Raw genomic sequence first — 144179 nt, forward strand, 5'->3', positions numbered from 1 at the left:
GGGAACTCTAGTTTCAGGGCACTGGGAATTGTAGCTCTTTGGGGATAAACTACAATTCCCCCCCCCCCAAAAAAAAATTGAGTGTGTGATATGTATGGCATGCATGCAGGCTAACCCTCAGACATGGGAACTTGCTCTGGTCTCAGACCAGTTTCTCAGACGCATATTTCATCGAATGACTGTGCTTATAAAATGGTTGGCAGGGCTGGAGAACAAGGCTTACCACGTCAAGCCACCCAGAGGTCCTGAGAGGACAACAAACAAACATGCTTCTGGGGTCAAATAACTTGGGTATGGTTCTGCAGTCATCATGACTGGCGGGAATTCCCCCCCCCCCCCAGCCGTGTTGTGCGGGTGTGTGGTGACTGCTCTGGAGGGGCTTCAAGCTGTGGCCCGCTCCGTCTGCCGAGGGCCTTCCCCGCTCTCTCCTGTCTTCCCCTCGTGCGCATCGGCCTGGCTCGCTTTCCCATGTGCTCAGGGGAAAGAGCAGCGCCTCCGCCTCCGCCTCCTCCCGCGGGGCGGAGCCCAGCGCGAGGAGGGGAAAGCTGCCTTCTCATTGACCATGTCCCACCCCGCGCCTCGCCGCGCACTCTTCCTCCCTATCTGTGGCGCACACGCGCGCGCAGCAGAGGGAGGCGGCGGCCGCCACCGCAGCAGCAGCAACAGCTGTAGCTCGGCCAGCCAGCTCCGAGCCTGAGCGCAGAGCCGAGGCGAGGCGAGCGAGCCGAGACCAGGCAGCATGGCGGGGCTGCGCTACCCGCCGCAAAGCAGCTACTGCCGCGCGGCCACGGCCATGAACCTTCTGCTCGGCGTCTTTCAGGTCCTCTTGCCCTGCTTTCGCCCGGGAGAAGCGCAGGGCCAAGGTAAGAATGAATGGCTGGAAGAGGCGGCCAGCTTGGAAAGGAGTGGGGGGCTTTTTGCAAGGCGGCGCTGAGGTAAAACGGGGCTGGAAGGTCGCTTCGGGAAGGGAGACCCCCGCACGGGCCCCCACGAGCCGCCCTCCCCATCCTGCCTTTGTGCAGCGGCTCTGCGCTGCCGCCTTAATGGTTCCCAGCCCCGCTGAGGCGACGGAGTTCCTCTTCCTGCCTCGTCCGCCCTGCCATTTCGCTTCTTATTTGCTTATTCGCTTTGTTTGGACTGCGAAGGGCGGCCGCGACCTTGTGACAGGCGGGCAGGCGGCGGGGAAAAAAGCGGGCGGCGGCGGCGGCGGCCCACAATGCGGGACTCCTTCCTTCCCTGGCGCGCTGCCGCTGCACGGGCTCGCGCTGCTGCTGCTTAGGCGGCGTCGGCGATGCCGCCCTGTCTGCAGCCTTCGCGGGTCACCGCTTGGAGGAAGAGGAGGCCCTTCTTTGGACTCGGCCCCAGGCTGATCTTTCCGTCAAAACCCCCCCCCCCCACAAAACCCTGGCTTCCGACGCCCCTTTTGTGCGCCGGGTCTGCCTGCGTTTCGCACGTTGCTGCTGCTGCTGCAGCAGGAGCGTTTAAATATGGAAGCGTCTCAGGGACGAAACAAAACAAAGCCCAGCCTCCTGCTGCTGCTTCTGCCTGCAGCGCTCTGGCTGTGAAAGGCCCGCGAGCCCAGAGGAGACTCTCTCCCAGCTCGCGCCGTGTGCGTGTGGGTCGAGGCCACAGGCCTCTCTCTGCACGTCCCCCTCTCTTGTTGCTGGTGGAAATTGCAAAGAGCTTTCTGTTTTGTTTTCGCCCCTAGCCATGGACCCCATCCCCAACGTGGTGGAGTTGTGGCAAGCGGAGGAAGGCGAGCTCCTGCTGCCTGCTCAGGTAAGGAAATGAGGGGCGGGGCGCGCGGGGGAGGGGCGCGCGCGGGGTATTGCGCAGGCGCAGGAAGGTGGCGGTGGCGGTGGGAAGTTCTCCTGCCTTTAACTCTGCGCAACGGGAGTTTGCCCTCCTCGACGATGCTGCCTGCAGCTCAGTCTGTTTGCCCTTTTTTTCAACCTTACCTCCCTGCGCATGATTTTGCAAGTTATGGTAGCTTCGGAGATGGTGAGCCCCGGTCAGTACCGGAAGTGGCGCTTCCGCCTCACCTTGCCAGGATTTTGGCAGCAGACGCAGTTATGATTTCATTATGCTTCTGAAAGGGGAATTGGGTAGGCATCAAATAACATGTGATGCTGTTGGGAGGCGCGCTGAAGTCTGGCTGCAACTGATATTTGTAAGACAAACCCAATTGATGCAGCATCGCAGCATTACTTCTACAGGGAGCAAGTCTTATTAAATTCAGTGCATAGGATCAGTTCTGCTTTTCTCTTCTGTTGGTTTAGTGCTTTTCCAGACTGCATCAGTTTATAAACTGTAACACTTATTGTCCCCTCCCCTTTTCAATACAGCATCTTTCGTTTGTCCCTTAAATGCCAACCATAGTAAAGTGAGAAAATACAGCAACTTAAAAGAGTGTTTTAGAATTTTTATGCATAGTGAACAGGCTATTCTCAATTTAAGTTAATATTTTATTGAAAGGAATTTATTTTTATTTATACAAGTATGTATATACTGCTATATCTTAAATATCAGGGCATTGTACATTAACACAATTCAAACCATGGAAAATAATTATTGAAGTGTCTGGCTAATAAAAATGTCTTAAGCAGCTGATAATAGCTTGTTGGCATACAAATGCCTGCAGCCTGAAATTTAAAAACCAAATGACTTATTTACTTAGTTAACATGTTGAATGTTCCCAAATGAAATAATTATTTGTTTATTTATACCACGTTTAAAGCAAATGAATTGGTAGGCTGGGTGTGGGTGGGGAGAAATTGCCATTTCTTGTTACAGATACGAGGAAAAAACCAAAAACAAGTAGCTGCAACTTTTTTTAAAATGGTTTGTCTGTAGTTGTACACAGGGAAGCATTAATAAATGCAGTTTTCGGAGAAATGCATGATTGTACATTGCAGAAATCTAAATTCACCAGTGCAGTGTCTGGATAATAGTAGATTGATCTAATAAAGCCTGGTCTAGTGAAGCAGGTGTGGGGAACCTTTAAACCTGCAGATGTTTCTGAACAATAAGTTATAATACCTGGCCATTGATCATGGTGCTGGAACTACTAGGAGTTGCAGTTCAGCAGCGCAGGGACTACAACCCCCATCACCCCTAGCTAGCATGACCAGTGGTCAGGGAAGATGGGAATTGTAGTCCAAAAACAACTGGAGACCCAAGCTTGGGAAACCCTGCTCTAAGCCACCGCCACTGCCTGCAAGCCTGGGAACCACCTCTGCTAACACTGTAGAAAACTCTCTTATTTGAACTAGCATTACATCTGCTGAAGAGCATTCATCCTGCTGCAGCTTCTGCGGAAGAGACTATATATTACATGAGCGGGTGGTGGGTTGACTGACGGGTTTCTCCTTTTGCACATTGCCTCTTCATGTAGAGGTGAGAGTGCTCTTCTCCTTTCTGATGCAAGTCCCCTGGATCTTTCTTGTGAGAGAAGGCTTTGTTAGGGTCATGGTAGTCAACATGGTGCCCTGTAGGTGTTGTTGGCTACTAGCTCCCATCAGCTCCAGCTAGCGTAGTCAATATTTAGGGATGATGGGGTTGTAGTCCCTTGCAGGAGACAGAAGGTGATGGCCCAGGATGTGGGCGAGGGCTGCTGCATATCCAGAGTCCTAGTGTTTTTAGTTTATTGTTGAACTTTGACTTGTGATATGTGGGTAGGGAGGGATGGGTTAATTGTATGAAGCATGAGCTTTTTATTACTCCAGTACTTATTTACTTATTGGACGCGTGTGGTGCTGTGGGTTAAACCACAGAGCCTAGGACTTGCCCATCAGAAGGTCGGCAGTTCGAATCCCCGCAACGGGGTGAGCTCCCATTGCTCGGTTCCTGCTCCTGCCAACCTAGCAGTTTGAAAGCACGCCAAAACTTGCAAGTAGATAAATAGGTACCGCTCCGGCGGGAAGGTAAACGGCGTTTCCGTGTGCTGCTCTGGTTCGCCAGAAGCGGCTTAGTCATGCTGGCCACATGACCTGGAAGCTGTACTCCGGCTCCCTCGGCCAATAAAGCAAGATGAGCACCGCAACCCCAGAGTCGGCCATGACTGGGCCTAATGGTCAGGGGTCCCTTTACCTTTACCTATTTTGTCTTACTGCAGTTCTATTTAACTCTGCACTTTTTTATAACTTAATTTACAGCTGTTAGGAATCTTTTCTATGTTTCTGGGATAATATTGGATTTGGGATGCATGTGTAGGGATGTTTATTAGTATTCCGATGTTAATACTCTTATATTTTATATGAAATAAATACCAATTACTTTTTTTTTTTAAGATTAATTATGGGTGTCCCCGGAGTGTTATTTTTTGCTTTATTTTTCTTAGTGATATTGTGGTAGCAGTTTACATAGCTGATTTGAATATTCATTGGAAAGGAAAAGCAGAGTGTAAATAAGGAGTGAAATGAAGGTGGCTTGATTTTCTGATTCGTTAACTGATTTCAGTTAGAACAAACCACAGTTCCACAAGACATGACTGTTGCTTGTTCTAGTGTGAAGCAGAAGGATTCACACCTGCTCACATGAGGTGGAGGAAAGGGGAACATTCATACTTAAGGCCCACTGTGGTTTGTTCACAGTAATTTATAAGAGTCCTCGCCAACTTAGTATCTGCCAGATGTTTGTAGTACAATTCTCATCAGCTGCGTTCTGGAGGGGAAAAGGTTAGGCAAGGTAGATCTGAACTATGGCTGTCATGGAAGTTAGGGATGCAACTGTTTATTGTGCATAATTTGTATTACTTATAACTCAGTACCTTGCGGGCAGGGATGACCTCTAGCTCACCCCTTCTCAGTATCCGGTAGCTAGTCAGACCACTGCATCAGTTCTGCAAGCAAATACTTACAAATGCATGATCAAGTGTATTCAGTTGACATTGATAGGATAGCTGTTTTCTATCTTTTGATTTCCTGGTAACTGTTGCCTTTTAATTTGTATCATCTGCTGCATGAAAGTTATGACCTGCTGTCACATATGTTAGGGGAAGTTTAGAACCAACATTTTCTTTGCTTATTTGGTTAGCTGTAATTCCCTGTTCCGTGTGTTTTGTAAATAAAATCTGGTCATTTGGTTAATCCAAAGGGATTCTGACCAGCCTAGTTTATTGTACCCTATCTTATTGTTTTGGGTACCAGACACCTGGGATGTCTCAGTTGGTAGAGCACAAGACTCTTAATCTCAGGGTTGTGGGTTCAAGCCCCATGTTGGGCAAAATATTCCTGCACTGCAGAAGGTTGGACTTGCTGGCCATCATAACCCCTTCCAACTCAATAATTCTATGTTTCTAGCTGCTGTTAAAGTTGGTATCTAATATTGAGGGGAGTTAGGTGAACAAAGATTGAGAACTGGCAGAGTGGTAGCTTGGTGTGCCACTGAGATTATTCTTTCCTAAATAATTCAGAGTCATAATGACCTAATAGTTGAGGTCAGCTAGTGATTCCTTGACCTATTCTAGGATTGTTTTAGTCCTGGTGGGAACACTTGGGCAATTAGATATACGCAAGTAGGACCCTGTGATAAAATGTTGCAGTGTTGAGTGCTTCTACTCATGGCCCTCATCACTCCATTCAGTCCCCCCCCCCCCCAAGAGTCTCTGTATCAGCAGAGCATGCTGAGGTCATCATTTGCCTTTGGGGGGTTTATTTAAGATTTTTGTGGTGGATGCAATGTGGCATTTCATTATTATGCAGTTGATATATATGAATATCTGTAAATATTTTTTCTTGTATGCCGGTATAGGGGAAATAATTCTTTGAACTTCAACATAAAATAGTCTTTCTTCTTTTCTACCAAGAACATTTTCCAAGCTATTAGAAAAGGAAAGTTCTTATTTCCTTAGTGTATTGTATTACAGTGGTACCTCGGGTTACATACGCTTCAGGTTACATACGCTTCAGGTTACAGACTCCGCTAACCCAGAAATAGTGCCTCAGGTTAAGAACTTTGCTTCAGGATGAGAACAGAAATCGTGCTCCGGCAGCGCGGTGGCAGCATTATGGGAGGCCCCATTAGCTAAAGTGGTGCTTCAGGTTAAGAACAGTTTCAGGTTAAGTACGGACCTCCAGAATGAATTAAGTTCTTAACCCGAGGTACCACTGTACATCACTTTGAAAACTTTTTAGGTGATGAATTCCTGCTCATTTTTTATTTTTTTATTGGCAGACATGCTAGTATCAAAATAGAGTCAAACTCATTTAGACATCTCACTGCTGACAGTTCTAAGAAGCAGCAGTGAATTGCTGACAGATCTTCATCATTCTTTGCTGTAGCTGCTAGGAGAAGTGCATGCCAAACAGAAGGGCCATGTTGATCTTTGTTTGACTACTTCTTAAAATGCCTTACAAGGAAGGGATTTAGTTTTTAGATTCATTTTGTTTATTTCTCCCTATGGCTTGCCAATTTTTGTTCAGCCTGTATGAAATTCCAATGCCAAGATCATAGAATTGTAGAATTTGTACCCCCAAGGATCTTTTAGTCCAGCCTCCTGCAATGCAGGAAATATATTAACAAAATGTTTTAAAGGCCCAAGAGTGAATTGAGGGTTAAGTTTTTGTTTGTGAAAATACCCAGCCACCAGAGTTATCATTTTAAGTTCTGTCAGAACTTTAGTCATTGTTGGATGGCTTTGGAATGCCACCGGAGGGTAGAAGAGACCTTTTCTATATGTAAAAGGCAAAAGGTAGTATGCAACTAAGTTTTACTCAGAGTAGACCCATTGAAATGAATGGACCAGACATAAATGGTCTGAGTAAAACTTACCTGAACACTGGTTGAAGGAAATATCAGTGCATTTGGGTGCATGTGATACAGTGCAAATGTGGTCAAGTAATATGGGATGAGACAGTGCTATAACTGGTCTACTGAAATAATACTGTGACAAAGTATACCTATTTTTAGTCATTTGCAAGTTGAAAAAAATAAAATAGCCAACTTAAGCTTACCAGCTTGCATGGAGATGACCCTCACTTTCTGCCAAGCAGTTGTGCAGTGACCATTCTCCCAATGATGTCTCTCCAAACAAGCCCTCCTATCCACTATGAATTTGTACACAAATGTTGCATATACATATATGTGTCTGTGGTTACCTAAATTTCCTTGTGTGCCCTCAGCTGTATGACGAGGGCATCCAGGGAGTCCTAGCCCATTCAAGAAATGATTTCTAGTTAACTTTCAGGGAAGTAGGAATGACCTTGTGGCAGTGGCTATATCTGATGCCCTCCCTGCCCTCAGCCTCTAACTGCACTTTATGGTGCCCAAGGAGAGCCGAACCTGAGTTGTATTTGGTATGCTTTAAACAAGCATGTTTTTGTATTTATACATCACTGCAACAGTAATTGCTGTATGTGAATATATGCCATCAAAATGCATATAAAAGCAACCACAAATAACAGGTTTCCTTTGAACTTTCCTTTGTGGGAGCATTGGTTAATTTGTTTTTTTTTTAAGGACTGGTATTTCCTTTTTTATTTTGGTGGTACTTGTGGGCAAAGATTAAATAAAATGGAGCAGCTGTGAAGGTGTTAAAAATACAGTTTTGTCTCAATTATCAGCAAGCTTCCACGTTTATTTTACTTAAGCTACTGTGGGCATTTCCTAAAGTTCTTGGAATCAGACTGATACGAAATATATGATACAGTTATAATTTGAAACTAATGAGAAACAAAAGAAAAAGAAACATTGAAAGCAACAAAAATTAAGCTGGACAAAGCCAAGTCTGGAAACATAAAGCAGCTGCTGCTGCTTCTCCAAATATGAACACTGCCCCAGATACATGAAGAAATTGGTGCAGAGGGTGCCAGCTGATTAGAGCCCTATCTTTGTTTTTGCTTGTTGCATGAAGAGTTATAGCCAGATAAAGTTAATCACTAGCTTGTGTAGGACTGCTGGTAATACTTTCCTTCATCTGTATTTTGACAATACACTGTTGCAAACTTTCAAAGAGAGAGAGTGATTGGTTAAAAAACCTGAAGAACTACTATTGATGGTTTAAAATAACTCTAAATATGGAATCTGCATAGCAGAATCTGGTTACAGAATTACAGGCCTACAAGGAGTCTGAAGGTCGTTTTAGTCTTTGTGTTAAATCACATTTATACCACAATTAAACTCCATTACAGATTAACTTTATCCTGATAACATGCCACAAGCCATGACCTGGAGCTAAAAAGTGCTTTGTTCTAAATTTCCCCATAGCCAACGGATTCACAAAATGTTTTATTAGGGCTGTCTATATAGTTCAATTGAGCAAACCTAGAAACATTTTGAAGGGGGAAGCAAAATCCTTAAGGGCGTTGGCCGTCAAACCTGCATGCAGGAATATAGCCAACTGTAAGGAGAATGCACCAGTTTGTCTACTTTAAGGGTATTATTTGCACACATCGGCACATACACACCTGTGTTACAAAGCTATGGTTGAAGCTGTTGCAACTTTCAGAGGTTGCATGTGGTTTCATGGGGAAAATGGATTCCTCTTTTGCCTCTTGACAGAGATTCTTCAAGAGAGAATTGGGAGGTATACATATAATTTGAGCATATCTACCTAGATTCCGAAATGTATGACACTGGATTCACTACTTGCCATGAGTCACTGGGTTGCCAGCAATGGGCTTTGGGGAAATTGGTTTCCCAGAGTTTGAGCTTATGAATGGAATGTTACTTCCCATCTTTTATGAATCTGTGATTTCCGGGACTCTCCCAAGAGTTTTCAAGCAGCTGTAATTTTCTGCTGATATGTAGGCTGTTACCCAACTTAAAAAAAGAAAAAAAATCTGGGTGGTGCTTTTATTATTGACATTTGGTGGACACGGGTGGTGCTGTGGGTTAAACCACAGAGCCTAGGATTTGCAGATCAGAAGGTCGGCAGTTTGAATCCCCGCGACGGGGTGAGCTCCCGTTGCTCGGTCCCTGCTCCTGCCAACCTAGCAGTTCGAAAGCACGTCAAAGTGCAAGTAGATAAATAGGTACCGCTCCAGCGGGAAGGTAAACGGTGTTTCTGCGCGCTGCTCTGGTTCGTCAGAAGCGGCTTAGTCATGTGACCCGGAAGCTGTACGCTAGCTCCCTCAGCCAATAAAGCGAGACGAGCGCCGCAACCCCAGAGTCGGTCACAACTGGACCTAATGGTCAGGGGCCTTTACCTAACTGCAGCACAGGAGGACAGCATCAATTTGTAAGTGATTCTTCCAGCCTTATCTTGACAGTGACTGTGCACTGGTATCCTATCCACATATTATATTATATCAACTAAATTTTATACAGTGAATAATAGATAGCTAGTTTTTTGACATACTGAAATCAAATGCTATCTGAAATGATATCATGGTATAGTTAGCTTGTGGAGTTAATAAGATGCTGAACATTAAATAAAAGATGCCGTGTTCAGAGGAGTTGGTCAAACTTCCCAGAGAATAGAGTTGGCAGTGCAGATTGGCCTGCTGCCATGTAAACCTTTGGATGCCCCCCCATTACTTGTTAAACATGAGTTATTCTTGCTGCTCATTCCTATATCTGAGGACACATAGGGGTGAGGTAGGGGTAGAAAAACAATAGGCTTCCCATATGTCAGGAAAATTCATGACATGTCCTGGTTTTCGGGTGTAAAAATGGCGTCAGGGAAATTTAGTCAGGGAAAACCTGGATCTATGGTAGTGCTATGGAAAAAGCAGCGGAAACAGCTCCAAAAAGCTTTAAAACACCGTTGGGGGCGGGGGAGGTTTCCCCAAAAAATCTCAACAAAGCTTGCGGGTGTTAGGAATTGTACCTTTTGAAATATGGCAACTCTAAAATACAACAATTAAAATGCATATGTTTGACCTATGAAGTGTTGCATCATTTTATCTGTGGGCCTTTCTTCTAAGATAGGCTTGGATGTTGGTCACTTGAGGTGGTTTGTTTTTATATGAACTCAGAAGGAGCAAAGCTTATATGGGTACATTTTATGGCTTGTACATCTGTTTTCTCTGGATAGCTGATACAGATTCATTTTGTCTAAATGCACACACTTTAGGTTTTTGGGTGGGCAACAAGCAACAGATGTGTTTCATGCTGGCACTTAAGGTACCTCAAGTATAACAAAATATTTTTCATTAGAAGAAAATACCTGGATGTTCACAGGTACTTAAGTGGTTCCACAAAGCGATGCTGTTGGACTCAAGTTCCCATCAGTCCCAAACAGCACAGCAGTGGTGAGGACTGATAGGCACTGTTGTTTGAAAGGATGAAGATGACTCAGTATTTCAAAATTCCAGTTATGAGGGAAGGTTGTACTGAAAAAACAACAACCAACAATTTGGCACCCTCCAGCCTGCAAATAGTCCCAACAATTTATGGTGGTTGCAAGGTTAGGAAATGCTGCTTCAGTGCTTGTGGGGTTTTTTGAAGACCGTTTGGAGTGATATACTTGGCTGTTTATGCTACCTTCTGAAATTATACTGACTGCTTTTACTAATCTCAGTAGTGATGCTTGCTATTTTTTCACATCTTTAACTTTTTTTTTAATTAAAAAAATGTAGTCTGGACAGATGAATGAATTTAATTTAGAATAAGGTATTATTTGTTTGCTTAAAATTATTGACCACTGTTAAACTGATAAATGTGATAAACCAGACTCTGCAATTTCCTCAGCTATATTGAACTCACTTGTACTGGTTCTTAAATTTGTGGTTTTCGCTGATAAATCAGTGCTTAGCAAAATGAAGTGGGCTGATTCAAACATCATTCAGTATAGGGGGTTCCACTGAACAGAATATCCTTAAACAGCTCTGGGATTGCTAAAATACAAATGTATGTTGGAAACTTATATTTGCTGCTTATATTTCATGGTGTTTTCTCTGTCCACTAGGCTGAATCAGAGGAGGATGTGGAAGAACATCCACAAGAGCAGAGGTAAGCAGTGTTAAGATAAAAATAAACATCTTCCATCATACAGCAATAAACTATGTTTGCATTATTCCCTATAGTAATAGTGAAGTCGCTTACTTTGAATAATTTAATTTATGCTTGCTCTCTTAGTTGAGTGATGAAGACTAACAGCTTAACCTGTTGTTTTTGTCAGTGTTGTGGTTTTATGTTGTATGTTGCCCTGCAATATTTCTATGGAAATATTTCTATGGAAATCTGGTTTATTTATCAACAGATCAATGAATGAGGCTTTAATTAAAAAATTTTTTAAAATGCTTCTCATGCAGTATTCATTACCCATGCATTATAAGTTTAATTTTTAAAAATGTTGAAGTGCCAGAGTCTCTTCAGATAAAAAGAGTCTTTTTCCAGAGAATCCATACTAGCAGAAATAAAATACAGAATAGAGACGGGGGTGCCTTGTTGATGCTTCATTTAATTAAAACTGAATTCAGGTTTTCTTATTAATGCATATTCAGTCTTACTGTCTAAGAGTATGATCAAGTTTCTTTTACCTTCTTATTGCCAGCAAATGATTAAAGCCTAGAGCAGATGGTAATTGCACTGCTCCTTGTTTTCCTGCCAAGGAAAAAACAGGATTTTTTTTTTCAGTCAAGGCTGTTTTGAGAAGCGTATTGCTTCATTTAGTTTTCTGAATGTAAAAAGTGAAATCTACGTGGCATTGAACAACTTGGCATTTTCAGGCCTTTTGGTAAGGTAAATGTGTCACCTGTTGCAGCTGCATTCTCTCTCAACAGCTGTCCTGTTCAAGGGCATCCATACCATATCATGACTAGCATTAGCTAGTACGTACGGTATATTTTTAATCCATTTGGATTACTACAATGCATTGTATGTGGTGCTGCCCTTGAAGGTTCAGGAACCTTAGATAATACAAAGCACAGCAGCTAGATGGTTAACTTAGGCTCCAGAAACCTAGCCCATGTAACCAGTTTTAAACCCACACCAAGTTCCTTTATGGTCCATTTTGGGGCTTTACCCTGCTCCAAGTCATCTAGAGAGTTTTAAAAGTGATATCAAAGACTGTCTTTCCTCATATAACCTGCATGAGTATTCAGATCTTCATTCGAGGTCCTCTCTGGGTGTATCTCCTTTCAGATGTAAGGTGATAAGGAATAGGACCTTTTAGTGCAGATACCCCAAGTCTAAAATGCTCTCTCCAGGGAGGCTCACCTGGTCCTGGGCTTGGTGTCTTTTAACTCACTTTGGCTTTTCCTGGTATTGTAGTATAGAATTAGATCTTGGTATGGCTTCACCTTGCAAGCAAACCGGTGGTTATTACCCACTTTGTGGAGTTAAAAAAACAACAACACAAAAAACTGGTTATATGAACTATCTCTCACACTTTATTTTTCCTTAAGAAAGTTGACAGTGTTGGTTTTTCTGCCTGGAATTTTTTAGTACCGCTATTAATTATTATTAATGATTGGAGCAAAGACTGGCTTACCTTTGCAGTGAAAACAGAATGGCTTGGTGCACCCAGTTAAGAGCAAAGTCCAACATTCAACTAGTACTCTATAGAGTACATCTTCCATCATTTTGATGGCACTTTTTCTTTCAGTCTAATTTTTTTTTTAAAGCCAGGCCCATTCTCAAACTATTAGACTTCACGGATACTTCATAGAGCAGGTGTGGGGACCCTTAGACTCTCCAAATGTTGTTGAACTACAGCTCCCATAATCCCTGGCCACTGGCCATGTTTTCTGGGGCTGATAGGAGTTAGGAGATGCTTTGACCTTCCTCAGTAGCCTTCTCTCAACAGGTGTTGTGTGCATGCGAGACATTTAAAAATGAGTGGTTTTAAAACTGGTTTGAAGTGAGCTGCTGCCTAATGCCTACACCAGACTTCACAGGTTAAAATTGGTCTCCGTTATTCTTTATTATCCCAGAAGATACGCTTTCACAATTTTAATAAGCTGGTATGTATGTACGCGTACACTCCCCATTCCTCCTATTCAGTGATCTGTCTTCTGTTCATATATTCAATGAACTTGGATCATGGGATTGCTTTAGCAGGTGAAGAAAAGACCTGTTTTGTTTTGAGAAATCTAGCTCCTTTCACTTATTCGTGGGAACATTCCTTTAATATTCCAATAGCATGGAGAGAGAATCTAGAAGTTGGAATATATCTTCAAGGTCTTAAGAATTTATTTTCCTATATTTGGGTATAAGTAAGCACAGGCCAACCAACTCCCAAAACTCCCCCCCGCCTCGATTTCTATAAAGAACAGGTACAAATTAATGGCCAAAAGCTAAATGCATAACAATTTCTGAAAGTTTATAAAATATCTGTTGTTGTTTTTAAAAAAAGCTCTACTAAGCCCTACTAAGCTCTCAAAACATGATAGCGATCTGCAGTGTTGTATTCTTTAATTAACTCATTTAACTTGTTAGTCTAATTTTAGAAATAACCGGTGATGCACAGACAACTGGCTTCCTGTGTGTATGTGTGTAGGCAAACCTCAGAATATCTCTATAAGGTCATTTAATATGATGTGCAGATAAGATGATACTATTACCTGTTTTCTTTATATCCAAAATCCAAATGTCTGCTTTGGGTTAGAACTGAATATGTAAATGTCGTTGTCCAAGATGCCATCATGCTAGACATTTTTGAAGAAGTCTTTCTCTTTGCAGTTTTGTAGGCTGGTCACCATAAATGTATCCTAATGGACTATTAGCTTCCCATAACCAAAGAGAAGATTTAGCTTATGTGTCTCTCATTGGTCTTAGTCTTTATGGGATATTTGGTATTTTGTTTAGTGTAGGAAATGTAGCCATTTACTAAGTGAATGCTTTAATTGAATCTACTTTCTTTATCTAGCTGATAAAGAAACCAACTCAAACATCTCAAACTAGATGACATTGAATGTTCTATCTGCTCCTTCCTAAATTATGGGCAGGTCCTTTGGGGATAATGGAAGCTATGAGTTGAAGAGCATCATTAGAAATGGGGTGGTAATAAGTTCCAGCAGTACTGTAGATTGAAATACATATTCTGACTTCTTAGGTGGACCCTTGAGGCCAAGCTCCCACTGCCATGTTTTGGTGCCAGTATCCAGTGGGAAGGTTGAAACTGAATACATTGTTTACATTATTCACATGTTAGTGGAGAAAGCAATTCCCTGCACTAGGTGAACCAGTTGAAATAATGCAATAATGGCCATAGTTGAAATAGGTGAGGCAGACTGCCTATATCTGATTATGCTAAACTTTTTCAGAGATGCTACTCTTCTACTTATTAAAACCCAGACAATCAGCCTTTCTGCTTGTCCTCCAAGTGCACTTTACCATATTAAAATGGTGTGCAACATGAAATTCATTAATAAATCAATTGACCTACATAAAATTTCTGTCATTGGACTATGTTAGGGAAACAAACTTATTTTATTGTTAGATTTAAAATTGGAGGGGTTTTCCTTTCCGGGATGGTCCTTCGCTTTACCAGTCTGCTCATTGAGAAGCTGACATGAGATTTGGTTTTTGTGCCAAAACAGGTTGTCCTTGTGCTCCACATGGGAATCTCAGCAAATTATGTTTTTGCAACCACAAAAGGGTAGCAGCTGGGAGTTCAAGGAAACTATCAGGGGATGTGCCTTAATGAATCTAGTATTTATGTGTCACTATTGGTAGTTCCATGTGGGCAAATTCCATTCTAGTTCTTAGTACTCCTGGGAAAACGTACAGTAAGTCACAAAGTTGATTGCTTTGGATATAAGCAATTATATGAATCTATAGAGATATGTGATGTCTCTGTTGTTAATGGATAATTACTAGTTTTTTGGTGTGGGGGGGAGCTAGTATGGAAGCCAAGCAGAATAAGCATGATGTGGTTACTACTTTTTATTATTCTTATAAAACCATCTATTAACATTGTATATCATATATTGAGGTTCTCCAGCTGCATGAGAGCCAGGATTGTGGTGCTTTTTGTGCTGCTGGTATTTTTCACAGCACATTGCACAGTCTACAGTTTTATCTTTTGAGGGTGGAGGGCATGTCAAAATATCTTTTACTTAAAAGGAAAACAAAAATATTGCATAGAAGAACATGAATGTGGAAAATAGCTTTGTGTTTGTTATTCCTGTATTGATTAAAAACAGCTTTCTTGGATGTCAGAGTTGTGACATTTGAAACATTTTGGTGAAATGCCTTCAGCTTGTTTACAATCCTAACATTTGAAGAGGGTTTTGTTTTCCAGGAGCCTTTAAACCAACATAATCATTCTTAATCTGACTATTCTTCAAATCATTTTAAAGTATGAAATATTTTATGGTCCTTGAGTTTATAAAAAAATTCCATTATGGGTTCAAGTTAACGGTCCTTGAGTTTCTAAAAGTTATTCGGAAAGAATAAGGTATTATGTACTTAGTATAAGGATCAGGAAACTGCTAGTGTATTTATGTTCTTCTGAGAGTTAATGTTTATTTGTTAATACAAATGAAAGTAAAAAAGGCAGTAACATGTATTTCCTGTATGGTACTGTACATGTCTATACCTTTATGTACTGCATGCCAAAGCTGCAATTCCAGTATTAAGCCTACTAAGCAGTAAACCTTATTGGACTCAGTGGGATTTACTACTGAGTAAACAAGCACCCTGTTGCAGAGTTAATATATATTTCAGTTAAGACTGCTCTGTGTCAGGATTGGGAGAGGGGGAGTGTTACAAAATAAACACAGAAGCGGCAGTAAAATCACAAGTCATGCTATCTACATTATAAATCTAATCTAAAGTTCAGTTGTTTGTCTAGCATCAGTCTGCTTGACACTGAACCATCAGACATTTTGGGACTTGGAAAATGAGGTTATATATGTTATGTGCTACTAAAAATATGTTTCTATATAGGTTAGAGATCAGAATATGCAGAAAGAGAGATCTGGTTCTTTTAGGAGCTGGGATTGAGTCTGTTCAGGAGCAACTACGTTGCTGGACATCCATGCTGTTGGTAACTTTGATCACTATTCTTCATCCTCCCCCTGCTGTATCCGTAGGCCAACTTTGATGGGTGGGCGAGATTGCCTGCCTGCCAGTCACCTGGTGGTCTAATGTCATGCGAACAGTGCATGTCAGAGTTAAAAGATCATTGTAACTGCAGATCAGCTGGCCAGTGGTTACGGCAATCTCTTTTACAGGTGCACTCCTTTGTAGATGCATTTCCAGCGACAATCAGCTGATTGGCAGTGAGAGTGCACTTTCAAGGGGGTTTCCTGTAACTGCTGATCAGCTCATTTGCAGTTATTGGCAGTGGCGTAGCGTGGGGGGTGCAGGGGGGCCAGCCGCACCAGGCGCAACATTTGGGGGGGCGCTCGCTTGCACTTGCAGCTCTCTGCCCCTACCTGGCTCACTCACTCTCTCTCACTGCAGTGCTGGCTGTCCGAATCCGATCCGAGCTGCCGGGTCGCCGCCCACTGTGGAGGGGGAGGGTGCCAGGCGTGCGTTGCGGTGCGGAGCGGAGAGAGAGCGAGGGAGGGACTATCTGGGGGAGGGACAGTGCAGCGGCCACCCAGCGCAGCGCTGAGCGCGGGAGAGAACCACACCCGACCAGCCCAGGCAGCAGCAAGAAGAAGCTGGCAGCGGCGGTAGGTTAGGGGTTAGGGGCGCAAATTACTTGCCTTGCCCCGGGTGCTGACAACCCATGCTACGCCGCTGGTTATTGGGCACTTCTTCAGAGTCTTTTTGGAGCAATCACTTGAAACCTAAACTCCTTCCTCTGTAGAAGGAGGAATGACCTTTTTAAAGATGTACCATTTTTTCCTACATGTGTTGGGGAAGTGGTTTGTATTCAAAGTGCTGCCTGCAAACGGAACAGTTTTTTTCTCTGCAGTGAGAAAAATGCTCCATTTGGAGGAAGTACTTCGAATCCAAACTGCTTTCTCCAGCCCACTAAGCTGCCCCAGGTAATTAGATCCCAGTGGGATCTCATTATGATATTGTACACAATACAGCAGAGCACGATACAGTGGTACCTCAGGTTAAGAACTTAATTCGTTCTGGAGGTCCATTCTTAACCTGAAACTGTTCTTAACCTGAAGCACCACTTTAGCTAACAGGGCCTCCTCCTGCCGCTGCACCGCCGGTGCACGACTTCTGTTCTCATCCTGAAGCAAAGCTCTTAACCTGAGGTACTATTTCTGGGTTAGCGGAGTCTGTAACCTGAAGCGTATGTAACTGAGGTACCACTGTATAATAAAAACAAAACATTAAAACAGTGTGTGAGTGCACAGACAAAAAGCAAAATGGATCTGTTTCAGGGGCTCAATTGGAATGACCAGAGTGATGTATACTGGGTCAGGCAGATGGTCAACTTCCAAAAGGTGGCTATCCTAGTTATGGTACAGGCATTTCTAGAGCAGCAACTCTATATGATGAGAGCAATATTACCATGTTGTAGATAGTGATAATGGACAATTGTAGCTACTTTTGCCTTTTAGCATAAAAAACTTCCCAAACCAAGCCACTCCTCATTGTAGGCTTGGGGAAACTGTGGTCCTCTAGATGTTGTAACACTCCAGCTCACATCAGTCAGCAAGCCCAATGGCCAGGAGTCTAGGAACATCTGCAAGATCACAGGTTCTCATCTCTGCCCTGTTGACTACCTAGATCTCCTGTTCTGGCTAGACTGATGAGGTGTAGTAGCCTCTTCTTGCCATTAGCTCCTTGTGCCTGTTCACTGGTTCTGTAAGCTCTGCTCTGTTTAAACTATGACCCCAAAAGGGTAATCAAGCGCCTAAAATACAGATCCCCATAAACAGTAATTTCACCATCTCATAATTTCCAATAAGGGAATTCTCTTTCTCTGTACTGATGTGTTTAACCTATTCTCATGTACCGCTTCTTGATATATTTATCAATATGCTATCCTGTTTGTGGTAATTTTTTTTGTTCTTGTTTTGCTAAAGTAAATATGGCAATTCTATTACCTTTATATTTTAGTTCTTGAACCTTGTAAATAACAGTAAGCATCAGTTTTGTAGGTTGCATTAAAAATTTATCAAGGAGACAAGGAAGCTGAAATTACTTCAAATTAATTATCTGGTGTGTGTTTTCCTCAAGATTATCCCAACAGCAGCTGGTGAAAATAGCATTTGAGGACAAAAGAAAGAACATGGTCTCTTAAGTTTTATAGCTAGTGACAGTTGCTTTGTCTGGGTATTCGTCAAAGGGCAGCCAAGTGTCAGAATAATCCTCGATTCCTATCTTGAACCGAAGTAATTTAATACATACCATTTTCCCATTGCTAATGCTTCTCTCAATTATTTTTCTGACTGTTGTTTCTCTTTTGTGTGTATTTAATGGAGTTCCAATTTCAAATTAATCTTAAAAGACAAATATCTTGTTAATATTTTATGAAAAAAATGCAGGCAGACATAATTGCCACTTTTGCTGCAAGAGGCTGGAACAAGAAAGTGGAGCTTAATATAATTGTGAGAAGTGTAAGAGGTTTAAAATCAGAATGTTTTGCTGGCTATGTTTGAAAGTAATGCTAAACGATCATTTAGTGAAAAGTGATCAAGCCACAGGCCGTACCTGCAAGGAAGAGATTAGATGTTTTATCTTTCTCTTTTCAACTAAGCACAGTTTGTTCCTATGCCTGAATCTGGACAAGCTGTGTTAATGACAGGAATAGCCATTGAGATGCCATGTGGGTACTGGACTACAACTTCCATGTTGCTTGACCATTGGATATGCTGGCTGGGGTTGATGGGAGTTGATGTCAAACATCTGGAGAACGCACATCAGCGACCCTGGGTTGGGAAACAGGCCTATATTAGAAACCACTTGGCTTGTTTCCCTTGAGTTGAGACGAAACACAGTTTGTATGGGTTTGGACATAACAAACACAACTGATATTGCAGCTCTTGTAAGGAGAGGGAGACTAAAGCATAGCTTGCTATTATGCCTAAATCCAAGAATTGTGGTGGACAAGTTCTCAGTTTTGAAAAAAAAGGAGTATGAAAAACCAGAAATTAAATGTTTTAACTAGAAGCAGGGATATATCTGAGAAAAATGCTGGATATAATCTTAACTGGGAAATGATGCTTCAGAGATGAAATAACTAAAGCGGAATGAAAGAAAACAGACTCGGAGATCTAGTCAGATAAATACAGTTGGCAACGCAAATGTTCTGAACCATCTGTTGTGCTTGAGAGGACAAATCGTAAATTTACTGAATGAGGTTTCATTTTCCCTGTGGTTTCTCAGTTGAGTAGACCTAGCCAAAACTTATATTTTAGAGGTGAAGTGTTATCTAAACTTGGGTGTAGCAATGCTTTTTTGTTTTTAAAAAAGCTTTTGCAACGACATGGAAAATGTGCTGCCTTCTGAGGGGTTAGTTTGTGTTGAAAGACTCTTCCACAATATCTTGCTACTTGTCATTTTCAAAGCCTTGTTCACGGCAAGTAGCAACAGAATGGCAGGAGCTGAAGGGTCTCTTCTACTTGACCAGCTCCTTGACCCATGACTTACATGCTTTGTTGTGGCTGTTAACTGCTTTTCTTCAGTGCCAATTTGATTTCTGTTGCAATGTTTCCACTTTGAGTCTCTTGTCCCATCCCCCATCCTGTCACTCCCCTCCTCCTCCCATTGTAAATAAGTCCTGCTAGCCAGTACGATTACTGGTAGTAATCGTCCACTTTTTACAGCACTGGTGAATTTCTAAGATTGCGGTCTTTCTAAGTGCAGCTCAGATTGTCTGGTTTTTATACCCTGTTTTAAAGATAGCATGTTTGGGAGTGTGTGTGTGTATTTGTCTTTTAAAGAGGTATACTCTTGCGCAGCTGATTTATACTGCTCTTCTCCCTCCTTTTTAAAAATATACCTTAGCAATGTCAATTGGAATTCTAGTTAAAAAGGTTGAGATTACTACTTGGCTTCATCCCAAAGTCCTAAAAGAAGGTATTGTACATTTTAAGGATAACTTAGGGTGTTGTGTTCCATACTGCCTTTAAACACAGGCTGTTTACAAGGAGAGTCATAGTGTCAACATCTGGATGTCATGGCAGAACGTTCAGTGTGACATGAATAAGCCAAGGTGAACTTCAAGCCCTCTCCTTTTCAGCATGACCACAAAGATGAGTTTGGAACCTTTTTATTACTGCTCAGTTAATGACCGATAATGTCTTTGGCGGCAGACATTGGGTTGCTAAAGGGTTCACTGGATAGCATTGAACAAATTACTTATTACATAACCTTTCCTATTTTATGTGGGATAATATCCACATACCCTGATTCCTTGACGAGTGAGCAAAATACAAGTGTGACAAAAACAAATTAAGAAGTGGACACAACTGCAAAGCAAAAACATGAAAATTTGAAGGAATATCTGATTTCCAATGCATCCTTAAGAAAGTTGCAAGTTTTAAGAATGCTATTATCATGTGTTCCCATCTGGTGGTGCAGATTACAAATATGAGAGCTGCTACTGGTTTTGAGTTCCCTCTGACAATATAGCTTCCAAAGAATATCCAAAGAAAAACTGGCAGTCATCTTTGAGAATTCCTGGAGAACAGGCGAAGTCCCGGCAGACTGGAGGAGGGCAAATGTTGTCCCTATTTTCAAAAAGGGGAAAAGAGAGGACCCAAATAATTACCGCCCAGTCAGTCTGACATCAATACCAGGGAAGATTCTGGAGCAGATCATTAAGCAAACAGTTTGTGAGCACCTAGAAAGGAATACTGTGATCACCAATAGTCAGCATGGATTTCTGAAAAATAAGTCGTGTCAGACTAACCTGATCTCGTTTTTTGACAGAATTACAAGCCTGGTAGATGAAGGGAACGCAGTGGATGTAGCCTACCTTGATTTCAGCAAGGCATTTGACAAGGTGCCCCATGATATTCTTGTAAAGAAGCTGGTAAAATGCGGTCTTGACTATGCTACCACTCAGTGGATTTGTAACTGGCTGACTGACCGAACCCAAAGAGTGCTCATCAGTGGTTCCTCTTCATCCTGGAGAAGAGTGACTAGTGGGGTGCCACAGGGTTCTGTCTTGGGCCCGGTCTTATTCAACATCTTTATCAACGACTTGGATGATGGACTCAAGGGCATCCTGATCAAATTTGCAGATGACACCAAACTGGGAGGGGTGGCTAACACCCCAGAGGACAGGATCACACTTCAAAACGACCTGGACAGATTAGAGAACTGGGCCAAAACAAACAAGATGAATTTTAACAGGGAGAAATGTAAAGTATTGCACTTGGGCAAAAAAAATGAGAGGCACAAATACAAGATGGGTGACACCTGGCTTGAGAGCAGTACATGTGAAAAGGATCTAGGAGTCTTGGTTGACCACAAACTTGACATGAGCCAACAGTGTGACGCGGCAGCTAAAAAAGCCAATGCAATTCTGGGCTGCATCAATAGGAGTATTGCATCTAGATGAAGGGAAGTAATAGTGCCACTGTATTCTGCTCTGGTCAGACCTCACCTGGAGTACTGTGTCCAATTCTGGGCACCACAGTTCAAGAAGGACACTGACAAACTGGAACGTGTCCAGAGGAGGGCAACCAAAATGGTCAAAGGCCTGGAAACGATGCCTTATGAAGAACGGCTAAGGGAGCTGGGCATGTTTAGCCTGGAGAAGAGGAGGTTAAGGGGGGATATGATAGCCATGTTCAAATATATAAAAGGATGTCACATAGAGGAGGGAGAAAGGTTGTTTTCTGCTGCTCCAGAGAAGCGGACACGGAGCAATGGTTCCAAACTACAAGAAAAAAGATTCCACCTAAACATTAGGAAGAACTTCCTGACAGTAAGAGCTGTTCGACAGTGGAATTTGCTGCCAAGGAGTGTGGTGGTCTCCTTCTTTGGAGGTCTTTAAGCAGAGGCTTGACAACCATATGTCAGAAGTGCTCTGATGGTGTTTCCTGCTTGGCAGGGGGCTGGACTCGATGGCCCTTGTGGTCTCTTCCAACTCTATGATTCTATGAATATACTAGAGCTCTGACATGCAGAATCACCTGTGGTCAGATCCACCTCTTAAACTGTAGCTCTGACCATGAGTAAGATGTGTGTCACAGTAGTTCTTCGGACAGTTACACACGAACAGCAAATGAAGAGGTAAAACTGTTCCACCTTCAGACTGCAGATGGAGCAACTGCATTTGTTTGGTGTTGTGTGGATAGAGCAATGGACTTGGCCCAGTGAGATCTATGTTAAGATCTTTATTTAAGTCATGAAGCTCACTTGAGTGACTTTGGCCCAATCCCTCTCAGTCTACCCAATTTCATAATGGCCTGGTTGGAACATAATGTGAAGACATGGTTGGTTTAGCCAAATTGGGTTTGTTTAAATGTCTGAACCCACCACGGTTTGTTTTCTGGAAGCAAACTATATGTTTTTTTGCTGGCTTGCTAATCATCGCTTGTTTTAACTGTGAACCCAACAGCTATTTTCATGGGCTATTTTCCAGCCTTTCTTTCCCCCCTAATGTGGTTGTTAGCATTCCCTGTGTAGGGTTTTTTTCATGGTAGATTGGTCAAGAATATGCCCCCACCACACTAAAATCCGCATCTGTACTCCTATACCTGAGAAGCAGTTTACAGTTGCTGTTTCTGTATAGATTAGGCCATAATGAAGTTGTTTGTGATGATATTAGGTTCTCTATTCCTGTGGATAATAGATGATATTCAGTGTTAGTCATTGACTATTACCATTGAAATCAATTAGTCTACTAATTTCAATGTGTCTACTCTTGAGCATAACTTACTTGGATATCACCCAGTAACATTAGAAGCAACTGCATAGCATTCAGCTCTCCCTGTAGCTAGTTTTCTTAGGGCATGCACTTTGTGTTTAGATCTTTCAGATGCTACCTATAAGTTGTTGTGCATTGTTATAGGTGACCCCAATCTCTGCCGAGTGGCAGCAAATTCCAGGGGTCTTGGCACTTAAGCAGGGTTTGTGTTCTTTTGGAATGAGGCACAGCAGACACTGTTGTGTCTTTAAGAAATATGGTTTATTTACACATATTTACAGCTGAGTTTTCAGTGGAGGGGGTGCACAACATTACACCCCATCTCTTGTTGCTCCCCTCATAGCTTCAGCAAGCTTGTGCCCAGAGCAAAGCCAGTCATGCTCCCCAGTTTTTCAGTGCAGCCTCTCCCAGCCTGTACGCATGGAGTTCTGGCCCCTTCCTCATTCTTCCCCAAAATCCTCCATATGCAACTCAGGCTGTGTGTAAAAAGGGCACTCTTTTTTCCTGTGGTGGCATCATACCTCCCGTAACCTTAGCAATTTCTCCCTCCTAACTCTGCTATTGTCTCTTGCTTACACACAGCTGGGGGAGGAACTCCCCCCCCCCTTGATTGACATTGAATGCCAATATCTTTTGTCAAGGCAATGGCCCTTCCCTCACCTGCCTTTGTTCTTTGATGGCACCTCTGTCAGCTGATCTCCTTAAACAGAAGAACTGGCTCAGCCTGTATTTTTACACTGTGCCTGGCATCTTCCCTGAGTACTCCAAATATTAGCTAAAGTCTACAATTTACTAAATTAAAAATTTAGGGGGAATCCCATAAAAAAAAAAAAACCCCATAATGGTATCTATCAGAAATTGAATATCTGGTCCAGCAGTGGGGGGAAAGATGCTCTGTCATGACATTTTGATAATCAGTCCCTCTATATCCAACGTTCATGTTGTAAGTGCCATTGATTATGTAGCCAAAACAGTACCACCAGTGCAAGTGGAAAGCCCCAAGGCTAGCACAGGTAGAGAAAAAAAACCTATGAGGGATTTGTTGTTGTTGAGATGTTTCACACAAGATGAAAAAGACACTTTCATATTTAGCATAAGGGTTCATAGTAGTTTTTAGGTTTTTCAAGCTTGGTTTAATACTACAGAATTTTATATTGTTTACTGTCTTGGATGAATTTGCTGTGTGGGGTGATTGCCCAAGATGTTGAAATGTGGGCACATAAAGTAATAGTGCACAGGTCCTAGAAGTTGAGTAAGAGTGTGCTGATTTCTACATCGACACTGGCATCTGTCCTAACAGCAATTCTGTCACTTGTTTAGCCAATATGTGTTCTTTTTAGTTTAGTGCATTTTTATAACTTTAGCAGTAGGAATTTGAATACCAAACAATTTCACCTGTTCTTTGAGTAGGTTATAAGAATGCTAGAGGAATGTTTTTGACTTGCTTTTAGCAGTAAGTTATGCTACTCATGTTGTCTTTATCTTACCACTAAGCCGAATACTGATAAAGAAACATGCATTGCAAACAACTTCAGTAGGAGCACAAAAATTGCTGTCTTTCATCTCCATTTCATAGCATAAAAATGGTTGGCCTTTTCTACCCTATGCTTAAAGGAAAAAACCAACTATACCATGGAAACCATTAGAATTTCATTTGGTAGGATATGCAAAGTGGCAATATAGATTTATAAAGTTGCAGGTAAAATATGGGTTTGTAGTGGCAAAAACAAAGGCTGCAGCTCAAAACAGTTTTAAAAAAAGCAAGAGCAGTGTGGCACCTTCCAAAATAACAAATTTATTGTGGCATGTGGACCAGAGCCTACTTTACAATATGGCTGAAATGCCATTTTCTGTTGGTAGGTATAATACACATGGAAATGATATGTAAAAAAAGAAATGTGATAGTTATGTTAAAGCTGAAATAGATGCAAAATCAGCACAGTGACTACTGCATAGCTGCATGAAATGCTACCTCAAACAACTCAGCATTGCTTGGGTTAATTAACACCTGTAACAGTGTTTGTATTAGGATGTTTGTGTTACTATGGGAGCTCCTGTAGAAGAGTTTTGCTTCAGGGTAACAACTTACAAAGAATATGCCCAGAACTGTCTCTCCATTGAAATTAATTGTGAAGCTCTGTGTGTACACTCAAGCCCCCACCCCCACCCCAGATAGTGATTAATATATGACATGCATACACGGAGTTGCAAAATGCCACTGGATCAGGTGAATAATGATTTGACAAGCAACTCTCTTGGAGGTAGTGTTGCATGCCATTTGCTCTGCTAAATCGCTGTGTAAATACACTTAATCTGTTCCACGGTCACCTGACTTAATGAACAGCTAAGATATGCCCAATAAGATAAATAGTCACTTTTGTAGTGTGGCAGTTTGGTTACTAATAAGAAAAACAGGTCCTTTGTATTTGTATAGCTCTTCACACCTGCTGTCTTGATAGTCCTTAAAACAACTCTGTAAGGTACCCACCAGACAGGGTTGGCCCAAGCAGTTTTGCTGCTTTTGAGGCAGGCCATGTCACCACCACTTGCTACAGCCACTGACAAGTTTCGCGAGACTTCATCCAGCCCAGTGACACAGTATCATGAAGCTTGGTCAGTTGAGTCTTCTGGGAGACCTGTATAAGGCTTCTTTCCTCTGTTGTCTGACCTTAGTCATGACTGTACTCTTTAAGTGTGGCAGGAGGTCCACTTCAATCTGAAGAGTAATTAAGCCACCTGAGGTGTTTCATGGCCCAGTCAGTAGAGTTCTGGCCTGGTCATGGAGCACCCACCAGGTAGCGGGTGGCAAAGGCTTGAGTGGTGTGAGAGCCACCCAGCCAGTCCATAGTCATGTACTCTTTCTGCTGAGACTAAGTTGATGATGATGATTCATTTCGTTTCTATACCGCTTTATATTTTTAAGGGGAAAAAACACCTCAAAGTGATTTACAAACCTGCATTAAAACATCAAATAAAACAACCCAGAATAAAACATTACTGAAGAAAGTCAAATGAACAGGAAACTAAAATATTATCTTAAAAGATTCCAAAATAAAACATTGCAAAGGAGATCAACTACAGATTGTGCATGTAATGTTAACACATTTTTTAAATCTTAAACATTTCAAGAGAAAACATTGCTAAAGGAAGTCAAATGTAAAATGCACATTTAAAACAGCATAATTAGCAAGACAGTACAATATTATCTTAAGCCTAGGACATTGCTGCTGCTGCTGTTGCTGCTGCTACCGCTACCGCTACCAATCCTGCCTAGGGTGGTTCACAGCAGGTGGCAGCTGCGGAAGCTCAGACTCAGTGACCTGGATCTGTACTAAGAGGCAACCAAGATGATCTCTGGCTTCTTTAGCAGCTTCAGCTTTTGTAGTTGGGAGTCAGGGCCCCACCCTGTCAGGCCTGGTGGAAAAATGCAAGGCAAGGGAGCAGGTCTTCCAGGTCTCAAAGCCAATATGAATGGCTCCGTCTGGTTTCTAATAGGGCCAGGCTGCATTCCGGATGGGATCCTGAGAATGAGAGTCTAGGGCCACCCAGTGTTCTGTTCATGGCTGACTTGATATCTATAATATTTATTATCAGAATGTGGATACTGTATTAAGAATTAAACTGATCTAGCTGACTTTGCATTTCCAGATATCTTAGGCTATGTAATGTTTCATGGCCTAGTTTAAACTGGTTCTGAAAAGACTGAAATAGGGATAGCATCAGTAGATACATGCACACAAAAACAGGTAGCTGGACGTAATGACATTTTAAACAAGTGTGTTAACTTCCTATTACTTTGAAACTACCTTGCATTTCCTTTCAGCCTCCCAATTTCTGTTGAGAAATGAGGTAACTACTTATGGTTGGATGTAATAGCCTTTTTATCAAGTGTGTTAACTTCCTATTACCTTGCCACTACATTGCACTTCTTTCTGTATCCCAGTTTCTGTTGGGAGATGAGATTCTAAGTTCACACCCCACTGCTGTAATAAACACATATACAAGAAGGTGAAATATTAGAGTTCTGGATTGAAAATATTTAAGCACAATGAGCCTTAAGGTCAATACAAACCCCAATTAATCTAAACCCAACAACATGCAATTATGCTAATGCAATGTATTTTTAACTCTTTTGTTACTTTCCTATGGCTTTGTATTCATTTCACTACTAGTATGATAGTAACTAGGGAAATATTTTCATGGGCACCTATTGACATTACTTTTTGGCTCTTTTTCACTATGCCTGTAGTGCTTAAAAGTACAAACAAGGAGTGCTTCCACATTAGCCCTTTATTCATAATTAGGTCACTTGGGTTTTTTTTGCGAACAATCCAGGTGACATTCTCCTGAAACAGTTCATTTCCTATCCTGACCCATTCATGTTCTGCTTATTCCATTCTTCATTTTTTGGGGTTTGTCTATTACATTTAAAATGCAATTCTGTGCCAGCGTCTTCATCACCATCTCTCTCTACTCTTCGATGAGTAAAACTGATAGTGTCTGTAGGTTTGGGGACTCTTGTCAGTTATCTCACATGCCCTGTCCATCTTGTTTTTAAAAACACATTTCTATATGCACCACTGCTGACGGGCGTAAGTGCATAATATGGTTTTATTCATAAGCATCTTCCGCAGAGCAGCAGCAGCAGTGTTGCAGATAGTGAGAAAGTGGTGGCCAGATCTTGTGAGAGAAGGCAAAAGAGCTGCTTGATCCCTTCCCCCTCAGCCCTGCAGCACTCTCAGCTGCCTGCTGCCAGAGCAGTGTGTCTGCAAGTTCCTTTTGTCTGCCTGCTTGTCACCTTATGCTGCCAAGGGGAGAGAGTCTGAGAAGGAGGGATGGGCATGGCAATAAAGCATACCTAGAGCCAGGAGGGTGGAGGAAACTTGGGCAGCTGCTGTTCTGTTGTGGGAGTGGCAACTCAGCAGGCAAGTGTGTCCAGAACAGGAATGGTACTTCCTTCTATAGACGCTGGCCATTTTGCTCAGTTGCATTACAGGGGAGCTCTTTCCCTCCTGCTGCATCTCAGAAAATCAACCCACCCCTCTCTGACATCCTTCTAGTGCCCCCACCCATTTAGATGGTCCCCCTCACTTGACTCCGGCCCTCATGCGGCTTATTTCCAACTTCCAGATGATGAGAAAGTTCTAGCACAGGGCTAGCACTTAATACTGGTGCTGGAGGAGACTCTTGAGAGTCCCATGGACTGCAAGAAGATCAAACCTATTCATTCTTAAATGAATCAGCCCTGAGCTGCTGGATCTCTCAGCGGCCTTTGATACAATTGACCATAACATCCTTCTGGACCGTCTAGAGGGGCTGGGAGCTGGGGGTACTGTTATACAGTGGTTTCGCTCCTTCCTCCTGGGCCGTGTTCAGAAAGTGGTGGTGGGGGATGAGTGTTCAGACCCCTGGGCCCTCACTTGTGGGGTGCCTCAGGGTTCCGTCCTCTCCCCCATGCTTTTTAACATCTATATGAAGCCGCTGGGAGAGATCATCAGGGGGTTTGGACTGGGTGTCCATCAATATGCAGATGATACCCAGCTCTACCTCTCTTTCAAATCAGAACCAGTGAAGGCGGTGAAGGTCCTGTGTGAGTGTCTGGAGGCGGTTGGAGGATGGATGGCAGCTAATGGATTGAATCATAGAATCATAGAGTTGGAAGAGACCACAAGGGCCATCGAGTCCAACCCCCTGCCAAGCAGGAAACGCCATCAGAGCACTCCTGACATATGGTTGTCAAGCCTCTGCTTAAAGACCTCCAAAGAAGGAGACTCCACCACACACCTTGGCAGCAAATTCCACTGTCGAACAGCTCTTACTGTCAGGAAGTTCTTCCTAATGTTTAGGTGGAATCTTTTTTCTTGTAGTTTGGAACCATTGCTCCCTGTCCGCTTCTCTGGAGCAGCAGAAAACAACCTTTCTCCCTCCTCTATGTGACATCCTTTTATATATTTGAACATGGCTATCATATCACCCCTTAACCTCCTCTTCTCCAGGCTAAACATGCCCAGCTCCCTTAGCCGTTCTTCATAAGGCATCGTTTCCAGGCCTTTGACCATTTTGGTTGCCCTCCTCTGGACACGTTCCAGTTTGTCAGTGTCCTTCTTGAACTGTGGTGCCCAGAACTGGACACAGTACTCCAGGTGAGGTCTGACCAGAGCAGAATACAGTGGCACTATTACTTCCCTTGATCTAGATGCAATACTCCTATTGATGCAGCCCAGAATTGCATTGGCTTTTTTAGCTGCCTCGTCACACTGTTGGCTCATGTCAAGTTTGTGGTCAACCAAGACTCCTAGATCCTTTTCACATGTACTGCTCTCAAGCCAGGTGTCACCCATCTTGTATTTGTGCCTCTCATTTTTTTTGCCCAAGTGCAATACTTTACATTTCTCCCTATTAAAATTCATCTTGTTTGTTTTGGCCCAGTTCTCTAATCTGTCAAGGTCGTTTTGAAGTGTGATCCTGTCCTCTGGGGTGTTAGCCACCCCTCCCAGTTTGGTGTCATCTGCAAATTTGATCAGGATGCCCTTGAGTCCATCATCCAAGTCGTTGATAAAGATGTTGAATAAGACCGGGCCCAAGACAGAACCCTGTGGCACCCCACTAGTCACTCTTCTCCAGGATGAAGAGGAACCATTGATGAGCACCCTTTGGGTTCGGTCAGTCAGCCAGTTGAGGCTGAATCCTGACAAGACAGAAGTACTGTTTTGGGGGGACAGGGGGCGGGCTGGTGTGGAGGACTCCCTGGTCCTGAATAGGGTAACTGTGCCCCTGAGGGACCAGGTGCGCAGCCTGGGAGTCATTTTGGACTCAGAGCTGTCCATGGAGGCACAGGTCAATTGTGTATCCAGGGCAGCTGTCTAGTTATCTCCCGCTTGGACTACTGCAATGCGCTCTACGTGGGGCTACCTTTGAAGGTGACTCGGAAACTACAACTAATCCAGAATGCGGCAGCTAGACTGGTGACTGGGGGCGGCCGCCGAGACCACATAACACCGGTCTTGAAAGACCTACATTGGCTCCCAGTACATTTCCGAGCACAATTCAAAGTGCTGGTGTTGACCTTTAAAGCCCTAAACGGCCTCGGCCCAGTATACCTGAAGGAGCGTCTCCACCCCCATCGTTCTGCCCGGACGCTGAGGTCCAGCGCCGAGGGCTTTCTGGCGGTTCCCTCATTGTGAGAAGCAAAGCTACAGGGAACCAGGCAGAGGGCCTTCTCGGTAATGGCACCTGCCCTGTGGAACGCCCTCCCATCAGATGTCAAAGCAATAAATAACTACCTGACGTTCAGAAGACATCTTAAGGCAGCCCTGTTCAGGGAAGCTTTTAATCTGTGATATTTTAGTGTATTTTTGGTTTCTATGGAAGCCGCCCAGAGTGGCTGGGGAAACCCAGCCAGATGGGCGGGGTACAAATAATAAATTATTATTATTATTATTATTATTATTATTATTATTATTATTATTACTGGAAGGACAGATCCTGAAGCTGAGGCTCCAATACTTTGGCCACCTCACGAGAAGAGAAGACTCCCTGGAAAGACCCTGATGTTGGGAAAGATGGAGGGCACAAGGAGAAGGGGACAACAGAGGACGAGATGGTTGGATAGTGTTCTTGAAGCTATCAGCATGAGTTTGACCAAACTGCGGGAGGCAGTGGAAGACAGAAGTGCCTGGCGTGCTCTGGTCCATGGGGTCACGAAGAGTCGGACATGACTAAACAACACCACCAACAAGCACTTAATACACAGCATTAACAAAGGCTTTGGCATCCCCGCCCCCCAGAAGCACCCTGTTTGATATTAGACTACATTGTGCCTATGCACAATGGCTAATCAGAGTTATGCAAGACTAGTCTTCCAACTGACATGTACATATTGGAACAGAGGTCTGCTTGCACAAATTGGAGGCTATCACATATTTGGTTATAAAATCTAACATCAGGGCAAGTCAGTATAAATTGCATGGATTTGAGACCACAGGAACTTGGGTCTACACATGTAAGTCTCTGTTAAAACATGACATCTACCACACAAATTGTTCTGGAGGTTGCAGAATACGGGTAAGGTCGTTAGATCCTGATCTCTTACTACATGTTGGCACTACAAGAGGCTATGCTAAACACTATGTTGTTTAGATTTCATTATCACCTAATGTTCATAAATGTATGTCAAGTATATTAGGTGCTATATGCAGATAAAAATAAATGAGCATGTGCCCTCAGACTCATAAAACCTGCCCATTATTCAATACTCAAGATGCTTCCCTCCCTCAGTACAGTTGAAATTGCCAGATCTTATGCATGCAAATCTCCTGTATTTGCTCTCCTGTTCACTCATGAAGAGGAACAAGTAAGCCTTATCCCTAATGAACTATATGACACCTGGAAAAACAGTGGAGGTTACTTTGAAGATTGGAGCTAAAGTGCCTTTCTGTCTGCTTATGGGTTTTTTTTTTCTTCAGAGGCAACATGTTCTCTTTCATGTTTTGCAGTAAACTAAATGGTTCTTGTTTGTGGCCATATCTCAATATAATGGTCTACTACCAGAGGAGGTACATGGGAAACAGCTGTGCCTGTCACTTTAAATGTCATGAAATATAAGCACAGGAAGAACTAGTTCTCTAGTCCATTTTTCTTGATCTGGACAAATGGTTCCTAAAACCATATTTTCAGTGTTTTGTTTTTTAACAAACAAACAATGACTTGACAAGATGACAGAAGTTTTTTTGAGCTCAATTTTGATGTTAACACAGTTCCGCCTTTCTCTGATGAGCACCTATATTGGGGTGGGATGAGGGAGTAGTAGCCAGAGCATGAGATGCTGGCCAGCCAGTTTTCACTGGTGTTTGTGACTTTTTCCAGTGCTGATTTGGTACTTATCAAGAGCTGAGGTTGTGCAGTGCAATGTATGTTATGGTCATGTAGTTGAGAGTGAGTGAGTGGATGAGTGGGTGGGTGGAAGTAGTTTCATATTTTCCAGGGTGAAAGCCTGCTCTGGTATACAATTCGGCCCCTCTCAAGTGAGAGAAGGGAAGGGGAGTATTTGATGGTACCTGGGATGTGGGACACGAGCCCAGTGTTACTTTAGAGTTTGAGAGAGTAACGTATATGCTCGGCAGCAATCCTTTGGCTATGGGTTGTCATATGGTTTAGAGCAGGCATGTCCAAATACCATTTCAGGGGCCTAATCCAGCCTGCCGTTTGGTTTAATCCGGCCCCTGTGACAGTTTATTTCCTGGGGTAAAATCCCCCCCAAAAAACCCAACAACAAAAAGGTCAGCAACTTCAATCCTAAAAAAAGGTCAATAACTTAGGTTGGACCTTTGGTTGGCCCTCACAGCCCTTTACTTCATCAAATCTGGCCCTCTTTGAAAAAAGTTTGGACACCACTGGTTTAGAGTGGTGTAGATCCATGTGGTTGGTTGATGGAATGTTTGAGGTCTTGAATGTTTATACTAGTTGTGTGGAATGGAGCATGAATGAGATGGGTTGAGTTGGTTGTATGAATGAATGATGCGTGTTGTTTTGATGGTAGTTTCACATTATACTGCCTTGTAGTGCTCTTAGAGTTTTATCAATATTGTTTTTAGGTATATTGATATTGTTTACGTATTCATGTTTTGATGGTACTTATGTGGTTTTGGAGGGACGCAGGTGGCGCTGTGGGTAAAAGCCTCAGCGCCTAGGGCTTACCGATCGAAAGGTCGGCGGTTCGAATCCCTGCGGCGGGGTGCGCTCCCGTCGTTCGGTCCCAGCGCCTGCCAACCTAGCAGTTCGAAAGCACCCCCGGGTGCAAGTAGATAAATAGGGACCGCTTACTAGCGGGAAGGTAAACGGCGTTTCCATGTGCGGCTCTGGCTCACCAGAGCAGCAATGTCACGCTGGCCACGTGACCCGGAAGTGTCTCCGGACAGCGCTGGCCCCTGGCCTCTTAAGTGAGATGGGCGCACAACCCCAGAGTCTGTCAAGACTGGCCCGTACGGGCAGGGGTACCTTTACCTTTACCTTTTTATGTGGTTTTGATGGTACTTACTGTGTTTAGATGTATATTTATGTATTTTATTCTAGTGTAAACCATTTCAAGATATTCAGATAGTAAGTGGTCTGTAAATGGAACCAGTACATAAATAAATAAAACAAAGTCAGGGTCGTGTAGTGGTTAAAGTGATGGCCTAAGACTTGAGAGACTCTCCACTCTGCCATGAAGCTTACTAGGTGACCTTGGGCCAGCCACTGTTAATCAGTCTAACCCACCTCACAGGGCTGTTGTGAGGAAAAGCTAGGGAGAGGGAGAACCACATGCATCACCTTGAGCTCCTTGGATAAAAAGTGGAGAAGAAATGCATTAACAAACACGCTAATTAACTAACTAACTAACTAACGATGAAGTCATGTTTCCATGCAGTGTTGCTGTTTGGCATCTATTGAAATCAATGTAGCTGCAGGCTTGTGTGTATGGAATAGGCCTTGTGTTCATGGGAGTGAACTGGGGAAATCACAAACCTAGGCACGCAATAACATGTGCTTTTCTTTGGCATTGCGCCTATGATGATTAAAACTAGGTTCAAGCTCCTGTGTAAGTTTTGGGGTAAACTCTGTGCTTTTTTTAAAGTGCATTTTTTCAAAAACCTGAAATGTAAAACCTCTGAGAACTTGGCAAGAAAGATTTCCCCACTGCAGATAAAAATAAGCAAACAAATATGTGTATTGCTGCTTGGTTTTTTTTTAAAAAAGATTTTATTTATCAACATTTTAGAAAGCAAAGAACCTGTTAGACCATAAAATTGTTTGGGGGAGGGGGAGCATATATAATTGCTTCATGTATATATTTGTGAGAATCTTATTTTAGAAACTAGTGCAACCCTATGCATATTTACTCTGAAGTAAGTACTATATATGGGACGCAGGTGGCGCTGTGGGTTAAAGCCTCAGCGCCTAGGGCTTGCCGATCGAAAGGTCGGCGGTTCGAATCCCTGCGGCGGGGTGCGCTCCCGCTGCTCGGTCCCAGCGCCTGCCAACCTAGCAGTTCGAAAGCACCTCCGGGTGCAAGTAGATAAATAGGGACCGCTTACCAGCGGGAAGGTAAACGGCGTTTCCGTGTGAGGCAATGTCACGCTGGCCACGTGACCCGGAAGTGTCTCCGGACAGCGCTGGCCCCTGGCCTCTTAAGTGAGATGGGCGCACAACCCCAGAGTCTGTCAAGACTGGCCCGTACGGGCAGGGTTACCTTTACCTTTACCTTTTTAAGTACTATATATAGTAGGACTTACCCCAGAGAAGTGTCCATAGGATCACAGATTTCGGCTCTTTTACAATCATTCATATTAGGAATAAAAGCTTTGAGCCACAAAAGAGGGAGGAACACAAACTTGCAGGTGGTCTGGAAAGGTGTGCCAAGTTGGCCAGGCAGAAAGTCAAGAGAGCATATTGAATTATGTGACCCTCTGAAGCTCCACTGCTGATTTTAATTATAAGGCTTTTAAATTAGGTCTTAACATGCCAATTGATAAACTTAATGCTCTGGTTTCTCCTCAGATAGTAAAAATATATTTATAACTATTTTTCCAGGAGTAAAATCCTGGTTCGTTGCTGACGTGTTTTGCTTTGTGAGCTTTAATTCTCTGGGTTTCTCCCTACCATTGCACCAAGGGAGGAGCAAAGTGGAAGCAAAGACGTTGTGTTCTAGCATGATGCTTTTTCACACTGTGGTTTAAGTGAGCCAAGCTTACTGTAATGTGCAAACTTGACCTTTATCAGAGTTCATTTCTTGTTAACCTGAGAGTGTCTATAAGTGCCCTCTTGATTTTGAACAATGCCCACGATGGTTATCCACAGTTGCCATGAGGCTATTTATGAACCAGGGGAGTTGCATTCGAGGACTGTTGATGTGGGATCTCTTCCACATCATTTATTTATTTTTGTCTATTCTCTGCGGAAAGTGGGGGTTGTGCTGCTTTCTGTTCAGAATACATTTTTGGAGCTATCCCTTATAAAAATCTGAATACTAAATGGCAACGGGCGGAGAATACAACTTTCAGAACCTGATGTAATTTTGTACAAATCAATATGTTAAGCTGTTAAGAGGACTATATCAAGTTTATGGTATTTTATTGCTTATAATTGGATTTCTCCCTTTCCCCTGTCCCAGTTGCTTATGTTGTCCCTTATTAATTTGATTTGGTTGTTACAGCCTTTTGCCTAAGCATATTAGCCCTCTTCAGACATTCAGCCAAAGACATGCCATAAATGGCATAGAGGCAAGTGATTTACGCACCATCTCAGCCCACTTCATCTGTAGGAAGGTCAGGATGAAGCAGGCAGGGACATTGGGACTGAGGGCAGTGCACCTGTACACACTAATGCTCTCACACCTTCAGCTGAATGCCTGAATGGGACTGTTGTCAGGCCTGTATTCCAAGTTTGTGCTTGCAGGTTTCTAGGAATAATTAATTGTGCATGTGTATTCTTAATACAGTGGTACCTCTGGATGCAAACGGGATCCATTCCAGAGCCCCATTTGCATCCTGAGTAGAATGCAACCCACGTGTGTGCAGGTCGTGATTTGCTGCTTCTGCGTATGCGCGTGACATCATTTTGCGCGTCTGCACATGTGCTAGCGGCGAAACCCGGAAGTAATGCATTCTGTTACTTTCGGGTCGCCGCGGAGTGTAACCTGAAAACGCTCAACCTGAAGCATATTTAACCTGAGGTATGACTGTATTTTAGAGTGAAGCTGAGTGAATCAGTAACAGTTTTTGAGAGAGTTAATTTTGAATTGTGGCGTGGCAGTTATGGTCTTGATTTTCCTTGTATTGTTAAAGGAAAATCGAGCGATGCTAGTACAGTCTACATATAATCTGAGATCTTGTGTAAAGGAATATGTTTTTATAATTACTGTTCTCTTCTTTTTCAGCTTCTCTGCTAAAATGTCAAATGGGAGGGTCCTTCATTTTCACCCTTCAATTCTCCATTTTGGAATGCAGTGAGTATTTTGCATACTTTTATTCTGTATCCCAGGAAATTCTTTCCCTAGAAGAGTCTTTAATTCCCTTCCATTTTGCATTGCATACAATGTTTCCACCCTCCTTTTCTGTGTCCGGTTCCTTGGCAGCTTAGAGTACATAGTTCTTACTCAAGCAGGATTGCAACACACAACTAATAATAATAACACCACCTTCCCGTTCACCAGCGGGCCCCAGGGCTGGTTGTTACAATATAAGATTCTGAATTAAAAACAGTTAAAACAAGTTACAGCCACAGGAGTAGGATGGGTCTTGAAAATAACCATCTCAGGTGTCAAAGGGCTCTGTGTCTTCAGATTTGCTGAAAGATGAAGGTGGCAGACACATCTCTGTGGGAGGGAATTTCACAACACCCTTTTCGGGGGGGGGCCCTTCCTTGTACTTCTGAGGATGGCAGAACCACCAAAAGAGGCCCATCTTCTGATCTTAATACCAGAGAAGGTCTGTAAAGAAGGAGGCAGTCTCTCAGATTTCGGGGGCTAAAGTCCTATAGGGCCTTACACACTAAACACCTTGAATTGAATCTGGAAATGAACTGACAGCAAACATAGCAGTTTTAGAACAATCGTAAGAGTTCTAAAGGCAGCCCTAGTCAGCAATCTGGCCACTGCATTTTGAACCACTGCATTCAGAATTCTCTTCAAGAGCAGCCCTATGTAAAGCACGTTGCAGTAATCCAATCTGGAAGTTACCAGAACATGGAGTACCATAGCCAAGTTATCTCTGTCCAAAAGGGGCTGTAGCTGGTGAACCAGTTGGAATTAGAAATAGGCACTCCTAGCCATCTAGGCCTCCTAGGCCTCAAGTGAAAATGTTGGACCCAGGATTACCTGCAAGCTATAACCATGTTCTGCTGGTTTTCATGAAAAGGGAACTCTGGATGAGGATGAGGTGGCTTTTGGCTTGGATTTGTTCATGTCATGCCAAAACCACATTGTGTCTGTATCCCAAAGTTATCTTTGGTTTAAATTCCAATGGGCCCAAGCTGTAGGGGTTTTTCTGAACACACTATGTTTGCATGTGGAGTGGAAAACATGACTGCATTTTTTCCATTGCCAATAATACTTCCCTTTCTTCTTTCCCTTAGGTTGCTGGGACTGCCTAAAGCTAAAATGCTATGTGCTTACAATCCTAGTAAGGATAAAGATGTTATAGTGAATTCAATGTTTACAGCTACTAGGCATTTTCATGTGTCTCCTGTTCATAGCAGGGTGAGTGCTGATGTACTTTTGGAAACTATGCTAGGGCAGAGTGCCAGAGTTTCATGCTTTCCTTGGCCCTAAAAGCGTTAGCTAACTGGTCTTTCTTTCCTACTTTCCCAGCCATCAGCTTGTTCTTGGTCTTCCCATTTATTTCTATTAGGGCTGAGCTGAACATTTCCCCATACATTTTCGGTGCCAAAAAAAAATATGCTTTCTGTGTTCCTCAGAAGTATCTAATTTTTACTGTTGCTCGTTGCTTTTTCAGCCCCTGTTGCTTGTGGCTTCACCTGCATTTGGATTCCAATACACTTAAAACTCAATACATCCATGTCAGTTGTCTTCTCTCCTCTAGCTCAATCATTCTCCGCCCTCCAAATGACTCTTACTCCCTCAGAAGACTCTGCCCTTTCGCCCTTGTTACTCTCCTCTGCTATGAGAATTTCTTGTTTTTAACGAACTAGCTTTTATTTTATTTTCTAACAGTGGGTTATTTTTTTACACATGTAGCTTGTTTAAACTATGATTTGTTGAAATGAGCCAAGGTCAAACTGTGGTTGTTTCAACAAACAATCATTTAAACTTATGAGAGTTCCCAGTTTGGATGTAATGATATGCTCCTTTAAAGTTTATGTTTCCAATTTCCTCCTTGTGCTCTGGAGCCAGAGGAGGGGGCTGAGGGGAAGCATGCAAACCCAAGCTCATTCATATCATAGCTGTCAACCTTCCCTTTTTGGGGGGCAGGAAATTTCCTTATTCCAGCGCCGTTTCCCACTTGTTCCTGCTGCTACCCCGGATTGTTAAATATCCTGCAGACTGTCCCCAGGACAGGTGAGGCTGCTGATCCCTTATTTTCAAATCTGAAAGTTGACAGCTATGATTCATATCATGCTAAACCATGATTGGGAAGTTAAATAGTGGTGGTTATATAAGTTTGGGTACATTGGCAAGCTACTATGGTTTGCTGCTAACCATGATTGAAAGCTTCTGATTGTGACGTGTAGGAAAAGGGAGGAGGGGGCATATGAGCCTGAGGTTCCTGGTTGTTACAATTATAATGCTAAGTCATATTTTAGTGCTGCATTTGAAGCCAGCCTCTGTCTTAGCATGCAGTCTCTTTATAGCTGCCCCTCCTTGTTTCGTATTGCTCTTCAGACTACATAAAGGAAGGTGCAGGGGAGCATGGCGGCTATGGACCACTGTCACTAGTGGGGCAAGGGGTGGGTGGTGACCCACTTCTTAAAATTTACAAGTCTGTAATAAAATTAATGCAATTAATTCTATTGAACACCAGATACTTTTATTTTATCTGTAGGTGATTCCAGCAATGGGAAAAAATTGTTTCAGAGTACTGTTTCTTCCATTAGAAGAAGGCAGTTTTGAAAGTACATTATTTATAAATACCTCATCTCATGGAATATTTTCATATCAGGTAATCTTTTGTTCATCAGCTTGAGATTTAGAAGGTAATTTGTTTTTCAAATGACGTAATAGTGGGCAAAACCAGGAAACATTGCCAGCAGTTCTTGGTCATGAATAAATAATACTTGCAGAGAGCATTATGATTTCCAAGGGACTGAAGCTTTAAGGGGTCTGTTTTTCTGGTCCCAAATGGCTTAAAAATTTTCTACATTTGTGTTGGAGAAGAAGCAAGTGGGCGACTTTCCCCTCTGGTAGTTGAAGACAACCATCCTGTAGGTACATTTTCAAGTAAGCCTTTCTAACCTGGAAAAAAAAAGATTTGTATTCCATGTTAAGCATTACAGACAATTAAATACAGTAGTTCTAAAAGTATATGTAGCCCTGTTTGGCCATGATTTATTTGCTGCTACAGAAAAAAGTGTAGAGACATCCAGAAAATCCGTGTTATACAGATTATACAAGGAATTATGCCTCAGTTTTATAACTGACGGCCTTCCTAGGCTGTACCTCAGTAGGTTGGAGAACTAAGGCAATGCTGCCATTGTCTATGCAGTGACATCTGGATCTTATAGCACATATCGCTTGCTGGAGCCAGGATGACTGCAGTGTACTACACAAAGCCTTCCTGCTCCTTCCAAACCTTGGACGTGGCATGATGAGTTAAAGACTCCTCAGTTGAAGCAGAGGCAGGGTGTGGCTGTGCCTTTGCTCATGATCCTTGTGCAGTAAGGGCTGCATTGTATTTGAATGGCAGTTGCTGAGCAGCACAAGCAGGGGACTGCTATTGCACATGTGTCATTCTTGCACGCTTCCCATACACATTTTATTGACCATGTAAGAGGGCATAATGTGACTAGATGGACCTTTGGTTTGAACCAGCAGGGCTCTTGGCATTCACTATGATCTCAAACTTTGCATGCAAAATTTGCTGTTGTACACCAGTTTGCATTGTGCATGTATAAGACAATTTGGGATCTTCATTCATTATTTACTTATTAAATTTGTATACCACCCTATGCCCGCAGGTCTCGGGGCGGTTGCAACATAAAATCACAATATAAAAACATGAAATGAATAATAAAAATAGAACCAACCCAATAAACACACACACCCTTCGGTTGCATTCACTTCAAAGGGACTAGCAGAAGAGAATTTTCTCAGTGATCTGGATTGTGTCACAGGTTTGCACACACTCTACCTCTTGGATGAATAACACTTCATTGATAAACTGAAGGGATCTGTAAGGAGTTCTAAAAAAACAGTTTACTGTGGAATTTGTGAATAAAATTTTTAAAATAACAGAGAAACAAAAGGTTAGTGTCAGGCCTGGTCGTTGTCCTCTTCAGATCACCACACGAATGCTTCTTGTTCTTTTATAACTTTTTATTGCTTATTAACAAAACAATCTTATAAACGGTTCTTAAATATTATTCCTCAGAGTCACTTATTTCAGATACCTTCTGAGCTCTGCTTCTCCGTGACCAGCCACTCTCAAAATGTCGAACGCGCCCTTCCCTTCGCTTTCCCGCTCTTTTTTATAACCTCCTGGCTAGAGCTGGCTTGTATCTCCCCTCCTCCGAATCTGAGCTAGAACTGAACCCTTGCCTTTCCTGGGAACAGCCAGTCCCTCCCTGTTGTTCCTCTTGCTCTCTTCTATTAGATTCACTGCTCTCCTTCCCCCCTTGGGGAATGCTTTCTCCCTCTGAGAAACTGGAAACTTCTAACTCTTCCCTGACAGTTAGTAACATTTAACTGGGCTTTAAAAAGAAGAAAAAATAATATTTACTTGTGTAAATTCTAATATAATATAATATAATATAATATAATATAATATAATATAATATAATATAATATAATATAATATAAAACATAATATGCTTTTAAAACTTGGGCCTTCATCATAAAAGTTTCTAAATAATTACATATCTAGTGCAAAAGTTTCCTTCACCTTTTTCTTACGTAAAACACTGTGCTAAACGAAGTGCTTCAGATGTTTGAAGTATTAGAAAACTGCAGCTGATACTCAGTTGCTCTTGTAACACCTGGTGTAGTTATTAATTTGAATTGTTCAGGCAGCAATACCCAAGACCCCCCAAATATAATATAAATTCTTCTGTTTTTAGCCCCCTCGTTTGTTTATAGCACGCATCTCATGAATAAGTGCTAGAAATACTTTCCCACAGCCTCACCAACACTTCTGAATAAACATGCACTGAAAGTCATGCAAATAATGCTGGAGGAGGTTCCTTCACATCTGTCTGCTGTTCCCCTGTGATCACCTCTCTTGCAGCCATCAACCCACCCACCCACACTGCATCTGCTATGCCCATTTCCCTTTTTTGCATGTACTAAGGCAAATGAATGAATTCTAGTCTTCAGCGATCGTAAAGTTGCAAATAATAATAATAATTAAATAAAATTGCCATGTTAATTTTTGTGAAATTGTAATTTCACTTGCATTGTGTCTGAGGTGGCAAAGCCTCTGGTTCTTCTTGACCAAGCAACTGTGGCTACCCTGGAATGTTAATTTACTCTAGTAAATTTCCTGCCACTGGTGCCTTCACTCCTCTTGATTCTCTTCAGTTGCCCTAGGAACCAAACAGTCCAGCTTCTGTGAGGGAAGGGGAAATTGTCTGTTTGGTTTGGATTATTGCCGCAGAGAGAGATATATATATACATTATTATTATTTTTTTGCTTTCTCCAAGTCCTAGTTCATAAGAGCTCAAGAGAGGGGATTTTTGTGTAACACTTGTCAGAAAAGTGGACTTATGGAACCACAATCATTAGTTTAAAAGATTGTTTTGTCTTTGATCTCCTTGCTTCAGTTTCATAACTTGCACTGCGGAACCACTTCAGCAAGAATTACTAGGAGATTATCTTCCCTCTTCCTTAGAAATCTCATATAGAAAGCCACTGTCCAAGTAAAATACTATATAACCATCTAAATAGCAGAAACAAATGTTAGTACACTTATCTTTCAGTTTCCCCTCAGCAGCCTATTTGGAGATTTATGTCACATTATTCATTGTGAAAGTCCTATTCACATTTTAATGCATCTTTTGCTATTTGATTCATAAAATGCCTAGATTTGTTCTTACTCTTTTTATGTTTATCAGACCTAGCCCAGGTAGATGAAAAGTGGTACTTTTAGGAATGGCATATAAAATTGTCTAAAATGGTTCAGTATGGTAGCTGTGGTCTGGACATTTTTTTTTAGTTCATGCTCAAACAGAAATCGCCTTCACTTTGAATTGACATTGTGATGTCACCACATGCCATATCTTACTGACCACATGGCATTAATATAATCACATTGACTGTCATCCCCAATTGCCTGGAATCACCTAGTGAAGCAGAACCTTTCCCCCAATTTTAAAAATATTGCTGAAGAAGCAATAAACAGAGGAAAAAATGTTGTAAACCATTTTGCGGAGAGGCCTTGCACTCTGGAAATGTTTTTATATATGAACAATTGGTGCAGGTGTGTTACTGAATAATTTCAATATATTCTGCTATTTTAGCATGTAACATGCTAAAGCATGTTATTTTTGTTTGAAAATAGTGAATGTAATGTACTGTTTTACACCAGGTCTTTGGAACAGGAACTTCAAGGACCATTTCAGAAGACTCTAGAAAGCAGCTAGCAAATACTTATTTACTGCTTCCACATATCAACAGTATCCAGATCTCACAGACACTGGTATAGTAACTTTTTTTTTTTAAAAAAAGTTATATTTTAGGGACCATGTAAGGTTGCTTTGTTTTTCAAAAAGAACTGTACCTCAGCTTTCTGTTTAATGTTAATGGAAATGGTACCATGGGGTTTTAAGGGCTATTGTTGTTGATTCTTGGCAGAATATTGTAGTGGGGAGGGAGATAGTAGTATTGTTGATAGCATCTCGCTCTGCAACAGTACAAATGGAGGAACAATAATCATTCCTGTGAGTTGCACAATTGACCACTGACCACTGAAACCCCAAGTACAATGCACACATGTCCTTGTTTCATTTCCTGCGTTGCCCTTTGCTGCTCTCCAGTACAGTGGTACCTCTAGTTGCAGACATGATCCGTTCCAGGGTGCCATTTGCACCCCGAAAAGTCTGCAACTAGTGCTGCGCTTCTGCGCAAGCATGGAGCAGGATAGAGCGCTTCTACACATGTGCGAAGCATGCAGAACGCTTCTGCACATGCACGTGGGGCGAAACCCGGAAGTATACACTTCTGGGTTTGCCGCGTTTGCAACCTGAAAATCCGCAATGTGAAGCAAACACAACAAGAAGTACACTAGAAGTAGCTGCTCTTTGGAATAACAATATTTCTTACTTCTCATTGCTGATTATATATAGATTTGTAGGCAAATGGAAGTATAATAACAAAACAAAACAAAAATTGCATACCAGGCAAAATGTATGGAAGTAACCTTCGTTCTTCGTGCCCTATAACACACACTCAAACCCCCCCCAAATCTGGCCCACCAGCCCCAAAATGTTGGTAAACCCTGATGTGGACTAAACAGACAGGCTGTGCAGATCAGAAGAGGCCAGGATTTGAATAAGCTCCTTTGAGTATTCCAAATCTATGGCCACACACACAATGTCTTGTGATAAACCCTTGAGAATAGAGTATTTAATTTCAGCATCTTGCTTTTCTCTCCGGATCAATCTCTACCTGCTCCCCACCCCACTAGCCCAAGAAAAAAGAAACAGACAGAGAGAAAGCAACACATTCTCTCCACTTCCTCTTCAAGGCTCAGATCAGCAGCTCGCGTAGCAGTCTGAGCTTTAAAAAGCACCTAGAGGTGAAAGAGGAAGTGGGGAAAGGGCATCAGATAAACCAGTTTCCTCCCCCTAGTTCTATGTACTACTCAAGGGGAATAGGTAACCGCCCTCAACTACCTCATGATTAGTGTGTGTGTGAGGGGCGCGCGGGGGGGGGGGGACTCGAGGTCTTGCAGTCAGCAGGACAAATCCTGCGCAGTGCCTTTGTGTCCAGAGTTGTCGCACTGGAGACTGTAGGTCCCAGTACTATTTCCAGCATTTCTGGGCAGGACCTGGTATTCAAAATTAGTGTGTTTTTTTAAGAGTGTTGCTCAGGGTCTCTTTCCTAACTTTGCCACAGCAAATAAATTTTAAAATTTAAAGAATTGTCCTGTAGCACCTTAGAGATCAGCTAAGTTTGTTCTGGGCATAAGCTTTCATGTGCATGCATACTTCTTCAGATACCATGCACACAGAAGCTTATACCCAGGACAAACTTAGTTGGTCTCTAAGGTGCTACTGGATATTTTAAATTTTTATTTATTTATTTCGACTGTGTCAGACCAACACAGCTACCTACCTGAATCCTTTGCCACAGCAAGTTTCTTTCATATTGCGACCCAGCTCCTCATTTGTACATTTAAAAAAAAATAAAAAAATCTGGTGTTAAAATATTGTTGTTAGAATCTTCGAAGTCAAATAATCTTGAAATCTACAGCTAAAGATTAGGCTAGTTTTTCTCTAATGGTTGCTAGGCCAGTGCCAGCTGGGATGTCATCTTGCTGAGTTTATACTTGAAAACTTGACTGGAAGTGTTACATGCATTTTATAAAGGGAGAAGCTACATGAGCGCAAAAACAAACATGCCTACTGTTAGTGAAATGTGTAACAATGCTTGTGGGTCTTCCTTGTTGGGAAACATCTATGTAATTGTTCTGCTGCTTGTCCAGCAGCAGCAGCAGCAGCAGCAGCAGCAGCAGCAGCAGCAGCAATGATTATCATAATCTGGTTTGAGCCACTTTTTATGCGTCTGCTTTGCACAGAGCAAAGTTTTGTTTGCAAGTATTTAAAACACACACAGAGGAAAGGATGGATTTGTATTTATTTATCCCTTAAAGTTACTTTAAATGCTTTATGAAATTATTGCAAACTCGATCACTGGCTCTGCCTGCTGTGGCAGAAGCAAGGGGAACAGGTTTGCTATATTAAATGTGGCAACAGAATTGTACTGGCTTTAGCGTTAATAATACTAAGGCAATTTATTCTGTAACATAACAGCAACATAGAAGATACTCTGTTCTTTAAGAGTTGGCACGAAGATGTTCTGCAATTCTCATTGCATGGATAAGTGGCTGTTGATTGTGAATGTTTATGTGAAGGTTTCTGATGGTTCTCATGTACCTATAACTGACAAAACCATTTATTGTTCCCACCTTTTGACCTTGAATTCCTGCAAAATGTGGTGGGTTTAGGAGAAGAAATTGAGATTCACATTTGAAAAAAAGAACCAGCAAATAATTAAACAGTTAAATAGTGGTATGATTAGATGTGCTATAGCTCCCCCTCATGGGTATTTGAAAGCATTCTTAACCAGAAAATAAATTGGTATAATGTAAAGCTGACTTTGGCAATGGTACTGTTCATTAGTGAATTTAATTTCAAAATACCTGATTTATATAGGGTATACAAGCTCTAAGTATCCTTGAGGACCAAATTCAGGACCATAATTGGCATATTTGTTTGAAAATAGATCCGTTTTTTGGCGTATGGTTGAATTTGCTAAAATATTTTAGGTATGTAGCAATGCAGTCAACCACGTAAAACACAGAAGGCAACTATAAAAAGTTGTCAGAATTATATAAATGTCAGGGCTGGGTTTTTTTAATGCTGATAATAAAAATGTAGAGTTCGTTATCACATTTATTATAACACTTTTATCTAAGGAGCTCAAGATGGCGTACATTGCTTTCCCCCTCCCATCTTCACAATAACTCTAGCAGACGGACAGACACTGGTTCAAATTTACCCAGTGAGCATCACAGCCAAGTGGGGATCTGAAACCTGGTCCTAGTCTAATTTTCTAAGCACTTCATCACACTTCTACACACCATACTGGTTTGACCTTCTTTCAGACTGTTTTTTTTTGTTTTGTTTGTTTTTCCAGGCAGAAACTAGGAATGTCAGTCACTTAAAAGTTCGTCTTGAATGCCGATTACTTAACAAATTGTATCAGCATTTTAAGGTACGGTGTATACTTTTCTTCCTAAATCAGAGACTACACCAGCCACACACAGCTAACCTAGTTGAGCTGGACTCAGCTGTGGTCTTGGGGGCATCAACGTATATGAACAAGGGTGAATCCTTAAGGCTAATTCAGGATATTTTAGCTTCTGTGACAACTTTAGGTCTATTCCATGGAACAGCTAACCCAGGGTATGGATGCTTTGGTTGAGATTCCTGCAGAGCAAGGGGTTTTACTAGATGACTCTTGGGGGTCTGTTTCAACTCTACCGTTCTGTGATTCTATGTGACACTGCACTGGGAAGTAGGTACTTAAGTGATATTGTATGCTGAGATTACTCTGTCATTGGAGCATTACCTCCTCAAAGCACTGATCCCTTTCATCCTGTGTATGCTGGCATAATGAGCAAGTTACGTTGGTACACTATGTAGTGCATTGAATTCTTTGGGAATTTCCCCCATTAATCTTGCCAACTGTGATCTGACTGGCATCATTCACTTTTTGAATTGCAGCCTGTCTTTGGCCGTTAAGAGTGTCTTAGGCCAAATCTGATGCTGACCGTGCAAAAAGCCATGACATCATTCTGAGGACTATGTCTTAGCTGTGCTATTTTTATGGCTGCATGCCATCAAGTAGATCCAATCTAGATGGTGAATGGCTCAATGAATCCATGCAGTTCCAACCTGAATATTGTTGTCTTTATAAGGAAGACAACAATATTCAGGTTGGAACTGCATGGATTCATTGAACCATTCACCATCTAGATTGGATATTGCTTATTCCCAAATCTTTGCTTATTCCCAAATCTTTTCTCTACGGGAAATTATCAACTACCGTATTGACCTAGGCTCTATCTGCTCACAGTAACTTTAATTTAGTGTATCTGTTTTCTTCCAGCATGACTGCATCTATCATATATTTAAAGAAGTCCAGTATAAGACAGACTCTCATCAGTGTGGCCTGAAGATTAGCTCAAAGTTTCTTGTCACCAGTTCCTACATTTTACCATTCATAGGAGCCAACTCCTAGGGGACAAGTGGTTTTCACCCCCCCCATAAAATAATTGAGGGGGCTGCCCACCTCAAGTTGATGGGCACTGCCATTCAGTGGTGTGCATGCACTTCATCATGTGATCGATTATGTAGGGTGGGGTTTACCTGCCCCCCTCCCAATATTTTATTCAAGTTGGCACCCCTGTTACCATTCCATGTCAAGAAGTGCCTAACAGTTAAAGGGCACACTCTTACTGGAATACACTTTTGTGGATTAAGAAGTGGAGGTCTGCCTTGTCCACTGTCCATATATGACTGTAGATTTTAATTCTCTTTTGAAGGTGCTAAACTAACTTTTAGAAGAAATATATAATGGTCATGTTAGAGAACTGTGTGTACATGTCTATTTACACTTATGTACCCACCCATCATTTTTGTTTCCTTAACTCTGTATAGCTAGAGGATTTCCAGTGCAGCATGTGCAGAGGAACAGTATTTATCCTAAAGAGGCAGAATGTATATCATGATGTCCCATTGCTGTGCATTTGTAGCAAAACATTATTTCCTAAATTAGTATAACTTTCCCTTCAGATTCCCAGTAAAACATCTCCTCTTTTGGCATGCTAGACACCAGGATTTTTTTAAAGGGACCATAGCAGGTTAAGTCTTGCAGTTCTGAATGAATCATTCTGATTGTTCTCATGTGAATAATTTTTTGGATTTCCCTTTCTGTTTTGCATTAGAGTTGCTGCTTTGCATCTGATGGCCTAATGCTGCTAGAGATAAGCTTAATGGTCAAAATGGAAAATATGCAACATGAATTTGTGGACCTTAGGCAGTACTTACTGGAAAACCTTTTTGTAGTTTATGTAGCAATGGACAAAACACAGACCTCTGGTAAGTCCAAGATGTGTCTGCATGTATGTTTCGTTGATATAGTATGTTCTTGCAGCAGTGGACAAAAATATGGTTTGACTTTTTGACTGTTATACTTTTTTTGAACAGACGATTCCCCAGTAGTCTTGTATGTGTTGCATTCAGGGAGCAACCTTCTTTATGTGCAGGTAACTTTTTAAAAAATATATAATTTAATACAGGGGTTCTTAACTTGTGGTCCAGGGAACCGCAGGGAGTTCATGGATGGCTTCAGGGGTTCTATGAACCGGGTGCAATTTATTCCACCCAATGTTGTAAATGAAACTGCATGTAAAATTGTGTATGTATATGTTTGTGTGCATTTTTCTGGGAAATGAGTCTATAGCTTTTATCAGATTCACAAAAGGGATCCACGTCTGATTGTTTAGAGTATCATAATTAGCTTAAGAACTATCCTTGGGTGAATGTAGATGATTTGAGATTTGATCTGACAAATTGCAGTTTAAATTGTCGTGAAGATGAACTTCACAGCAGTTAAGGCAGTTATAGCATTATACTAATGTAATGTGATTTCTTTGTAGGATGTAAAACACTTGTCACAGGAAGGAAAATTTTCTGTGCAGTTTGAGCCAATATTGCTGCCATCACTGACCACAAATTTCACAAGAGTTGCTTCTGTTGTTTGTAAAGGTACAGTGTATTCAATACAACATAGTCTGATGTCTACCTTCCCCATTATATCATATGACAGAGTGTATTAAAGAGGATATGGCATGTAACAGATACACTTCCTGAAGATTATATATTAAGTATCCATTTTCACGACCACTTCTAGCACATCTGTCGCCCACCCCCCGCCACCCAAAAAAGAGAGATGTAAAGTTCAGGACATCTTGAAGCCATGGAATAAACATTTTTCTGTGCAGTGGTGTGTGGGGAGATGAAATAATTGCATTCTTGTCAGAAATAATTGCATTCTTGTCAGAAATAATTGCATTCTTGTCAACTTAAGCTTACACGCTTACCTGCTGGTAACTTGCACAAAGCTGATGGCACTTAGTGCTGTGCTGTAAATCTATTATGTGCAACGTACTTACAACACTACGTTTATGAAATTTACAAATGCCTTGGTTTTATTCATAAACAAGGACAAATGCTTTAGGAGTGTCCACAGATCTCAAGATTTGGCTTGTATTTGAGCATTAAAAAATAATTCCGTTGTATTTCTGAGTCACTCTGTGCAACTTTGCATTTCAATCTGTAATTCTGCTCCTCCAGCACTTGGTATAGAACTGCAGTCTGCTGACACTTCACATTACCTAACAATGCACTGGTGTTCATCAGTTGGGGAAAGAAGCTCTTAAAATTGTAGTAAACAAATGGAAGTCTGCTATGAACTCACATTATTCTGATGCAGAAACAGAAGAAGGAATTCAGTAGTATAGCCTGATTGCACATAATAGGGCTGATGTGAGTAAGCCCCATTGAAGTCAGTGGAACATGCTTCTGGAGTTAACCTGCAAAAGCTCAGGCAAGAAATCTCTCATAACCAGAGAGATTTAGTCATCCTGAACCCACATTTGTTCGATTTGTATCACATTCCATCCCAGTCAGTAATATATCCTGAGATATTGGCATAACTGTGCAGTAAAAATGGAACCCTTTGAACACCCAATAAAACATCAAAATGTAGATAAGGCTGAATCAAGAGCACTGCATTTAGCCTCCTTAGAATAACAACATTCTCAGACTATATATTTAAAAGTGTGTGCTACAATAAGATGTCTGTTTTCCTTGGCACAGGTACATTGTGTGGCCCTGGAAGCAATCACATTGCTAATGAGAGGACGAATCTGTTAGACAGTACAGCTTTGCCAAAAGCATGCCATTCCCATCCTGTAATGGAAGGGTGAGTTTTTTTGTTTAATGCTGCCATTTTAAATTATTAAACATATACCAAAGCAAAGAAGTTGAGAACACTTTTTGAAGTTCATGCTCTACATAGTAATTCGTGTGAAAACAGATGGGTGTTCTAGCTCTGGACTAGTTCATGTGGCAGAGCACAAATGACTTGCAGGGCTTCTTTAAATGTCATGGAGCTCTACAAATCCCACTTCCACATTATATATCCGGGGCATATAGAGATTTCCATGTGCTGTTGTCTCTCTTGAGAAACAATGGAAGAGTACGCCTTTGGGGGTAAAGTCAAACTGTTGGAGAGGTGGTTGTAGAGACTAATAAGGGGAAGCCCTGTTTTATAGCAGCTGGGGCAAGTCAAGGTGTCTGGTTTCACTGTTAGTAATACACCATGGCATTTCTTCTCTCTGCACTTCTCCCAGCGGTCACTGCTGTGGATACATGACCTCTCTTTCTGTCTCCAGACACTGCGGTTGTCTGCAAGTGATTTCCACATGGCAGAGTTAATGCTGCCAGCCTTCGTGTCACATTTGCAGACATCTTTGTAACACAGAGTGTCGCACAGCAGTAAATTAATCTCGCAGAGTCTTTATGAACAGAATACAACTTTTGCTTGAGAAAATAAAGTTGTTCATAAACAGTATAGTCAAAGAGCGTACACAGAGTGCTCATAGCAGCTATCTAACTCTTCACAGAATCATTGTCTTAGTTACTGATTAACTGGAGTCTTGGACCCACTCTGTCAGCCTTAAATAGTACAGATACACACACTGGCTAAGACAAACAGGCACTGACTGACTGACTGAGGCCCATAGAGAGGCTGGCTACTTTTATAGGGCACTCAAGATGAGTCACGAGTCACAGTGACTTGGCAGTTTGCTGTTAACAGTTACAGCTAGCAGGCCTGAATGATTGTGTAGACCTTGTAGGTCTTGCCTTACTTCTCCTGCCCTCAAGAACCTTTGTCTCATGACACAGAGAGTTGGCTGGCCAGCAGGCCTGGTGCCTGAAGCCAGCCCATCTTTGGGGATCCTGCCATCTTCCATTCTGTGTACATGACCAAGCCAGCATATGTATGAGGTACACTTCCAATGTAGTGGATCTAGGGAAAGAAACACAAGAACCTCAGGTGTTTACCACATGCTATGTTCTCAGATGTTCTACTTACGAAGTGTGCATAGTCACACTCATCACGTGATGTCCTGGCTCATGTGGAAGACATAGTTCAAGTCAAATAGCATGGATAGAAGTTTCTTCCTCGCCTTCAAATAGGTTTTCAGTGAAGTCAGTTCACATATTCACCCGTGATGCAAATGATGTATGCAGATGTGAAGCAGCCCTATCTAATTTGTGATCTTACCCTTATATTTACTTTGATTTCGTCCATTTGAATAATTCCTAATGCAACTTCCAGGGCATGCTACTCTTACCAGGTGGTTTATAATTCTGAAAAATGTATGTATATGCACACGCAACAATACAGAAATATAATCAAATAAGACAATATTATTTGATAAGCAGCAATAATAAAAAGGTACGCTTTAAAGATCCTGGTTAGACCATAAGTCTGGGTGTGATTTTTTGCAAGTGAATAACATTTAGCAGTGAACTGTTTTCTGTCTATAGGTATGTTGGAATCGATCCATTTGCAACGGTATTTTATATAGAACCACATCGCAGTATTTCTGCATCTTGGTTAATATGGTTTACCAACAATTTTGATTTTAGCATTGTGCTAAATGACGTGTATGTTTCAAGAGAAACAAAGGATATTTTAAAGGTGAGTTTTTCTTGTAAGCCTCACTTGGTACTTTTCCTTAAACAATTAGCAATGTATATCAGCATCCCATTCATTAAAATCTCCATTTATATACTGGGCGTGTGTACTCAGCCCTAAAAGAAAAAGAATCACGTCAGAAGAACCAAGAAAAGTTTAAATTGTGTTGCTGGTTGATAAATTGTGAACAGTTATATTAAACTGCTTATTTTGTATTTATTTTAGTCTGCTAGTTGTGGAATTTGGGAAGAGCTTATTCAGGACATAAAAGTCCCAAGCTGACCAGATGAAGATAGTAGCTTATCTTCCCATTTCTGTATTCTGAAATGTTGCCAGGCATTGCCTGCAGATTTTTTGAATCTTTCCTCATGGCAGGCTTGAGGCTGTCAGGGTGCCGATTTTTTCACCCATTACCAAATTCCATACATGCACAGCATGACTGTTAAGGAATGCAAGCAGCCCTGTGTATACATGACTAAATAGATAAATTTGTTTAGCTAGGACCCAATCTGCAACTCCCCTGTGTATTATTAGAAGCAGAAGATAACAAACGGAGCAAGATTTTTCATGTAGATGTACTTTATAAGCACTTGGTTTGATCTGATGTTTTTTGCCATTAGGTTCTGAACTTCACAGATCCTTTGACTCTACCTCCAGGATGTTGGAATGTGTTTTCCTTGAAACTCCACATCAAAGAATCAGTAACAAGTTTATTTTCCAATATTTTTGTGGCCACAAATATTGGAGTGATATTCGAGATACCGCTGAAAATTTATTCTGCTTTGTCCCAGGTAGTATATTGAATTGCATATGTTTACAGTAGTATATTCTGACTTGCATATTTTACAGTTCATAGAGTAGTAATTAATTTTTGAAGTGATACTATATTTTCAGAGTATTAGAGTTTTGGGAGGTTTATCCAAATTTCAAGTTAGGAAAATGTTGTTAGGAAAATGGTTGAATGAAGTCTTAATTTACTCAGAGTCATTGGAGCATCAAATATTCCTTCTGAATTCATTTTGTATTGCATTGAATAGGGTGCAGAACTCAAACTGGGATACTATGGAACACTTTGCATATTATTTTAAGTGGTGGAAATTGAAAGTACACATGATTCTGAAAGCTAGTGGAGATTGTTTAAGGTGCAAGCACTTTTCATCACTTCCATCTAATGTGCAAAGTGGCTTGATCCCCCCCCCCCCTTTTACATGTTTGTATTTTTAAAAAACATAGGGTATGGGGAAATATTGAAAACCATAGAGTTGTTCTTTACATGCTGATTTAAATACAATCATAGAATTGAAGAGTTAGAAAGGACCCCAAGGGTCATCTAGTCCGACCCCCTGCAATATTTGTTAATTTATTTAGTGCTTTAATCAATGTTTTTCAGAAGGGAGATCTTCATTTTGAAGCCATAGCACATCGTGATGTGTACTGTTCCTTGCGAATGTCAGACACAGGTAAAAGCAGAAAAGAAGGATGTTTCCATCTACGGTACTAATGGATAAAGGATAAGGACTGGCAACAGTGTGAATAAGATGTGTTTTTTTTTAAAGTAAACATTATTTCTTTCTGAATTCCTAACTTCTTCTTGGTAGATTTTAGTAGCCTTCTGGTTATTCTATGTTGAACATCTTATAGTGAAGTCAGTCTGCTTTAGATAGTTTGCTTTTGTTCTGGGGAAAGGAGCAATGCAGATTTGTGAGCATGGCAGGGGTGCTGGTTTTGCAAGAGCCTAAAAGGGAAGGTGGGGCAGAAAATTGTGCAAGAGGGAGAGAATAATATTGGTGCATATTTTTTAAAAAAATATAGACGTTTGTGGTCTTGTGCATAAATATGGGGGGTGTTTAATAGCTGTTATGCATTGGTAATACCACGTATTTCTAAATGTTCTCTCTTTATGACTTATTGAAATCAAATTTTGGAACAAAAGCAATTAGCAAATATTATGTATCAATGAAACGGAATGTTATTATTTTAGCAAATCTGCTTTGGGAAAGGAGCCTATCTCTGGACAGTTCTACATGGAGTGTGGATTCTGACCTTGCATATCAGCTCCATGAAAAATGGCAAAAAATTAAGCACAATGAAATTTGCAGGTGTGTATACAGAATGTTATTGATTTCAACATTAGAGTGGTAAAATCTTGGTATGCTTATGGTCAACGTGTTAAAATCCATGATATAAGGGCTAATACTAAATAGTCACATCCTGCATTACAGAGGGTGCAGACATAAGCACTCCTGATTCCTTAAGCATAGTTAAGGGAACAGGCTCTGTACCATAATGTTACAAGCATCTTCTGCTTCCTTCCAGTACCCCCTGTCCTCCTAAATCCCCAAACTACTTCCTGCTAGCTTTAACCACAGTTCAGGCTTTTACATGCACTAGAAATAGCTGCAAGATTGAGAGATTCCTTATAGTGCCTAGCAATGTGTCCCCTCCTATGTGGGCCTTTTCTCTTTCCAGACTACCCCCCTTTTCAGCTCTTAAAAATGCTTTACCTCCACCACTGAAGTCAGGGGTCACAACCTTTAAATTACTTCCTTTTGCTGCTTCTCGTTTTCTGAAATTTTCATCTTCACTACTGTCACTGGTGACAGCAGCAGAAAATGGCTCTCATTCAGTTGCTTCCAGCCACAGTACTCCATTCCCTACAGTGTCCCAAGTGGGGAAAGGAAATGACTTGGCTGGAAGGTGCCACATCAAAGAGGTCTGCTGCTGCTGCCTCCTATAATAACCAGTACTGGAAGCCAGTGTACTGTAGTGGTTAAGAGCAGTGGACTCATAATCTGGTTAACCGGGTTCAATTCCCCGCTCCTCCACATGCAGCTGCTGGGTGACCTTGGGCTAATCACACTTCTCTGAAGTCTCTCAGCCTCACTCACCTCACAGAGTGTTTGTTGTGGGGGAGGAAGGGAAAGGAGATTGTTAGCCACTTTGAGACTTCTTAAGGGGAGTGAAAGGCAGGATATCAAGTCCAAACTTCTCCTCCTCCTCCTCCTCCTCCTCCTCCTCCTCCTCCTCCTCCTCCTCCTTCAAAGTCTAAAAGAGGGACACAAGACTGGTCAGTGGCCAGCCCACCTGAGCTGCTGAAGCTTTGGCATTTACCATCAGCGTTGGTTTTCACCAGATGTTTATAAACCAGGTAGTTCCTGAGCAATAATGGACCCTGGTTAGCATTCACCATGGTTAAAACTGGGGCAAGCATATGCTTAACCATAGTTAAAACCAACAAGGGTTTTGCATTAAAGAAGGGAACAAATGTGTGTGATTCTCATGCTTTCACTGCAGTGAAGGAATCTGAAGCATTGTGCTTGCTTAGAAGTGTGCAGAATTCATTGTCAAATTTTCAGTAAGTGGCCGTAAAACATTTACAGTTCTCTCACTCTTTTTTTAAAAAAGGTTTGGCACTGTGTGGTAGAATCTCTAGTACGAGATTTAAAAGTAAAAGGATGAAACTGAAGATGTTAAAATATTGCAAACACAAGGCCATTATTAGAGGGCTCTTAGAGATTTCTGTCTCTGAAAGAGATGATCTGTCATAACATGGCAAGCCAAAAGTTTCTTGTTCTTTTTGATACTTTTTATTACATTTTCCAAATGTAAAACAATACAAACTACACAGCCTCACAACAAGAAATAAGCATAACAACCATTTCACAGCACTTCAAAACAGTTATAAGCAACTGAATGAAGAGATTAAACTAAACAAAGAATATCTGTCCAAAACTAAAATTGGGAGGGAGGAGGATGGATTGATTTATCACTAATGTTGACATAGCTAGTAAATTGAAATGGGGTGTCTTGAAACCTCTTTTATTTATGTTCTTATTAACTGAACAGGAGAAATATTGGGGAACTTGTTCAAGCGTCTCATCAGAAGGATCATAAAGAAGAATCCTTTGCGTTGCCTTTACCCCACTTGGTTACAGAGCTTGGTCTCACATTGAACTTCAGTGCAGCTGCACCAATGAATAGCATGGTGAGGCCATTTTTAGATTTATTAAACTTTTTGTCATAATTCCTCACTTGTCTTAGGTTCCATTTTTGGTTTTGAAAACAGAAAATTGTAAGTATTTATACTCATTTATACAGTCGTACCTTGGTTGATGAATGCCGTGCAACTCAAACGTTTTGGCTCCCGAACGCCGCAAACCCGGAAGTGAGTGTTCTGGTTTGCAAATGTTCTTTGGAACTTGAACGTCTGACGCAGCTTATGCGGCTTCCAATTGGCTACAGGAGCTTCCTGCAGCCAATCGGGAGCCATGCCTTGGCAGGGGCGAAGGAAGGCGGCGTGACACCCGGAGCAGGCGTCGCTACGTAGGGTGCACGTGTGGCATCGCTACGTACAATGCATGCACCGTACATAGCGACTCCACACATTCGCTGTATAGCGGTTTGCTGCTGGCACCACTTCAGCGCCGTACAGACGGTGTCGGGATCCTCTGCTTGCGGCTGTAGTGGCGATGGAGGGATCCTGGCACCGTCCGTACAGCGCATGCATGTGATGCCACACATGCGCTGTACTTGGCGGTTTGCCATCAGTGCTGGGATCCTCTGCTCGCGGCTGCAGCCATGAATGGAGGATCTTCCACATGCGGCTGCATTGGCGCGATGGCTGCTCACGCCCCCGTGAGCCCCTGCGGAGTGACTTCTTGTCACCCCCACAGATATAGAATCCGGGGTGCACCGCCCCCCTGTTGCGACACCACTGTGCCTTGGTTTCCGAACGTTTTGGAAGCTGAACAGACTTCTGGAATGGATTCTGTTCAACTTCTGAGGTACAACTGTACTTAATGTCATTATCAGGCCTGTTGGTGTCTTATGTATTAACTGAAAAAGCAGGCTAAAACCAGCAGTCACCAGGTTCTTGATGGGTCTATTAAAACCTGATAGCTGTGGATATATGAATTTTTACACAGACTGTGTTCAGATGTTCAGATACAGTGTGATGTCTTGTGATGGGAAGAAGCCTGTCCAAGCCTCATGCTTTCATGCTTTCCCCTCTCAGGCACGGTGGTAGCAACAGCAGAAGAGGGGGGAAGTAACTGTGATCTTCTCTGTGTGTTTGCTCATTCTTGTTAAGCCATGCTTTGGCTTAGCATCACATTCAAACTACGCCATAGTCTATATTGTCATTTTACTCATCGTATAATGTTTTCAATACTTGTAAAAGATTTTTTAAAAAGCTTAAATCTACCTCATTCAGTTTTTCAAGACCCTCTCTTATTTTGAAAACAAAAATAAAAGGACAGACATAATTGTTTCTAGGCCTGGCTTCACAATTTTTATCAACATGCGTAAGATGTGTCAATATTTCTGTACATTTGTAAATATTTCAGAAAACACTCCAGATTTTTAAAAAATGTTTTGTACCAAAAATAGCAGAATTTGGGAGTAGGGAAGAGGCTTGAATTCTAAAACATGAAGTATTAATATTGTTGTTTTCCCCCAATTATTTAGGTAAAATATTTTACGCTAAGAAACCCTTCATCTTTCCCAGTTATGTTGCAACTCCTGCCTCTTTCTTTGTATCCTGATCCTCGCGCTCCATTGACTCTACTCAGCAAATGGTAATGAGAAATAGTTTCTTGTGGTAATTTAAGAAGTAGTATAATCTGAAAATAGTTCCTTTCCCTCCATGTATTTGGGTGGGTGGGGAATGAGCTTGCATCTACCAGTCATGTTCTGTGCATGCAAAGGGTCTTCATGGTATTGGCACAAAGCTTCTAATGACATGGAAGATCCCGCTTGTATTTAGGCTTATTTCACAATAAAGTGGTACCTTGGTTCTCAAAACCCGCTCCAGAAGCCTGTTTGGCTTCCAAAACATTCGAAAATGGAGGCGCTTCTTCCCTTTGGTTGCAAGAGCTTCTTGCACTCAGCAGAAGCTGTGTCGCATGTTCAGGTTCTGAAAAAAGTTCGAAAATGGAAGCATTTACTTCTGGGTTTTCGGCATTCGGGAACCGAAGTGTATGGCAACGGAGGAGTTCGGGAACCAAGATTCCACTGTACCAGCCACTAACATGTGGCGATCAAGGGTTAGAACCATAGACTTGCAGCGTTGGAAGGCACCTTCAATGCAATGCAAGAATCTTTTGCCCAACATGGGGCTGACCCTGAGATTAAGACTCTCATGCTCTACCAATTGAGATATCCCAAATTAATAGAAGGGCCATGAGGAGTTCTTTTACTTTTTCCTCCATTCATAATGGAGAACTATATGAAAATGGCTTTTTATGGTTCTTTACTTTCTATAATTTTTTTAAGGTTTATACATGTATATTCTTTTCTTGGTTTATATAGGTTTGGTGCAAATGTACAGTCTCTTAACTTCACAACCACTGAATTTAGATTGACAGAAGATTATGCTCACAAGGTAAGCAGTGTCTCATGTTACTCTCATATATGTTTTTCACTCTCAGAAATGGAACTTAAAGTGCTCTTTGCATTAAATTAGGAAGAAACAGCCACCACACAACTGAGAGTCTGTGGTTTATGCAGAAACATGTTTGAGCATGGAAGGAGTTGGCCATTTTTTTTAATAACCTGTAACCTGCATTTATTGGATTGCTTAGGTCAGAAATTCCCAAACTGTAGTGCGTGGACCAACAGTGGTCTGCAAGCTCCATACAGGTAGCCTGCAGCATCTATGCATTGAATAGCCATATTGATTGTCATTGTATTTTTATTGCTTCTATTGTTTCTTATATTGTATATTACAGTTTGAATACTAGAGAATGCAAGTTGCAATACAAAACCTACAAGACATAAGAGATGCAACAAAATACAATTAAAAAACATGCAGCATATAACTCAGTGGATTCCATTTGCTGTAAGAGGCAGAAAAAATTATTAAGTAGTCCACCAAGGCTATCATTGATTGATTGGTTTATTACGGCCATTGGCCCATATCTAAAAACAATACATCAAAATTTATCCATAAACAATACAATTTAAACAGTTCCAAGTTAAAACACCCCTATAAAAACCAATTTTACTTCAATTAAGTAAACTATACACAATAAGCTCCCTCTATGTCAACCGCAATTCAAATCCCTCAGATTTTGGGGGATATGCGTCTTAGTTCTGGCACTTATTGATGCCAAGGCTATCAGAATTTTCAAGTGATTGGAGGGGGAAGGTTGGGAAACATTGGTTTAGCTATTAAATGGAAAACAGTTTTTGAAACATTTGAAGTTATAACATTTATTTAATATATTGCTGATTTTAAAAATCTTCAAAACACATCTAACATTTAAAACTTATACTTTGCACTCCTCAATGGAAACACCAGATAACAAGAGTGCTTGTAATTCCAGAAAGGGTTCAGAAACTCTGTTAAAAGGGGCTTTATTATTCCTACCCGCAGCACTGAAAACCTCAGTAGACACGGGTGGGTGGCACCTGTATTTTCTGTATCCCCACCCCTCACACACATTGCTGTAAACATTTTCTCCCCTTTGTTAATGGCAGTGTCCTGGTATGCTCATTCTTCCCGTTCCCCAGTATTAAAATGAGGTATGACTGGGGCAGATGGGGCAAACAAAATACCGTATTTTTTGCTCTATAGGATGCACCGGACCATAAGAAGCACCTAGTTTTAGAGGGGGAGAACAAGGGGAAAAAAAATCTCTCCCTCTCTGCACAGCACCCCTTCAGCTAAGTGGCAGGAGAAGTGGAGCCCCTTCCATTTCTCCTCCAACTTCGCTGAAGGGGCGCTGTGCAGAAAGGGAAAGCTGCGCAGCGCCTCTCCAGTGAAGCGAAGCCAGGAGAGCAAGCGGGATTGGTACGCACCGATCCCTCTTGCTCTCCTGGCTTCAGCAAAAGCAACACGAAGCCTCCGGGCGCAGCGGAGGCTTATAGAGCTTGCATTCGCTCCATAAGACGCACACACATTTCCCCTTAATTTTTGGAGGGGAAAAAGTGTGTCTTATAGAGCGAAAAATACGGTACTCTGTCGCCTCATTAGTGGAATGGGACAGTCAGGCAGGACAGGCATAAATATGCAGGGCAAGTGGAACTGTAGTCTTTCCCTCTCTGCTTCCATCTTCCTGATTTCCCTCAGGAGCATGGATGTTGTAGTAATGGTTCGCTCATGTTGTTTTGCAGGACGAACTACAGGAAGACCACGATTACATTGGATCTAGTTCGGAGCTGCTTTATTTAAAATTGCAGCCTTTAGAAACTAAGAGAGTTGGTGTTGTCTTCACCCCTATTGATTACAAAAGGGTAAACTCCCTTATACTGGTCAGGTAGGTCTCTTCTCGAGATTCTGTGGGGCGAATGAGGCATTGTTTTAGAAAGCTTTGTTTTGTATTTCCATCAGTGAGTGGAGGCCCCAGGGCTACATCCAAATTTGATCTTTGGTACTTTCCCGCTTAAAGCTTGGATTTACTGTATATGCAAATTATAGAAATATTTCGTATCCACAGGAATTGTATTTGGTCTTGGCAAAGCATAGCAGTGAATTTTTCCAAAAGATGCCCACATCTTGCAAGATGGTGGGAAGACTGCTTTTCTTTTTTTCCCTTTAAATTTTTATTTATTTACTTATAAAGGCATCCTTGCTTTATTGCAGGAATAATTTGACTGTTCTGGATGTGGTTTATGTCGAAGGCATTGGAGCCAGAGAGCTGTTGAAAGTAGGGGGAAGGTTGCCAGGGGCAGGAGGATCCCTTCGATTTAAGGTGCCAGAATCAACCCTTATGGACTGCAGGAGACGTGAGTGACAATCTGAGAAGGAAAGCACTAAGTGAGATTAGTTTAACCAAACAGATGTGCATGTTTTGGAGGATAAAGTGGCCAGTCCCATGGGCACAGATAAACATCTGTTTTCACATGCATAACCATGGTTGCTGCTGTGCATACTTAAGGTAGTATACATGTGCAATCCTCACATAGATGGTGTGCCCTGATTTAGGAAGAATTGCATGTGAAGTATTACATGTCACCATTCCAATTCCCATCTCCCTTTCATAATACAGATGAAGACTTGAATATATTGTAACATAGTTGTAGGAAAGTACGGTTTCTGCCACTTAGAAGTACCCTCAAGATGGCTTTTAATTATTACCTTGAAGTAACTTGCATTTTGTTTCCTTTAGAACTGAAAGATGGCAAGCAAATTTTATCCATCACAAAGAACTTTAAGGTTGAAAACGTTGGTCATCTTCCTATCACTATAACGTCTATGAAGATTAATGGGTACAGCTGCCAGGGTTATGGATTTGAAGTACTAAACTGCCAAGATTTTTTTCTGGCACAGAACTCTTCGCGGGAGATTAGCATTGTGTAAGTATTTGCCACTTTTCATTGACAAACTGGCTTACTTTAGAATTGAGTTTAAAAGGAACTACACTAGTTCCCTGAAACATTTCTCTTCTTTCATTTTGTTGTTGTTGTTGTTGTTGTTGTTGTTATTACTACATCTTTCTTTATTACACTTATATCCTACCTTTCATCAAAGGAGCTCAAGGTGTCATACAAAGTTAATATAAATAAATAAAAATTCCAAGAGGAGGCTATCCTTGTTTCTATGACTGTTTGGAAGCACTCTATTGTGTCATTCTTTAAAGTGCTATCTTTGCCTTAAGGGTTGCAGAGCTTACAGTCTGTTGTGTGTGTTGAGCATTTTGTTTTCCAGTTAGGGTCATGCTGCACAACATTGTAACTTTGAGAGGGCAATTTCAGAGCTGAAGGAAAAATAACTTATCCTACTGTGGAACATGTTATGGGGCAGGACAGAGCAGCACAATTAAAGGCTGCAGTGGGAACATCTTTCATCGATTTAATATCAAGAAGTCTATCTCCATTATAATGAACATTATTCAACATGAATCATAATTAATTTATCTTAATTAACCCAAAGGGGAGAAGATCCATTTGTACCTTAACTTTTGTGGATCCAGCCTTTACTTGAAGTCTTGCTAATGGGATGCTCTCACTGGTTCTGGTGGGGCAGTTTTGCCAATCTGCCTTTCCCCTCTGTAGTCTTCTGAGCCTCCCAAAACAGAGGTTGGGAGTTATTCGGGGACAGCATGTGAATTGGGCCTTCCTCCATTAAATGACTGTCTGCCCCAGTGTATTTACAAACAAAGCCAAACTAGCTGACTGACTTTTAGGTACAGAGCTGGGGTGGGCAATCTCTGACCTGTGGACCATACTTGACCCACTAAGCCTTTGCATTTGGCCTATGAGGCCATTTTCCCCAAACCACACCACCTGCCCCACATCTGATGTCCCATGTGACAACAGTTGTAGGGCAGGTAAAGATGTGATTGCAGAAAGCAGGATTGAACTTGCTGTACATCCACTGATACATGGGGTGTTCCATCCTGCTTGGTTTGGGTGTACCAGCAAGTTCCTGCTAGAAACTTGCTGATGTGCCTGAACCACTTTGAAAGCAGAACTGAATGGTGTGTGGTGAATTCAATATTGCTCAAGCAGGATCTTCCCCCACACCCACACGGGTCAACTTTTGACAGGCGTAATGTCATTTTCCCATCAGGTGGGTGTCCAAAAAAGTTCCCCACCCCGACTGAAGCCAAGTGCTTTGGGCCATAAATCTTGCTGAGAGGAATAGTGATGATGCTGACCACAGTGGTTGGTTAAAAGCATACAGAGGAACATGTAGTGCAGTTATGTGTCCTGCTGAAGGCACCTCTTGCTCAAGAAGTTTCAATAACATCTAGGACTTCTGCTTGAATTCTTTTCAGACAGATGGGAATAAAGGTTATTGTATGTCATGGGTATGTGCAGGCTTCAGCCATGTGTATTAGGTGCTGTGTTAAAGGATTCTCCTCAGTGTGATCAAAGGTGGTACAAGTGAATCACAGAGAGTGGTAGGAGGAAGAGGGGTTTGATGTTGACAAAAAATACAGGACTTTCATGGGGCCTGATTCTCAAAAGAGAGGACTGCAACAATAAATGCTAAAGAACCCATCAAAATGTCGCTGGCTTTTTAATTTTTTGGTGTGCAGGTTTACTCCGGATTTTACTTCTTCGTGGGTTATCCGTGAGCTGACTCTGGTGACTGCTGGTGGTGTCGAGTTCCACTTCACTCTCAATGTGACTCTTCCTCACCATCTTTTACCACTGTGCGCAGATGTGGTACCAGGACCCAGCTGGGAAGAGTCCTTCTGGAGGCTTACAGTGCTCTTTGTCAGGTAAAGCATTTATTTATACATCTTAACAAATTTATAGACTGCTTCGTGGCATAAAGCCTGGAAATTTTCAGTCTCAGACACCTAAACCTTAGATTTTAAAGCAGCAGCATGATGATATCAAGAAAAGGAAACTTGGCCACCTCCTCACTGTCTTACTAGATCTGGTTTTTCCTTGAGCAGGAAACACATTTCCCTGCTAAATGCAAGTCCTTCTAATACAGAGATGGAGCACCTAGGTCTGTCCAAGAGGTTACTGGACTACAACTCCCAGCATTCCTTGCTGTTTGTTGTGGGTGGGGCTGATGGGAGTTGGAGTGCTACAGCATCTAGGGAACAAGTTGGATACCTTTTTATATGCCTTGAAAACATACCCAGGAAGTATGATGTAGCAGGCAGAAAGTCATAGACAGGAGAGGCTATTAAACAGAAGATGGGAGTTGCAGTGGCTAATTCCAGACAGGTTGAGATTAAGAAGTATTATACCGGAAGAAGGGATGTTCCAGGCAATACAGTGTTTTTGGGAAGAAGGAATCCCTCCTTTTAGCTGGAGATATAACATGCTCGGTAAACTATCTGAAGACTACCAGGTTCCATGCAGAGGGAAATATTTCCAGTCAGTCTCAGTGATCCCACCTTTATGAATGCTGGCTGTAACAACTTCAACACTGAACACAATTAACCCATTCAATTTGATGTTAGTTCCAACCTCCTGAATGTAAATCTTGATTTATTTCTACACACACGTCTTGCTGAAAACATTTGTCTTTCCCTGTCTGTCTGTCTGTTTTGCAGTTTGTCTCTTCTGGGTGTGATTCTGATAGCTTTCCAGCAAGCGCAGTACATCCTATCGGAATTCTTGAAGTCAAGACAAAGGCAGAATCCCAGTCCTTCTGCACTGCCAAACAACAGTTCTGTGGACATCATCAGCTCTGAAACGTACAAGTAATAAATATTAACTTTCTGTTAGGTGCCTTGATGTGAAAATCTCTTTAAAGTGATGATGGTGTTGCTGTTTGATTCTGAGAATAGATAGGTGGTGGTTGGAAATGCTAATTCCTCAAAAAAGGAACAATTTCTTGACAATTGATGTTGCTGTTCAGATGCTGATAAAAAAACGGCTCATTACACATCACAGAAGTTGTGTCCTCAGTGTGGGAAGGGAGAAATATGTAACCTGCCTTCAGTATATGATGGAGATTGCGAGGGGCAGGAAATATGGGACAGTCGTGCTTCTTGATACTAATCTGAAGCTAATTTTCTGTACAATTGCTAAAATAATGAAATATACTTTTTGCAAAACAGGATAAAAAGTCTCAACATGGCTTCCAGGAAAAAATAAGAGTTCAGTGTTATGCCTTATTTTCCAGTCTCTCCCTGGTCTTGATAAAATGATTTTTGAACAATATGATCTTTGTGCCATAAATAAATGTAATCACTTTATTTTTGATCTAGGAGCAGTTGCAAAACCTTTACGGATACTTACGGTTCTTCTGATAAAGGGAAAGGAAAAGGCTCCCTTTCTGTGGGCACAGCAACTAGCCGGAGTCAGAATGCTGCCAAAAGGAGTCCAGCAACATACAGTCATTCTCAGAAGAAGCACAAGTGCTCTGTATACTATGGTAAACCAAAATCAAGCACAGCAACCAGCACCACTAGCCTAACAACTGATGACAAACAGAACCCAGTGGTTGAAAATCAGACTCCAGCAGCAAAGGAGGACATTTGCACTGTTAGTGAGACTTGGCTGAGCCTGAAATATGCCAGTAGCATAAATGTAAACATGCAAAAGAACTTGACGCACCCAGGGAACTTTCTAGATAAAGAAGAGAGTGCATTGAAAAATGCAACGCCTATAAAAAATACTTCTTCAGAGTGCAATTTGAAGGAGGGTCTTCGAACAAGTATGTTTCCTAAGGAAACGAACCTTAAGACTTCAGAAAATGTAGCTGAGCTCAAAGAACCTGAGCTGTGTCCTTTGAAGTCATCAAAGAAGCTGTCTGAAAGTCGCTTCCCAAGACATTCACCTCAGCAACAACCAGAATTTCAAGAAGTTTCTAGGAAAAACAATGGTAAATTTTTTTTAAAAATACAGAAATAGTTTTGAGTAGTCTGAACTGAACTAATACTGAATTAGAGGGGGGCATTTTTGAAATGACATCAAAAGGAAAAAAATATGGAAGAATACAGTAATTTCTTATCGAACTTACAGACTTCATTACTTTTAAGCACATGTACTGTAGTCAGTTTAAATGCTTGTAGAAATTTAAATTCTTTAGTTTTATTTAAATTCTAATTAAGACCCGGTGTTGCAAATAGAGTTGCAGACTGAAATACATCGTGGTTTTTGCCAGTTGGGGAGAAATGGTGAAGAAAATAAAAACCACCAACATCCATAGCAAAGAAAAAGGGAAAATTCTTTTTGAGCAGTATGTGGATTACCAGTATTACACAAAAGCAAACATACGCAGCCCACCTATGGCTCTCTTCAGTCATTCTTCTTACTCACACGACTGCCACTTTGTGAAGGAGTAGGGTACTGCCAAGGTCCATTCCCTCCAGCGCATCTGCAGAGACTCTCCATGAGTAGAAGATCTCTGCCCATTCATAACTTTGTCCTCTCAAGTCATGGAGGGCTGAAAACAAGGAGGGAAATAGCACACTGGTTTGGGGGCTTGGCAATGTACTGTTCCTTGTGCAGTTGTTATTGTGTGAGTAAGCACTTACCTGACGCAGGTGAATTTCACTTGAAATATTCTTACAAGGTGAGGTAAATACTGTATCGTTTTTGTTTTTATTTTGAAGGGAATAGCCAACAAGTGTCTCTCAGGAATGAAATAGAAAGCTGTGACTCTTTGAAAAAGCAGGTCAACACAAAGCCCTCAGCAGAGAAGGCGATAAATAAAGGGCCTAAAGATGAACCGCAGTGCTGTGGAAAACGGGAAGTTTCTTCTGCTGAGGTTTGAATTGTTACATGCTGCTTTAAACATTTTGTAACTGGGATTTTAAATGCAATTGCAGAAAAACACCTAAAAATAAAAATGGGGATTACTGGGATATAAGCAGTGCTTCTTTTCTTTAAAAATGTTTAGGGGTACTCTCATTTTCCTACTCATATTGAAATACTGCTCCTCAATGAGGCCAAACTTATTGTATTTTTTGCTCTATAAGACTCACGTTTTCCCTCCTAAAAAGTAAGGGGAAATGTGTGTGCGTCTTATGGAGCAAATGCAGGTTGCGCAGCTATCCCAGAAGCCAGAACAGCAAGAGGGATTGCTGCTTTCACTGCACAACGATCCCTCTTGCTGTTCTGGCTTCTGAGATTCAGAATATTTTTTTTCTTGTTTTCCTCCTCCAAAAACTTGGTGCGTCTTATAGAGCGAAAAATACCGTAGATTCACAAAATGTTCAGGGGTATGTGTGCCCCTGCATACCCCCAGAAAAAAAGCACTGGACATAAGATCCCATGAGTATCATTGATAGTGGCCAGATTTCTATTGCTGGCAGTGAGAATAAGGAGCCAATTAATTATGTGAAGCTTGAAGGATTATCTCCAGGCATTTATTTACCCGAGGTTACTCTTTGGCTTTGTATATATCTGACTTACTGTTGCTACGTTGTTACAATTTTTCTTGTATTTTGCATTTGACATACTGTATGTTTCTATTTCTGGTTGTTGACTGTAATGAACTGATGATGAAATCAGAATATGTTTATAGTGGAGAAGTATACCCAAGTATTTCCGTATGTAGAAATTGAAGGAAGTTTCTACGCAAGCTTGTTGTCTCATGGGTTTCTAGCTCATTCAGTGACCTTTGTGATCACTTTGTGAGTAAAAATGTGATGAAAGAATGGCATAGCCATTTTTACATAAATCTAGAGGCTGAGTACATGCTAACTTTTGCTACAGTATATCCTATGAGAGGCCCTTTATACCCTTTGATTTGAACAGTACAGATTTGTAGTGCTTATGTGTTCTTGAAGAAACAATCTTACAGTTGAAATTTGCATTCCCTGTTCCCATTGCTTTGGAATAGTTGTAGCTGTGTAATCTAAGCTTGAAATAACTTTTCAGGCAAGTTTGTCCCTTAATAAAATAGCAATTCACGTAATCAGAACAGATGAGGTTAAAAAAAAAAAGTGAAGAAAAGAAGAATTTATGGAGGGTAAGTTTAAAACTGAGCTAGTCATAAATCTGACAGGTGGTTCTGGTTTTAATCGAGGCAAAATTGTGTAGGCCATTGTTTCAGCCCTTTATGACTGTGGTATTATGCTGAGGAAAGAATCAAGGAACGTGGAGGAGAATAAAATTGCATGCTAACACATTTCACAAAACTATAGTTTTTTTAACATTAATATTAATGACAATTTTGCATGATAATTATTTTCTGATTAAAATGTTGTGCAACTGTAGTCTGCCAGATTTTGAAGCCATTGATACAAACTCATGATCTTAAGTAATATGTCTTAATGTCCTGTTTTTTTACCTTTCAGCAGGAAGATACTCACCGAAAAAATGGGTCTCCAGAGAAAAGAGAAGGGCATGTACCAAATACAAACTGGAACAGAAATAGGACAAACAGAAAGAATAAGAAGAAGCATGCTAATTTATCTGTACGGTATGTATGGCTGCTTCTTTATGTTCAGATTTTTTAATTTAGGAATGCAAGCAGTATTTCCACCACTTACTTTTTCTTGTTGTATTTCTTGTTATTTTTTGTTGACAAAATAATTTTTTGGTTAATTTTTACTTTTGTTATTTTTTTACTTTTTCCTTTCTATTCTTAATTTTCATCCTACCCTTCTGCCAAAGAATCAAGAATGGCATTAGAGCCATTGAACAAGCCTCTAGGCCAGCCTTCCCTAACCTGGTGTTCCCCAGGTGTTTCAGACTACAATGTTCATCATCCCTAACCATTGGCTACAACTGACTGAGGCTGATTGGAGTTGTCACCAAAAACATCTGGGTGGCACCAAGTTGCAAAAGGCTGCTCTAAACTATATGTGAGAACCCGTGTCAGGACTGTTCTGTTTTAGTAGCATGCAAACAGATTGTTCACATAGTTAACTAATTAACAGATGTAACACATGTAACACCCCTTTTGTTGTTGTTGCTTGTAGGGTTCCTGAACAGACTGAGTTGAAGCATGTATGTAGTGGTTTTGAAAGACCTGAACTTAGAACTAATGTTAATATAAGAAACTGGTGTGGTCAGAGCAATGGAGAAACTTGTAAAGGAGAAGAGAGAGGTGGCTTACCCACACAAAGAGAAGCAGGTATGTAATCAAAAGTGACTCAAAAGCAAATGCTACGCATAACTAGTTTTAGTAGTTTGCTTTTGATTCCGCTCCTATTTTTCTATTGCACTTTGTCTTTAAGATAGAGCAGTGCTACATTGTGATGAATCTTCTGGTTCTTTATCTCCTTTTGTGTATGAACATTCTCAGCTAAGGAGAAAGAATTGGGGAGTTCAAGCCAGCGATAAATAGACTTGACAACCTTCAGTTCCTAATGTGGGCGGGGTGGGGGGGAGCTTAAAGATGCCTGAATGCAAGTTCCAGCCTCATTGTTAAGTAGGAAGGTTTGGGTTCCTAAGGATATTTGGGTGAATGTGCTTAGAAGCCTCTTCACGATTGGGAATGTGGATAAGGCAGGAACACAGGAAGATCTTGGCATAGGAAGGTCTGAAGCTGAGCCACCACAAATGGGGAAAAGTGTTCCTCTTGACATTATGTCGTATTAGTATGTATCTGTGAAGGCTTCTGAAGCTCAGGCATAGAAAACATTTATAAATGGGTCCCCTCATATTCTATCCACTTACCCACTTGGAATATATGCTAAATCTGTTCAGTAGTTTACCTAGTTAACAAAATATAGAATGGATAAGAATGTTCAGTGTCTGGTCAATTGCATATATTTGCCAGCGAGCTGGAATAAGTTCGCGAGTCATAAACTTCTGTTTTGTTACGAATTTTCCAAATTGCCTAGAAGGTTTCTATCAGTGGCCAAAGAAGAAGTGCCTGGAAAGGTTTTGCTCGGATTCAAGCTCAGACTGCGGAAGTTCCTCAGGGAGTGTTCGTGCCAGTCGAGGCAGCTGGGGGAGCTGGAGCAGCACTAGCAGTTCCGATGGCGACAAGAAGCCAATTATTCCTAGCAGGCACTTCCTTCCTTCTAGTAAGTGCTGTAAGAGTGTGTGCATTCTGCATTTCTTGAGGCATTAGAGTCTGAAAATTGCAAAAGAAGAAGAAGAAGCTGCTGCTGCAATAACTCAATTATTACACAATATTTTCAGCAGAGTGTCTTTTAAAGCCTTAACTGGGCAACATTAAATTCATTTAGAAAAAATATTTATATGCTGCCATATCACAGAAATGTATCAAAGTGGTATATTTAATTCTCCATCTCCCTTAAAACCATTGTAGAATTATTGAATATGGGATTAAGTGACTATAAATACATAGATTATATATTCAAATACACACAGCCAAAGAGAGAAAAGTCACATCACCTTACAAATTGCTTCTACCATGGTTCATGCTGCAGAAACCTAAAACTGCATTCAGCATTGGCAGTTAGTATGGGGTTCGTAAGGCAAATAAAGCAGACCAGCATAAATCTACAGCTTTTTTGCAGCCCTGTTTATTATCAACACAAATCTCTTCCTCCAATAATCTGCTTGGCATCAACGTTGTCCTCATTTCAGCACCAGGCAAATACTTTTTCTGGGCATTTGGGCCATGATGGGATATTTTTTACCATGCTTACATTTTACTTACATTTATGCATTTTTCCTTTTTTGTTGTTGTTATATATCAGTTCAGGACTTTTTGTTGTGAAACTAAAACAAAACTCTATACACCACCACCCCCAAAAGAAAGAAGAAAATGCTTGATAAATATTTTGTTCATAGCTTCTGACCTGTTACATGTTTGTACTTGATTATCTATGCAGTCCTAGTATGTAGAAAAGTGTATTGTATTATTTTACCAAAATGTCGTGTTCAGCTTTATTCTGTCATTTGCATAGGGGAAAGTATTTCATGCAGCGATTTTCCAGCTGAAACACCCATCTCTTTAAACCCATCTCACAACATCTGCAACACCAGGTAAATACTTTTAATAATCACATTCAAATGTGATTAGCAAATGAACTGGGGGGGGATACTACTAAATTAAATTTGTAATGCTCAGTAGTGTTTTTGCATTATATCTTATTTTATGCAAAACAGATGTGCTCTAATATATTTTATTTCTAATAGCTGGTAACGCTTCAATTGCTGCCTTTATGTTGCTAATGGTAATAAATGACTAGCCCACCACTACCATAAAATGATGTGTGCAGCACACACAGACCTCTATACATATATTTATTTTTGTATGAACCTGTTTAGTGTGTGTCTTTCTGTGTGTAGATAAATTGGGTTTGTTAACTGAGATGCATACAGATTTCCCACCCGCTCCATGCCTGCAGGAAATCTGTTTGACATACATAGCTTCCTTGTATTAGGACAAGGATAGTTGATTTTTCTAAATATAAAATAACTTGTTTGCACTTGTTTTCAGCAGAGATGTGAATGGTGTCTCTCAGTATCCAGAAAACCTATGCCCCAACTTCCCTGACATAAGTGTAGATCCAGACAAAAATAAAGGTTAGTTAAGCCAAATGAAACTAGATAATGGGACAACTTCATTGGGTACAAACCCTCGTTTACTAGATGGTATGTAAATATTGCATTGTACACAATATAAATAAAACCAAAACTAAGGCACAAAATGTTTTAAATACACAGAGGTGCACAAAAATGCTAAGTATTATTAGAATATTCCAATTTGTTGTGTTCCTTGGACCTCGAAATGTGGTTATTAAAAAGCATAGTTAGTTTGAACTAAGCCAGTTTAAGTAATTATGCTTTGAAGTTGGCTTGTTCTGAAACTTAACCATAGTTAATGTGAAAACCACACTTGTATCAGACTGTACAACATGACAAGCCATACTTAACCAAAGGATTTTGATTCCTTCCTCCTGGCTATATGGGAGGAAGTAAAGGGAGAGGGGAAGAGAAAGTGCAAGGCTCACTGCATTTCACTCTTGCTTGTGCAGATTGTGCAAATGCAGCTGGAAAAGGCAGAATTGAATTGCTTGGTGGTGCTAATACTTGACAGTTTGTTAATTTAGAGGTAATGATTTCAATTTTACTTGTCCTCCTAGGTCTTTATCCAGCGGGGGACCTGTGGCCGCCTCAACCTGTGTGCCTGCCAAATAGCGTGAACTACAACCTTGAGAACAACATCCCATGTATGATCCAGGAAAACCCTTCATTACACAATGGGCAAGTTTCTTTCCCTCACCCCTCCTGTTACACATTTTACTAAAACAATGGTATCATTTTGTAAACTGCTAATACATGGGTATTTTGTTTCTGTTCCTGAAATGCTAAGTTTTGCTTTGTCTTTTAGTAGCTTCATTGATTGGAATGCCTCCTGTGATGGTCAGTTTACCAGCGTGTACTGCCCAGTGGAAGTGAATGAATACAATGCTTTTCCAGAAGGTAAATCTACCAAACCATGAGTGGTTTAGAAACAGGCACTTGTCCTTTCCCATCAGGTGCTCAGGGTTCTGGTGAACAGCACCCAGATATCAAAGGACAGCTTCCCTGTCTTATCTTAGCTCTTGTGAACACCTTGCCATCTCCCCACTGCCCCATATGACTCCCAGCTCATTGCACTGACTTGTGTAACTATAGTGCTCAAGTTCACCTTGGACATCTGTTGGGAGATGATGTTTGTGGTCCAGTAAGGGAAAGGTAAAGGGACCCCTGACCATTAGGTCCAGTCGTGACCAACTCTGGGGTTGCGGCACTCATCTCACTTTATTGGCCGAGGGAGCTGGCGTACAGCTTCCGGGCCATGTGGCCAGCATGACTAAGCCGCTTCTGGCGAACCAGAACAGCGCACAGAAACGCTGTTTACCTTCCTGCCAGAGTGGTACCTATTTATCGACTTGCACTTTGACGTGCTTTCAAACTGCTAGGTTGGCAGGCGCAGGGACTGAGCAACGGGAGCTCACCCATTGTGGGGATTTGAACCTCCGGCCTTCTGATTAGCAAGTCCTAGGCTCTGTGGTTTAACCCACAGCGCCACCCGCGTCCCTTTTGTGGTCCAATAGGCCTATCTATATTCTTCCTTAGCACAGCCTGTATCTTCCTCTTCCCACACCCTACCTCCCAGTGATCTACGAACACACACACACACACAGCAGGCTAATAGGATCCAACTGCTGCAATAATTAAGAAAAATGTAGAACCACCCTACAGTATTAAGTTAATTGTTGGTTGACAAATCTGCCCTTTCTCCCAAACTATAGAAAATATGAACTATCATAATGGCTTCCCATGCACTGCGGAAGTTCAGAGTACAGCCTTCATTGATCACAGCTGCCAATCTACTTGGAGCACCCCACCTAATATCCCTCCAACTTGGGAGCCAAGCAATTATGTCAATTCAACAGTGAGTATAACGGGTGTTATATTACTATGATATAGTAACATAGTAGCCATCTAGTTATAGGTGACTGTCCCTTACATCCTCTTGTTGATCGTTTCAACTTGCTAGGCACATAAGTATGGGATTCTTTTAAATAAAAAAGCGAGGTGGGGTGGGGGAAAGGGGACCTGATGAAATGGCAGAGGAAACAGAAGTATAGTCAGGAAATTGCCAGCATGAATTTTTTTGTTTTGTTTTGGAATATACTTTTGTTCCTGTTGTAGGCCGATCAGTTTTTCCAGAGTTTATGCTGGATCTGAATACTGAAGGAAGGCCAAAAAAGCAACACTGAATTGTTGCTCATTTATTTCCGGAGTGGCACAGAGCATTCTGTTCTTCAGATTTTTTTGTTTAGGTAGTGCTCTCGTTTAGAAGTTTTTTAAAACTCTGATAAAGCGAATGGTGCTGGTGAGACGATTCAGAGCAGATCTTGAAAGTTCTCCAGTTTTGACAGGAGCAGGACACCTGTGCTCAGACTTGTTCCTGGCCCTGCTGCTTCCCTTGCACTGCTTATGATAACTTGGCTCCATCAGTAATCACCTTAAGAGGATGTGTTTTTCCACTGACTGAAGGAGTGAAGGGATGGGTGAGAAAACAGGCAATATCACACTGTTGTCTTGCTTTCTAAGACCCACCATTCCTGTGTCTGGCCTTACTGTTGTTTGTCCACACAAACGACACATTTTAAGCCATTTAAGTAAGTGCCATGCAGGAAACAATTTTAAGAGTGCATATTGTTAAATATTTGCTCTTAAGCAAATTAAATAAGTTTTGCAGGGGTGTTGAATCTCTTTATCTCCCGAGCTGCTTTTCCAAACATTATCTGTTGAGTTCTTTGTTTCTAAATGTGTCTGTTTTATGGCACACCCAGTTCATGAAAACTTTTCTCTTCAACGAAGCTTTTGGATGATTAACATTCTATGGCCTTTTAAATGTGTCTCTAGGAAAGGTGTTAATGGTTTGCTTTGCTTTTGCTTTAATGCATTTTGTGAGCCACCCTGTGATTTTGGGTGAAGGGCAGTATACAAATTTAATATAGTGGTAATGATGACGATGTTTTGTGTTGCCTGTTTTTTCTCTCTTCCAGTCCTACCTCTCAAGCACCAGGAGTTTGTCACCCATGTCTGGACTCTTTGGTTCCATTTGGGCCCCTCAGAGTGACATCTATGAAAGCTGTTGCCCAGTCAGTGCCACCGCTCAGCATTCAGCCCAGGTGGAAAACCAGGCAGTTCTTTGCAAGCAGGAATGCTACCCGAGATTTAACCCATTCCGTGCCTATATGAACTTGGACATATGGACATCAGCAGCCAACCGGAATGCAAATTTCCCTCTTTCTAGGGAGTCGGGTTACTGTGGAAACATGTGAAAAGGAATTTTATTTTTAAAATGTGAAATAAAAGATACTTTCAGTTTTGATTACTAGAATAAGCTGGTTGTTGAACTAGACTTCAATGTTGGTGGATATTTTGGCACTTTTGTATGGAAAATAAAACTTTTTTTTACTGAGGTTTCTGGATTTTCCGCTTTCTTTTTATTGTTGTTTATTATACTTACTAATTGCACTTTTTGTGAAAGTAACTCAGAGCAACTTACGACAATAACAACATATTAATTAAAACAATCATAAAACAAAACAGATAAATCTATGAAAATAATATTTTAAGAAATGGAACAACAACAGCTACCCCCCAAAAAAACCAACCACTGATAACTCTCAAATAATAAAGCCAAGCTAAATAAAAGAGCAACCTGGCAGCCTAGAATCATAGAAATTGGAGTTGGAAGAGACACCAAGGGTCACCGAGTTCTCTTTCCCCAAGGAGCAGGACTAGGATCTAACAGAATTAAGTTACAAGAAGGCAAATTTGAGTTAAATCTTAATATATGCTTGTCAGAACAGTTTGACAATGGAAAAATGTGGGTTCTCCCTGCTGGAAGACTTTAGACCGAGTACGAACAGTTGCCTTTTGGCAGATGCTCCAAATTTTCCTGCATTAAGATGGACTACATGGCCCTGCAAAGTCCCCGAAGAGCTCCATAATTCCATGATGAGAAGATTGCCCTAGTATATGTTGTTTTCTTTTTCCTTAAATTCACTCTCCATTTTCCTGTTGTTGGTTTAAAAGTTGTGCTAAGTGAATGTTTAATCAGCGCAAGGATTTCTGCTTGGGCAACAGTCATCCTCTCATTCCCCTGTGTACCCCCATAATCTAGGGATTTCCTCAACCCTCTGGAGCAGATTTGGGGAGGGTGCAGAGTACCTGTGGGAAGAGGAAAGGGGGGAAAGCCCCATTGTACAAGCAGACGTCCTTGCACAGATGCGCAACATTAATTGAATAGCCATCCAAGTCCTTTGAGGAAAGGTAAAAGGAGCTGGAAATACTTAGTATTTTGATAAGAAATTACATGATAGCAGAGTAGAATACAGATCAACCAAATGACAAGAAAGGGAATTTCAGCTAAACATTGCAGAAGAACTTCCCGACTGTATAAGTGACCCTATTCAAAGGAATCACTGTCCAGGTTTGTTTGTTTTCAACCACTAGATCAGGAACTGTCATACATTTTGTAATTAATTGTGCAGTGTTTACTAGCAGGAAGTAGCAAATTTGCTAAGGGTTTTGAGAGCTCTGCATTCTTTCTGTTTATAGGAACTCTTTCTGAAAGCAGTATGTCGAGAAACTAGTTTTGCAACCACCGTTAGTCATATTACTCTGTTGTTATTATAGAACTGTCTTGGCATTATCATCCTAAATCGAAGTCTTCAAATATCTGAATGGCGGTCACACAGAAGATGGTGCATACTTGTTCCATCGCTCCAGAAGTGCAAGTCCAGAACTGATGGGAGAAGACACTTCCTAATGGTAAGAGTTGTTGAACAACAGAACAGTCTCCCTTGGAGGTGGACTCTTCTTCACTGGAGATATTTTAAGCAAAGGCTGGGCACTCGGGTGTCAAGAGATGCTATAGCTGCATCTTGTGTAGATCCTACATGGAACAGAGAGTTGGACTAGATGACTTCTTAGACCTCTTCCTTTCCAATTTGAAATACTATGATAGAATGCCAGAAACCCAGACTGGTAACAACAGAAAAAGAGAGCAAGTTGCTCAGCAGCAAAAAGCAGGCTTTGCCTGCCGAGGGCCCAAAATTTAGTCCATTTCCTGGCACCTTCAGTTGGAATGATGATCTCAGCAGCCCTACAAAAGGCTGCCTGAATTAAAACCATACCCAGCCTTTCCCATTTTCTACTTCAAACATCCAAGCAGCAGACACGATGGTTGTGTCTGTAGTTCTAAAAGAGAACACAACTTCTTGAGTGACTGTGCTTATTTTAAGAATCTGGAAGTTGAATGTTTCCTGTTACCCATTTCAATAATATTAAGTCCCTTATGGCATATAGTTTTGCTTCCTTGAATAATTCTCTTACCTGAAAAGAATAGATGAAATACATAGAAAAGCCAAACAATAAAGTTTCAAATTCATAACAGAGAATGTGTGTGCATTACAGTAGTACCTCGGGTTACATACGCTTCAGGTTAAATACGCTTCAGGTTACAGACTCCGCTAACCCAGAAATATTACCTCAAGTTAAGAATTTTGCTTCAGGATGAGAACAGAAATCGTGCTCCGGTGGCACAGCGGCAGCAGGAGGCCCCATTAGCTAAAGTGGTGTTTCAGGTTAAGAACAGTTTCAGGTTAAGAACAGACCTCCAGAACAAATTAACCCAAATTAACCCAAGGTACCACTGTATATGGAATTAGGTCCTTTAATGTAATGCTTCATTGTTGTTTAAAATGTGTAGCTCAAGAAGGGCTACTTTTTATGTCTGAATCTGTTATTAGCAAAACAAAATAAAAAAATTCCTTCCAGTAGCACCTTAAAGACCAACTAAGTTAGTTCTTGGTATGAGCTTTCGTGTGCATGCACACTTCTTCAGATACACACCAGAATGTGTATCTGAATGTGTATCTGAAGAATGTGTATCTGAAGAAGTGTGCATGCACACGAAAGCTCATACCAAGAACTAACTTAGTTGGTCTTTAAGGTGCTACTGGAAGGAATTTTTTTATTTTGTTTTGACTATGGCAGACCAACACGGCTACCTATCTGTAACTGTTATTAGCAAAACAGTGTTTCCAAAACTAAGTACTTTATTATTAACTTTCATTAACAAGATCTGTATACTTCTTAGTTATAACAAAATATGGTTGAGTAGGCACATATGGGGTAAAGCAATCATGCAAGTCTAGTAGTCCCAAGTAATGGAAATTAGAGGAAGCTGCTCACTAGTGTCCTAGTTTTAGGTAAATAGTACTGATGGTCCAGTTGTATATTTGAAATGGGAGTTTTCCCTTTTTGCTTTAAAATCTGTTATAACTACACTTCTATCCCAGATTTTCCTGAATATTGTATTTCTGCTCCTTTTTATTTTAAGTGATAACTTTTTTATATAACAAAGGTAATTCTAGATATTTGAGATTATATGGAACCACAAACTGGTTCTGTTTTGTCATTGAAATTTGTAGCTGAAGCAGAAGTGGCTTCTTAACACCTCCACACTTGCCTCTGTGGAAACAGGAAGCCTGCTGTCATTTCCCAAAACACAGATTGCAATCCCTTCCCAAACCCCACACTTTAGCTTTCTTTTTCTAGAAACAATGTCGTTATGCAGGAACTAAAGTTTGCAAGTGACGCTAATGGGAGCTTGAATACATTTATTTACAGAATGTTCCATATTTACAGGCCTGGTTCTGCATCTGTCCTCCTTGCCTGAACTGCATTTGGGAACTGCATTGAGGAAAAAGTGTTGCGTACCTATACCTCACCTCTTATATATCCAAATGATCGCTGGGCTCTACAGGGAAGGTCAATTCCACACGATGTAAGAATTGGGTCTTTAGTGTCGTGGCACTAAACCTCTGCCTTCACAGAGGTTCCTCACTCCTCTTCTAGACCTTCTATAAAGCAAAACAAAAACCCACAAACACAGACTTTCTATAGTTAATGTATTCTTTCCATATAGTTGACCACTCTTAGTAACTCTCAATGAATCAGATGGTTTTAAAGCTCCTTAAGACGTGTCTAGCAAGGAAGTAAAAGAGCAATTTTTAAAAGTGATCATCAAGGCAGATGGGATGGGTATGCTTCAGTAGATTTCAAAGTTTCTGTTCCTCTATATTGGCCAGTCTAATGTTGGTTGTCATGCATAGTGACTCAGAGCTGCGGAAGAGAATGCACATCGGTTTGCACCAAGTGATGCAGCTAGTCTGTTCAATAAGGTGGAGATAAGCTTAGGTGTAACAATGGACTTTGCAGCAAAACTTCCTTTTTCTCTCCTGTCCTCTCCAGCCTTCCATACATCCTGGAGCAGATTAAGGGTGCGGGGAGGGATAGGAAACTGAAGTTCTGTTCCACCATATTGAACATATGACACATTGGCTATAACCTATAGACACACAAAAATGGTAAGCAAAGCTCTTTAGCTATGAATATTATCTCCCCCACCTTTTTACTTCTGAAATATGGCCTATTGTAAGTGATAGGTTAAGGAAAACCATTTGTTCTGAGTTAACAGAGGCTCCTTCTAAGTTGCTCATATACAGAAAAGAGCTGGAGTGGTACAATGCTTAGTGTCCAACTTGCACCAAGGAGACCTGCTCCAGACCCAATCAGCCATGAAGCTCACTGGGCGACGCTGGGCACAGACATAGTCTCACAGCCTAACCTTTACCCCACATGTGAGCATGGAAAGGGGATGCTCCATTTCACTTTGAGCTCCTTGAGGAGGAATGGGTTAAAATGGTGAAATAGTGTGCCACACCATGTTTCTCTCAACTGTATTTACAAAGGAGGGGAAAGGTTATTAGATTCAGTCATCATTCATGCCCAGAACAAACATACAGGACATTAATTGATTACAGAAGTACTTCTGTTTACAGTCCTAGAAAGAAGAATCTCAATTATGAGCAAAAGTATATTGGTGGGGGGGGGGGATTGCTAGTGCCAGTTACCTGGAAACTGGTCTCTCTGACAAGTTTTGCAGTCTCCACAGAATCAAAATGTGCAAAATAATCTGTTCTTGCATGGTTACTTTTACTGTATTTTACACATGTGGAAACTTGTTAAGATTATAAAACAGCAAGTTGGCATAAAAAATGTGAAAACCCAAAACTGCACTCTGGCTCCCACCAGATCATGAGAATGAACGAAACTGGTGACATCTCTTCATTGTCATTCTACATTCCACAGCAATAATTCATTTAATAGTTTGTTGTTGCAATCTCTGTGCTTTATAGAGGTAACATAAGCTAGCCTATTTTAAGAAGAAATTCCCACAGCTGAATGAATACATGTCTGTTTTGTGCACTTCAGAGGAAGTAACAGCAAAGCATGTGTCAATAAAAAATACTTTCAGCTGTTTGCTCTATCCTAAAGACCCCCTAAAAGGGACGCATGTGGTCTAAACCACAGAGCCTAGGGCTTGCCGATCAGAAGGTCGGCGATTCGAATCCCCACGACAGGGTGAGTTCCCGTTGCTCAGTCCCTGCTCCTGTCCACCTAGCAGTTCGAAAGCACGTCTAAGTGCAAGTAGATAAATAGGTACCGCTCCGGCGGGAAGGTAAACGGTATTTCTGTGCGCTGCTCTGGTTCGCCAGAAGCGGTTTAGTCATGCTGGCCACACGACCCAGAAGCTGTCTGCGGACAAACGCTGGCTCCCTCAGCCTATAGAGTGAGATGAGCACCACAACCCCAGAGTCTGTGACTAGACTAAACTGTCAGGGGGACCTTTACCTTTACCTAAAGACCCCCTTGCTTAATTTGTGGCATATCAATTATTTTCCCTGCCAGCTAGTGTGTACTCCTAAATTTGAGGGAAGTATTCCAGGAGACAATATCTCTTGCTTAGGAGAGTGAAACCTGTAGCCTTTCAAATATTTGTGGACTCCCCATCAGCCCCAACCAGTATGATCAATGGTCAGGAATGGTGAGAACTGGGAGCCCAATGCCATCAATCTTCTATCCATGGCTCTGCCCATTGCTGTTTACTTACCTGTTTTAGACAAAAGTCTATTTTGAAATGATGACGGTTTTTATTTTACATACACAGTATCTCACAGAAGTGGTTTTCCAAACGAGGTTTACATAGAATTTAACAAGTGTTTTCTTTAGCAAACATTAAAGAGGATACACACAGTGCCGGATTTACCGTACATATAAGCTAAACAAGCTATAGCTTAGGGCCCCACTCTCTTGGGGGCCCCCAAAAAAATTAAAGAAAAAAACCTGGATGTACATTTCCAAAATATAAGATAAAAAACAAATAAGATAAAACCTGCATACAGCAACAGTGTTTTGTGTTGTCTTGGCTCCTATTTGTTATGTGGAAATGACTTTAGATACCTATTAGGTCCATAAATTACCATATAGCATATATTCAACACGAAAAACAGTGACAATTTGTTGTTGACAAAGGACAGCTGGACATATAAAGGGCCCCATTACCTTCAGTAGCTTGCGCCTCATCAAACCTAAATCCAGCCCTGGATACATATAAATACAATTACAACTATTTCACTAGCACTTATAAAATCCTGGGACTTTCCTTGAGAGCTGAAACGGTGTGGGTGGATGAAGGAGATCGTAAGACTTTTAGGCCAATCTAAACACTAGACCCTTCACAAGCACAGTTGTTTCACACTGGCAATCCACTTGGAAATTCTACTTGGAAATTCCAAGGAAGAATTTGGCAGAGAAAAACAAAAACTTAGTAAAGGCATTTAGCAGCTGAGCAGCTTACTGCCTGATGAATAACCATATACTAGCTAGAAGAAAAATACAATTCCTTCCATGGAATGGAGAGGGAAATGGGTGGGCTGATGGGCTCTGGGTGTGTCTGAGAACAAGAGTAAATTGGGATCTGCATTTGCATATTCAGAAATGGCGCAAATTGCTTCAGAACTGAAGAATGGCCTTTAACAAGACTAGTTTTGAACATGCTGGGTTTGGGTTTGAGATGTGCTAACAAAACACAAAAAAAGCTTTAGATGTAATCCTGTTTGTGAACTAGCCGTAGCCTGCAGGCTTCCCGTGCGTGCTCTGGCGGACTGAGTAGACAAGACGAATGGTGGTTTCAACAGTCAAGAAGGCGGTTTCTGCAAATGCTGTAGGGGGAGGTGGGGTGGGCTGCGGTGCTGATGGGACTCATCAACCTGGGAAGGTAGCCCATCTAGGAGAAAGAAAATTCTGATCCATGCAGGCTCCACTGCATGCCTATCAATATCAATAAAGATAAATACAGTAGATCTATATAGTTTTAATTCTATCAGTGTCTGATTAAAAAAACTTTTTAGATGTTCTTATTTTATATCTAAGCTGCCTTGTGTCCCTTTCAGGGGGAAAAGTGGGATATAAATAAATACTATAATAACAATAACCTGAAGGGAACGTCTCCACCCCCATCATTCAGGCTGGACACTAAGGTCCAGCTCCGAGGGCCTTCTGGCGGTTTCCTCACTGTGAGAGTGAAGTTACAGAGAACTAGGCAGGGGGACTTCTTCGTGGTGGCACCCTCCCATCAGTTGTCATAGATAAATAACTATACAACTTTAAAAAGATATCTGAAGGTAGCCCTGTATCAGGAGGTTTTTTAATGTTTGATGTTTTATTATGATGGGCAGTCTGGTGCTGGTGCTAGTGTTATTTCTGCTGCTTATTGTCTTCCAATGAGAGCAGTTGCTTCTGCTACCACTTTTGCTTGCCCTTCCCTTTTGGGGACTTGTGGTTGAAAGCTTAGTGTGATCTCTGCTTGACAGGTATCGAGCTGCAAGAGGTGCACTGTCCAGCCAATACCCCTTGCATCATACAGTGCGGGGAAAAGAAGCCCTTGGCAGAAGATCAGGGCTTGCATGGGACCGATAATCTGCTGATGAGACGGATATATTTAACTTAGCCCCTGATGACATTAACAGGAAACCAGACATGAACATGATGGAAGAGCCTGAATAACACCGTCCATGAGGAAGTAAAACAAAGGGTTTTTTAAAAGCTGTTGCATAATTTCTGAATCAGAGGTTGCCAGATTTTTTGTAGGCACCTTTCAGTTTTGAGAATATGCCACAGGCAGCAGTCACAAAATGGCTCCCATATCTGAAAGAACAGAAAGGGAAACGGGACCAGAAAATGGTGTGGTCATGCACCCCATCAGTGTGGAAAACGCACACCTGCATCACTTGCTTTGCACCTTCACTCTTGTTCAGAACAGATGGTGTACACGTGTCCTGGCATTCAGAAAAGGTGAATGCCTCTTCTCCTTAAAGATGTGAACATGTTTGAGAGGTGTTCAGTCTAGAAGAGGCTGAGACAGTACAAACAGGTACTGAGCATGAAGTGAAATCTCTCATACACGGTGGATTTCTAGGGAAGAAGTAGTGGGGGCCTACTGTTGCTTGTGGGTTCCACACTGCTGACCCCTCTGATCTAAAGGGCATGCTGCTGATCTCTTGTGGCCTCATTTACTAGGATTCCTGTGTTGTTCTACTGAACCTGTTGTATAGGTTTGCTGACACTACAAAATTCTTTAGATGACTTCAGTATTGCAGGAGAACATACGAAGTGGCTTGCTTCTCTGTGCACTGTCTTTGCTGAAAATAACATAAAAACAACAGCTAGCAGAGGGACACCTGTAGGTGAGAACTATTAAACACAATTTGCTCCTGTTGTACGGATTTAAGAGAAGGGGACTTTTAGGCTCTTAAAAAGAACTCCCTGGTCAACCAGCTCCAGGCAACGGACGATGTGCCTGTTCCAATGGTAAAAGCTTTCCTTGAATTGGCTGGAAATGTCCAATATTTGCTTCCAACTAAAGACTGGAGGACTGGATGTTCTCCTTTGCTGAACATGTCAAGTGCAGTTGAAGTAAACAGCCAGTGACTGTGGTCTCCTAGGGGCTGCCATATGCCCCAATGGGAAGCCCACACACAGGACCCGAGTGCAAGAGCACTCTCCCCACCTGTGATTCCCAGTAACTGGTGGAGGAGGAACCTAGTAATCATGGTTAAAAGTCACTGATGAGATCAACTTAAAATGTTCACCATTTTTTTAAAAAGGTGTAAAAATTCACTGGAGAAGTAGGCAAAGATTCATCATCTCTTGAGCAGCTCTCCACCTTCCAGGCTTGCTGTCCAGGACTGGTCCAAGACATTTTGCTGCCCGAGGCAATGGACAAGATGACACCTCTCCCTATTCTACGTACCAAACCAGGAAAAGGAACAGAACTCCGTCCTCAAAGCAGGATGCTTTGTTTTTTATCATCGCTTGACCTGTAACTTCCTGCTGAATTCCTGTTAACTTTTCATACCACAAATGTTGTGTCGCTGTTTATGTTCTGCTTTGGTTGTGCTATAGCACAAGTGTTCCCTTGTAGATAGCGATAATGCAGCAACATTGGGGAAATTTGCAGAACTGATCAAGCTGATTGATATGCCAATGGCCACTAATGCATTATTGTTGTGTCAATAACATATAAAAAATATATATCCCCACCCCACCAAGAACTCTGCTCCAGTCTGGAGGGATCCTAACTCTTTTTAATGTGCTGGGTGGCGGAGGGATGCACGAGAAGGGCTCCACTTTAGGCAACAAAGTGTTTGGGGCAGCACTTCCTCCATCAAGACCTAGAAACCCATAACCACACCGTGCCTGTAAAGCACCCAGCTCTCCCCCAAAGGATCCTGGGAATTGTAGTTCAGCCTCCCCAGAGCATTCTTAACAAAGTACGCTTGAGATTCCGGCATTGCAGGGGGTTGGACTGGAACAGTCCTTGAGCTCCTTCCAGCGCTACGATTCTACATTTCCCAGGATTCTTTGGGTAAGCCAGAGGCTTTAAATGTATGGTGCTGCTGCTGTGACCTAGGGCTGCCTTCAATAAAAGTTAATTTAATACAGTGCGTTCACGTGAGAGCAGCCTTTATCCCCCTTCGTCGCCCCACACGCTCAGAAACCTCATCAAGCTTCCCTTCTGCACTATTTGCTCCCGGTGCTGCCACTCTCTGTGCTGCGGGAGTAACGGGCTTACTGCCCCGGGGTAAGAAGCCCGCCACAAGCGACTCCGGAGGCGAGCGGCCAGCGCGGTGGCCTCCGGCTAACTCGGCAGCGGGGCAAGGCCGGAGGGTCTGTGCCGAGTCTCCCCGCCACCCCACGCCGGCGAATGGCCGCCTGCCCGCCCGCCGCGCTCCTCCCCTTCTGGCTCCGTCCCTCGGAGGCTCGCCAGGCACCTCCCCTCCGGGAAATCCAGTCGCGGAGAGGCGGCGGAGGGAGCCGGGAGCGCGGCGGCGAGGTACTTTCAACTCTTGCAGAAGGACGCTGATTTTGCGCACCTGAGGAGCCCCAACCCCTTGGAAGAGACTCTGCATGCGCTGCCGGTGGGTATTGCATTTTTCTAGTGTTTTCATGTGTTTTCTTCTTGCTGCGGCTCGACTCTTTCGAAGCAAGCCCACACCCTCCTGCTCACAAGTCCGTCCCGCTGACTTCCATGGCATTTACTCCTACGTAAAAAGTATAGGATTGCAGCTTAAGCCGATGGTTGCGCTGCTGCGGACAGGGCAGTTCTTTCCATGTTTACGCTGGAAAAAAAGTTTGTTTGGAGTTTGTTTCTGAGGAAAGTTTGGAGTTTGTTTCTGAGGAAACGTGCTGCGCTGCTTAATTTTTGTTTTTCCACTTTCCTTCCCTCTGTAATGGGGATGCAAAAGCAGCTGCATTATCTTTGACATGCATTGCATGGCGATGCTCATTTGAAAGCCCTTTCCCGCTCTCTCTCCCACTTTAATCACACGTTTACAAATAGGTCTGAAAGTGAAACGATCCACAGGTATTTGTGTGTGAAAAAATGGTCATAAGGACTTCCTAAGCAGTGGCGTAGCGTGGGTTGTCAGCACCCGGGGCAAGGCAAGTAATTTGCGCTCCCTAACCCGTGGATTTGCGCCCCCTAACCCTAACCCCCAGATGTTGCGCCCGGTGCGGCCAGCCCCCCCTGCACCCCCCACGCTACGCCACTGTTCCTAAGTTTTAGACATAGCTTGACATGCATGAAGTAAGCACCAGTGGGATCTTGCCACTGGCTTTCCTCCAATGCACCTTCTCGTGTGCAATCCACTGCCATTGCTCATTTGGCCTGCAGTTGCCCACACCAGGCATGGACGTGCCGTGTAGCTTCAAAGGATGTTCCTGCCCCCCACCCCCTGCCCCCCAACAGCCCCACTGTGGAAGCACCATTTGGATTGAACTATTCAGGTAGCAGATTTCCTTCTGGTTTACCACTTAACAAGCCTGTGTGTAGCAATCTGTTACAAAAAGGAATAGTAACTAGTGTAGTTTAGTTTTGCTCCACAGCTTTAGTTCTGGGCAGAGTCATTATGCCTTGAACCCTTAGCGGGACACTTGCAATAGTATGGCTCAAAAGCATGGTTCTTGCATGGCTTTTGAAGTTCAAGAGAAGACTTGACATGGCCACTCAAGTGTGTTTCTTGCTCAGTACACTATTCTGCCTTGCTATTTAGAAGATGCCTGCACAGCCCATCCTCCTGGTGTTTATGTATTGGAGATTAGAAAACAGGTGTTTAAGATTTCTTTCACACACCTAACCCTTGTCAGCACAGAAAATCCATAGGACTTATTTCCCTCCCCTTCGTTGGTCATGGATGCATGTTCATTGATATGTTTTCTGCCGCAAGGATTATGAAGGAGCATAAGTTTAATTTTCCAGCGCTGGTACTGCGTCTGTGGTTTTATTTTCTGTTTTATTCTACACCTGATAGAATTCTAAATAGGGGCACCAGTCCTAGTGAACCTCACTGATGAAATAAACCCAGTGGCTGTGAAATGTCACTGGCAACTGATGGACAGCTATGGCACAGCCCCTTACAGTTAGTGGCATATCAGTCACACTACATCCTTTCACGATGTACACTGGTTGCGAGTAAACTATATGCAGTGGTGACAAATGATCATGTGGAAAGCAGGGCTAGGGCACAACATGCAGAAGGAGGGGTTGCTGGCACACACACACACCCCATCTGCCCACTGTCTTCTCCTTCCACAGAGTCCCAGCTTCAGCTGGCATCCCCAGTTCAAAGGATTGGGTAGCAGGTGATGAGGAAAGCTGCCTGGCAGCCACTGCTGGTAAGAGGAGACCAGCCTTTTCCAACTGGTTGCCATCCAGCTGTGTTTTGGACTAGAAGCCCCATCAGCCCCAGCCAGCATGCTTTCTCTCCTACTTTATTACATGTGTGTATGTGGACTACAGGGATGTGGGTGGCACTGTGGGTTAAACCAGAGAGCCTAGGACTTGCTGATCAGAAGGTTGGCGGTTCAAATCCCCGCAACGGGGTGAGCTCCCTTTGTTCGGTCCCTGCTCCTGCCAACCTAGCAGTTTGAAAGCATGTCAAAGTGCAAGTAGATAAATAGGTACGCTCCAGCGGGAAGGTAATCGGTGTTTCCGTGTGCTGTTCTGGTTCGCCAGAAGTGGCTTAGTCATGCTGGTCACATGACCCGGAAGCTGTACACTGGCTCCCTCGGCCAATAAAGCGAGATGAGCGCCGCAACCCCAGAGTCGGTCACGACTGGACCTAATGGTCAGGAGTCCCTTTACCTTTACCTATGTGGACTACAACTCTGATCACCTCCAGCCAGCCTGCTGTCTGGGACTGATGGGAATTGAAATCCAAAACAACTGGAAGGTTGGCACAGATGGACAAATAGTGTGGCCTGGTGTGAGGAGGTTATTCTTTTGTCAGATGCACTCCTTTCTGCTTTGTTCACCAAGGTTGGCACCACCTTGCATATAAACTGCTGTAGGTGATCTCCTCATTTCTCAGTCATCCCTAGGATGCATTGTGTCTTCTTAAGTGTGTCAGACAGAACCCATCCTGTGTTGCATGGCAAGCCCCACCCATTTCTTAGATAATGAAACACAGGGACACCAATATTTTGGGTTAATGGGATAAATAAGGCCACAGCTTTATTGGTTACAGATGTGAGCAGTATTAGCTTAAGCCAGGGATCAGCAACCTTTTTCAGCCATGGGCCAGTACACCGTCCCTCAGACCATGTAGTGGGCCGGACTTTGGCTGCTTCAAAACGGCTCAGAAATTACTGCTGTTTGGTTTGGTCTTCAAGAGCCCACCCCCACCCCCCAAAAAAGGTCATGGGATGTAAATCAGATTAACCAAAGGCCTGGTTAAAAAGGAATGTTTTTGCTTGGCGCCTGTATATAAGGTGTCTGTATATTAGTGGCTGAAACCAGAGGCAACCACCTGATTGGTCCTCTTGTCAAGCCTCTTATAGCAGTTTGTATAAAAAGTTGTTAAAATACTGACTGTGTGATTAAATGATTTTAATAGTGAATTAAAAACAAATTCACACAATTCTGTTTCTTTCTTCCTTTTTCACCCCTCCACCACCACCACCATTTAGACAGTCATGTTTGAGCAAGTCTGCCGCCTGTGGTTCATCTCTGCTGTTGGAGCTGTGAGTCTCTCTGCCCAGCATATCAGCCCATTTTGCGATGCCACTCACTTCTGCAACTATTCTTCAATGGCTTTACGTGCAGTTCCTTCTGGGCTAGAAGATGATATTGTGAAGCTGGATTTGACCTCCAACGGTATAGAGCACATCAGGGAAGAGGACCTGAAGTTTGCCATCAATCTGAAAACTCTTTTGCTCCAATCTAACCAAATTCGGACAATTGATGAGAAGGCCTTCTGCTCCCTTGTAAAGCTGGAATACTTGGATTTATCAAAGAACAAACTGTCTCACTTGTCTCCTTCTTGGTTCAGGCCCCTTTCTTCCCTACAGAAGTTGAACCTAATAGGTAACTGCTACCAGGTTCTTGGGGAAGCTCCACTGTTTTCTGAATTGCCAAAACTGAGATACCTGTACTTTGGAAATGACAACTTCTCTGCTTTACAGACACCTGACTTGGAAGGAATTTCAACTCTTGAAGAACTGGAAATTGAAGGACACAACCTCAAACAATATGTAGCAGGAACTCTGAAATCAGTTAAGTTGATAAATCACATTATGTTGAATATTCCCCCCAATGCCACTTTAGCTGCAATTATATATGATGTTACAGATTCTGTGGTATGTCTTGAACTGAGAAATATACAAATCCTTGATATGCCGCCCATTCCCTATTCTGATCCAGTGCTTCTTACAGCTGTGCAGAAAGTTATCCTTAGAAATGTTGAACTTTCGGATATGTCTGTCATTCAGATTGCACCCATATTTGCCCATATGAAACAAATGCAAGAGATAGAGATAGTAGATTGCAAGTTTGAAGGTACTGGGCAGTTTTATGGTCTTCAAGATGCTCCAACTTCCCTGAAAGTGATAACAGTCACAAATTTGACAATTACCAAGTTTTATTCCTTTTCAGATCTTTCTTCTCTGAAACCTCTTGTAACGAACTTTACCAGACTTACACTTGAAAATGCATTTGTTTATCTAGTGCCCTGTGATCTTGCAAGGCACTTCTATTCCCTCCTGTATCTTGATTTCAGTGGGAATTTGTTGCTAGATCCGTATTTGAAAAAATCATTGTGTGTGGATGCCTGGCCTAGATTACAAACTTTAAATGTCAGTCGGAATTCTTTGAAGCAGATTTCAGTAGTAGCAGAAAGCGTAGCTCTTAGACGGCATCTTATTAACTTGGATATAAGTCAAAATAACTTTGAAGCAATGCCAGCCTCGTGTGTTTGGCCCAGAAGTCTGAAATTTTTAAATATATCTGGCTGTAAATTAAACATGCTCACAAACTGCATTCCTCGAAGTCTCGAAGTACTGGATGTTAGCCATAATAACCTCAAAGACTTCAGACTGAGCCTGCCTGACCTGCAGGAGCTTTACATCAAAGACAACAGACTGACAACCCTACCGGATGCTGCCTCAATTCCTAGTGCTAGAATCATAAATATTAGACGAAACCAAATATTCGACTTCAATGAGCAGCAACTTGTCAAATTTGCAAAAATCGAGAAACTGGATGCGCGTTACAACAGTTTCCGCTGCTCGTGTGAATTTGTCTCCTTCACACAGTCGCAACAAGGACCATCTAATGTCTTTGTTGCGTGGCCAGAAAACTACATCTGTGACTCTCCGGAGCATGTAAGAGGGAAGAGAGTGGGAGCTGTTCAGTTTCGGCTCTCTGACTGCCACCTGACTTTGATGGTGTCCTTAATCTGCATCCTGATGCTGTTGGTCGTTGTGGTGGCGGCTGTTCTTTGCCACAAGCTTCATGCCATCTGGTATATGCAAATGACCTGGGCGTGGCTTCAAGCGAAACGCAAGCCCCAGAGAAACCACAAGAAAGAAACCTGCTATGATGCCTTTGTTTCCTACAGCGAGCAGGACTCTGAATGGGTGGAAGACGTCATGGTGCAGGAGCTGGAGCAAGCTAATCCCCCATTTAAACTCTGCCTCCATAAAAGGGATTTTACGCCTGGCAAATGGATTGTGGACAACATTATCGACTCCATTGAGAAGAGTTCTAAAACTCTGTTCGTGCTGTCGGAGCACTTTGTACAAAGCGAGTGGTGCAAGTACGAACTCGATTTCTCTCACTTCCGGCTTTTTGATGAGAACAACGATGCAGCAATTCTGATCCTTCTGGAGCCCATTCCAGAGAAGACCATCCCAAAAAGGTTTTGTAAGCTCAGGAAACTAATGAATACAAAAACCTACCTTGAATGGCCGAGGGATGAAGTTCAACAGCAACTATTTTGGTTTAATTTGAAAATGGCAATAAAATCCTAGCAGAGACTGTAGGGTACAAAGGGATGGGAGAATCTGTGGTTTCCTGTTTCTCTCAGCTCATTTTACCAGCCTTAAGTTTTCCACATTTTTACATCAGTTTGCACTTTACCAAAAAAAAAAGAAGAAAAAGTCCTTATGAGAATTCAGCTAATTTTTCCTTCATATGCACATTTCTGAAAAACCGTTTTGTGCGTTGTACAGTGGTACCTCAGGAGGTCCTTAACTTAACTTAACCTGAAGCTGTTCTTAACCTGAAGCACCACTTTAGCTAATGGGGCCTCCTGCTGCCGCCGGGCCGCCAGAGCACGATTTCTCTTCTCATCCTGAAGCAAAGTTCTTAACCTGAAGCACTATTTCTGAGTTAGCAGAGTCTGTAACCTGAAGCATATGTAACCCAAGGTACCACTGTATATGCATTTTTATGTGCCCATGACCTCGGCACATGCATTATTTGCAATACTTGGTTGAAAACCTGCACTGCGAAATTCAGAGAGTTTTGAAGGGTGGCTGCATTTCTGTACAGTTTCAGAAAGTGCAAATTATATGAGCTTGCCTTTAAATGTGAACTGGATCAAATTTCTTCCTCGTCCCTGATGTATGTGATCCTTTCAGTCTGAGCTGTGTGCTCCACTCTTATGTGAAGCATGTAATAGGGTAGGCAGTTGATAGTTGGGATGAGCAGATAAAAAAAAGAGGATAACACTCTTGCACCTTTAATAGTCTGCCTGTAAGATGGAATTGTCTCTTCTTCATAACTACTAAAGGTGCAGGAGTCCTAGTCCCTTAATTTTTTAAAGCTGGCTGCCTTACTGGCAGTCCAGACCCAGCCTAATCCTCAGGATTCCGGCACCTGACCCCCAAGACGACAGCTGAATCCTAAGGCATACACCCCTTATGCAACTTTGCCTCCACACTGCTTCCAAAAAATTTAGCAAAGTGTAATGCCTCTTCATGGGATGCGGGTGGTGTGTGGGTTAAACCACAGCACCACTTGCCAATCAGAAGGTTGGCGGTTCAAATCCCCGTGACGGGGTGAGCTCCCATTGCTCGGTCCCTGCTCCTGCCAACCTAGCAGTTTGAAAGCACGTCAAAGTGCAAGTCGATATATAGGTACTGCTCTGGTGGGAAGGTAAACGGTGTTTCCGTGCGCTGCTCTGGTTCTCCAGAAGCAGCTTGGTCATGCTGGCCACATGACCCGGAAGCTGTACGCCAGCTCCCTTGGCCAATAAAGCGAGATAAGCGCCGCAACCCCAGAGTCGTCCACGACTGGACCTAATGGTCAGGGGTCCCTTTACCTTTAATGCCTCTCCAGGTTGGACAGCATCAGTTGCTCCTTCGGAGCGTTCCCTTTCATGCCTCAGCTGCTCATATTTGCATGTAAGGCAGGACACCAGCCAATGGGAGCAAGCTGCACAAGCTCCTAAAGCAGGCATAGGCAAACTCTGCCCACCAGATGTTTTGGGACTACAACTCCCATCATCCCTGACCACTGGTCCTGTTAGCTTGGGATGATGGGAGTTGTAGTCCCAAAACATCTGAAGGGACAAGTTTGCCTATGCCTTTCCTAAGGCAAGGACAGTGAACCTGCGACCCACCAGGTGGTGGTGGTTTATAGCTCTCACCACCCTTGCCTGAAGATGCATAGCGAAGAGGGACTGTCCCACTCTGTGCTCTCAGTGCTTTGAGCTGTGCAAGAGCACATTTGTACAGGTTGTTATTTATACACTGGAAGGACAGGAAGCACTTGCTGCGTGGTCAGAATGCTCTTTCAAGCTTGCTGTATGCTGCTTCACACATTGACTGATGCCATTATAGTTTCCTGTGTACCTGGTGTCTTTGCTGGCCAAGTCCTGCATTTTGTAACGTCGTAATAAAACATTCTTATCAAACGCATTGTGGCTATATGGTCATGAATCATTCAACTTCACAGATACCCACAGAAGCTGATTCACAACCCAGTTAAATGAAAGTCCTTGGATTGATGCTAATTTAGCTCCACTGAAGAGTGACGGGTGAGGCTTATGACTTGTTTATTGATGAAGGCTGCAATCCTTTGCACACTTTTTTTTTCTTTTTATGTCTCCATGTAGTCTTGGGGGAGCCTGAGACCTATTTATGTTGGTGGAAGTTGTGCATATAGCATATGTGGCCATTGTGATTTTTACTATGAATCCTTTCGATCATGCTCCTTGTAGGAAAGAAAGTGGGAGAGATCCAGCCAAAGTTTATAATTATTCCGATTCATAAGAACATAACAGCTTGCTGGATCAGGCCAAAGATATATCTAGTCCCTCTTGTACTTTCAACAGCCAACCAGATGCCTATAGGAAGTTGGTCAGGAGGACTCAAACCCAAGAGCCCTCTCTCCTCCTGTGGTTTCTAGCAACTGTTGTTCAGAAGCACACAGCATCAAACCATGGAGGAAGAGTGTTGCAGCCATAATGAATGCTCACTCCTCCAATTGTGGGCGCCCTTTGTGGGACTGTGCGCAACACCCCTGAGCCACGTGGGACTTATCAGCTGGTTGTGCTGTCCCGCCTCCCTGATGAATCAGTCGTTGGGGGTTCCCGCCAAATCCCGGTTCAAATAATCCAATCAGCGGCATTGGTGGAGGTGGGGCCAGCCGAGCGGACCAGTGAGTGAGCAGGCTTCACTCAGGTCCGCTGGAGGGGGTGGAGCCAATGGCAAAGCATGGCTTGCAGTCATTATCTCCACGAATGAATGAATCTTTTTAAAGTCATCCAAGTTGGTGGCCATCACTGCCTCCTTCATTTCAAGGGGAGACATTTAAGAGATGCTAAGTTTATGAAGGCCCTCCCTTCTGAGGTCCAATTGGTGTCGCCTCTTCTAGTTTTCTGGTGCCAGCTAAAAATGCATTCATTTGCCCAGGTCATTGGTTGATTTGTTCATTAGCAGAGATAGGGAAGGCTGTGCTTCTGGATCGATGTAACTTGAGGGTGTGTATGTGTGTGATGTAACCTTTTATTGGTTTGTTTAATATGCTTGATTACGGTTCTTAAATTGTACGATGCACTGGGGTTATTTTGTGATAATTTAATATATTTTAAAATGATTGTTAATTTAAGGAAGAGCAGGGGCTAGATATCCTTTAAAATAAATAAAAACACAACATATCTCTCCCTTTGAACTCTATGAGGCTTATAAATGGTGAACCTTGGATTGTACATAATGCTGGCAACATAAGCCCCAGGGTTCCATCTGGCTTTTGGTATCATTCATAGGTACAGTGGTACCTCGGGTTACAGATGCTTCAAGTTACAGACGCTTCAGGTTACAGACTCTGCTAACCCAAAAATAGTACCTCAGGTTAAGAACTTTGCTTCAAGATGAGAACAGAAATAGTGTGGCGGCAGCAAGAGGCCCAATTAGCTAAAGTGGTACCTCAGGTTAAGAACAGTTTCAGGTTAAGAACGGACCTCCAGAACGAATTAAGTTCTTAACCCAAGGTAGCACTGTACAGTGGACCTGCAACTTACTCCCACTTCACATATGTGATCGCAACCTTATGCAGGTGGGAGGGAATAAATAAATAAATGAGGAGCAGGGGGAACCTGTTGTTTCCCTCTCTCCATTTATCTCCCCGCCCCCCTGCCCATGCACCCAGCAGGTTCTCCTTGCTTACCAAGCTCTGGGAAGGAGATGTGAGGGCTTTGGCATGCTCCAAGAACTCCTTTCGCCTTTTCTGGAAGCATCCCAGAGGCTGGCAAGGAAAGCGCTGTCTTGCTTGCTGGGCTCTGGGAAGGTGGCAGGAGGACTCTGCTAGTTCACCTTTGCACAAGGACCCCAGAACCAGACCCTTGCGTAAGTAGCGGACCAACTGTATATGTCAATAGTTTTATGTTTCGTATGTAAAGTCTAAACTGCTTCAGAAGGCATCACTAGCAAGGGTAAGGTAAAGGACCCTTGGACAGTTAAGTCCAGTCAAAGGCGACTATGGGGTTGTGGCGCTCATCTTGCTTTCAGGCTAAAGGAGCCGGCATTAGTCCACAGACAGCTTTCCGGGTCATGTGGCCAGCATGACTAAACTGCTTCTGGAGCAATGGAACACCATGACAGAAGCCAGAGTGCATGGAAACACCGTTTACCTTCCTGCTGCAGCAGCACCTATTTATCTACTTGCACTGGTGTGCTTTCGAACTGCTAGGTTGGCAGGAGCAGGGACTGAGCAACAGGAGCTAACCCCATCGCACACAGGGATTTGAACCGCCAGCCTTCTGATCGGCAAGCCCAAATGACTTAGTGGTTTAGACCACAGCACCACCCGCATCCCTAGTGAGGGTACATAAAGGCAGAGAGTGGAGGCTGTGCAGCAAGATCTTTTAAGGCATTGGCTCTGGTGGGAGGGTGGAAGGGAAACTATATGGGCCAGCTAATCATAAGATAAATAATTTCAAAGCAGAATTGCATTTCCAACATGCCATTGCCTATTACAAGCCATTAAATGTCACTCATTTTGAAAAAGAGTGATGTGTCAGTTTTGGTCATGGTTGCCCACATTGTGCTTTATGCCTGACCTTTTTCTTGTAAAAGAAGAAGGGAAGGAGCAGTATTTTTGTGAACAAGTGATGACATCCCCAAAACCAGCCTGCACAGCTTTATGATAAAAGTGATGCTCACATCTACAGGATGTAACCATTGTAAGAGGAAAGCAAAAATCAATTTGTAAACAAACGAGCTGCTTAAGCGGCCTCTCTGTTTTTGCAGCCGTAGCTTAATTTAGCATTTCTGTTGCAATTGCAAATCTGTGCAAAAAGTAGAAATGCATCGCAAACTGTTTATTGCAGCAGCTATCACAGTCCTCCTGCATACCAGTACTTCAAGGGGAGGGGGGCGCTAACCTTTGGCTCTCCAGATGGTGTCAGACTCCCAACTCCCAACTCCCATCAGCCTCAGCCAGTATAGCCAGTGGTCGGGAATGCTGGGAGTTCTAGTTCAGCAACATCTGGAGGGCCACAGATTAGCTGCTTATTAAAGAAAAGCTATAATAAAAAGTATTTTTTAAAAACCTCCCCTAGACAGCAAACAGTAATAATGATGGCAATTATGCAGAGAAATCAACACCATAGGAAATGAGGCAGCAACTGTGACTGGTGTAAACATTTGGTGAAATTGTATCCTAATATATTGGACTCCTGGGGCCAAAATGATTGGTTGGCATGGCTCCACAGAAAACAATGGCGCTGACTGTAAATTTGGCTTTAAAGAGTCTTGTAAAGTCGGAGTCCCAACACCAACATAAGTCCCTAGCGAATCAGCCATGAACACACACACTGAGTAACTTTCTAAGGATTGTAAAAGTGTAAGCAGAATTTTCTTATGTGGTTTCAGTGTTAATTTGCTGTGAGTAATGTGGACAAGAATAGAATCAGAGAGTTGGAAAGCGCCTTCAAGATCATCCAGTCCAGTCTCCACACAAGAAACCCACAACATTCCTGAGAGGCGGCCATCTTGGCTCTGTTTAGAAACTTGTTTATTTAGGTCTCCACTTTTGTTCACTTGTGTGTTTATTATGAATTGGTTTCTCACCTGCTCTTCACCATAAGGGACCCAAAGCAGGCTTGTGTGAAGTGCTTCTCTAACTCTAACTCAGGTGTCAAAAACCAGGATGCATTAACCTATGACAGACTGACTTCATGAAAGTGTCAGATGTGCCTCTATTGGGAGGGAATTCCACAACTTGGCTTCTCGGCCTTATTCATAGAAGCCAACTCCTGGGGGCTGAGGTCCCTTTGTGTCCCCCCAAAAATGTATTTGAGGTCCCCCCCAAAAAATTGACAAGCATTGCCATCCAAATGGTGTTGCATGTGCCACGTCTTGCAATCAATTATGTGGGACAGGGCTTACCTTCCCCCCAATTTATATTCAAGTTGACACCCCTGCCCTTATTTATGTTCCATCTTAAGCACCAAGAGAGAGCCCTGATAGATCAATGGTCTAGCTAGTCCAGTATCCTATTTCCAAGGTTGCCAATCAGAAGCTACCAGGCTCACAAAGCAGGGCATGAGGACAGCAGCCCTTTCTCATCATTTGGTCCCCAGAAACTGATATGCAAGAACACAGTGCAAGGCATGGTCTCCATTTATTTCTCTTCTCTTTAAGCCAGGGCTGAAGAACATCTGGCCTGCGGGTCTCATCAAGTCTGCCAGTCTTGTCCATTTGGCATGCAAAGGTATTTTGGACAAGCAACACCCACCTCCACACCACGTCTAAATTGGTTTGTGATGTAAGTGGGATGTTAAACAATTTGGATGAGGAGATCTGGGATGTTTAGTAATTGCTGCAAGTTGCAGGTCATGTGCATATTGAAAAAGAGTCATAAGTTAAAAGCAACGTTGGATTTATCGACTAAATAATACAGAGGGCCTGATTGCTTACTGCAGCTTAAGAGCTGTGGTTTTGTTTACAACTCACCAAGCACGGATTTGGAACCAAGCAGTTCTCAGTGCAGCCTAGCAGAAAGCAGGATGTCTGTAAATAGGCATAAGGTAAGCTAAGTTTGTATTTTGGTTTTTTGCTGAAGGGAATTGTGCTGCGCTTTCTTTGATGAGGTAGGATGTGAAAAGACGTTGCATAAAGACCAGTGATGTTAGGCGGTGTCTTCAAAAAGCAGAACCAAAAAACAGCATTTGGTGGTTTACGTTTGGAGAAGCTCAGATTCTGAAAGATAGCTGTGTATTGGTTCACACATTGCTTTTGAATCGGGTAAAGGTAAAAGGACCCCAGACCATTAGGTCCAGTCGTGACCGACTCTGGGGTTACGGCGCTCATCTCGCTTTATTGGCCGAGGGAGCCGGCGTACAGCTTCCGGGTCATGTGGCCAGCATGACTAAGCCACTTCTGGTGAACCAGAGCAATGCACGGAAACGCTGTTTACCTTCCCGCCGGAGCGGTACCTATTTATCTACTTGCACTTGACGTGCTTTTGAACTGCTAGGTTGGCAGGCGCAGGGACCGGGCAACGGGAGCTCACCCCATCGTGGGGATTCAAACCGCCGACCTTCTGATCGGCAAGTCCTAGGCTCTGTGGTTTAACCCACAGCGCCACCTGCGTTCCATTTTTGAATTGGGCACATTCACATTAAAATATAAGCCAAACAGATGTTGCCCTCATCCATACTTGCTAAACTAGCAAGGCATGCTCCTGTTGAGTGTGATCAGTGGTTCGAAATATACCTGAGCAGCTGCAATATGTAAAATGGTAGGTTGCATACTGCTTAGGACCAGTCTAGGGGTGAGGTGGAAGGAGCCTGTAAATGTGTGCTCATAGAATCATAGAGTTGCAAAGGACCTTAACCTACTGGAGGATCTGCAGGCACCTAAAGATTTGGAGCTGATTCCATCCTGACAAGGGCCAGTTGGAAAACTAAGATCCAAACTATGTATGTGACTGTAACATACAAGTAAAGCGCATGCCTCCTCCCCCCCCCCCCAGAATTTTGGGAACTGTAGTTTGTTGTGGGTGTAGGGAATTGTAGCTCTGTGAGGGGTAAACTGCAGTTCCCAGGATTCTGTGGGGGAAGTTGTATGCTTTACATGTGCGGTGTGCAAAGATTACCATTTAGCATATCTGGGTTTTTGTTTTTAAATAGCAACCCCAAACAGGTTGCTATTTATCCCAAATAGGGGGATCAATGCAGTGCATCAAGATTGCAATGGGCACCTGCTGGCAAGGGAATTTTTCCTTCCAAACTGAATAGCAGCTTTTAGGAGGGTGGTTTTCATTGAGACTACAGCACTGGGTGTGTGTGTGTGTTTAGAATAACCCCCCCCTTCCCATGTGTGATGCAGTCCTCATCCCTATGGGGTTTCCCTATGGTTACTGTTTAAGTAACAACAACAAAATATTGTCTACTTGGCCCCAACATTAGAGGAACAAAATTAAGAATATTATTTGTCAAGGACCAAAAAATGGGTTTGGTAAATAGCTGGGAGTGCATTGGCAGTGGTGTAGCGTGGGTTGTCAGCACCTGGGGCAAGGCAAGTAATTTGCGCCCCCTAACCCTGGATTTGCGCCCCCTAACCCTAACCCCCAGATGTTGTGCCCGGTGCGGCCGGCACCCCCTGCACCCCCCACGCTACGCCACTGTGCATTGGTGTTTTGTATTTAAATCACAGTACTTCTGTGAAGCACCACAGGTTTCATACCAAACATATACAAACCTTGCCCATTAAGTCAGGTCTAGATCATCTATAGGCAGGCATTTGCAAAACAGAGAACAGATTTCTATCATGGTTTTGACTTTCACCCGTGAAGCAGTGTGTCAGCATGCTGTGCAATAAATTATCATTTTTAGGGAATATAAGTTTTCTTAGGGTTCAGATTTGTTACTATAATCTGCCTATATATTGTACATTACAATTGCTATTCTCCTTACTTGCTTTAGCCATGCGGCTTTCCCCACCAGAAAGTAGGAATTCAGCTCTTAGAGTGCCCCCTGCTGGATAATTTGCAGAACACATGCCCAGGGATTCTGAGCTTGAAACTTAAATGGAAAAACAATATTGCATATAACCCATACATTTTGCTTAACAGTTTGCATGGGGTGAAGCCTTTGCAGATGATCCAGGGTGGGTTCAGTCCGGAAGTCACAGTCCAGTGGAGTCCTCAAAGCAACCATTCAATGGTCCATCAAGGAAGAAAGATGAACAGATGTAGAGTCTCTGCCTTGCTGCCCTTTTTCTTGATTGATGCATCTGGGTTTGCTCCAGCCAAGCAGCTCTCCACTTGACGAGGCATGTGGTCCTCACCTGCCCTGAGCTCAGTCCAGCTGAGTGACCACAAACCTCCTCCCAGACCTAACAAGCCCCATGATCTCCACCTGGTCCACTAGTGAGCTGGGCTGTGTTTCCTTCCCTGCCTCAAACTCCTAGAATGAACCTCCTGCTGTTCCTGACACCTCAGAGCCCGCAGTGTCTGCAGAGATGGGACTACCTCTGGTTCGGATGAAGTGCCCCCTTCCCCTGATGTCCTGTGAGTACCTCCTAAGCCCCCAACCTCCCCTTCCCCATCTTCAGCCTGTCCTGATGTGTACTAATCAGAGCTATCCACCTCGCCGGGATCCTCTTCCCCTTTCTTGATTGGTTGCCAGTTTATGGCAGCCAGCAGACCTAGTACCTGAAGCCAGGTCCCTGTAGAACATGTCCAGTTTGTGTACATGACCAAGCCATGAATTGTGAAAGATGTGTGTATATATTTGAATATGCCCTTATGTGTTGCTTGGCTTTAATTGGACAGGGCAAGTGGTCACAGCTGGATTCAAGACACCATCATGGTGTGTGGCAGTGGCTGTATGAGTTTTCAATCTTTCTTTGTGGTGCAAGGAGCTCTTCTGAGAGGGGCAGAGGGAGGCAAGCAAGGTGGACATAGAGACTGGCCAGGACCCTTCCTTGTGTCCCTCACTCGTGGCTAGAGTATAGTTCTCCAAGTCTGTCCTTAGACCAAATGATGCCCTAGGAAAGGAGTCTCTTTGATTCTTCCTCCATTTTTAAAAAACGGAATATTTTTTTAGGCTAACTGGGAATACAAGTAACTCACAACTTAGGTGCATTCAGCTTTATGTGCTGGGCCATTTTTTATTTTGATTTAAAGGGGCGGGTGTCCAGAAAAAAAAGAGACTTTGGCAATCCCACCCAACATTGAACCTGATGTGTTTGGGCTTTACGTGATTTTGGCTTTACTTGCTATCCATGCATTGTAGCCCCTGCGCCAGCTGAGAGTCACCTGTACTTTATTTTGAATTTGTAATTCATTTCACAATTATGATTGACGGCTTATATGCATGATTCATCTCTGTCATGGTGTAAATTTGCATGTACTGATCTGATTGCTTAAATTTGCACCATATGTTTGAATGGACATTGGAGTTACACATTTTCCCCCATGAACAGTTTAAAAGCTGGCCACTGAAACAATTTGTTGTAGCTGTATAAAACTGCCCCTATATGCCCCAACTGGAATTGAACTATCAAAAATGGAAGAATGGCTACATACGTACCATAGGTTTACAGCTCTCAACTTCCCACCAAAGAAGCCTAAGAACCGTAGTTCGGTAAGCGTACTGGGAATTATAGTTCTGCGGTGGGTAAACTACAATTCCCAAGATTCTTGTCATGTGCTTTAAATGTGGTGTGTGTGTGTGTGCAGCCAAGTTACCTGTAGCTGGAGAGGGGGGGTGATACCCAGCATCAGTTATTGTCCCAAAGGACCCATGGAAATTAGTGGTTAATCTGAATATGATTCAGTTGGCTCAGTTTTTAAAGTGTCAGATTAGTTAATAACATCATTTGCAACTGTTGCTTGTCTTGCTCAAGCTAATAAGAGGAGTGAGATGGCCGCTCTCCCAAACTGTGATATCTATATGCGGTGTACAGCCACAGGAAACAGTTTCCCCCATTTTTATGTGTGCGTCATCTTTGTGACTTCAAAGAGCCAGGAGAAGCAGATGACTTCTGCATTAGTGTGTTTAGCAGTCCATTTACCTTCTAACCCTCATTGTTCCCATCCACAACCTAATAAGGGGAAAATGGCGGTGTAAATAAATAACAAAAAGAGAGGTTCCACAATCGGGCCTGTTGTGGTTGTAATGCTCCTTTGAAAGGAAGCTGTCTGGGGTGTGAATGGAGCAGCTCCTGGCAGGCAGGAGCAAGGGAATTAAATGACTTGGCATTGGGCAGTGGCAGCCAGCAGGGTGCATGTGGTCTGGTGAAGGGACAAATGATGGTTAATCTGGCCCCTTGAAGATCTAATTGAGAGGACATTGTTTAACTCTTTACCCGTAACTAAACTGAAACTTGAAAAGCCTTCGGACACATCTGGCTGCTACCACACTTCAAAAGCTTAATAGCTAAATAGTGGATCTAAGCGTCGGACAGAAAGCCAAGATTTGATGAAGTGAACACAATGCACTTTACCCTCATATGCAGATTAACCGTCTTGCAAGGCTATTATGTGCTGGAACTTCGGTGCTGCGTTTTGATATCGGCCGGTATTTTGCAAGATCGGCATCGCTGCAGGGTAATTGAGTTGTGTGGCCTGATGCTAATTGCCCACTTCTGGATTCTTCACTAGATTTGTGGATGGGAGAGAAAGCGTCCTCATGCAGGGCTTCGCATACTTTATTAAGGGTTCTGCCAGTTGTACTTTGGCCTTGCTCAGAACCTGTTTTGTCTGTGACACCCTGTGACCTGGAAATCACCCGTCGATTTAATGCTTTGTGTAGCTTTGTTTCTGGGTGCTCACTTCTGACAGGGTGGCGACCTAATCACCAGCTTCCCATGACCTAGTCACCGTATGAGATTTACTGGCTTGGAATCTAATTTCTTGGAAGCTGTACCCAAATAATGGGATATGCATGTGGCGGGGTATGCTCTGTGAAAAGAGTATCTACCTATTGGGCAAGGATTATATCTACTCGGAAGTTCCACTGGAAAGCCTATGGTTCTTAAATATTTAGTGCAATATTTTTAACCATTTTACATATTTATATATTTAAACATCTCTGGAGACATTTTAAATAAACTTTTAAATAATGGCTTAAACAAAGCTCATACCTTATGAAATGAGGTTAAGTAGTGTGTGTTGCAATTAACCTTACTCCAAAACAAAAAAAGGATCCACATGCAGTGTTTCATAGGTTCACAGCAAAGCAGGGCATATTAATTTAGGCTTAAAGGGAAGGTGGCTAACCTGTATTTAAAGTCAAGAGAAAAACTTTTGTTGCCATGTAAACCACAACTATAACTGTGCTGGAAACCAATATTCTTTTTAAAGCGTCAATGAATGAAAAGAACAGTGTACAATCAATAGAATAAAGTGTATCATTGTGGAACAAGGGACAGTCTCCTCAAAAGCTTGTTATATTCTGTTTTGGGGGGAAGAAATTAAAACGGGGTCGAGAAGACCTTTGGCCCTGGACTCCTCTAGCTCCTATCAGCCCCAGCCAGCACTGCCTGGGATAGCTCAGTTAGTAGAGCATGAGACTCTTAATCTCAGGGTGTTGGGTTTGAGCCCCGCATTGGGCAAAAGACTCCTGCATTGCATTGCAGGGGGTTGGACTAGATGACTGCCAAGGTCCCTTCCAACTTTACAATTCGGTGATCTCTAGGAATGGCCAGGGATAACAAGAGTTGTGATCCAACATTTGGAGGGCTGTGTAAGATTATTGAACTGCGGGTGTTTTGTTCTATTAGCATTCTGTAATGGCAAGGCATGATTGTTGCGTACACTGATAGCTGCTATATGCAGTGTTTCTCTGTGTTGAGCTGTGGTACCCAATCGAAAAGCTGAGCTGTGTGTGTACTCAGACCCCTGACATCATTTATTCTCTGTTGAGGGGACAACCCAATCTACCCTTTTGTTTCAGCCCTGGATCTTCATCACAGAATAACTTTGGGACACTTATTTCTTCCCAATGGATTGAGCCAACATTTTGTAGTATGTGTGTGATGTTGAAAGGGATTGATGAGAGCTTGGTATATGTGTATGACCTTGATGAGAACCTCATCCATGTGTACTTTACCAAACAAGAGCTGTTCCAAGTTTCTGAAGATGTTTACACGGAGAGTGCAAAAAGATTTGTGAATACATGACTCATGCATAATCTTTGTCAGCTCTTTCTTGCGGTCCTGAAGATCGTTCAGAGTTTTGGCTGTCCTAGGTTGAATAGTGCTAGAAGTCAAAAAGAATTTCAGCAGTAAAGAAATGGCCAGGGAATCATTCAGTGTATGTTTGAGGAACGTGCATGGAGTAGCTCAAACCAAACAATTTCATCTGCATCTTTTAAAAGCATTCTATCCTGGACACCTGCAAATGCTACTTCAGTAAGAGAAGCCGGTGAAGTTTAATTTACACGGTTACCACATTACCCACCTTAATGTATTTGGGGGCCATGCTGTGGTCAGATCTAAACAGGATGCATATATTACATCTAAGGACAGAAACGTGTATAATATGGCAGGCTTTCATGGGCCAATGTTGGTGGGACAGAGGATAAATAAAAAGTTCCGGTTGTATGACAAGTAAAATAAAACTAGCTAGATAGTATGGAGGTAAGACTTATTGTTCACAGCCTCATTTGATCCCCCAAAGAACAAAGACAAAGGGTAAACTATGATGTAAAGTTTATATACAAGAATATAAGGTTTATCTGGAATATTTACAAGGTTTGTTAAAGTAATATTTTACAACTCTTTCAGAATAACCACTACTTATATTACAGTTAGACTAAGGAAAGGTTTAATTTGTGAAGGCAGTAGTACCAAAATAGCACAAAAAGAAACCTTCCTAAAATGTGCATTGAGTCAGTTTAAAACTGTTAACAGGTTTGTATAAAATACTGTGTGCAAATGGTTAATATGCCTTTATTAACGCAGTTCCTGCATAAGTAGCACATGTGACAATCATACTTTCCCTATAGTGAATAAAAATAGGGGACATGTTTATCTTGGGTAAAATGTGGTCCAATATTCAAGGTCAAAATGAAACAGAATGCCCACAATTCAACACGGATTTATAGTGCAATCCTAGGCGTGTTTACAGAAGTAAGCCCCACTAATTACAAACTCCAGGATTGAAACTTTAAGCTATGCGCAAGCCCACCGAACTCAGAGGACTTAAAGCAATCATTTTAACTCTGTGTTGAATTGTAGCCCCAAATGGAAAAGTGTCTAAGTGGCATTCCTAGCTCTCCTCTGCCTCAGAAAGTGACTTGACATCGTTGTCAGATTCCCTTTCAAATAGACCAGAAAGTAGCCATATCTGGGCTTTACTATCTTCTGAAGATCTATCACAAGAAAGGGCAACATCATTTCATGGAGCCCTTTTTGCACCGCATCAAAACTGAACCTGACCAACTGGACTTGATGATTAACAAAACTAACGTGTAATATAACCTATACAGAAATGTTAGCCGCATTGAAGGACTGTTCAAAATGGAAAAAACCAAAACAAAAGATTAAAAAAATTAAAGTCACATTTTGCACCGATGCAAATAGCTAGCTCTAAGCAAGATACTTTAATACAATCATAAAAAGTATTCATGTTTCTGTTTTTTTTTTGTAATGAGAGTTTTACTATATGTACAAAATTGGGGAGAGGAGGTTCCCCTTTCCTCTCCCTTCTTCCCCACCCCAAAGAAAGAAAGAAACGACGTTTCGTCTCCCACCCACGCCTGCTGTGCTTTGCAGTGGAAGCCAGGAGGTGCAAGGCGCTTGGAAGAACTTGAGGCTGGTGACTAGGCAGGGCCAAACGTGGCAAGCAATTAGCACTGCAGTTTGCGAATGCTGCGCGAGAACCTCTTGAATGCTCGCTGACCTTTTTGCCATCGCTTGACGGAGGTGATCACCAGCTCGCCAGCCATCCGCTGTCCCATCACTAAGTAGGGTGCGTTTATATCGTTCATCTCGTCGCAGGTACACTGCAGGCCACCTTTGAGCCAAAGCACCGTTTTCTTCAGATCCCTTTCTGTCACCCCATTCAGCTTGTAGATGGTTTTGCTCTTTGTTTCCGGAGTGATCTTGGTGTCCCCATTGATGTAGGCGATCTCCTTCACTTTTATCTTCAGGGCTAATAGGGATAACGGGGAGCGGGGAGGGGGGCACGTTGAAAGGAAGAAAGAGAGCGAGAGAGCGAGGTTTTTCCCATTAGTGCAGATAAAGAGAACCTGGGGAGGGAGGTCTTCTATTGCTAATTAAACTGTCAGGGGCTGACAGAACGGACAGCAGGTGGCTCCATTTCTAAAGCCACCAAGGGCATGCAAGTCATTTCAGTTTGAATCAACCTTGGGGTGTGTTTCTTTCTTTCTCTTTTAAACAAAACTTTTCTAAGTGGGCCTTTTTTCTCCAGCTTTTCTCTCTCTCTCTTTCTCTCTCGTTTGCAAACACAGGAGGAGGGGGTGGGGAAACCAAGCCCCCCATTTTTGTACATTAATTATGCATTAAGGTTTCAACTTGGCACAATGTCTTCTCACCAAAGCTGCTTGGGTGTGTGGGGGGAGAGGCCTACGATTCGTAGGGAATCTGATCGCGACTGTTGCGGAGATCTCGAGGCTTAATTTACGAGGTTAGAAAGATTCTTAGGTAAACCTGTAAGGAACCGACATTGCTTGCGTACTGTATGCAAAAGAACAGGCCAAGAGAAGGAAGAGAATTGGTTTAACAGCTGCATTTGATTTGGAAAAATAACTGGAAGGAGGCGGGAGGAACACAAGGCTCATTAAGAAACCTACACAGCATGCTTCACACACAGACAAAAAAAGCCACCAAGAAAATGTTTATCTGAATATCTCATACTGGATGTGCCACATGAAAACTTAAAAGACTAGTTACACAAGCAGTAAGTCATTGTCTTTGCAATTCCCTTCTGATAAGAAGATTATCCCTGTAAATTCCACCACAAATACTTTCCCAGCTCTAATCTGATAAAATTATAGCATGTGTTTATAATAATAAACTTTATTTCTATGCCAACTATTTTCTCACACGTTATCTGCCTCACTCAAGAGGCCTTTCCAATTACCAGCCCAGAAATGTTTATGTCTTATAAGGATATGCCACCCATCTCACCTCAGTACTGCCATTCTCAATCTGCTTCCACCAAAGCAGTTCATGGCATGCTGGGTTTTCTGAAGAAACTTTAAAAAAAGAACAACTCTGGAATGCAAAGGCTTTGCCATGACTCTTGGGGATGGACGTTAAGATCTGTAAAGCACTTTGCATGTCAGAAATGCCATAAAGACCAGGTGGTTTGGAAACAAATGAGGACGAACCTCAGCCCCCTCTCACATCTTTTCAGCTTTCTCACCGCCCAATAATCCAAGTCAGGAGGAATCCCTTTCTGACTTCGTTCCCATCAGACTGGGTGCTCAGCATTCCCTCCCTCCCTCTCCATGAGAAGATGGGAACTGGAGAGGATAAAGCCTGAAGCTCTCAGATTCACAGCAGGACAGGAGTTCAGCCTCCCCTCCCATTCACTGCCCTCCCCCTGCAGAAGGATCAGAAGGGAAACAGAATGGAGCCAAGGTCCTCAGCACAGCTCTGCTGCCTGGGTGTACTTTGAAAGGCTCCCAGTTGCATCCATCCATGAGCATCGGTGTAGCACACAAGCAACGGTCAGCAAAGTGTATGCGGAATATACTTTAAAATTTTATGTTGCCTTTGGTACACATGGTAGAGAATGCCATGCATATCTACAGAAGATGCTATGATGCTCCAGCATTACTGCAGATGATTGTAAAAATTCACAAATATTTTTTGTGTTTAGAAAAGTTGCTGCGATCTGTCATATTCAACGATGACCAGGCTATGGGGCCTAGGGTGTGACTATACAGATGAAGATGCAGCAATAGTACGACAAAGGTAGAAGCCACGGAAAATCAATCTGATCTCTATTGACTGCCATGGGACAAAGAATATTATGCAAAATGTAAAAGGAGTGGAGGAGGAGGAGCTTCTACCTTAATAGGGGCCCCACTACTTTCTCCCACATAAGAGAATGTCTGCCAGTTGCTCCTATGAAAGGAAGGAGGAAAATGAGGGACATGGTAGGGATAGATCTATCCACTGCTGCTGATGCGGAATGCTTGACTGCTACCAATAGGGACCTCACGCAGTTTGTCTTCCTCCATAGCTTTCAATAACAGATGCTGACACTACAAAGGTACTATAAGCCACACTGACATTTACCTTGTTTATAAGAAGTGAAACTTATTTGCCATGTTTATTCAGAGGCAGAACTCTGAACAACTTGGAAGCTTGCTATCCTATTGCACTTATCCTAACCGGCTTTGATTATCCCATTGCTAATACCAATGCCTGAATCTACTTGATTCTGAAGAAAGCTAAATGCCGGTTCTGTATGTGTCTTGCAAAACTGCTTGGTTATCATGGCAGACAGTACGACAACTCTTCCCCATTTTTAATTAGAGTGACTTTAAACAACAACAACAACAACAACTTACCAAAGTCATTTTTGCAGAGGTTTTCCACAATCTCATTGTCATCCTCATTCTTGCTTTTGCAGGCATCACAAACTTTTGGTGCTAGAATGAAATATATTTAAAGAAAGAAAAGAAATCTTCAGCAGAGATGTTCAAAAGAGAACAGCAGGTGGCGTTTGGAAACAAAGTATACTCCTTATATATCTATATATACAGCTGTGGCCGCCAGATTCTGCCTTATTCTTGAACCAGTTCCATAAATCAGCTCCCAAACCCATAAAGTTGTGATCCAGCGCTGAATATCTGGCAAGTAAGCCACACTGAACACAGTGGGACTTACTTCCAAGCAAAGCAATACATAGGATTGCTCTGCACATCAGCTGCGTTGAACCAACTTTAAGGCAAGAGGGAAGACCCTGTGAAATACAAAGGAAAAAACAGCAGAAAGCAAGATGTATAGCCCTCAATGCCTTCGTCAGAAGCTACAGGGACAGCTTATAGTGTATTCTGAGCTTAAAAGTAAAAGCATTTTGTTTTAGTTTAGAAATAATAATAGCTGAAAGAAAACTAAACAGTCATGCTAAAGAAATATCTTGCAAATTCAGTGGGAAGGCTCAATGGGATATTGAAAAGGCAATGGATGTGAAGGAGATTAAAGCTTTCTCTCTCCCCCCCCCAACCATCCTTAGGCTCTCCCAGGAGGAAAAGAAATCAATGCCTTGATGGGGGGCATTGAGTGGAGGAAAGGAGAGTGACAATACAATACACAAGGTTTCCCTGATGGGTTTGCTTCAGAAATCTGCCCTCTTCTTTTCTCTCCTTTATTTAAAAACTTGGGAAAGTGTCACCCTCCCCCCTTTCCCCCCACCTAGCTAATTAAAACCATCTAAACTGTGGCTGAAAGCATTTGATTTATTTATTTAAAATGAGAAGACATGACTTTGACACTCTTTGCATTTGATTCCTTTATCAACAAGTTTATTTAGTATGTTCCCTCTCCATATTCTTATCAGTAGGGGTGGGTGAGAGAACAAAATGCAAACCTCCACAACAGTTTGAAACAATGCTAGCCAGTTTAAATAGGACAACCTGAGCAGCAGGACATCCAGCTAAGTCATATTTAGATGAGACTCATTGCAATCAATAAGTTTACTTAAGCCTGTTTCAATGGGTTTGCTCTGAGCATGGGCTAATAGGTTGAATATGATGTTTGATATTACAGTTACAGAGTACTGTGACTAATGCAACTTGTGAGTAAGCCCACTCATTAAATGAAATTTACTTCCATGCGAACATGGACTGGACTACTAAGAGTGCACTGAAGTTCATCAGGTCTAAGACTGTAATCCTATAAGCATGCTTACTATGCGATTTATGGGACTTTCTCTGAAGGAACAAATCTGCAGTTGTACATTTGAAAAAACCTGTTTGCACCCTGACAATTACACACTAAGCATACTATAAGCTTAACAGTGGAATTCTATACCCACTTACCTGGGAGCAAGCCCCACTGAACTCAAAGTCATTTATTTCTGAGTATACATATTTAAGATCCCACTGTAAGTCTCAATGAATTCAGCTTGGCTTCATTCTTATTAACTGTGCTTAGGACTGCACTGAGCATTTCAGACCTTGGAAAATTGTAAACCTGTGGCGTTTGCTTTGTTAAACTGTAGTTTTCTGGAGTAAGGGGCATTCACTGAATCATTGTTTGGTGCTGTGATTGTCTGAAAACATCTGAGGTTCTGGAGTGATCAAAGCATATCTATAGTAGAACCCTGGATGTTGAAAAGTAACAGAGTTCCATTGTGCTATAGGAGGCTCTGATTCTTCCCTTCCAAAAAAGATGCCATTTATTAAAGCTGAGATATTTGATAAGAAGAGGGCTTTTATTATGTGGCTTTGCTACTTTTGATACCTTCTTCCTTAAAAAAAAAAGGGAGGGCAAGCAATTCACCCCTAAACATTCTTATCCATCCAGGGGAGTCTACTGACATCAATGGCACTTACTTTGGGGTAATCCTCAGGTTGGCAGCTTAAGTCTGCAATCTGATTCATGCTCACCTGGGCGAAAACCCAAGTCAACGCACTGCAATTTGTCCCCAAGTAAGTCAGGCTGCTTGGTTGCAGTCCCTGGGCACATTCACTTCGGAGTAATACCACTGAACTCAACGGAATTACTTCCAATTATGCACTTCAAGGGGTAGCCAATCCTTCCCTCCCAGAGAGACTTTCGAAGCATTCCTCTGCACGGTTATTCACTCAGTAAGTCCCCCTGCTTTCAGTGGCGCTTATCCCCTAGGAAATGTGACGAGGAGCCCATTGGAAATGCCCACGATCGCCGTTGGTAATCTGCTTCCCGCAGGCGTGCCTAGTGCGCGCTCCCCATCGCGCAAGCTCCGTTCTTGCGCTCGCCCTGCTCGCAATGCTGGTGCCCGCAGGCGCCCTCTTACCTTCCCTGGGAGTCGGCAGGACGTGCTCGCTGCTGGCCGGCGGGATGCACAGGTCGTTGTCCTGCGGGAAGCGGCTACAGTCCAGCATGTCCGGCCACGGGAAGCCGAAGGCGGACATGACGGGCGCGCAGCTGTCCTTGACTTGCTCGCACAGCGAGTGGCAGGGCTGGATGGTCTCGTCCAGGTCGTCGATGCAGACGGGCGCGAAGAGCGAGCAGAGGAACTTGCGCGTGTCCGGGTGGCACTGCTTTTGCACCAGCGGGATCCAGGCGCCCGCTTGCTCCAGCACCTCCTGCATGGTCTCGTGGCCCAGCAGGTTGGGCAGCCGCATGTTGGGGTACTCGATGCCGCGGCACAGCTGCAGCGACGTCGGGATGGGCTTGCAGTTGGAGCGCTTGTAGGAGAACTCGGGCTGCCCGAACAGGAAGAGACCCCGCGCCGAGCCGATGCAAGGCGTGGCGAGCGCCAGCAGGCACAGGAAAAGGGCGCGACGCTGCATCGCGGGTCCGGGGAGAGGAATCTGGAGGCTGCAGGGGTGGGCCTGCTTTCAAAAGGGTCCGCTCTGCTGGGGATCCAGGAGGCTGGGGCGGGGCGGGTATCCGAAGGCTGCAAAAAGGCAGAAAGAGAGAAAGAGAGAGGGGTGCAGAGGAGGGAAGAGCGCGCGCGCAAAGCTCAGCTTCCCGCAGGCTGCATGCAGCTTTTGCAAAGCGCTCCTTGCCCGCGCCGACGGCCACACTGACCCCAGACGCGAAGCGCAGCGGAGCTTTCTGGCAGTTTTCTTATGCAAATCGAGAGGGGCCCGTTGGGCGGAGCCGTCTGACAATCTGCCGGCAGGGATTGGCCGCGACTAGCTGGGGGGGTCGTTCCCCCCCATGGTCTCTCCCCTCGTGGTTGGTCTTTCTGGCGAGAAAACTCGCAGAAAATGTTTCGGGACGTGCGTGCGTGTGTTTAAACTAAGGCGAGCTGAACTGGTTTCATGAGGCGGAATGGCAAATGCACTTCCCAAGATAAACTGTTTCAGTGGAAAACCTGAAAAGTTTATTTTTTAAAAACAACCACCACCACCACCGTTACCTAAAAGTAATTTGCAGTATCTGAATGACCTGCTTCCATTATTCACCCACTATCTGGAAGGAACCTAAATTGGAGACTGTTATTACTACATCCTAGAGCAGCACATTCTGCAGTTTAACTATGTGGCCTGTGGAGAAGTATCTCTTTTTGTCTGCCCAGAATCCTCCAATATTTAACTTCATGGGATGACTTGGTTTCTAGTATTACTAGAAAGGCAGAAAAGCACATTCCCCCACTTTTCCCACACCATGACATAAAGGTGTTTTCCTTTCCAGCAGATTTTTATATTTCTCCCAAACTCTGCAGGTTCTTCCTAAGGATATGATTCATAAAACTTTTATAAATTTCCGCCTTCCCATACCAAAGGCATGCATGTGTAGCTTGAGTTTTTTACATTTGATTAGTGCATGCATAAACACTTGTGGTCTAACCACAGAGCCTAGGGCTTGCCGATCAGAAGGTCGGCAGTTCGAATCCCCGTGACGGGGTGAGCTCCCATTGTTTGGTCCCTGCTCGTGCCAACCTAGCAGTTCGAAAGCACGTCAAAGTGTAAGTAGATAAATAGGTACCGCTCTGGCGGGAAGGTAAACGGTGTTTCTGTGCACTGCTCTGGTTCGCCAGAAGCAGCTTAGTCATGCAACCAAAAATGAAATCTGTTCTTAAATAAAACACATCTAAGCTACAAACGGGAAGTGGGTGGCGCTGTGGGTTAAACCACAGAGCCTAGGACTTGCTGATCAGAAGGTCGGCAGTTCAAATCCCTGTGATGGGGTGAGCTCCCGTTGTTCCGTCCCTGCTCCTGCCAACCTAGCAGTTTGAAAGCACATCAAAGTGCAAATAGATTAACAGGTCTCTGGCGGGAAGGTAAACAGCGTTTCCGTGTGCTACTTTGGTTTTCCAGAAGTGGCAAACCAAACCATGCTGGCCACATGACCCGGAAGCTGAACGCCGGCTCCCTCGGCTAATAAAGCGAGATGAGCACCGCAACCCCAGAGTCGGCCACGACTGGACCTAATGGTCAGGGGTCCCTTTACCTTTACCTAAGCAGCAAACAAGTTGCCAGATCAATTTTGCATCTTTCTTTCTCTCTTTCTGTTTCCTGCTATATCTCTCCGGTTCTCTTTTTCTCACAACAATGAAGATAAGAAATTCCTTGTTAAGAAATAGACAAAGCTAAGGGTTAAGTTGGGGGCACCTGCCCTTTAACATATTTGCCCCTTTGCAGAGATACCAAGGAGGGTTTGATATCAAATGACATTTTCTAGTAAAGGGATTTCACTAGTTCTGCTTTATTAGGATGGCTTCAAGATTTCTTTTTTCTTGCTTCCACGAAATGATTCTAAGAATAGGATTAGATTTTGCACAAGGCTCCAGTTTCCCTTTTTAAAACTGGTATTGCGTTTCAGCCTTTCTAAGTGAAATTGTGTTTCAGGACCATCAATTTTAAAGAATAGGACAGGAGCAATAGCACACCAGTATATAAAGCTTTTCTAAAAGGTAGCTTAGCTTTAGACCAGAAGGACCATTCATATTGCTCAAAGGTTCCTGTGTACGCAGATGAGGACACTGTGTTTGGTACTATGCAGAATGTTTGCAAATAAATGTGCTGTTATATATGTCTGACTTTTAGTGGTGGGCTCATACAAAATAACTAACATATGCAAAAGGCATAATGCCAGCTCCCACAGGTCATGGAGCTGGCATTACAAATACCCTTATTCTGTTCCAGCTGTGATTAGTGCTGTAATAGGACAGCATGACCCACGAACTGGCTTTTGGGGAATAGGCTGCACAGACTGCATCCAAGGGCTGCCTTCCCCTAGCCCAGCCTGTGGTCCATAATGTCATCTCTTCTAGGACCCCCCTCCCATCTCTACCTCACTATTGCACATGAGAAAGGGAACTGGTGACAGCAGTTCTGTGAGGTAATAAATGTTTTATATTGCCCATGAAACATATTTCTAAAGCCAAATATGAACACCCCTCACCCCCAAATACATGTGAGCTCCTTACCTTACAGAATTGTCACCACATTCCTGTATACAATGGCACCTTGATTGTCAAACTTAATCCGTTCTGGGAGTCCATTCGACTCCTTGAACCATTTGAAAACCAAGAAGCGACTTCTGATTGGCTGCAGGAGCTTTCTGCACTCAAGCAGAAGCCACGGAAGCCGCGTCAGAAGTTCGGCTTCCAAAAAACGTTCGCAAACGGAACACTTACTTTTAGGTTTGTGGCATTCAGGAGCCGATTTGTTCGGGAGCCAAGCCGTTCAACAACCAAGGTACCATTGTACTATGGAGTATCACATAATAGATTATCATAGAGTAGACAAAAGAGAGTGGACCAACAACCTGGATGGCTTTCAAAGAGGATTATATAAATTCATGGAGGATAAGTCTATTGATGGCTACTTGCCATGATGGCTATGCTACGTCTTCATAGTCAGAGACAGTAATACTTCTGAATACCAGTTCTTAAAAACTGCCAGAGGGGAGAATGTTGTGGCATTTGGGTCCTGCTAGTGGGTTTCCCACAGGCATCTGGTTGAAACCTGTGAAAACAGGCTGCTGGACTAGTTGGGCCATTGGCCTGATCCAGCCGCCCTTCTTGTGTTCTTATGCTCAGATCCACACCATACATTAAAAGCACATTCAACGCACATGGCTTTCCCCAAAGTATCCTGGGAAGCTTGTTAAGGGTGTTGGAAACTGGAAACTCTGTTGGGGGGGGGGCAGCAGCGTGGGACCACAGGATTGGGCTGAGAGCCCAGAGAGCAGCAACATGGATGCCACAGGTATCCATATTGTAGGACAAGATGGAAAGGGCTTGTGAAGAGAAGGGAGGTCTCTGCCAAGTGATTCCTTCCCCAGCAAGTCCTTCCTGTCTTCCTTCTCCTCCGTGGCTTGACCCAGCTCTCCTCTCCTTCTGCTCCACGCGCTCACTCTAATAAAGAGCCATCGTTTCACGCTTAATTGGGAATGAAACTAATGAGATATTTATGGCCCTTGGCTGCATTTTCCCACGTACTGAATATGCTAGAGGACACTCCATCCTCAAGAGCCCTTCTTGGCTTGGCCAAAGGAGCTCTGGGAGGCCCTAACCCCTATGAAGCACAGCAAGGCATTGCTCCTATGGTTTGCCTAGTGCTGACTTTTAGAGGATAACAAGCAACCAGTTTGTCTGCATTCCCCTTTCTGTTAGGAGGATCTTTTCCTCACATGATTCTCATTAGATGCTCCATAATGCCTTGGATTCCTTGACAGAAAAAAGTTGGGATATAAATGTAATAAATAATGTTGTTGTTGTTTAGTCATTTAGTCGTGTCCGACTCTTCGTGACCCCATGGACCAGAGAACGCCAGGCACTCCTGTCCTCCACTGCCCCCCGCAGCTTGGTCAGACTCATGCTGGTAACCTCGAAAACACTATCCAACCATCTCATCCTCTGTCGCCCCCTTCTCCTTGTGCCCTCCATCTTTCCCAACATCAGGGTCTTCTCCAGGGAGTCTTCTCTTCTCATGAGGTGGCCAAAGTACTGGAGCCTCAGCTTCACAATCTGTCCTTCCAGTGAGCACTCAGGGCTGATTTCCTTCAGAATGGAGAGGTTTGATCTTCTTGCAGTCCATGGGACTCTCAAGAGTCTCCTCCAGCACCATAATTCAAAAGCATCAATTCTTCGGCGATCAGCCTTCTTTATGGTCCAGCTCTCACTTCCATACATCACTACTGGGAAAACCATAGCTTTAACTATACGGACCTTTGTTGGCAAGGTGATGTCTCTACTTCTCAAGATGCTGTCTAGGCCTGTCATTGCCCTTCTCCCAAGAAGCAGGCGTCACCATATTGCTCGCCCAATCATCAAATCATATATTTAGCTTGCAATCATTGGACTAAGTCCCATTGAGTTCAATCAACGTGGCTTTGTACTCTTTGTGAAGGGTTGCAGCTGTTGGAGACATTAATCCAAAATCCAGAGAAGAGTAGAATATTTATTAGGGCCAATCAATAGTGAGCAAGTCTTCAAGTTCTCCAGAACTCCTCATCAGGCTAGGATGTGGGGAGAGAGAAACAGATGGCTTGGTACTATTTTGTGACATTTTGGTACAATTTTCCGAAGCACCCTACTGTTGACTTTGGAATGTTTCACTATGAACCAACACAACTGTCTGTTGTTTTGGGTTTGTCAAGCATGGTATATGAATATGATACTTAGTTGCCTGACTGAATAAAAATGCGAGTTACCTGGTCTTAATTTAACCTAAGGTTGCCATCATAGCTCTCTTTAAAAACCAAGATGTGTTCTGACCATCCTTCAACATGCTCCTGTATGGACAGGGTAACAATGCAATGTGTGAACCAGACAATCGTGGATACAGCCTGCAGCAATTTTAAACACTGAGCAGCACCAGGAAGCTATAGCAACCTGGCTGATGCATTTCAGTCTCTGGTAAGCATAGGACTTCCAGCCAGCCTATGGTGAGATAAGTAGGAAAGGGAAGTGTTGGTAGTTATTCACAGATCAGTTGGAGCTGAGCACAAAAATGTGGTTCTGCAGCATAATGTTGCATTTTTTGTGTGTGCTTGCTTTTCTTTGACTGGTGATTTAAGATCTGGGTAGGCTTGCATTTAAGCACACTTTGATGCAATGATTGTTTCCTGCTTCTTGAGAGCAAAACATTACAGGCCTTTTCTCAGCAGTTACTTTTACGTAGAAGGCAATGACTTGACCATAGACTTCCTAAATGTAAGCAAACCAGTTTGCAGCTTCTGCTATAGCCATCATTGTCCAAAGTGCTGATATTTACAAGGCTGCTGATTTCTTCATTCAAGAGTCAGATTCTTACATTCAGTTCTGTTGCATTTACCCTTTCACCTCCCTCCCATAATTTCCACGCTCCCTCTGCTTCTGAAGAACCAGTAATTTATTGCTCCAGTGATCTGTTGTGACCCCATGAGGTCCCTTTAAACAGAGACTCTCTCTAATTGCACACAGTCCAAACTGCTGAATGAAAATGTGCACAAATGAGGCTTAGAAACCGCTGGAGTGTCTGCAAGGTCCCCTCTCCATTGTCTGGAAGCCATGGGGAATAGGGGTCACTGGCTTAGTTGGTTTTCCACCCTAGTGGAAATTTATTGCTATCAGATAAGAAAGCAAAGTCAATACAGAAAGGGCCAGTAGCAGCAGAGGCAAAGGACAGAATTAGGTTTTTTTCAATGGAAAGCTGCATTGAAAAAAGAAATACACACACAGGAAAACACACAAGTTTTCTGTTTGGGCTTCTTGAACAAACTATGATTGTGTAAGTGCCTTTCACTGGAATCCACTCAACAATTTCAAATGAGACTTTCTTGGATATTTTAGAACATGAGCAAGCACTCGCAGGCTGGGTATTTCCATGTGAGTTGATTAATGTGGACACTTCAGCCTTTGCCCTTCATTACACTGACCCGCGGTTTTAAACTGAATGTATTAGGGGAATTTTAAAACGAGCACAAAACAGAACAAAGCCTTACAACATAATGCCCGTTAAAGCTGCCTTATTATGACTTTACAAGAGTCCATAATCTCTTAAGCTGCTGTAAATTTGTAAAGGTGGCATACATAGTTAAGCCACTTTAAACCCTTAAACTAACGTAAGCATGAAGTCATTTTTGGGCCCGCAGGGCAACATAAATCAGCAACAGAACAATCCTATCTGTGCTACTCAGAAGTAAGTCCTACTGTGTTTAAGGAGAGCTACTCCTAGGAGGTAGGCATGCATAGGATTGCATCCTAAAATACATTAATCATAGAATGCTAGAGTTGGAGGAGACCCCAAGGGTCATCTAGTCCAGCCCCCTGCAACGCAGGAATCTCAGCTAAAGCATCCATGACAGATGGCCATCCAAACTCTGCTTAGAAACCTCCAAGGAAGGAGAATCCACAACCTCAGGAGGGAGACCATTCCGCTGTCAAAAGTCAGAAAGTTAGGTCAAACTCCTTTCTTGTAACTTGAAGCCATTGGTTTGAATCCTACCCTCCAGAGTGGGAAATCATTAAGCTAATGCATTTTTAAAAAGGCTCCTTAGAATGGGGGGGGGGGGGAATGAGGTGAGAATCTGTAGAAGTCCAGTCATGTTGTTATTATTATTTATTGCATTTATATTCCCCCCCCCCCAAGGAGCTCAATGTGGGGTACACGGCTCCCCACCCCTCCTTTAATCCCCACAACAACCCTGTGAGGTAGGTTAGCCATTGACTTGCCCAAGGTCATCCAGTGAGCTTTATGGCCAGGTGTGGTTTTAACCCTGGTCTCCCAGGTCCACTTCAACCACTACACCACATATTACATGCTCCACCACACTGTTACATCCAGTGTCCATTGGGACTGCTAGAGCAAAAGACAAGGGAATCCAATGTGGATCTAGAGACAATGATAAAAAGGTAAAGGGTAAAGGGACCCCTGACCATTAGGTCCAGTCATGACCGACTCTGGGGTTGCGGCGCTCATCTCGCTTTATTGGCCAAGGGAGCCGGCGTACAGCTTCCAGGTCATGTGGCCAGCATGACTAAGCCGCTTCTGGCAAACCAGAGCAGTGCACGGAAACGCTGTTTACCTTCCCGCCGGAGCGGTACCTATTTATCTACTTGCATTTTGACGTGCTTTCGAACTGCTAGGTTGGCAGGAGCAGGGACCGAGCAATGGGAGCTCACCATGTTGCGGGGATTCGAACCGCCGACCTTCTGATCGGCAAATCCTGGGCTCTGTGGTTTAACCCACAGCGCCACCCGCGTCCCTTAGAGACAATGATAGTTGGAGCCAATTCTAGTTTTGTCCCATCATCCTCCCTGCTGAGTTCTACAAGAGCAACACTGAAACAGAGGAAGAGGAAGCTGTCAGCCAGGGTCACCTTGTGGACTTGCCTGTAAGAAGGCAGGCAGATGGGAGCTGACTGGAATTGGCAGGGCAGTGTCCCGTTTGACTTAATAGGCCACCCTTCACTGGTTCCTTATAAATGCACACCTTGTGCTTCACAGAACCATAAGCTGCTAATGGCATGGAGTCTTGTCCGTCAGGAAACATTTGTTGCTTACCGCTTCCTGTGTGCATTCAAGCTTGGTAATGACTTCATCAGCTTCTTTAAAAGGTAAAGGTAAAGGTACCCCTGCCCGAACGGGCCAGTCTTGACAGACTCTGGGGTTGTGCGCCCATCTCACTTAAGAGGCCAGGGGCCAGCGCTGTCCGCAGACACTTCCGGGTCACGTGGCCAGCGTGACATCGCTGTTCTGGCAAGCCAGAGCCGCACACGGAAACGCCGTTTACCTTCCCGCTGGTAAGCGGTCCCTATTTATCTACTTGCACCCGGAGGTGCTTTCGAACTGCTAGGTTGGCAGGCGCTGGGACCGAGCAGCGGGAGCGCACCCCGCCGCAGGGATTCGAACCGCCGACCTTTCGATCGGCAAGCCCTAGGCGCTGAGGCTTTAACCCACAGCGCCACCTGCGTCCCTTCAGCTTCTTTAGGTGCCTACAAATTGACTTGGATCTTATTAAGGATTGTCTATGTAAATATTACCCCGCTGTGAGCTGTAATGGGAAAAGAACTTCCACGACTCTATGGAGCGTTTAGCAGAGATGCTTCACTTGCATCTCACTTGTTCTTCACAAAAAGGAAATGTGGACCCAATCCAGAATGTGGTAGTCCTGTGTTTTCCAGAGAGGAAGTAGATCCTCCCTTTCCTATGGTGGGCAGATGTGTGGTGCAAAGAGGTGGAGAAGGCACTATTCTCTGCATGGAGTCACGTGAACAGGGAGTTTGGAAGTTGACATGTATCCTCTTTAAAGGGCAAGTCATCCTCTGCCTTCCTCCCCACTTTGCCTTTTAATTTGGGGCCAGTTCAGGTAAAGGTCACTTACAACCTTTTGGTCAGTTAAGCAAAATGAGAGGTTATGAAGCAAAATATTTTCCATAATAGTAGCTGTTAAATATATCTTCATAAAAAGCACAGCAATCTTAATTGTATTTACTAGGGAGTAAACCCCATTGGCAAGGACGCGAGTGGCGCTGTGGGTTAAACCACAGAGCCTAGGACTTGCCGATCAGAAGGTTGGTGGTTTGAATCCCTGCGACGGGGTTGAGCTCCCATTGCTTGGTCCCTGCTCCTGCCAACCTAGCAGTTCAAAAGCACATCAAGGTGCAAGTTGCTAAATAGGTACCGCTCCAGCGGGAAGGTAAACGGCGTTTCCGTGCACTGCTCTGGTTCTCTAGAAGCGGCTTAGTCATGCTGGCCACATGACCCGGAAGCTGTATGCCGGCTCCCTTGGCCAATAAAGTGAGACAAGCGCCGCAACCCCAGAGTCGGTCACGACTGGACCTAATGGTCAGGGGCCCCTTTACCTTTAAACCCCATTGGCAAGATTTCTAGGGTTTGGGGAACAATATTTGCATACCCTCTAACATTTCTCAGATGAAAATAGGGACAATCCCATTCCATAATTATAATTTCACTATTTATACCCCACAAATCTTACTGGGCTGCCCCAGCCACTCTGGGCAGCTTCCAACATTTATAATAACATAATAAAACATTAAACATATGTTTTAAACATAAAAACACTTCCCTATGCAGGATTGTCTATACAGATGACTCAGGGGTTGGATAACTCCATATCCTCCAACATTTCTCCAATGAAATTAGGGACATCCTAAGGAAAAGTGGGACATTCTGGGTTCAAAACAGAAACTGGGACAGCTTCTTTAAATCAGGGGTGTCCCTGGAAAAGGTCTGTATTTAGGGTCAAGTGAATAATACTTGCTCTCATGTCTATTATTACTGAAAGAGCAGAAATGAATTACTTTTCTTACAAATTCTCTTAGAATACTTTTTATGTGCTGCACGTTTACATTTTAATTCATTTTAGCTCTACTCTCACAAAAGCAAACTTTCCCAGCTTCTCTGGACAACAATGAATGTGATGTACATCTAGTTTTGTATTACAGATGTTTCCTAACAGTACAATCTCAGGGCGGTGAGAAAAGGAATAGTGGTTTAATGTTTTGCCGCTTTGCAGTTCTTGCTCTGAGTCCAGTCTTCAACATTCCTTTTTCCCTTCCCACATTTTCCAGGAGGAGGAAGGGGTTTACACATGCTCAGAAACACACCTACATTTGCCCTGGTGGGGTGGCATGTCAGGAGACTGGGAAGGCTTAGGGTCATACTTGGTGCACCACAGAATGCCTCCACCTTGGCCCTACCAATGTCAAAGCTCCAGTGTGGGTTGGACCTGGGCATCAGGGGAGCTGCCAGCATTGGAGAGGAAGGCTCCAGCATCAGATCTCCCTTTCTAACAATGGAGCTGTGCCTTCAGCATTGGAGAGATAGAGCTGATATATCCTATGGCTTCTGTGACACTCTCCCAAATATCACAGTATTGCACCATTAGTGTTTTATTTGAACACTGCTTCTCCACACATCCACGGTTCAGGACCACAATACCTCAAGGACCGCCTCTTTCCATATGAACCTACCCAGACCCTGAGATCATCTTCTGAGGCCCTTCTTTGTGTGCTTCCCCCTCGAGGGGCCCGGAGGGTGGCAACATGAGAACGGGCCTTCTTTGCAGTGACTCCCCATCTGTGGAATGCTCTCCCCAGGGAAATACGTCTGGCACCTTCATTATACACCTTTAGGCACCAGGCAAAAATGTCCCTTTTTAACCAGGCCTTTGGTTGATTTGATTGACATACTATGCCCTTTAAAAATGTGGCGTTATTGGGTGGTTTTTATTTTGATTATGTATTTTGTGGTTTTTAAATTTTGATTTTATTCTGTAAACCACCCTGAGACGTCTGGGTATAGGTCAGTATATACATTCATTAAATAATAGGAATAATAAGTTTTTCCTCCTTTTTTGTTTTCTCATCAGCTTCAACCTTTTTTCTCCCACCTCAGCTCTGATTTGATAAAAAAAAAAAAAGTGCTCCCAAAAATCCCATATACTGCAACCCTGGCAAAGATTATGCGGCAGGGTCAAGCAATTCAGCACACAGATGCAAATTTGCGAGGTTTTCACAACTTTTCTGCTTGCTTATGAGAAACTCATAAGTCTTTCTTCTTTCCTGTTTCGCCACCTTGGGAAAAAAAGCCAGTTCGGGACAAGTAATTGGCCACTCTTCACATATGGAAAAGCTAGCTAAAGTTATGTTATTACTTTAATCAAATTAAAGGTATTGCATATGAATAAAATGAAAGGCATTTCCTAAAGGTTTTACAGTTTCCTCCAACCAGCCAGGAACTAGAGCTAGTGTTTAATGCAGAAAGAAGCTCATATGGCGAGCATCGGCATAGAATGAACACACACACCAATTACTACTCAAATAATTGTGGTTTAGTTTGTCTTTCACTCTTTGTAATCTGTCACTTTGTGACAGGGTTCTTTGTGTAGTTAGATCAGGGTGAAAGTATCAATGGGCCTTACAGAGATTTTGGGAGATCACCACTAAGTGTTATGCGAAAGGCCTTGGGCAGAAATAATTAAGATGAAAGAACAATTCAATCTGTTTGTTTAAATGTTCTGTGGGAACCAGAAAGGCTAAAGAGGATAATAGATTTCTGGTTATGAAGAAACATAAGTCTTTATTGTTTGAAACAGGAAAGCTGATTGCAGCCAATCACTCCTCTGTGTAGTAGGCAGAGAATTATACACAGGCAAAGTTCTTCTTAGTTAAACTTTGTGGCCTTAATCTCTGGAATTCCTGCTTCATTGTCCTTAAAAGTAACAACAACACAAATACTTAAAACAGTATAGCCTGTACTTAAGGCAATTGGTAAAATGCTGCTTTTTACTCAGTCAACGGGACGCAGGTGGTGCTGTGGGTTAAAGCCTCAGCGCCTAGGGCTTGCCGATCGAAAGGTCGGCGGTTCGAATCCCTGCGGCGGGGTGCGCTCCCGCTGCTCGGTCCCAGCGCCTGCCAACCTAGCAGTTTGAAAGCACCTCCGGGTGCAAGTAGATAAATAGGGACCGCTTACCAGCGGGAAGGTAAACGGTGTTTCTGTGTGCGGCTCTGGCTCTGGCTCCGGCCAGAGCAGCGATGTCACGCTGGCCACGTGACCCGGAAGTGTCTCCAGACAGCGCTGGCCCCTGGCCTCTTAAGTGAGATGGGCGCACAACCCCAGAGTCTGTCAAGACTGGCCCGAACGGGCAGGGGTACCTTTACCTTTTTACTCAGTCAACAGACTAAGTTGAAGAAAAAATGATTTGTTAGAGATTTTTTTGCATAGCATTTCTTCATCTCCTTCTATGCTTGGTATGTTAAATGCCACCTTCCTTAATGCACAAAAGGGCATTGGTCCTTGAGCAATAATGGCCCCTCCTAAAGAAGGGGGAAATAATGTAGAGGAAATCACAGTTCCATTGGAAAGCTGCTTTAAACCAAACTCTGTATGTCCCAATGGGCCAGAGAAATCCGACCACGATGTGTCTGCCAGGGGACAGGTATGCCAATGTGCCCAGGGTGCAAAACAAACAAACAAATAGCTGCATCCCAACTGCTCCTGGTTAAGATGGGGATGTGGGCAGGGGAGAAGGATATGAGCCCAAAGAAAAGGATAAAAGGTAAGTAAATGAAGTGAGTTTTAAAAATAAATATTTTTGCATGATCATTCTCCCCTCCATGGGAATTTTAAGAGGAAAGCCGAAAACATGGCCACATTGTGGATAGACAGTGGACACTATGCCAACACCCACAGAAAACATTTTTAAAGGGGTGTCAGCCTGTGTTACACGGCATCACATTGCCCTTCATTGCTTCGGTACTCCCTGGAGGTGGTTGTTTCAAAGTCCAGAGGTCCCTGGCCTGGCCTGGCCAGACCACAATGATGATAATTCTTAAGGAGGCTGCCAGTAGAGGCAGGACTCCTGTGACACTGTAACCTGGAACTGTGTTGACAGGGAGTTGTTTGGTCTACCAAGCAGCTTTTTGTGGTCTTTCCATCCCCAAGCTACCCAGTCCAAACCATGCAATGGCCATCATAATGGTGACCAGCCTGGCATGTGGAGCTGCTGCATGACTCCTTCTGACATCCCCTCTTGTTCGGCTAATTTGTGCTCAGCCCTAACCCCTGCTTCTCCCTCCAATTACAACTGCCTTCTGCAGCTCCTAGGCAGTTCCCACCCTCATCCCCAGTGCAATCACTTTCACACTGACACATCTTTCTGACCCATCACTCCCCCCCCACCTTAGAGATTGGCTCCATCCCTCCCAGCCTCCCTGTCAGTGCCCCATGGCCAAATCCCCTTTCCCATTCCCTGAAGGGACTACGCTTCATGCTTGGCAATGATGTTTCACAGCAGGGGATGTGGCCCAAACCAAGCCTTTTAATGTGCCATCGGTTTGAATGGAAGGGATTCAAGGCTAATCCACACAATTTAGACCACATGGCTTCTTCCAAATAATCCCAGGAACTGAGGTTTGTTAAGGGTGCTGGGACCCTGTAGCTCTCTGAGGGTCAAATGACAGTTCCCATGATTCCTTTGGGGAGAAGTCATGTGCTTTAAATGTATGGTGTGGATCTGCCTACTACACTGCACCACCACTAAAGAAAGAGGGAGATAAAATACAATCCTACACATGCTTGCTCAAAACTATGTCCCACTCTGTTCAGTGATGTTTACTTCCTATTGAGGTAATTTAGGATTGTAGCTTAATTTGGTCTGGATTGTATCCTGTGTTTTAGACAGCAGCCTTAGCCACATACAGTTCAATGCTTTCATCCCACAAACTGACTTTGCACTTTTCTCAGGCTTGCACTATCTGGTTTCCAGCCACTCTTTGTGCAAATAACCTGATAGGTTAGGAAAGAATAACATTGCAAAAATGGTGATCGGTCTTCAGAGCATGACTAGCCTTGAAGAGACTCTCAGCACAGGGATGTTTCATGAATTAGACATTCAGACTCATCAAAGTTTTGTTTCCTTTGTGCTACAGGGTCCAAAAACTTATTCAAAGTGTGGTCTTGATAACGCTGTAGGGATTGTGTCAAAAATTTTAAAAATGCAGACACACAGAGAGATATGTATAGGATACTCACAGAAGTAAAAGCCTTGGAGAAATCAATGAAAACCACAACCAAGGGCAGATGCTTGTCCGGTTCTTCTTCAAATAATCATATTACACAGTGGATGAATTCCTGCCTGCTTCTTTCCTTTAGAGAACCCACTTGACACATTTCTCAAAAGTAACACAATAAACACAACATTATGCTTTAATATAAATACGTCCAACAGTATCTTAATATAAACTGTAAGAGGCTACACACTGGAATTCAAACCAATTGTATGAACATATTTAAGAAATAAAGGAACTACGGTAAGTCAATACATCTTTCTTTCTTTCTTTCTTTCTTTCTTTCTTTCTTTCTTTCTTTCTTTCTTTCTTTCTGATGCATTTTGTTGTTTCCAAATAGAAAATAAAAACATGGGCCCTTGAAAGACAACTAGGTCACTGTTTTTTCCTTTGTTTGTTTGAAGACCACTTTCCCCTCCAAAAACAGTTTATGAAACTTTCATCAAAAGGCTCCCTACCCTTGTTATGGAACATAACAATTATGTTAATTATACTCTTAACATTCTTCTTCATATTCTTCTAGTGATTTCTGTATCCGAGCAGACTGTTTTCTTCATTATTTTGTTGCCTTTTAGTGCCTTCAGATACTCTGATTCCAGTCTTATCATTCCATCCTATCCGAAACAAGGAAAATGTTTCCTGTAAGGTGAATAAATAGCTATACAGGTTCATCCAAAGAAAATGTTTAGTGAAGGAACTAAGAAGTCTAGATCTGTTGCTGTTCAATAATGACAAGGTGTGATGTTTAAATATGTAGTTGTGGGGAGGGAAGGAGAATATGATGATGGTTTTGTGTAAATCAGAGATAAGGAACCTGTGGCCTTCCAGATGTTGTTGGACTGATCACCTCTGAACATTAGTTCCCTTCCCCACACCCAACTGCAGGGTTGGACAACATAGTAGCCTCCAGATGTTGCTGGATGCCAGTCCAGCCAGCATATCCAATGGGAACTGTAGACCAACCACATCTGGAAAGAACCACATTGGCTACCTCTGCCCCACATTGAATTAATTGCACATTCTTTCTCTGTTTACCTCCAATTCTTGGGCTGGCTGGGACTGATGGGATCTGAAGTCCAAGAAAATCTGGAGGGCCACAGTTTCCCCAACCATCCTGCCAGGGAACTGCCATCCGTGCCAGAGGGAGAGAGCAAAATCCAGAGGGATTCCAGAGAGCATCCTGGGATTGGGAGAGGCAGCCCATCTTCTGGGGAAGAGAATCAGCGTAGCACCAGTGGAGAAGGGGGGCAGATGGGGGAAGCGGTGAGGCGGTCCCATGACTCCTTGCCGGGGACCAGCGGGGAGAGTAGAGGTCCTCCACTGCCTACGCCCTCCTTGCGCAGAAGGCTTTCACGCAGAGAGAGTAGGAGGAGACTAGGCGTCAAAGAGCTTCTTTGTTGGAAGAAGTTTAAGAAACGCCCACTGACGGATTCTGCCAGCGATTGAGACAGCCACGGGTGAGTGGCTGTCCAGACAGAAAAGGTTCACTCAGGCAATACACCCAGGTGTTTTCACCGGCTTATGCACAAGCAACCCCTAGAACCATTACACATCCCTAACGTAAATAATGTCCTCATAGTCTCCATATATGTGGGTTTGGGTTTTTTAAAGAGATGGACTAGAAAGATGAAAAATAAGGGAATGACCTCTTGGTGGCGCTTGTGCACAAATATAACTTCTGCTGTGTTAGTAAAACCATCTTTTCAGTATAGGTAATCTCCAGATTACCTTGAGAAGCTTTGAGGACTGTATCTTTAGGATCAGCCAATCACTTTCCAAGGCAACAGAGACATTTTGGGTGTCTCAATTACTGAAAGGAGAGCAACTAATATGACTGAAATGTCAGAATGGAAAGCTGCCATTAGGAAGGCAGAATGCAATTGTTCCTTTCGTCGGCAAGAAAGCAGAGCATGAGCAAAGTTGTCTAAGAGCCATACTAGACATTATATCAACTGCATGAATGTAACATATCTCATGTGCTTCCCTAAACAGCAGCTATGGGGAGGTGACTGTGGAAGTTTGCTTTTCTGACCCTCGTCTCCATAGACCTCATGAACTTCTTGGGGTGATCTGATCATTCCTGTGCTCCATGGTTTTTAATTGGAGGTGTAGACAGGGGGAACAAGAAGTAAGGTCAGCTAGATACTTGGGGCAGTACTTTCTCAATATTGGCTGCTATGTTATGGAAGTTCTTCCAAAATATTATGTGTTTAGCCTTCCTGCCTGTTGCAGTATTTAAAAAAGCCTTTGAAAACTCAACTGTTTCAAATGGCTTTTAATTGATACATTTTATTCTGCTCTTTTCACTGAAATTCTGTTGCTGTGGCTTTTTAGACTGGTTGCATTGTATTTTAAGGTATTGTTGGGTTTTTTTTGTATCTTTTGTATTCCAAACTTTTATTATATTATTGCACTTTCATGCCCACATTTGGTTTTTCCCTTTGGATGGTCTTGGTTGAGAAAGGTGTGGTACGGATAATTAAATACACAAACTAGGCACATTAAATACACTCACACATTTAATGTTTTATCTACTTTGGTTTTTACCACAAAGATTTTAGATTGACTTTCGGCCTCCCCTCTCCAGGTCCCTGTGTAAGTAACCCCACCCCTTTTTTATTTCAAAGGAAAGGGCGGGGCCTGATGTGCCTCCCTGGGCATGTGTAGAACTATTCCTCCCATCTATCGGAAAGAGAAGCCAGTGAGGGATGCAGAGTTCTAGGCCTGAATTGGGAGCTTCCAAAGGATTGCTCAATGGGTCACTAGGTTCTTTAAATGGTTTGGCAAAAGCACAAGCTATTCAAGGAAGCTGTGGAATTGCATTCAAAAAATGTTTGGATGAACATCTGTAGGATATCAAAGTATGCCTCAGTATGCCTGACATGGTGGTTGTAGCTGGATCCCCTCCACAACATTGCAGCATAACTCAACCATCAGTTACTATTCACCACTGTCCCAATGCAGTCGTAAGTATTTTTATGCTGATTTAAGGATGTGTAATACTTACCATCTAGATACTCAGTTTATTGTGCAGTATATAAGCCAATAAATAAAGACATCTGTCCACGTTACACAGAAAAGATGCATACTTGTTGCTAACAAATAAAATAATAATGGCCAAGTGTACTGTACCATGTTGACTGTTACTTGAACTCTAAACTAAGAATATATAGGAGCTGACAGATGATAACGGATAATTATCTGGAAATATTACTCGTGTTTAATAATAATAATAATAATAATAATAATAATAATAATAATTTATTATTTATACCCCGCCCATCTGGCTGGGCTTCCCCAGCCACTCTGGGTGGCTTTAAAATACTATAATACATCAAACATTAAAAGCTTCCCTAAACAGGGCTGCCTTCAGATGTCTTCTAAAAGTCTGGTAGTTGTTATTCTCTTTGACATCTGTTGGGAGGGCATTCCACAGGCAGGGCGCCACTACTGAGAAGGCCCTCTGCCTGGTTTCCTGTAACTTGGCTTCTCGCAGTGAGGGAACTGCCAGAAGGCCCTCGGTGCTGGACCTCAGTGTCCGGGTAGAACGATGGGGGTGGAGATGCTCCTTCAGATATACTGGACCCGAGGCCGTTTAGGGCTTTAAAGTTCAGCACCAACACTTTGAATTGTGCATATTTATTATTTATTATTTAGGTGAAAATATACCTAAACTAAAGGTAAAGGTACCCCTGCCCGTACGGGCCAGTCTTGACAGACTCTGGGGTTGTGCGCCCATCTCACTTAAGAGGCCAGGGGCCAGCGCTGTCCGGAGACACTTCCGGGTCACGTGGCCAGCGTGACATCGCTGCTCTGGCCGGAGCCAGAGCCAGAGCCGCACACGGAAATGCCGTTTACCTTCCCGCTGGTAAGCGGTCCCTATTTATCTACTTGCACCCGGAGGTGCTTTCGAACTGCTAGGTTGGCAGGCGCTGGGACCGAGCAGCGGGAGCGCACCCCGCCGCAGGGATTCGAACCGCCGACCTTTCGATCGGCAAGCCCTAGGCGCTGAGGCTTTAACCCACAGCGCCACCTGCTGTGGCGCTACTTCATCATAAAAAGATGAAACCAACTTCTAAGGAATGTACAAAAATAATATAAAATAATTATCAGTAAAACACAGATAAAATAAAGTAAAAATAAAGCAAGAATACATAACTAAATGAAATGTCTGGGTAGGCCTGCTGCAAAAATAAAGTTCAGCAGAGTTTGAGCAATATAGTGAGGGCACCTGCCAAATAGCAATAGGCGCAGGTGTTTCCAAAGCAATGGTGCTACAACACCGAAAGCTCCACTTTGCATGGATGCAGAATGCACTTGTAGCAGTGCCAGTTCTTTAGATAAAGCAGTTTAGCAGGCACATAAGGGAATACCTGACTCTTCAAGTAATCAGGTCCCATTCTGGTACCAAAGTGTATGGGAAACCGCCCGACTAGAAAGGATAACCAACAAACTTAAACTAGCATGGGGAGAAGCAAAGGAACAGGTACTGGGAACAGGTATGCACAGCCAAAGAGCAGAGCGGGACTGTTTGAAAGTCCTTTTGTGAATGCTGCTCTTTAAATTGCTGGTTTCCCGATGTTTCCTAACAGTTAAGGCAACCCACACACAGGCTGGTGTGTGACCATGCTTCTAGTTCCACAACCGACTTTACATCTTATTTCTTTCACACAGGAGTGGAGACGCTCTTTCAGCTCAAGGGCCATTTATATCACCATGCATGCAAAGACTATGCATTTACATCTCTCTTGTACACTCAGGCTCTTCCAGACATTACATCAAACACACATAGGGAGGTCGGTCAGCAAAGGACCCCTGTTTCTTCCCTCTATGAATGTTCAAAGTAACTTCTGACAAGTACTAATTGAGTGATAAGCACCATAAGTGAATCACTGCTTGCTCCATAGCCACCAGCATGTGATAACGCACACTTAGAAGATTCTGAGTTTGCAGGAACTAGTGAAAAGGGGCATTGAATTACTCACATTTTAGGTATTGTCATTTGAATTAGAAATGTGTTCTCAAAAGCACTTTCATGGGCTTGCCTGTGCCACTGTCTTGCTCTGCATCGACAGTTCTGTGCAGTTCGCATTTCACACTGTGGCTTCCGCAAATCCGAGTCAGATACAATACTAAAACAATCCCAAAGAAGGATAATCACAGTGCTGCAAAATGTGTGCAGACAGAAATTTTTGCATTCATCTTGAGAACTGGCTCTACTGGATGTCCAACGTTATCAGTAAGATTGGCTGCTGCATGTTGAGGAATCTGGAAATAACCGAGCACTCCCTTTGGAATCTCTCTCTTACTTTTATCTACTCTTTGCAACATGAAATTATCAAGAGAATAACTTTGAGACAGTGGCATGATATAAGATGGGGATGAGGGAACCAGTGGCCGCCCTCCAGATGTTGTTGCATGTCCAGGCTCTGTTCTCCTCCCACCTCACCAACAGACCATAAATGAAGGATACAACACAGCTTATACGGGATCACACCAGGCCACAACTTTATTGACATCAGATGCAAGAGGTTTGGCATAGGCTTTGGGCAACCATTGGCTTGTGGACAACATCTCCCGTTGACCCTGGTCATTGGCAATGCTGGCTGGGGCGAACAACGTCTGGAGAGGCAAGGCTGCTGAGCCAGTATTCAGAATTTCAATGGGTAAGATTTGGGAGTTGAGGAGGCCCACACCTGGATGAATTCAAGATTGAATGGCAAAGAAGTAAAGTATTTTAAAATCATTTAAAACCCATTGTAACGATAGCTATGTAATCACTGCAGGTCAAAAAATATATATCACCTTTTGCTTAAAGGGATTTTGAGATTACATGACAAGACCATTGTAGCAATTAATCTAGTCACTCAGGGGGGAAACGAGAAGATAGGAGCTTCCTATTCTTTGCAGGGACACCTTTTAAAATAGCAGATTTGTGTATGTGTGTGTATGTGTGTGTGTGTGTGTGTGAGAGAGAGAGAGAGAGAGAGAGAGGGTACCCTTTCCTGGTGCCCTTTTGCCAATTAAAACTGAAGACAGTAAAACTGCTGTTCACCCAGTGTACCCGAATAATTCCTGTATATTTTACACCATGGAGCAAATAGCTGTTTGGGAGGGATTTTAATGAGGGGGACAGGGGAGCAGAGATTTGATCTCACTTTCCCAGCTCTATGGTCCTTATCCAAATGGGCCCTTCTGCATCTAGTTTGGCCCTCAGTGCGTAGATTGGGCTTCAATCATGCTTCATCCTCCATCTTCCTACCTCCAGCCTCTTTATTTAGATGGTTTCTATGCTACTCTTTGTGCAAGCTACAGTGTGGCTTTGTTGCAGAATACATCCGCGTTATAGTGGGGCGGCCCGTAATGTCAGAGTAATGCGGCTTTAGATCTGAATGGAACTCGTACCAGTTCCTTTCTGATGGTTTGGCAAGCCCTTTGAATGTTCTCTAGACATCGCGGGGCACAACTGAGCTCCATCCTGAAACTAGACAAGTCAGCACTTGCTGAAACTCTGTGCGTATGTGCCACCATGTGTGTGAGTGCGCTCGCTTGCACATCTGTGGAATCAATAGCGAGAAATATGCACTGGAGTGTTGGGAAGCATTCCTCTTTCTTGGAGCATTTGTTAGATCTATTATGTGAGAAGTTCATTACTTCTACAATATCAACTTTGTCAGAGCGCAGCGAGTTGCTCGCAAGCAGACCTCCCTCTCTTAATGGGAGCCTGCCATATGACCGTGGGCCAGCTTTTACTGTTCAAGGCATCACCAATATAGCTGTTTATTCTCTGAACCTGGAGGAGATCCAGCAAGATTTGGTTTTTATGGGGTTTAATGTAAAGGTGTTGTATTTCATCAGATGAAATCATAACACAGCGGGTTTGCAAGAATTCTGAAAGATTATTTTTTCAGAGGGCTGGCAAGCACCGTTCCCTCGAGAATTATGTGTCTAAAAGAGAAATATAGATCTCCTTTCATTGGATTGAAATGGTAACTAATCCTTAATTCTTCCTAGATGTGCATTTAGACAGTTATGTGCCAGGTGATGGTTTAAATTCCATAAAGCTGAACAATATTGTCTTATTCTTTAATCAGAAGTTCATTACCTGCCTCCCCTCACCATTACAATTGGGGCAGTTTCATCAGCCTTTACTGCTTGGAATCCCCAGGTCCAGAACAGATTGTGAAACCAGACTTGCTCTGTTGATCTTGTAGACAGAAAGCAAAAATGGAAAATAAGATCAGTGTTCTGATTCTTTGGAGACAGTTTCATTTACAGAATGTTTGCCATGATGGGGGCTTTGGTTTTAAATAATATTGTTGCTTTGAATGTTGTTGCCTATAGAGATGTTGACATAATTAAAAACTGACTAAATAAGAAGATGGGGAGTGACAAAATCATGGCATCCTTAGGCGATTCTATACTCACTTCAAATGCTTAGGGGTCTGTGGCAGCCCAGAGATGTCACCAGACCAAACTAGGCTTCATCTTGTGTGCCTAGTAATGTTACTTCCTTGAAGCATGCCAACATATAATTGTGTATTTATATGCACACTAATCCAGAATCAGATAAAAGTTTGGATTTTTAAAGGACTGTGTTTGCCCCCCCAGAAAAACAGAGAGCTCTTTAACAAACTCCTCTTGCTGGTGATAATAGATCCCATTAAACTTCCTCATCAATACAATAAGCAAGATAAAGGTGAGAAAACCCTCAAGGACACCAAAAGAACAATGTGCACAATGAATAAAAATATGGAATTTAGATATGCATTTGCTGAAAGAACTGGCACCAAATGCAGGAGGATTTTAAAAAGATGTATAAAAGGCAAGATAAAGGCTATGGATAGCTTTGTTCTTATTTATAAACTGTGAATTGCATGTCACAGAAGCACAAATGACAGGACAGACTTTATCTAGGTTCTGAGTAAGTGTCCCTAATGAAGTCTACAGATGTACAGAGTAAGCACTTTTTTGCTCAGAGAAAGGGGAAGCAAGCAATTTAGGAAGCAAACCTTTCTTTCTGTTCATGTTGCTGCAGTAAGAACTAAGCACTGGTGGCTGTTATGCTACATCTGGTAACCAGCTGGCTGGGCTGGTGGTGTCATAGGGTCATGCATAAGTGTTGCTCTGCCGGCAGAGAGAAGCATCGCCCATGGCACAGCCATCTACACCCCCAGAGTTGCTTCTAGGAAGCACCACAGACATAGATGTGCTGCCAATAGGTCCCACCATTGGTGGGAAGGAGGTGTACTGGGGATGGCTGTGGATCCACAAGATCCTAAATCCTTTTTTTTGCCTCAATATCCCCCAAGTGTTGTTGACACAAGCCCTGGAGCTGGCATAGTTCATTCTCAACACGCTGTAGGATTGTAATCCTAGTTTGGCTGTGTCAGGGAGCCAGTGAGCAATATATCGCACAGAATATGTGAAGTTAACTCTGCATTGGTAGAACCAAGGCCTAATGAGCACAGCAACTTTTCTCAGTAGGTCTTATCCGTATGAGGTGTTTGTGAAGGCTGAAGATTCCCCCTTCCCACAGCTGCCCCAATCTCCTCCTCTCCACGGTCCTTCCCAAGCAATCTGAGACTACGCCAGCACACCTGTGTCTGCTCCTCTCTCTTCATGCTTCTTCTGGTCTTGGGAGACTAGGTAAGCTTGCCTCAGCTTATGATTTGGGACTTCCCTCTGCCACAGTCTCTCCCTGCTCACTAAGCCCTGTTACTTCTTCAGCTTCCAAAACCACCTCCTTCCTGTCTGCTCCCTCTTCTTCCTCTGCTACTCATCATCATCCCACCACCAATCCCCGGGCTCTGAGCCTTCCTTCCTTAAGGGTTCCTCAGTTGGTGCCTCCCACCATTCCTCTGTGTCCAGCCAGTCCATGGCAGCTGTAGGTTAATAGATTCATTCCTCGGCCTCCCAAACTCTCAGGAGAGGAGATCTCAAGAGGCCCCACTTCTCCATACATCACATTGCTTTGTGCATGTTTTATGTGAAATGTTGAAAGTGCAGCATGCTCATCCTCAATAGAATGTTTACAGTGCTGTTGCCAACTCTTCTGCGTGGGGATACTGTGATAGCTTTAAATGCCTTGAAGGCTAGTTCAGACTCTTTTTAAAAACATTTTTTTAAAAGAAACTGTGAGATTCTTTACCAAAACATTTGGCATACATATAATAGAAAAATGCCATCATAGACATTACAGTAAGGCTCCGTGTGTATGGTTTTTAATTTGAAAGATATGCTAAAGCCTGTAAAAATGGATCTCAGCTTCTAAAGTATTAGAACATTCATATTTCACTCCCAAAATATTTCAAGCCCTGTTTTCCTTGCAAACCACACTGGTGATTCAGGCTGAAGAATGCTGTAAACTCTTTGCTTTCCTTGTAGGCTTCTGTTTTAATTATTGCTTGTGTGTGCAAGGAGTTTTGGAGCTAGTCACAGTGGTCTCTTATAAATCATACGAACTAGTCACCCTAAGTGCTATTACTAGTGCCACACAATGAGTCAAGGCTTGTCAAAGCCTATTTTAGAAATCTTCAATAAATATAAAATTATGTGGAGACAGCTGTTAAATATATTTCTTCTTCCCCCTTCCTGACCCCCCTCCCCAACCAATTTATGTTTTCCTGACGATGAACAATGCAACTGGGTAATGCTATTTTTAACTTTTCATTTAACTCATATAACCCCTTAATCTTTCATGTACACTTAATTTACCCCAATGTAACTTGTGCCAGACAATTCACTGGACCCTACAAGAGAGAGAGAGAGAGAGAGAGAGATATTACAAGATGAACTAAAACCTTGATGTGGCATGAGGAAACCCATCAACCCAGGAAAACATTTAGATTCCAGTGCATTTGGGAGGAGAAGGTGTGAAAGGAAATAGGGCAGGGGACTTTGTCACAGAAGTAATTGACTTCAATGAGCAATTACTTCTAAAGGAGAGGTTTATTTCAATCTGTCCCCCACATGAAATCCATCCCTGAAGTTTATTTCTAGAATGAATGATACTCTGAGTCACCCATGAAAGTTGTCATATGGCGCTTATTTGGGGTCAGTTTTGCCTCTTATACTTCTCGGTGCCTGTATGAAAGCACTGGGACAGGTTGTCCCGGGATGTGTATAGAGTCATCAAAATGCTGATAGCATCCAGCTCTGTTTCTTGTTTTCATCAGAACCAGGTAAAGTGGTGATTGATGTCCCCAAATAGTGACCTTGGACTCAGTAGAGGACTACATAAAGTTGACTAAATGTAAGCTTAATTCAGACAAGCCCTGCCTGGAGATGCTGGGGACTGAAACTGGGATCTTCTGCATGCAAAGCAGGAGATCTGCCACTGAACTCTATAGCCCTTCCCCATGCAAGTCTAGGCAAGTCTTATCTTGCACTAGCTGGAATGGGTGTGGTGATGTTCAAAGTGAGAGAATTATAGCTTGCAAATGGTGGTCATGTCAATTAACCGAAGCAGCAGGGAGATTCTTTGTGATCGACATCGCACCTGCAAATGCACATGTGGCTTTGACCTTACACTAAGAACTGAGTCCATAGTGAGGACTCTTACTGACGGCTTAAAACAAACCAACTTGGTTCTTTGAATTATCCCTCAGAGGCCAAATGGAGCTATTGTTTCTGCACAAGCTTCACTCACCTATGTTAGGCTTCTATACCCGCTGGTGTCTTTCCATTGCACAGTGACCCTCCTTCAGACAAGTGGCTCTCTCTACTGTACTGTCAGCATGGGAGTTGCCTCAGATATTGTTTGGACAACAGGAGAGACAGGTGTCACAGAAGTCATGTGCTGATCTTGCATATGTAAAGAGATTTCTGAGGGACAGGGACAGCTCAATTCCCTTCCAGATGTCACCCCAAGCAGCCAAAACATCATGGTTAGGTTAGAATCATAGAATCATAGAGTTGGAAGAGACCACAAGGGCCATCGAGTCCAACCCCCTGCCAAGCAGAAAACACCATCAGAGCACTCCTGACATATGGTTGTCAAGCCTCTGCTTAAAGACCTCCAAAGAAGGAGACTCCACCACACTCCTTGGCAGCAAATTCCACTGTCGAACAGCTCTTACTGTCAGGAAGTTCTTCCTAATGTTTAGGTGGAATCTTTTTTCTTGTAGTTTGGAACCATTACTCCGTGTCCGCTTCTCTGGAGCAGCAGAAAACAACATTTCTCCCTCCTCTATGTGACATCCTGTTATATATTTGAACATGGCTATCATATCCCCCCTTAACCTCCTCTTCTCCAGGCTAAACATGCCCAGCTCCCTTAGCCGTTCTTCATAAGGCATCGTTTCCAGGCCTTTGACCATTTTGGTTGCCCTCCTCTGGACACGTTCCAGTTTGTCCGTGTCCTTCTTGAACTGTGGTGCCCAGAACTGGACACAGTACTCCAGGTGAGGTCTGACCAGAGCAGAATACAGTGGCACTATTACTTCCCTTGATCTAGATTCAATACTCCTAAACAATCCTAAGGTTGTTTGAGCCACAGGAAGCACTTCCTATTACAGGGTTTTAGGAAGACCACAGCTGTTTGATATGATAATAATCCTGCTTCTCCTGGTGGTCCATATGATCAGAATGAGGACCAATATCCCAGATAACTGAAGTGATTTTGAACACTAATAATCAGCAAAGTGGCTCTGGAAGCTTCACAGTTTCCATCCTTCCTTTTCGTTCCCTGTTCAGCCTGGTTTCTGGTCAATGAGGCTGCCAAAGACAAATAAATGTAAGGTAGTTTTGTCCGTACACAAGAGACTCCCTCCCTATCTAACTTTTAGTTAATATCAAGTCTTTCTGCTTTAGTGCCTGGAATATATTCTACATATTGTATACAAATTGCTTTAGGGAGAAGCATTATTTTGATTGCTTTCTCAGTGTCTATATGGGAATATGGTTTAAATATTAATTTTATGGTATATTTCCCATGAACCAAATGTAATGTTCAATTATGCATTCCATCTTCAAAACTCTGGCTGTGGATCCCTGAATTAAATAAAAACACAATGTGTTTAAAGGAAGGAAAACTAAAAATGAAGGATACAGGATTAAAATCAAGGAAAGAATGAAAAACAGCTCTCAGTAATTCTCTCCCTCACTCCTATCACCCCAGTTTAACCCTTCCTGCTCTGTTGAATTTACGGTGTAGGTTTTAGGAATGGAATTAACTAGAATAGAAGCTCAGACATGATTAGTAAACGTGTTAAATGATGGGTCAAGGAGCCTATTGTCACGAGGGGGTCCTAGCCTTGAAAAATACTCTGGAACCGTCTTTCTGGAGCAGGACCACAAGCAGGTAAAGGCTACAAGAAATGAAAGACTGAAATGGGTGAATCTATTTATTTTGCTTTATATGAAAATATTTATAGGCCGCCTTTATGAGCAAAACTCTCTCAAGGCAGCCTTCAGAATAACACAATAAAAGGGCACTACCACTTCCACAATATCAGAATGGAAATGCAAGTTTGAAATGCAAAATGCAAAACCAAGTGCAGAATTTCCAGATCTTAAAAAAGCAACAAAACCAGCAATGATGAACACAGATTCAGTCCCCCAAATAAAACATGTAATATAATCTCTCCCCCCGCCGTCCTGGAGAGTTTAATTAGACGTCTGCCAAAAGGGAGGGGAGGAGCTAGATGTGCGTGTTGAATTGAGGAGGCACAAAAGGAGTCTGAGCTGACTTGCGGCATTGCTCTTGTTCCAGTGAAATAGGTTTGAGCCTTTGCTCCGATAAAGGTGAAAAGGTTTTTGATTCCATTCCTAGCCAAGAGTGGCAGTACCCCTTGGAAAAGGCAGCAAAGCCTAATGCTTGGTACTAGCCTCTGCTCTCCCAGGTCCCCATAGCAGCTAATGGAGCAGTGTAGCTTCCTTTGTGATATTTGGACCAAAAATATATAATCTTTATAATATTTTTGTGACTCGTGATTTTCAGGAGAAAGATAGCAAAAATAAATAAAAACAAGGAAAACTAGAACAACAACAAAAAGATTTATTCTTGAGTCAGATTAGAGGTGATTTGAGTCCCAGTGCTATTTCTCTCAAAAAAGAGATGCCAGAACTCACCATAAATGTCTCCCTCATTCTCTTATAGAGCGGCAGTAGAACTGACCTGAGAGGTGCCAGAACTGAGTTCTGGCAAATTGCAGCTGGGAAAAAAGCCCTGGTATCGACTACTGTGAGATGTGGTTGCTGTCCAAATATTCCTTTATACTAGAGATACTATGAATAGATACTATTGGACTTCCAGGATGCAAAGCATGTGCTCCAATCACTACAGCAACCTTTTTGCACCAAGCCATCAGTATGCATTGCAGAAGGTGAATTAATGCAGTGCAATCTTCAGGATAGCACACGTGTTCAGAAATATCTATGGTCGTTAACTGAATTTAGCTATTAACACTATTGAATAAATGACAGCACAAATGGAAATAGCTAAACACAAACGGGCAGATAGATTTTCCAGAGCAATATGCTTCTTGCGGCTGGGAAAATGGAATTCTGCTTGGGTGTTTTGCACAAGACTAATTCCACCCTAGCAGCTCATGCCAAACCTAAATCGGCTGGATCCAGAATTTGCCGCTTCATTTTTAGGAATGATGAGACCTGTTTAAAGCCCAAGGTTGAGATCTGAGTCTCTGGAGAGCTGCTAGATGCAACAGGATGCAAATGGAAGGCTAATATTTACAAGAAACTAGTTATCTCTTCAGTTTTGTTGATTAAAAAGAAATGACATTTACAACACAGCTGTCCTTAATGCTCCTGAAAGCAGGTGCCCAGGTGCTCATGAATCCGAACTTAATGATGGAAAACTAAGTGACGCTATTGGGGTGTAGTGATGACAAGCTCAGTAAAAGAGCAGACCTCAGCTTCTCCCCTGAGACAACCACGAGTTTTCCAGTGCAGGTTTGCTAGAAGCAGAGTTTCAAGTAACACTCCTGAGCAGGTCTGTTATTTCAATACCCAGAACATTAACTTTCTTTGGCCTCTTGTTAGCACTCTTGGCAAAGTCACTGTAATAGGAGACATTATAGCAAAAGTTATAGCAGTTAGAATTGGCCGGGACACTCTATCAGTCTTCAGGATTGAATTTCTGAGGACTGATGGCAGAATGATCTCAGTGAAAATCACTTTCTCTGTCTGTCTCTGGCTGCGGTCTTACGAGCCAGATAAGGCTTGGATTTAAGTCCATTCAACCTCACTGGTTTCAATGGGAGGATACATATTTCTGCTCTGGTTTAGCTAGCTTGTGAACTAATTTTCTAGAGAGATGCCTAAGGTGAAGCACAAACTATTTATGTATTAAAACTAACACCCCACCCGGTTCTCAAAAGAAATTCAAGGCGGCTAACTTAAAATCAAATGTCATACAATATTAAAATATATCCCAACTCCCCTTTCCACCTCCCATCCGTTCACATGCAATGCTTCTAATTGGCCCATATCACTAAATGGTGTCTCAACAGCCTGCTGAAAGCTGGTTTGGCTCTCAGCTGGACAACATGACCCAATGACAAGTTATTATGGCATCTTTCAGCAAAATGTGACACCTTCAGCTCAGTGTAAAATTCAAATTCCCACAATCATCTCTCAGCACCAAGCACAGCTTATGTACTGGAAATCTCTTTCCTCCTTCAGTCATCTGGGCAGCTTGTCTTTCACAAGCCATTGTGTTAGCCTGTTCCATCCGACAGGTATTACAAGAATAATTCCCTTGTCGGTTCCAAAGAAATGTGGATATTCAGGCAATGTTTCAGATGCCACCTTACATTGGACTGTGCAAAGCAGATCCAGCTTCCAAGGAAGGCATTGCCTGCTGGCACCACCACTGCCGCAGTGGCAACAACAGCTGCAGGGCACTCTTTAGAGACCAGATCTTCCGTCTCCACAGCAACCCTAATCCCAATGCCACCTCTATAGTAGTCTCTTGACAAATAGAAGGCACTGCTGGTCTCCACTCACCTTTGTTTCTGATGTAGATCTTTATTCCCCCCTTGTTCCTCAGGTAGATATTCACTTACTCCTTCCCTGGTGGAAGGTACACCACTTTATGTTTGCCTCAGGTGGCAGAAGGGCTTGGGCCAGCCCTGTATGAGCCTTCCCGCCTTTTCCATTGTTGACTCAGATGAAGCATTGCAATGCTTAACTAGAGGCCAGGAAATGGTTTTCCTTTACCGTACAGTATCATCGTTGCAACATCTTTTGTCGGTTCATATGTTGCTCATAAAAGTATTCCAGTTCACAGTTGTCCTTTGCATCTGAAGAAATAGAGATCTTTATGAGGATTCAGATCAAAAGGCAGTTACAAAAAAAAACTTCTGTGGAATCATAAATTGCTTTGTTTCCCCCAAAATGAAATTTAAGACTTCACTGAAAGTTCTGAGCACAAAGCCTGATATTTATCAGGTTTGATACAAAGCACAATTATTAAATAATTGTGTTTAATGTATCTTGTTTTTGCAGCTGGGTGCTTCTTTTATGTTACTGTCTTTTAAAAATTAAACATTTTATTTATTTATTTATTAAAAAGTAGATGCGATCTGACCAAGTCAAGAAATTTAAAGTCCCATTGACTTCAGCTGGAGAGATTTTGAGCATGTCCTCTACACTTGAAATCAAGGGACCTGGTGCTTAATTTAGCTGAATTGTATCCATTATTTTTACTCTTTCCTTACTTTTTAAAAAATCATCTGCAGATTTGATGGGTGTTGTTTTTATGTCGACTCTATAGCTAATTAAAGTATGATTATAAACATTTGTATCGCCAAGACAGCTCTTCAGAGTTAATGGTTACATTGCTCCAAATCTGATAAGCATGAAAAATATATGCAATGATTTCATATGACAAAAAAACTCTACTCCTTCCAGAAAATACAATATGTGGAGGACCATGTACATGGTCTGAGGATATATGCCATGCATTTATACGGAGGATGCAGGCACAGTTTTACAGCTGTACCACTGAATCTGCATGGCTTTTCCAAATAGTAGAGGTAGCTTTACACTTATCAGTTCCCTCCAATCCTCCAAGGAGGTAAATGCTTAATTATTAAAATTTCATTTTCAAATAACGGCTACATGACTACTTTCCGGAATGTCTAGCAACATAATGACCACAGGTGGTATATGGGGGTTTAACCAAAATAGTTTGCAGCTGAAAAATTATGCCTGAAAGAATGGAAGATGGAGGTTAGTACATGGGAAAATGTGAGCTGCTCAGAATTGACCATGGAATAAATCATGAGAGATAGTGGGGGTAGGGGTGGGGTGATCTCACTCTAGAATTTTGGGGTGGAGGATAATTTTCTTTCATCCACAGTTTTAAACAAATTGACCTAATTTGCATGTCTTGGTCTAATGCAGAAATCTGCAAGCAGGAGCGTCTTACCATAACACAGAGTGAGGCAATTGCCTTAGGCGGTAGATGCAGGGAGGAGGGCAGTATTTGGACTTCCCCAGCCATTCTCTTCTGTTGCCACGTGGCCTATCCTGGGGGCCCTTCATTTGACTAATAAAAAACCTCAGTTTCCCCTTAGTATTCAAGACTGAAGTGTGCCTCATTTGCCCTTATCGAAATGACCTTTTAATTTGTTTTGATGGAAATTAAGCCTCGCCTTCCACTGCCTGCACTGTGGAAGGGGACATTTTTATGAGCATTTTGTAACCACCACCTGTTTTTAATTACAAAGGTTTCATTGTCATTATTTGATTGATTTAATGGTATCACAGACTGGGTGATCTCAGCTAGGGGTATACCTTGGGATGGGAATCCTGCTGCCATATTTCCATCCTGTCATTATTGTCATTAATATAATCCATTCATTTTTGCCTGTGCTTTGTTTCCCATGTTGAAGAACGCAAGTGCAGGTTATTATTACCATTAAATATTTCCATTGCCTTAGAAACCATTTTTTTTCTATTAATTTATCCAGGATTAAGTGTAGTTAGGCTTGAATGGAGAAATATGTCTTCTGCAGTCTTGGCTACGGCCTCAAAAGCACTTGCAAGTAGTCCCATTTCTAATGAGTGAGCGGTTTCTAGATTGCTTCATTATTTAATGTAAACATTGCTGAAATGACATACAAAATTAATAAGAAGTTCAGCGAATATACAAACTGCTTGAAACAATTATTGCAAAATGCATTGAAAAAAACTATGAAGCAGTAAAGGCAGCCAGGCCACCAATAATGTAAATTTCAAGGCCCCATATTATATCATGTGAGGTATGCCTGTTCTTCACATTATGATGATACTGTATCTATGGCAACCATCTGTTTATATCTCCACCCCAGAAACTTCCTTAGTGAAGTAATGGAAGAGCACAAAAAGAAATGTGCAGGTTAGCACTACATTTTGAATTTCTGTTTTTTAAAATAGAATAAAACAGAAAACAACTTTCTTGTTATTACAAGTGGTTCATGATTTTTAAACAAGTGGCTCATGATTTCTAAATCTTTCTTCAGAAATACAAATGTCTGTTGGTCTTACCTATCTGTTGTTGTGAATGGTCATTGTGCTTATCTTTAGTTCAAAGGCTCTCAGACCAGTGTAAAATAAATCAGAAACTGTTAATGAATGGGTTGGATCCAAAGGTTCTGCTCCATGAATAAAGGGAGATTCCATTCATAGGGGGAAAAAATATTCCCTGACTAGCAGGGGCTTTTCTGTGACCAGAATCTGCTTCTGCCAGGGTAATGGGACCTTTAGTTCAGAGGTGGCTATAATCTGCTGCCCTCCAGATGTTTCTGGACTACAACGATCTGATCATTGCAGTACACCATATCAGCCCTTTGTCCTTTGAGATAACCTTAGGCTGCATACACACTAACCCATTTGTAGCACAAAAATGCAGTTTTTCTTAACGTGGAACCATTCTTACTTGTCCTTAGCATGCTGCTTTCAGTCTAGATAAATTCTAGATCCTGCAGGGAAATGCAGAATCTGTCTTTGTGTGTGTGTGTGTGTGTGTGTGTGTGTGTGTGTTTGTGTGTGAATGAAGCCAGCTTCTCAATAAGCACTTTTCAGAGGCAAAAAAGTGCAATAGATAAATAGTATAATAAATAGTATAAATTGATCCTGCAATAAAATGTCCTGTGTGTAGAGCCTTCTTAATTCTTTGCACCATCTTAGATCTCCCTTCTTAAGTGACCCTGACTGCTTCTCCCCATGCTCCTGGTGTAATCTGGGAATTCACGTTGCCTGTGGGATAAGCTGATACTGCAGTCTTCTCCACAGCAGTGTTGACTCAAGACTTCTTGCCTTAAATGGCAATGGGGGAGAGGCTGCCACTGTAGCGTGATAAGAGAGACAGTCCCACTTTCCACTAATTTTTGCTACACTTCATATTGCTTTACTTGGAAAAACTTGGCTGTTTGCAGTGCTAGTTTTCTAGAAAAAGAGGTGCCAGAACTCACCACAAACACCTCCCTTGTTATCTTATAACGGCAATGGCACCCACCTGAGAGGTGCCGGAACTGAGTTCCAGTGAGTTCTGGCTGGCAAAAAAAGCCCTGGCTGTTCCTTATCTTTCTAAAGTCCCATGTTTCCCAGACTTCTATATATTCTTGCACACAGCAACTGAACAAACAGGATTACTACAGAAAGCTGCCTGACACCATCGGACCACGGGCTCATTTAGCTTAATATTGTCTATGGGCATCTCCAGACTGTTGTTATTTTTAAGCAGGATGCAACTACATATTGGCAAATTTAGCTTAGGTGATTTGGTGTTCTTGTAAAACAAACTTGTTTTCCCACGAAATTGGATTATTTTTTCCCCAGTAAGGGAAGTGATGAGAAAATGCACTGGAAAATGTGGGGTAATAGTTGCTTGACACAACATCATATAACATCCCTGAAAAAAAATCAGAAATAATGCTCAATAAATGGCTGGTGTCACCTAGCCTCCGTCAAACTGTGTGCAAACAAAGCAGGATGAACGATCTATATATGTGTTGTCTGGAAGGGACTGACTTTGGCTCTCCTAGGTTTCAGACAATATTTTCCCCCAGCCCTAGCTGGAGGTCCTAAGGAATGAGCCAGGGCCGGCCCTATGATGAGGCAGAGTGAGGCAGCTGCCTCAGGCGGCAAATGCAGAGGTAGTGGGAGTGGCCTAAGCTGTGAGTGCCATGTGGCCTGCCCTTTATTCCCTATGCTAGCCTGCTGCTCTCAAGATTTAGCTACCAATCCAATTGACTTCTGTATGTGCCTTGGGGAAGGACCTTACCTTGCCCTTTGCCTCAGGCAGAAAAATGTCTTGAACCGGCCTTGGAAATGAGCAACTCATGTGCTGTACTGCTCAACTACAGCTCTTTCCCCCATGGTTGGCATCATATGCTCTGGTTACCTGCTTGGCAATTTTTGGACCTGATTCACATCACCTGCTCATAAAGGACTCTTTCATGGAGTGTTGTTGCTCGACTGGGAGTATTACTGTTGATAGTTATGGTCAGCAAAATGAGCTATTTCTTAGCTGTCACTGGTACAAATTGAGAAATAAGGTAGCATAATGAAATAGTTTGCTGTGGCTGTACTTTGTGGAGTTATTTTTATAGTGTGCTCAAGAATTATGCAGTCTAAAAATTGCTTTGGCAGGTCTCTGGGCAACATTAAGAACTCATTTAACTTGTTTCCCGATATCCAGACTTGATTTAGGTAGTTCACGTGATTTTTTAATTAGTATAGTTATAGTATCGGATGTGAGTGAAAATTAGGATAATGCTGCAAAAGAGTAGGATAGAATACAAAATGAGATAATTTACTATGTGTATGTCTCCAGCTTTTATTATGCTAGTCAATTTCTTAATAATGCAGCCATAACCTGGGAAAGTATGTCTCAAACCCATGGAATTAAGGCATACTTTGAGGGGTGGGAATTCTTACAACAATAAAAAAAGCATAGCTTTATGGCTATGTAACAAATTGGCCACATCACCTGCTCATAAATTTGGCTAAAATAACCAAACTAATTAGATAATAAGGCATAATTTATGAGACAAAATTAAAAGGCCTAGGTGAGGTGAAGAAATGCTGTGTATTAAATCTAAAATATATGTAGTTCAAATAACACCAAGACACTGACTCACTCTCATGAAAGAATGGAAACTTAGAGTTAATGTTAAATTGCCTACTTAGCCCAACAATGTGCCTTGGATGCCAGCTTGAATATATAGGCATGAATGATACCATTTTACAGCGTAATCCTATGTATATGTCCCAGGTAGACTGTATATATGTGTGCTACAAGGTACAAAGAAGGCCACTTAACAGGATGGTACACTAATGCCACAAAATTGCACATTACACAGTTGCTGCAATTCTAGTAAGAGTAACTTTGTAATTATCAGTTTTAATGTATTTATTTCAGCCTTAATCCATTATCTGAAGGCAACTCTGTATAGGGAAGTTTTTAATGTTTGTCATAGGAGCCTAAAATATTTGAGGGGCCCCGGTGCCCCCCAAAGGTGATGGGCATTGCCATTCAAATGGTGTGCGTGCACCGTGCCATGTGATTGATTATGCGGCGCAGGGCTTACTTGCCCCCCCCAATATTTTATCCAAGTTGGCAACCCTGATGTTTGAGGTTTTACTGTTTTTGGTGTTTTAATTTGTTGGAAGCCACCTAGAGTGCCTGGGGCAACCCAGTCAGATGGGTGGCATATAAATAATGAATTATTTTGATTATCATCATCAAAATGTAAGGGAACAGATAAGCAGCTGGTGTCCAAATTTTTAATTAAAAAAACCCCACAATGCACATCTTCTGGGATGCATTCCCCAGCGAGTCATGTGGCCCATGCTATGTTATTGTCCTGAAAAACACTTTTTCAGGGTACGATCATGTGCAGCAACCAAAACCACATGTTTTCGGGTATTGCACGAGATCACAGCCCCGCCCCCCAGTACTTTTTTGAGGGTGAGAGTGTGGCATGAGAGTGCATCACCCAAATTGGCCAATACGACCCTGTTCAAAAAATATGGGATGCCTCTTTTTCTGGGATACTTGGCAGGTATGTTCAAACATAGAGGCCAAGGCCCTCTATTAAAGTATTTCCCCCCTTCCGGTCCACTGCTGTGAACAGTGCTGGGTGGCTGAGTATCTCCACCACTTAGAAATCCCACAGTGCTCTACAGCAATGCTACACTCAGTGGCATTGTGGGAAATTTAAATGGCATCTGGACCCAGACACATTGTACGGCTTAGTGTACCCCTAAGAGCATTGCTTTTTTTTAATTATTATGATTACATTGTTTCATACAGCACCTGCTTGTGAAACAAAAACAAAAAGACCTCAAAGTGGTTTACAATAAAAGTATAGGTAAAATCAACTATAGGGACACAGGTGGCGCTGTGGGTTAAACCACAGAGCCTAGGGCTTGCCGATCAGAAGGTCGGTGGTTTGAATCCCCACGACGGGGTGAGCTCCCATTGCTCGGTCCCTGCTCCTGCCAACCTAGCCGTTCGAAAGCACGTCAAAGTGCAAGTAGATAAATAGGTACCGCTCCGGCAGGAAGGTAAACGGCATTTCCGTGCGCTGTTCTGGTTCGCCAGAAGTGGCTTAGTCATGCTGGCCACATGACCCGGAAGCTGTACGCCAGCTCCCTTGGCCAATAAAGTGAGATGAGCGCTGCAACCCCAGAGTCGGCCACGACTGGACCTAACGGTCAGGGGTCCCTTTACCTTTTTTAAAAATCAACTATTTAAAACATTCAAAGTGTTAAAATCCATGTGCCCATCTGGGTAGGCTTTTCTGTGGTCACTGCTGCCATCACCAAGGCCACAGATGGAGAGGAGGGCCCACCAAACTTGGGGGCCAACCTTGTGTAAGTGTAAAGCTCCCTTTGGTGTGCAGAACGCATTATATGGTTCTTCGGATCCCAACATACAACATCATGATATAATAATGAAATGTTAGGCAAGTCTGTGTTCCTAAGTTGGATCTGGCTTTCAAAATGACCCCTGGGAACTCAGAGCTCCCCAATCTGTTAGGATATTCGTAACTAGGATTCTGGGTGAAACTGAGTCAAGACATGTATGCCTAAAGTTTCCTACTGAGGAGGGTAAAACATCTTTTTCATATTTATAGTGTAACTTCAGGCCCCTATGTAGAAGCTTGTAAGGAAGTTCAAATTAGCAGAACTGTTTTATTTGGATCTTTTCCACTAGGGTCAGAAAGCTCTGAATGTGGCAGACTCCAGATTTTGGCACGGCTGCTCAGATCCAA

General features: G+C 42.7%; 3 protein-coding genes and 1 long non-coding RNA gene across 8 annotated transcripts in view; 3 read left to right on the plus strand and 1 right to left on the minus strand.

Annotated features, from left to right (window-relative positions):
* The first annotated feature begins 599 nt into the window (after positions 1 to 599).
* Positions 600 to 73055, plus strand: TMEM131L (transmembrane 131 like). 5 transcript variants are annotated; one of them, XM_079990407.1, is made up of 35 exons: positions 600 to 863; positions 1709 to 1779; positions 10850 to 10893; positions 35547 to 35615; positions 36743 to 36866; positions 38170 to 38286; positions 41867 to 41977; positions 45199 to 45276; positions 47012 to 47165; positions 47274 to 47332; positions 47726 to 47834; positions 48948 to 49053; positions 50688 to 50841; positions 51459 to 51629; positions 52229 to 52298; positions 52820 to 52937; positions 54685 to 54823; positions 56305 to 56414; positions 57148 to 57220; positions 58954 to 59096; positions 59423 to 59565; positions 59949 to 60135; positions 61824 to 62009; positions 62802 to 62951; positions 63462 to 64078; positions 64812 to 64966; positions 66501 to 66625; positions 67128 to 67282; positions 67998 to 68180; positions 69033 to 69111; positions 69569 to 69654; positions 70215 to 70335; positions 70463 to 70554; positions 71370 to 71512; positions 72636 to 73055. In XM_079990407.1, the coding sequence occupies exons 1-35, from the start codon at positions 740 to 742 to the stop codon at positions 72912 to 72914; spliced, it is 4845 nt and encodes a 1614-aa protein (XP_079846533.1). In that variant the 5' UTR covers positions 600 to 739; the 3' UTR covers positions 72915 to 73055. The 5 variants fall into 5 exon arrangements, with proteins under 5 accessions (XP_079846533.1, XP_079846534.1, XP_079846531.1 ...); XM_079990408.1 differs by having other exon boundaries at positions 62802 to 62945; positions 67995 to 68180; XM_079990405.1 differs by having other exon boundaries at positions 601 to 863; positions 67995 to 68180.
* A 9778-nt stretch (positions 73056 to 82833) lies between these two features.
* TLR2 (toll like receptor 2) lies at positions 82834 to 88488 on the plus strand. Its single transcript, XM_079990437.1, has 2 exons — positions 82834 to 82970; positions 86020 to 88488. Exon 2 carries the CDS (start codon positions 86026 to 86028, stop codon positions 88357 to 88359), a length of 2334 nt encoding a protein of 777 aa, XP_079846563.1. The 5' UTR covers positions 82834 to 82970; positions 86020 to 86025; the 3' UTR covers positions 88360 to 88488.
* Positions 88489 to 94439: 5951 nt separating this feature from the next.
* LOC307224037 overlaps positions 94440 to 144179 on the plus strand; it is a 93214-nt gene continuing 43474 nt past the window's right edge. The window contains exons 1-2 of the long non-coding RNA XR_013842385.1: positions 94440 to 94865; positions 96914 to 97351. This is a non-coding gene — a long non-coding RNA (uncharacterized lncRNA). The remainder of the gene's footprint in view (positions 94866 to 96913; positions 97352 to 144179) is intronic.
* SFRP2 (secreted frizzled related protein 2) lies at positions 101488 to 108531 on the minus strand. Its single transcript, XM_079990570.1, has 3 exons — positions 107768 to 108531; positions 105336 to 105416; positions 101488 to 102943 (listed from the first exon to the last, which is right to left on the minus strand). The coding sequence occupies exons 1-3, from the start codon at positions 108264 to 108266 to the stop codon at positions 102639 to 102641; spliced, it is 885 nt and encodes a 294-aa protein (XP_079846696.1). The 5' UTR covers positions 108267 to 108531; the 3' UTR covers positions 101488 to 102638.

Source organism: Podarcis cretensis (assembly GCF_951804945.1).
Source record: "Podarcis cretensis genome assembly, chromosome: 9".
Taxonomy (NCBI): domain Eukaryota; kingdom Metazoa; phylum Chordata; class Lepidosauria; order Squamata; family Lacertidae; genus Podarcis; species Podarcis cretensis.

Excerpts from the sequence above, each read along its gene's own strand:
- TLR2 (XM_079990437.1), top strand. The coding sequence starts at position 86,026 with ATGTTTGAGCAAGTCTGCCGCCTGTGGTTCATCTCTGCTGTTGGAGCT.
- TMEM131L (XM_079990405.1), top strand. The coding sequence starts at position 740 with ATGGCGGGGCTGCGCTACCCGCCGCAAAGCAGCTACTGCCGCGCGGCC. Across the intron at positions 59,097-59,422 it reads AACTCCCTTATACTGGTCAG|GAATAATTTGACTGTTCTGG; the intron begins GTAGGTCTCTTC and ends GCTTTATTGCAG. Across the intron at positions 60,136-61,823 it reads TCGCGGGAGATTAGCATTGT|GTTTACTCCGGATTTTACTT; the intron begins GTAAGTATTTGC and ends TTTGGTGTGCAG.
- SFRP2 (XM_079990570.1), bottom strand. The coding sequence starts at position 108,266 with ATGCAGCGTCGCGCCCTTTTCCTGTGCCTGCTGGCGCTCGCCACGCCT. Across the intron at positions 105,417-107,767 it reads CCTGCCGACTCCCAGGGAAG|CACCAAAAGTTTGTGATGCC; the intron begins GTAAGAGGGCGC and ends ATTTCATTCTAG. Across the intron at positions 102,944-105,335 it reads CCTCTGCAAAAATGACTTTG|CCCTGAAGATAAAAGTGAAG; the intron begins GTAAGTTGTTGT and ends TATCCCTATTAG.